This window comes from Ricinus communis, chromosome 10, assembly GCF_019578655.1.
Source record: "Ricinus communis isolate WT05 ecotype wild-type chromosome 10, ASM1957865v1, whole genome shotgun sequence".
NCBI classification, from domain to species: domain Eukaryota; kingdom Viridiplantae; phylum Streptophyta; class Magnoliopsida; order Malpighiales; family Euphorbiaceae; genus Ricinus; species Ricinus communis.
Window position 1 is genome coordinate 3,209,153 of NC_063265.1, and position 121,205 is coordinate 3,330,357.

General features: G+C 28.2%; 8 protein-coding genes across 8 annotated transcripts; 4 read left to right on the forward strand and 4 right to left on the reverse strand.

The window, feature by feature from the left end:
- The first annotated feature begins 6,071 nt into the window (after window positions 1–6,071).
- Window positions 6,072–7,169, forward strand: LOC8264753. The gene has a single exon (XM_002524969.4). It carries the CDS (start codon window positions 6,620–6,622, stop codon window positions 7,061–7,063), a length of 444 nt encoding a protein of 147 aa, XP_002525015.1. The 5' UTR covers window positions 6,072–6,619; the 3' UTR covers window positions 7,064–7,169.
- Window positions 7,170–25,731: 18,562 nt separating this feature from the next.
- LOC8264752 (protein CANDIDATE G-PROTEIN COUPLED RECEPTOR 7) lies at window positions 25,732–27,468 on the reverse strand. Its single transcript, XM_002524968.4, has one exon. It carries the CDS (start codon window positions 27,249–27,251, stop codon window positions 25,941–25,943), a length of 1,311 nt encoding a protein of 436 aa, XP_002525014.1. The 5' UTR covers window positions 27,252–27,468; the 3' UTR covers window positions 25,732–25,940.
- Window positions 27,469–35,623: 8,155 nt separating this feature from the next.
- On the forward strand, window positions 35,624–46,231 carry LOC8264751 (myosin-11). Its single transcript, XM_002524967.4, has 18 exons — window positions 35,624–36,502; window positions 36,586–36,801; window positions 37,078–37,167; window positions 38,425–38,477; window positions 38,752–38,848; window positions 40,021–40,094; window positions 40,200–40,317; window positions 41,026–41,136; window positions 42,457–42,533; window positions 42,891–42,957; window positions 43,801–43,866; window positions 44,140–44,247; window positions 44,398–44,528; window positions 44,709–44,775; window positions 44,899–44,963; window positions 45,036–45,129; window positions 45,413–45,483; window positions 45,582–46,231. Exons 1-18 carry the CDS (start codon window positions 36,350–36,352, stop codon window positions 45,934–45,936), a joined length of 2,013 nt encoding a protein of 670 aa, XP_002525013.1. The 5' UTR covers window positions 35,624–36,349; the 3' UTR covers window positions 45,937–46,231.
- A 6,516-nt stretch (window positions 46,232–52,747) lies between these two features.
- On the forward strand, window positions 52,748–54,803 carry LOC8264750 (probable membrane-associated kinase regulator 4). Its single transcript, XM_002524966.4, has one exon. The coding sequence runs from the start codon at window positions 53,395–53,397 to the stop codon at window positions 54,553–54,555; it is 1,161 nt and encodes a 386-aa protein (XP_002525012.3). The 5' UTR covers window positions 52,748–53,394; the 3' UTR covers window positions 54,556–54,803.
- A 5,086-nt stretch (window positions 54,804–59,889) lies between these two features.
- Window positions 59,890–63,068, reverse strand: LOC8264784 (ankyrin repeat-containing protein At5g02620). Its single transcript, XM_015722872.3, has 4 exons — window positions 62,887–63,068; window positions 62,076–62,630; window positions 61,409–61,821; window positions 59,890–60,941 (listed from the first exon to the last, which is right to left on the reverse strand). The coding sequence occupies exons 2-4, from the start codon at window positions 62,407–62,409 to the stop codon at window positions 60,075–60,077; spliced, it is 1,614 nt and encodes a 537-aa protein (XP_015578358.1). The 5' UTR covers window positions 62,410–62,630; window positions 62,887–63,068; the 3' UTR covers window positions 59,890–60,074.
- Window positions 63,069–76,818: 13,750 nt separating this feature from the next.
- Window positions 76,819–81,871, reverse strand: LOC8261786 (ankyrin repeat-containing protein ITN1). The gene is made up of 5 exons (XM_002534215.3): window positions 81,413–81,871; window positions 80,728–81,116; window positions 80,241–80,433; window positions 78,512–78,921; window positions 76,819–77,845 (listed from the first exon to the last, which is right to left on the reverse strand). The coding sequence occupies exons 1-5, from the start codon at window positions 81,432–81,434 to the stop codon at window positions 77,024–77,026; spliced, it is 1,836 nt and encodes a 611-aa protein (XP_002534261.2). The 5' UTR covers window positions 81,435–81,871; the 3' UTR covers window positions 76,819–77,023.
- A 7,517-nt stretch (window positions 81,872–89,388) lies between these two features.
- On the forward strand, window positions 89,389–93,601 carry LOC8261784 (probable pectate lyase 4). Its single transcript, XM_002534216.3, has 5 exons — window positions 89,389–89,797; window positions 90,689–91,040; window positions 91,122–91,332; window positions 91,426–91,494; window positions 93,016–93,601. The coding sequence occupies exons 1-5, from the start codon at window positions 89,389–89,391 to the stop codon at window positions 93,250–93,252; spliced, it is 1,278 nt and encodes a 425-aa protein (XP_002534262.2). The 3' UTR covers window positions 93,253–93,601.
- A 3,606-nt stretch (window positions 93,602–97,207) lies between these two features.
- On the reverse strand, window positions 97,208–99,290 carry LOC8261785 (exocyst complex component EXO70H1). The gene has a single exon (XM_002534217.4). It carries the CDS (start codon window positions 99,175–99,177, stop codon window positions 97,246–97,248), a length of 1,932 nt encoding a protein of 643 aa, XP_002534263.3. The 5' UTR covers window positions 99,178–99,290; the 3' UTR covers window positions 97,208–97,245.
- Between the last annotated feature and the right edge of the window lie 21,915 nt (window positions 99,291–121,205).

A 121,205-nucleotide genomic window follows, 5' to 3' on the forward strand; every position in this document is an offset into this window, starting at 1 on the left:
GTATTATCTACAAGAGTCTGACTATAATATAGGAGTCGAAAATGACCCTGAGACCTTTGCATAGGCTATGAGTTGTGATAAATTAAAATTATCGTATAATGCCATGCAGGATGAGATGAGTTCCATGAAGACCAATGATGCTTGGCATCTTATTAAGTTGCCTAATGGGAAAAGGCCTATACAATGTAAATGGGTCTATAAAACTAAGAAAGACTCATTAGGCAACATTGAGAGATACAAAGCGAGACTCATTGCTAAGTGATTCACTCAAAAAGAAAGAATCAATTACACATAACTTTTTCACCTGTGTCTAAAAAGGATTCGCTACAAATAGTTTTGGCATTAGTTGCACATTTGGATTTGAAATTTCAACAAATTGACGTGAAAATGACATTTCTTAACAGTGACCTAAAAAAGGAGGTTTACATGAAACAACTAGAAGCTTTCTCCTCTAGCGATGGTAGGCATTTAGTTTGTAAGCTTAAGAAATCCACATTATGGATCGGACCAAGCCTCCTGACAATGGTATTTGAAATTCCATGAGATAATATCTTCATTCGGATTTAAAGAGAACATCGTGGATCAATGCACATATCAAAAGTTCAGTGGGAATGAAACTTATTTTCTAGTCTTGTATGTGGATGATATTTTACTTGCAAGTAATGACAAAGGCTTGCTATATAAGGTGAAACAATTTCTTTCTAAATATTTTGAAAATAAAGGCTAATAGAAAAAAGAGTACAAGGATTACTGGCATAACATCTACGATTGGATTAAAAAAGGCGTAGGCTTTGGACAATTTTGTGAAGAAAAATTGCTTGAATAAAGGGCAGAATTAAGACATATACAAATTAAACTAAAAATATTAAGCATAGAAAATATTTTGTTCTTGAAGATAATTTTCGAATTGTTTGTTGACACAGACAAAGTCAAGGAAAATCTCTAAAATTATTTCAATATTGGACCTTGGACATATAATAGTTATGAATCGAATCTCTTTAGAAAGAAGATCTTTTGCCTCACGGTAGCCTACTCCAGTCCCCTTACGAAACTTTCGTTATTAGATTAGCTATATAATTTATATGTTTCTAGCGATTTATATGGCATTATCAAATGATACAAGTCTTGGATAAGAATCTACAACGCACTAGAACGCCCTTGTTGACGATCCTTTACTCCGACAGCATCTAGGGTCCCTCGAACAATGTGATATCTCATACCGGGTAAATCCTTAACCCTTCCCCCTCTTACTATGACTACAGAATGTTCTTGTGAATTATGGCCAATACCAGGTATATAAGCAGTGATTTCAAATCCAGAGGTTAATCATACTCTGGAAACTTTACGTAAGACAGAGTTTGGTTTTTTGGAGGTGATAGTGGGAAAGTTGATAGATAAGTCACCCTTACTGCCACTCTACAGAATTAAAAATAATTTATTTTTTATCTGTATGTTGGAGGGCTTCCATTATTATTTCGATTATAAAATTAAATTGATAAAATACAATTTAATAATATTTTTAATATTTTAAATTAATTTATAATATCTTAAAAATAATAGCAAATTAACTATTTTTAAATATTTTTTAATTTTTTAAAATTTTTAAATTTTATCAATATAATAATATAAAATTGACTTTAACAATATTTATTAATTAAATTTAATATAATATAAATTAGTACTGTAAATATAACTTATACTACTATTTTCTAAGATTTAAATTTTAATTTTTTTATTGAATATAATATTAAAATTATAATTATTATCTAATTAAAAACTACTATATTAGTTAATATAGTATTAAAATATAATTAACATGCTATTTCTTAAGACAAAATTTGTATCATTAGGAAACTATTTATTAGTTAATATAATATTAAAATAAAATTAATATATTATTTTTTATAATTAGAATCAGTAAAATTCTTTAAAGATAAATCTTAATAGTTAGAATCTAGCCAACTAGAGGTGTCCTTTATAGTCATTTTAAAAATAGTAGTTAGGGCAGTGATGTTATTTACTATTTCTTATATTTTATAAAGATTATTATATCACTTAACTTATCCAACAAGTTTAAATACATAATTTTATTCTTTTACTTCATTAATCCCTATTATATTTTTAAGAAAATTTATTTAATTAATAATTCAACATTAAATATAAATAATTTTAGTACTTATTTTAGACTTTTTTTTTGATCTCAAGGTGCTAAATTACATATAATATTTGATACAATAAAAACTTGGTATAACATGTATCGTGGTTGTTAGTGTTTTTTTTTTATTGAACTAAATTTGACCTATTAATAATTAAATGGAAAAATTAAAAGCTAAATATTTAAAAGAGAATACCAATGGTTGAGTTTAACATTATTTTGAAGATTAAATGCCAGCAATAAAAGATATTTATTAGAATTAAAGGGATAAATGTTTCTAAGATTATAAATTATAGAATATTTAGGAATTAGTAATAGACTTGGCAGTGAAGAGCAAATTCAGAACTTTAAGCCCATCAGTTCTCTTTCTTCCCTGAATACATCTGTAATAAACTATCACAACTTCAATAATCATAATTTCTAATAACTATATAGTGGAAATATATTAATTTTAGTGGCTAAGTGTGATTAATATTGTATTTTATAATTATTATTTGCTATAACCTTTTAATATTCATAGCTAATTAAATCAATTAGCTATAGTATTTTTATTGTGACTAAAAAATTAAAATTAAATAATTAAATATTTTCATGAAGTTGAGATATCATAACAAATTTGATATATTTGCTAGCTTTTGCAGTTATTTTAATGATTTAGCTACAATTTTGCATTTTATGGTCAATATTCAGTAGTTATGTATTTACGTTTTCTTTCTTTTTATTTATTTATTTATTTATTTGAGCAAATAAAAATAAATAAGAAGAGGAAGAAATTCGAAGGCCTTGGTCCAATCCTTTTTACTATCAATTTTCAAAAATTATATTATCTAAAATTATCTAATAGATGAATGTGAGTCAAAAATAAAAATTAGGCGTTAGAATGGTGTTAAAGCAACTATTAACAAGATTTGGAGACCATGTACAATCCCCATTTAATGTAAAGCACATATTTCTTTTATTTCTTTATTAAATATTTGTTTTTTATGTTTATGAATAACTTCCTAAAGAATTATTCTTCTTTTATTGGAAGTTGAATGTTAATTAAACGAGTCTCTTGAAAGTAAATAGCATGAAATAAATGAAATGAGAGAATGAAATATGCAGTAAAATTCAAATAAAATTTTAATTAAACTTATTGGGAGGATAGCGTGGTTTTTTTCTTTGCTTAATCAAGCATTAAATACATACTTCTAGAATTTTAGATGGTTAGATTTTAACCATTTAAGCATTCTTTTAAATTATAAATAATTATATTTTTTATTTTAATTTATCTTAAAATATATATTTATTTTACTCTCTAATTAATGTTTTGTTGATAAAGAGACACAAATAAAAAAGAGAGTGCGACTCTTAAAGAAAAAAAAAATATATATATATATTTAAAAGTTATTTTCTCTTTCTTAAATTTAAAGAAAAGAATATAATTTTTAAATTATTTTAAAAAGGGACAATGATAAATTAGAAAATCTATTGACAGACTAATTTTTGTATATATTTGCTGTAATAAAGAAGGAATATAATTGGAGTAACGGTTAAAATTTAATTGAGCTGAGTGTTTTATTCTCCTAGCAAGTGAAAGTAAAATCAAAAGACTAATTTTTCCTCAGACGCCACTCTCTAATAGGTCAATCTATTATGAAAGTAATTACTTTTATCTCTACAAACACATCATCATCCAACCCCCAAACCTGCTGATGTTACCCAAATCAGTATTAAGAAAAGGTTGATAATTACACAGAATTGGTCATTTTTCAATTCGTTACTAAGCCCAGTCTGCAACAGTTTAATTTTGAGGTCCAATCTGCAATTTTCAGTTTCCTTCCAATTTGGTAACTCGACGCGTTCATCAATTTGGGCCTCACTAAGCCAAGGTACATACTCGTTTTAAGATGGCTATTGTTTCACATCATATAATTGTAGGCCCACTGTACAATAGAACCCAAAAATAAGAAGAAGATTAATTGAAAAGAAAAAATAGTTCTAAATTTGTGACAGACATATTAGTGATGGACTATCTGTTACTCTAAATTTAATGACAGACATTCTTGTTGCTAATAAACTACCACCGTATTTCTATTACTAAATAACAACAGAATAAATTGGTAGCTAATTAGTAATGAATTAACGGATGATAATTTATATTTTTTACTTTTTATTAGTGATAAAATAATAATGAAAATTTTAGAATAATTGTATTCAATTATTTATTTTTCTGTATATTTGATATCTTTTGGCAATGGATCTTACTCCATCATTAAAGTTATTTTTTTATATATTAAACTTTTCTTCTTCACTTAACCATTGTTTTACTTTATTGTATATTTCTTTCCCTCCTCCCTCCCTCCCTATATATATATTTTTTCTTTTTCTTTTTCTTCTTTCATTTCTCTTTGTATTTTTTTTTCTCTCGCTTTTAATTTTTATTCTTTATTTTTTTTTCTTCTCTTTTTATTAATTTATTTCTTTTTTTTTATTATTTCTTCTTTCATTTCCTCCAGTTTTCTTATTCTTCTTCTTTTTAATTATTTTCTCATTTTTTATTTTCTCTATTCTTTTATTATTCTTATTTATAATTTCTTCTTTCATCTATATCTTTCATTTCTTTCAAATTTCCTCAAATAATTTTTTCTTTTTAAAATTTTTTTCTATTTTTTTCTTTTCTCTATTATTTTCTTTCTTTGTCTCTTTTCATTTTTTATCCCATCCATTATTTTCTTATATTATTTATTAATAGTGATATTATTATTTTCTTTTCCTCTTTTCTTTATTATTATTATAGAAAACTAATATACAAAATAAAAAGACAATGACAACAAATTCATTAAAGAAACTTAACTGACATTAAAATAAAAATAAATAATTAAATAACTATTACAAATAAAATACTTTTTATAAAAAAAATTTAAACTTAGCGATGGACATTTCTTATTTTAAATAATTTTAAACTATCTACTATCAATAAAATTAAGGACCTTTCATCACTAAAGCATCATAAAAGAGTCAATACGTCTTTATAGGCTCTTGCCCCTAAAGTTAGCAATGGATAACAATTGTTAACAATTTTTGTAGATATTTTTATAATTACTTTATATTTTTGTGATATTTATGAAAGAAATTTAAGAAAAAATAGTTCTAAATTTGCGACAAATAATTCTTTTCATTATTTCGGTACAAATTATAGTGTTGATTCTTGCAACAGATTAGTGATAGATTGTTTGTTGCTAATTAGCAATGGATAACTCTTTCATCACTAAAATTGGGCAGGCGATAGGCTTTAAATTTAGAGATAGACATTTATATTGCTAACAAACTACAAGTGTATTTCCATTGCTAAATAGCAACGGAATATGTGTTTTTAGCTAATTAGAATTGGATTAATGATAATAGTAGGGATGACAATTTGTACCCTACCCGTGGACACTCACCCGAATTCTACCCGGTCAAACTAGGTAATATCTGAATTGATTGGATAATGGGTACGGATAACCCATACCTGAAAAAATGGTATTGGGTATGGATAGGATACGGTTGCTATTGAGGGCAATTTGAGTTTCTCATTTTGAAGGCTAACATCTTCCAAGTTAAAAGCAAACGAATTACAGGCCAACTAATCACCAAATTAGGTTCAACTCAGGATACATCCGCCACGGCGTTGCTTTTTTACATTTGAAAAAGATCCATAATACCAAAACTATAAAATTCAATGGATTAGCCACTACATCTAAGTAACATATTCATGTCTTGAAATATAGCTATTTAACCACTGTATAATCATGAATTTAGCAAGTCATTCTTCTTTTCAATTAATATAAATGAAAGAGAAATACAAATTTAAAATCTTATTTAAATTAAAATTTATACATTTATTATCATCTTAAATATATTATAATTTAATTTTCGCGTTTCGGGAATGTACTAAAAGCATGTATATATAGTATATATGGCTAAACTAAACATATCATCCAAACTAATACCCTATCCTCTACCAATGCATTTGCTTTTCGCAAATTGGACATTTGATTTTAATTAAGCTTTTAGGGTACACTTCTACAATGAATTTAGCAAGAGGCCAGCTGATCATCACTGTATGGTATGAGAACCTAATCTTCCAAGACAGGAATATGGGGTACCACCCCCTACTTTTCCCTTATTTTTTATGCTTAAATTAAAAAAAAAAAAAAAAAAACATTATATAAATCTCAATTACAAAAGCAAATCCATTTTTCAACTACCCTTTCCTTACTCTTTCATATACTTGTCAATTAGCATATAAACAGTGCTAATTATGAAAAATCATTACACATGATAAAACTCTACGTCCCCCACTAATTAACTCCACCACTTTCTCATTCACCTCTCTCCACATACCTTTGCTTGCAATTTAAGCCTTTCATATCAGTATATAACCCAAAAAAACTCATTCAGTGCGAAATTGTAACCCTCTCTTCCTCAGCAAATTAAAGAATGACCTCAGTTTGCATATCAAACTGTGTCAATGATGCACGTGACCCTCGTGTGCCGGTTCGCGCCACCTACGTTAACCTCTACAAGTGGCCGGAATCTGATGCAGAGTTCATAAAATCCGTCCGCCGTGTAGGGCAGGGTTTGCATGGTCATTATGGGCAACCTAGGGTGGTGGACAGTATCTCCTGCAGGCAGATGTATCTTAGGAGCTACACGTTCTCGAGGAAAGAGAGTGTGCCGGAGAGGACGAAGAAGTGCATTGGTAGAGTGAAAGAGAAGGTGGCTAATCATGGAAAGAAGATAAAGGAAAAGGGTGGTAGGAGAAGGAATAAGTGTTTGGTTTTCAGGAAAGTGAAAGAATTTTCCTGCAATGCCTTGTTTAGGATCTTTCACAGGTTGTTGTCTTGTGGTGCTAGTGTAGATGTTGTTGATCATAATGATTAAGTTTGCATTCACTTCTCAGATTTTTCATTTTTTTCAAAATCTTTTTCTTTTAATGGGTCGTCATATTATATTTATGTTTCTTAAGGTATGAAATTTTTTTTCTTTATTGATGTATAAATATATGGTTATTTGATGAATTTTGTGAAGATATAAGGGGTTCTAATTAGAAGAAAAAAAATTAATGCAGAAGGGGTTTGTATATTTGCATAATTTTTGTCCGACCAATTATCTAACTTGGAATTTTTTCTGTTTTTGTACTAATTACAATTACAAATCAAGCTGTTTTTGTGTGGATTAAAAAATGAATCAAAATTATAAAAAGAAAATGGGATGACTTGGGCAAACTTTTTTGATTATCAGGCAAAGAAAATAATGAGAATTTTCCTTCCCTTTCTCTGTCTATATATGCACTACTAATGCTATCTTTTGGTAGCTACAGCTACATGAGCATGTGACCGTTGCAATCGGTGGTTCAGCTAATTTTCCCCAGCCTTTTTAAAACTTTTTTGACCAAAAGAAGAATGATAGTTCGGAGTTAACATGGTTAAGAAAGGTTAAGGGACACAACATCTGTCAGTACCAACATATATGTCTTATGTTCCAACAAATCAATTTTAGAATTATCCCATCCTCCTAGGAATGGACAAATGTGGCCAGCTAGCTCTGTCTTTTAAGTTTTAACATTTATTTTAATATAGCTAATTTCTTTTGATTTGGTGAATTTATGTGAAGTTCTGATGCCTATTTTTAAAATAGATTCATAGATAAAATTAATTATAACGGTATTTATGTATTTACATACGAATATTTTTTTATGGGTTTCAGAAATCTCGAATTTTATGCTATATTTTTGTCATAAAATCTATTATTTTTCTTCTTCTTTTTTTTTTCTCGACACAGCCCTATGGTTGCTTTTTAAAAAATAAGAATAGATTATCAAAAACAAAATTTGAGAAAGTGGTAAGGCAGAACTTAAAAAAAAAATTCTAAATTTCACGATTGTTGCTTCTATTAATTTTTTATATATAATTTACGCACTATCTCTTTTTAATTCTTTGATAAAATGCGATAAAATAAAATAAAAAATTATAAACCGACACCATCGTCTCCACCACCAATAGTAATTCTTAAAATAGTCTACCATTACATTCAATTAGGGGAAAAATAATTATAGTGGTCTTTGACTATACCTCCTCTTCATGCGTATTCGGGGCCTACGTCATGCTAATTGCCAAGATGCCTTATAATTGAAAAATTCCTATATATATATATATATATATAATATACATATATATATATATAATATACATATATAGGAATATGTTAACGATTTCAAAAGTTTATTTAAATCTCAAAATAAGATACAATTTACAACTTATCTACGTGAAAATGAAATTTAAAGAATCTTTAACAGAAAACGATAATTAACAAATAAGTATCTCAAGACATTGGAATTAATGAAATTTTAGGTTTCCTCTAATTGGACAAAGAGGTACATTTAGTATTACACCAACACTATACATATATAGTAAGTTGTTGAGATGTTAGACATTTAAAATCTGTTTTTGGACCGTCACTTGCATATTCATGCATGATTGAAAATTGAGTGTGTAATTTTAAATCTAGTATTTAAATACAATTTTCTTAAAAGGATATGTTTCTTGAGATTTAATCTTTATGTTTGAAATACATATGATAGAAAAAAAAAAATTAATACAAACACATTGAAGTTATAGTATGTAATAATTAATTTTATTTGATGATTATATTAAATATTAGTGCAACTGTCAAATAAGACCACTTTAAAAACCGTTGTCAATGTGCAAAATCTTACTAAACTAAAAAAGAAACTGCTATATTTAGTTGAAATTTATTGTATTTGAGAAAACTATACGAGGAAGAAATTAAAATGGAAATAATAAAATTGAAAGCGATATTTTAATGCTGTGAAATTCATTTGAAAATTCTACTTATTTTATTAGATTTTAGCTTATTTATAATTAATTCTATGTAAATTTGAATTTGTAGAATTTTAAAATAACTTTCACTTTATTTAAAGCAAATAAACTGTAAATTTAAAAATAAATTTTAATTAACACAATGAAATATTAAATTAAATATATAAATATAAAAAAGAAAATCTCATGCCACTTTCTCTTTCGGCCACAGGTATTTTTCTTTTCTTTTGTGATTAGCTTAGGATTCCTCTCCAATAATTTGTTTTCTTTGACTGGATGAAAAGATCTCTTCTTTCTTTTCAGTTGTTGTGTTTTAATTGTTAATAGCAACTACACTCATAGATTTTAAAGATTGAAATGGTTTTGTTTGTATTGAAGGAATGTGAAGCAGTTAAAGCCTAATGTCACGGTAAAGACAATCCCATCAAATGCTAATGAGCCCTTTTTGCCAAAAGGCTAACCCAAGATACATCCAAACCACCTCTCATTTACAACTAAAATACTAACTATTTTGAGTCTGTTTTAAGCTACTCTTATCTACTTTCTATACTTTGAACTTTCCATTGCAGCAGACACCACACAATGACCTAACGTACGTCATCAAAATTATATAATTCTTTTTAAAAATATTATCTGTAATTCACGGGTTTTGTCTCATTTTTATTATACTGAAATCTCTTTATATTTTTACGAAACTAATTACTATTACCTTACGCTTAAAGTTTATATAGTAAAATGATTAATATTGACAAATAAAATTATAAAATGATCTTTAAATTTTTATCGAGTATGAAACTCATCTAAAATTAATATCTTTTTATCAAGTTAGAGTGAAATTATTAATTTTAGTAGGAAAAATATTTAATTTTTTTTATCAAGAAGTTTAAAGATTATATTATCTTTTTTTTATTAATTTAGTCCTTTGACCATGATAATTTTTAAATGGTAGTTAAAAAGTCTAAATGGTTAAAAGAAATTAATTTCTATAACTTTTGAAAGTTTCCGCAAATAGCTCAAATTATAAAATTAGTCGACCTTTGATTTTGAATGACATGACATTTAAATTGCATGATATAAATAATCTACTTCACTATTGAATTTATCTAATTTTAATCAAAATTATAAAGAATTTTATAAATCAAACTATTTTTATCCAAATTAAAATAAAATTTATCAAAATCATTATAAAAGTCATATTGGTGTAGATCTTTTTAACCAATCGACCCAGTAACAATGTACATTTCTATTTTTCTTAAAAAAAAAAATAAAAAAATCAAACATAATGTTGTAGACCTAACAAAATGAAAGTAACAATTATTATAAAAGAATGACATGATAATTAGGACAGGTCTAGTTTGTTCTGTCACTCTTATAACTATAATGACTAGTAAGTGATGGAGCTGGAGTGCAATGGTTTCCTACCCAAGCCAAATATATATAATATATTTATATAATTTTACATTTAAAAGCTCAGTGCTATGTCGAATTTTGATTTTGAATAAAATTTTAAATTCGATTTTCTCTTTATTTATAATTATAAGTATGTCCTCGTTATTTATAACTAGAAAAAAGATATATATGATTTTCACATTTTTGTGAAATTGATGTAAAAGATAAGGGGAGGGACCAGAGAGAGAGAGAGAGAGAGTGGAGGCCAATGATAGCAGTCACCAAACGCATTTGGGTATTGCTGAAACTTGGGGTCTAAGGGGCTCATCAATTTGCTTCCTATAAAATTGCTATTCCATGGCCCTCATCATCACCGCCTTCTTCTTCCCCATTATCACAAATCTGATAATGATTAGCAACTTCCATACACATCTTTTTAAATCTCTGTGTCTCTTAATCTTATTAAATTAGTCCCACAAATGGAGCCTGTCAAATAATGATCACTAAAAATTCGTATACAATATCATCATTATGAGCTAACATAATTTTTTCTTTAAATTTTTTTTTGAAATTTATGCAATTAGTAAGATTAAAATAATAATCATATTTTATTAATTTTTAGAAGAAAAGATATCTTTATAATTTTTTCCTCTCGTCTTTCTTTCTTACCCTGCTCATTTTCTTAAATAAAATAATTTTTTTTTTTGTTTTTTTTTTAACTTTTTTAGTTGTTATTTGAGATAGGATAATTACTATATTTTTATATTACATTACTCAGTTTTTTTAATGCAAAAATTATATTTCTGACTCATTTTTATACTAAAAATCCCTTTATTATAATTTTTATTAAAAACTATTAGATAATTTTGGCTAAATACTATTTACTTCTTGACTTTTGGTAATAGACAAGTTATTCCCTATATTTTATTTATTATACTAAAATTATGTTGAAATTTTATAAAACTAGCTATTATTTTCTGCGCCCAAAATCATTATAGTCAAATGACTAAATTAATAAAAAATACAGTTTAATTCTTAAATTTTTTTTATCAAATATTAATATCGTTTAAAATTTCTTTTATTATCAATTAAAAATTTAGAACTTTCACTTTCAGCTTAATTTAATTATAGTATCTAAGAAAAATTATAATAAAAAATATTTTAGACTACACACAATCAATTCAATTTTATAATATGGTATCAGAGTAGATCTGTTTCAACTTTTTTATTTTTTGGTTATCCATGTGGTTGTCCAATTCCACCATTTTGGTCGGTATTGCTGTTGTGTTTCAATGAAACTTCAAGTTTGAGGGGAAAAAATTTCAATTTCAAATGATAACGGGGCGTCAAAGTCAAATTTCAATTGCACTTGAAGAGAAGTGTCTCACATTACTAAAGAATAAGAAAGATAAATAATTTATAAGAGTAAAGGTCCAACCAACCAAGTGGCAAGTTATAGTCATTTTAATATTGGTTAGACTCAAATCCAAATTTATTATCTAGGCTCTATATTCCCTAATTTATTTAACTCTCACCTTAAATTAATTGATTCAATTTCATAATACATTTCAATTAAATATAAGAGTAATACTTTTTACTGAAGGAACCAATTTATTGACAAAAAAAATCTTATAGTTGAAAAGAAATTCTAAAAAAGTACCTATGGTGTGTTAGAGAGATATTTCAGTAATTTATCCTTAAACTATTCATGCTATGGTTAAGCATGAACATGCCCTTCGCTATTTTAATTCTTTAGAATGGAAACTGTATACGTGCAACTTAAAATTTACATGAATTTGTATATTATTTAGACTTGTATACTCTGCCTGTTAATACAAGTCAAAATCATGGACCATGGCGTTAAAATCTAGCTAAATATTCTAAGATATTAGAGGAAACTAAATTATTATTTTTAAAGAAATAATTTCTTGATGACCCCTCTATCACACATCCAAGAGATTCGGAAGTATATTAGTGCTTAAAATATGTTTTTAAATTAGAAAACTAATAATATTAAAAATATAATTGATATGCTATTTTCTAGTATTAAAATTTATCTAATTAGAAATGTAACGTATTAATTAATAAATTAATAAAAAGATTATAAAATTATCTATAAGCTCGAGTCTCATATATTAAAAATAAATGTATATATTAAAATAAAAATTTTATATGTCAAAAAGTATAGTGATATATGTTAAAAGAGTTTCTTGTTTCAGAATTTAATATAAAAGTTTATTCGCATGTTGCACGGTTGATATAAAGATTTTAATTATAAATAATAATATAAAATTTAATAAAAATTTTAATATATTGCTAGCATTGCTCATTATACTCCCTTTCTTTCCCTTTAAAATACCTTCATCTACTTTAAAGCGATGCTATAGGATCACCTTGATCTATAATAATATGGATCAAAATTGAATTTCAGAATAAAATCTCATAATTATCCTTTTTATCCACCATAAAATATTTTTGTTATATATTGGTATATGTTAATTATTTATTTTTATTATTAATAACTTGATCTAATTAATCCTTATAATTCTCTTAATTTAATTCTTACCATAATACAAAATGAGCCATAATTTGATTCTCACCATAAATTATAAATAAAGTATAAATAAATATATATTTGATGTTGCTTATTATATTATAATTACTATGATATTTTTTTTTCTTTTAGACACAAATCAATGAAATCGATTTATTACACCTTATACAAAAATTATGAATTTCTTAATTAAATTTTCTTTTCAATTCCACTTTAATTTGATTCTAAAAAGAATGCATCTATAAATATAATCAAGAAAATATATCTTCAATTTATTATAGATAAATTCTTTTATCATGGTACTTTCAACCCAATTATTAAGGAATGAAAAAAATTATTAGAATTGATTTCTATGCATAAAAAGAATATGAGCAGGTATAAATAATTAATTTCTTAATTAAATTCTTTTCTACTTACTCTTAAGGGAATGATATCTACAAATATAACCAAAAAACAAAGTCAATTCAAGTACTCATCGATCGTATAATAAGGGAAAAAGTATTTTTTTTTAGAAAACAAGAAAAGATTTTAATAAAATTAAACTTACCAAATGGACATCCGATTGATTAATCAATACCAAATTTATATCACAAATAAATTAATGAATTTACTCGGAAATAAATTTTTTATCACACATAAAATTAAAAAAAAAAAGGTATTTAAATAAATGTAATTAATAGAATTACTAACATTATTTGCATTAAAGTACTAACTTCTAACTTTTCATGATGTGGTAGACAATACAATAGTCTAGAGATTAGGAAAACTAACTAAATAAAGAATATATTAAAAAAATTAGGATAAATCATATGATCTATCATTCAATTTTAAGTAAGAGAAAAATGAAGCAAATTATAGTTTTCAATGGATTAGATTCTAAAAATAGATTCTAGCTAGGATATGCGTAAAGTCATCAAATCATGTTCCATTTTTTGTTACCTTTTAAATAATTTTATGTTTTATGAGTAAATAATTAATTTAAAATATTTAGATTTGCAAATTGTTGAAATCTATTTGCAAACATACTCTCTAATTGTTTCAATACAAGTTATTTAAAATCTTATAATTATTATTGAAATAAAGAATTTTCAAAGAGGAAAGGAGGGAGAAGAGAATTATTTGTATTTTCAAGTTGGATTTTACTTTATAAGTAGCTATTAGTTTCAAGCTATGGTTTAAAGGTAAGTTTTGAAGATTGGAGAAGTCTTCCTTCTATGGTGGCGAAGAGAGGTGAAGATCTCACTCATTTTAAATGTAGAAAAACTACACCAGGCCACAATTAAGGCACAAATTTGGTGCCACAAATAAGGCATTTGATGATGCAACAGACCCTTTGTGGTACCGCAGGAGCTTGTTTGTGGCACCTTTCTTCGTGCTGTATGGCACCCCCTTGTTCCTCAATCTTCTGTCAGTCTGTTCATCAATTGGCCGTAACTTTTGATCCAAAAGGAGTTACATGGTGGATAAGTGCATTTCGAAAAACTCTTTTAATGCTTTATCCAATGTCACCGCTCTTGAATTTATTTGAGGTCAATTGATCTTCCAAAATAATTTATGTTTTAAAGTGGTTTTAGGAGTGTGAAATTTAGGTATTCACATATTTGTTCAAATTCGATTGGTCATAACTTTTAATCGTAGGAGTTATAGAACCTATAAGTACATTTTAGAAAGCTCTTTTAATGCTCTATCCAATGCCACCACTCTTGAATTCATTTGAAGTTATTTGATTTCTAAAATCATTCATACTTTAAGGTAGTTTAGGAGTATGAAATTTAGGTGTTCTCATATCTATTCAACTCCGATTAACCATAACTTTTGATTTGGGAGGAGTTAAAAGATCTATAACTATATTTCGAGAAACTATTATGGTGCTCTATCCAATAGTATCACTCTTGAATTCAGGTCATTTGATTTTTTAAATTCATTCATCTTTCCAGGTGGTTTTAAGGATGTGAAATTTAGGTATTCATACTATATCCAAACTTTATGTTGCTATTTCTAGTCTTTGTCTTTTAGAAAATCTACCTCCCAAAGAATATGTTGTGGACACTTCAAATGGGTCGGAAGAATGTTATTTTTCAAAAAAAAGGATCTTAATGTAATTCAGTGTGCCGATAACCACTGCCTTATTCCAATAGGACAACAACAATCTTTTACTGATATAGCCAGCCCATTTTCACTCTCTTTTTCTAACTTTGATCATTAATGAGTTGAAACTAAAATTTGTATTTTTATAATAATTAGTTTTGCTTGTTATCCTGTAACACGTATAAATTATTATTATAAACGTCATAATATAAAAATATTTAATAAGTAAATATATAATATAATATTTATAGAATTTATTTAGTTTTCTATGTGTTATTTTGTCATGCAGTAGAAGTCCGTGTATTATTATGTATTTTATAAATTTAATTGACAACATGACCTCAAACAAATATAAGAATTATATCATATAAAATTATTAAATATTCTTATATTTTCTTTGCTTTGTTTTAATAACCCTTTTCCAACAATGAGTTTTATTTAGTTAAATTATCTAATATATCTTCTATTAGAATTTTATATTATAATGAAAATATTATATTTTTAATTGAAAATTTTTATTGTTCTTATTTTATTAAAAAATATTTAATTAATATGGCCGGCAGTTTTTTTGGGCGTGAACTTAAATATTTTTAGTGGCTACAACACTGCAAGTCTGCAAGGCTTTTCAATCTAATTGAGTACATGCTAACTAGTCACAGATAATAACACGAAAAAGAGAGTCGCCACCTGGATACTCACCAGGACACTTCTTCTAAATTTGTGACATAACTAGATTCTTTAAGGAAGCATCCATCCAGAGATGGATTTGGAAATCAAATTTCGTAATTGTGTATTCCTATTTTTAATTTTATTAGTTAATAGCCTATTCTCTATGAATGCAATAATATATTTCTACATATAAGTAATACAATATGATATATAGGTTTGCCTAATTCTAGTCTATTTTATTAAGTTTGACTCGATCCTTGTTATTTATCCTAATTAGCTACTCATATTACATGCAAAATTTCTAGCTCAATTTTATTTATTAAGTCCAAACTTACCGGTCTTTAATCCTAAAATAGCTACTTTTTTTATATGTTAATACCTGTTTTAGTTTTCTAAGTCTAAATGGGCTAGTTTATTAGTTAGACATATCAAAGCCTACTTAGGTGGGTCTAATTAAATTTTATAATTAAGTCAAAATTACCATCTTCTTAACCTAATGTGCTACAGATTTCATGCTAAAGTCTAATTTTAGACTTAAGTTTATGTGAGTATTTTTATTTAGCAGTTACTATCAATCAAATATTTGTTCATTACCTTACAGATTACAAAATACAAAAAAAAAAAAAAAAAAGCAAGAAAACAATAAATTTACATCCTTCCAAACTCAAAAATAAATAAATAAAACTAGCTAAAAATGGAAGAAAGGGACGAAATCTATCAAAACTGCACAACATAGGCGACCAGAGATGAAGTGTCAATCACCACTGGGGTAGAATTGATAGGCTTTGTGTACAGTCGATCGGCTCTGTGTCTTCTCGGACTACAAAACGATCAACTTTGGTGATTTTTCAGGTTTCCAATGAATTCCAGCCCTAAAATCCTCCAAAAAATAATCAATCATGCATAAAAATATATCAAAATTAATTAGCTAATCGACAAAAATAATAAGAAAAGAATAGACAATGAAATGGGACAACTTAGTCTGAATATGCAAAAAGGACAATTCAAAAAGGAAAATTTATGGTAACCTCGACTGAAGCATCATACAGATGCAAAAATAGTCATCTAACATGTTGGATCAGATAAATTAATCATAAAAGAATGAAGACTAATAGATCCTAAGCATGTTTTGGCAATCAGATGGACAAATTGAGAAGGGAGCAGATCATCAGATGACAAATAAAGAACTTTCTAAAAGCATGTTTCTAAGAATGATAGTTTTAATTCTTTTTTTCTAAGATATGAAAAATCTTAAATAAATCATCCTAGCATGAAAATCTAATCAATTATGATGTAGGTTATCAGATTCAAACCCTAAACATGCATATCTACTCTAAACAAGGTTCATGTAAACATCAGATCTAGATTTAAGTATTAAAATCAAAAGACCAAATCCTAAGTATGCCACTAAATCACAAAAAAAAAAATTATAAAAGAAGAAAAGACACTATAAAAAAGCATTTTAGAGATTACCATATGTGATAGCTAAAAAATCTGGTCGCTAATAAAAATAGCAACCACAAATCAGAGTGGTCTCTAAAATTAGCGACCACACCATATGGTCCGTATTTAATTATCCCAAATATGGTCTCTATCTGGTCTCCAGTTGGTCGCTATTTCACTGAAGTAGAAGACACCTAGAGACCACTTAGCTACCATTTAGTTAATTTAGAGACCACATGGTGCGGTTGCTAAGTGATAGTGGTAGCTATTTTAGAGACCACTTAGAAATAGTCACTAACTAGATGGTCTCTAATTTTAACTACCAATTAATTGTGGTTGCTAAGTGGTCTCTCTTTAGCTACCACGTTAGAGACCACTTAGCATGTAGTAGCTTAATTTATATTTTAATTTCTTAATATTAATTTTATTGGATATCTTTAATATATTTAGTTTTATTATTACCATTTTATTTAAGTTATGTATATTAAAATTATATACAACAAACAACAAAATTTTAAATTATAAAATAACAGAACAATAGAGAAATATAAGTTAAATTAAGAATTTTATAATGTAAAATAAATACTAATAAGTGTAAACTCCCTAAAATGATAAATAACCAAATCGAAGGTTATAAAATTGATGTACATTCAGAGAGAGAGTACTAAAAATAAAAAGAGACAGTACTAATAAACTCACGACTCGCCAAAAGGTGGATCTTGCTACAAGTCGTCTCCAAGGCCTCAGGTAGAGGAGCTAGGGACATACTACTGAGTGCTCTAGGTCAATCCATGCGCCAGCTGGCGCACAGTAGTCTCCAATAGCTGAATATGTTTGTCTCTCTCCTGTAACTAATGTGCCAGCTACACGGTAGTGTCTTCAAGCTGTTAAAGCGGTACTCGTCAATCCCATTGGTGGTAGCTATGGAGGTTAAAGCATCAGAATGATTACAAATACGTCTTATTCTTGCCCGTCCCATATACGTATCTGATATGCAATGCAACTCGAACTGTTTCTAAGAAAATTCTCTCCTCCTCTTCTTAGAATAGTGTCGCCGGATTATCGACTTCATCATGAGACACCTCCACTATGCACTTCTCAAGACTTTCTTGCATAGTCATTAAATAATATTATAATATGTAACTTAAATAAAACACATAATTAAAATTGAGCTACTAAATTAATTAATTATATATATATTTATTATTTATTTATTTATTTATTTTTATAATTATATATATATTATAAAATATAAATAAATATATCTTTGAAAATTAAAAATTAAATGAATATATAAATAAACATAAATTAAAAATAAAATAATTAATTTTATAATATAAGTAAATTATTTTATATTTTATCTTAATTAACAAATTGAGACCACTTTATATGGTCTCTAAGTGACAAGGAAAATTCACAAAATAGTTTTAGCGACCACTTATGTGGTCTTAAGTTTAGATACTACCAGTTGCAGTCTCTAAGTTGTCATTAGATTATATGCAACAATTTGGCACCATTTTTAGCGACTACTCTCTGTGGTCTCTAATATAGAGACCCCTTTTGTAGTCTCTAAGTGGTCGGTAACTTACACATAGAGAATTAGCGTCGCTTTTTAGCAATCACTATCTATAGTCTAATTTAGAGATCCCTCGCGTGGTCTCTAAGTGGTCGCTAAGTCTTTTTTATTAAAAGTGATGGCTAAGTTATATGGTCACTAAATAGTCTCAAATTGGTCGCTAAATAGAAAATAATATAATTTAATCTCTCTATGGTAGCAAAATAGTCTCTAAGTGTTAGCTAAATAACGACCACTTTTATATAGTAGCTAAATCTAGTCTCTTAATTACTTTTTTTCTAGTGAGAATAGATAATGAAATGATTGAGTTTAGAAAACTCTCAAATTGCCACCGTATTTTAAAGACTTTTAAGCCTCAAGAATAGAGGAGGAGGTCGATCCAAAAATTGAGTAAGGATTAAGAGTGTTTAGGGTGTCTGTGTTTATTTTCAAAATCTTAGTATGTTGTTAGAAGATTATCGATCGTTTTATCCGCTGAAAATTGCCAACCCCTTGATTGGTTTCCTTTTCTATTTATAGAGAAAGTGGGAAAACCCTGGAGGCTAGGATAATCATCCTTTTAGTTATTGATAAGTTTCAAAAAAATAATAGATAATTAAAGGGGATTTATCAAAATCCTTTTCTAATCGATAAATACATGTTATTTAAGATCTTAGGATAATATTGATAAATATTCATTAATTATAAAATAATTAAAATTAGATAATTATTGATAAAATTCCTTATAGAAAGTCGATTTTGACGGTTACAAGTGTTTAAAGTCGGAAAAACACTAAAAATGAACACAAAAATCGAGTTTTGAGCCAACCAGTACTATGCAAAACCGATCGGCTCTGTGTAGCTTCAGAGGTTGACAAACTTGCGATAATTTCAATTTAGCCTCTGAACTTGGCCGTTTAACTAATTTTGACTCAAAGCTGACTATTTTAATCAATTTAATCTAATTTTGACCATTTTAATTCCAAAAAATAAGATTTTAGTTCAACCAAGCGTAACCCTAACCACGATCTCAATCTTTGTAGCTCCGTGAGACTAAAAAGAAACATCAGCTTTCATCATCAGTACTGATTTGGAGCAAGCTCGGGTTATTAATGAAGTTTTGACAAAGTTTTGTAATAGCTCGGGGCAGCGGGTAAAGCAAATTATCAGTTTTTAATATAAAAATGTTCAAGAAGGATTAAATCTTATCTCGGAATTAAAGTCTTGAATGATCTTGGGGTGTATCTAGGATTCCCATTGCTTCATTCAAGGGTGAATATAAACACTTACTGTGGTATTCTTGATAAGGTTGAGAGAAAATTGTCAAGTTGGAACGCTTCTCAATTATCGCTTGTAGGAAGGGTGACGTTAGCAAAATTAATTGTTGCAATGATCTCGTTCTATGAAATGCAAACCTCTTCCATTCCTTTTGCTATATGTGATAATATTTAGCAAGCTTGTAGATCATTCATTTGGGGCAGTTCAGAGACATAGGAAGGCTAGTTTGGTGAGTTGGAGTCCTTTCTCAGCCGTACATTGGAGGTGGCCTTAGCTTTAAGAAGTTGAAAGCTACGAACAGTGCCTTCTTATTGAAACTCAATGGGAGGGTATTATCTTAGACAGACCAGTTGTGGATCAACATACTACGAGGTAAATATGTTATGTCGAATGATGAGGTTCCAAATGCTTTGTCAACAACGTATTGGTCTCCTTTATGGGGAAAGTCTTGGACTTGACTTTGATTGGGTGTCAATGGGCTGTTAATGATGGTACGTCAGTCAGCTTTTGGAAGGTAAGTAGGCATTTAATGAGACCTTTTGTGGATTTGCCTCTGATTGCAATCCCCTCAAGATCATATTGATAGAAAGGTTGCTGCTTATATGACTACTCAGAGGGAGTGGAATTGGCATATATTTGCTAGATATCTTCCAAAACATGTTATTGTTCGTATTGAGTCCATCCTCTCCTCGTATAATAATATGGGTTGTGATAAGAGGTATTGGGTTGTGTTGAAGAAAGAAAAGGATCAGAAACTGAGATCTCAGAGGCTGCACAAGCTATTGTGCAGACCTATCACAAACCTCAGGGTAAAAGGAGTATCATTTTTTGCAAAGTAGGAAAGGTCACTTCAACCCCTACCCTAAACAGAAAAAGTCGTTCTAGGCAACCATTAGAATAGAAGTAGAAATCGAACAAATCATGTATTTATATATCAATCATTTTATTGTAAAGAACTCAGAATCATAATACTAATACACACACTTTATTTATTCTTCATTGTTCTTTTTCCACGTGTTGGTTCTAAGAGTGGACAATTCTCAATAAAATTTGCGTATGATTTAATAGTACAAGATGGGTGGAGCAATGAGAATAGGGCCTGGAACCTTGTGTTGAAGTAGATTGGCCTTCAAAGAATTTGTATGTTTTTGTGGTTGGCTATAATAGTGAAAGATCTTAGAGACGTATATCTAGTGATGCTAGCTGCCATAGATGTGGCTGGAGTAATGAAGATATTACTCATGCTCTTAGAGACTGTCCCAAGGTTAGACATATTTAGTTGAAGATTCTTGAGGAGGCTAAGGTTACGTGGTTTTACTCACATGGATTATTGAATGGTTCACTTGAAATCTGTCTTGTAATGGGGACTCCATATTAAATAGTTGGTCTTACATGTTTGGAGTAACTTGCTAGAGAATGTGGAATTGAAGAAATAAAGAGATATTTTAGGAAATCCAGTGGCATAACGATCATCTTTTGGGAGATCTTTTGGCAGAGTTAATGAAATTATGCATACTCGAATTTTAGACACTTACTTTAGAGCTTATACAAGGAAGCATGAAATTCTTGTAGGATGGGTTCCTCTATTGGAAACTAGTTCAAGGCAACCTCATACGGTGCCGTTAAGAGATTGATTGAGAATGTTTTATGTAGGTGGTCTTGTTTGGGATGAGCTTGGCAGATAGATAAAGGGTTTTGTGATGAATATTGGCAAGTGCTCAGTAATTATAGCAGAGCTATAGGGTTTTTTCAAGGGCTGATGTTGACTTGGAGCATTAAGGAAAGTGCAAGTTGAAGTAAATAATCTTGGGGTTGTTCATATCTTAGCACACAAATTGGAAATTTCTAACATGACCCTTTAACTGTGAATATTAGAAAAAAAAATACTAAACATTCCACTTAATTTATTTTAATTTTTACCTAGCTGATGTGATATATAAAACTTTTACAAGGATAGTTTTTTGAAAGTATCATATAACACATAAGATGGACAAACATTAGAATAAATTAAGATGGGCTATATAGCAATGTTCTATTAAAAGACTCCTAAATCAGAATTGGCAAGGATCCAGTAAGCATATCTCTTGTGAAGCCGATTGCGCTGCTAACAAGTTGGCGTCTATGGCAGGTTGCTTTTGCAGTTGGTGTTTGGTGTTAGAAGAGGCTCCTTGGAAGTGTTAGGTATTATGTTTGAGGATGTGTCCGGTGTTACTTATCCTAGGCTGATTCAGTGTAGCTACTTGTTAAGGCTTGTGGCCTGCCCTTGTATTAAAAGAAAAAAAATAATAATAATTATCAGGCATCTACTACAAATTCTCATCTTTTTATACGCCCTCATATTACTTAAAAGACCTCTACTGAACTCATGAACATCCTCGCACCATTGTCTACTGTCTAATATCACTTCATTTCATGTTGCTATGGACTTTACCAGGAAGCCAAAATTGTTTCCTGGTTTCCCGATATTCAAACTGACAAAAACCTTGCTAGCAGTACTACTTAAGATTTCATGAGCTGGAAGCATACAAAAAGAAGGCAAGCAACATCTTGCATTAATTATCATTTCTTTTTTCTTTCAACAATACCTTGGCCAAAAAAGAATTTTAAAATTACTATTCCATAATTTCATTTTTTTTAAATCTAATAAATTCTACTTATTTTATGTATTTTAGTTATATGCTATGCTTCAAAAGCAACATTTTGATTTGAAAGCCATAAAATGCTAAATAGGTATGGATGACAAATATCAAATTTAAAAATAATAACAAATTAGGCAAAGCAAAATGAGAAATATAACCTCTCTGCCATACTGTTTGGGAAAATTTAAACCCTCATTTCTAGTACAAACTAAAAAAAGATGCATAAAAGATAAAAAGGTAATAAATAGATTGCAAATGATAAAAAAATGCAGAGTCTTATTCAATTGCTCAGTCTGAAATTCAGTAGTCATGTAATCATTTTCTAATTTGTTATTTACCTCCGGCGCAACTTAATATTTGAAGGGCTAAATTCACCGGAATATTAATATTAAATTTATAATTTAATTTAATATTATTTTATTAATTCAACAATTATTATATTCAAAAGCTTTCCAAGAAAGAAAAGAAAAATCCATGGCAAAGGGTCCTAACATAAAACGACAAAACTTCAGCAAACATAACTACCATACCCAAGTAGCATCTAAGAGCAATCAAGACAGCAAGTTCATGTTCCCAATATAAAACAATAAGCAACATACTAACATGTTTTCGTATTGCCTCAGAAACTTTTGATTCATGCGACTCCTGGAGCACCAAAAATTACAAAATTAAGAGATGTTCCAGTAAAACGTTCTAGCAAAGTCCTCTAACTAAAACATAGAGCCGTAGTCATTATAATAAGCTCATTGAAAAAATGCAGCATTCAGTAGTGCATCAAAAAAACAACCATTTCATACGCCAGAAAACTGGGAAACAGTACAAGCAGAATAACAAGGTAAAGATATTCACTACTAGCCAGGTCCTAATCACAAAAATATCAAACAAAAATCATAAAAGAAAAAGGTGAAAATATAAGCAGTGTGCTAACATCAGTGAGAATAAACTAGCACCGCCTCTTTTCTTCTTATTCGACTAAATTGTTAATTTGCCAACACAGACATCCAAGCTCATTTTACATGCATGATCTACTCAGCAAAATCATCAATTCAGTGCACTGCTTATATCAGCGACACTATTTGCTGACCAATCTACTCTTTAACAAGCAGTAATAAAGACTCAAGATCTTAAGTAATGGGCTAGACGAAACAAAGGCAATAACAATTTTCTGAAATAAATATGATAAGCCAAAACCAATACGGAAGCACTCTTCATTTGCTATCATGAAATGTGCCATTTGAGGCATGATTAGAATGTCTGCAGAGTAAATAAAACCTTGATAAACTAAAGAGGGTGATGGAAAGAGATACCTTGACTATGTAAAAGCATGCATCACCGAGTAATATGCCAAATTGCCAACCAACACAACAAAAGGCATCTATAAGCATACTAACATTGCTGCCAAATCAGATATTCGAGTTAGTAACAAATGCTTGACAGACTTTAGTTCATCTAAATAGACTTCGCAAGAAAACCATGAATATGTTACAACAATGAAATTAAAGTATTATTCTTAGCAGGTCTTTCCAAGTAAATCTGAACATAAGTGCCACAAAAGAAAGAAAAAAAGTACTTACAATTTACACCTTATTTCATTTTTATTAGTTATCATTTATGTTTTCTTCGATGTTAGTTATCAAATAACTTGGCCAAGAAACTACAAACACAAAAACAAGTATATGTACTTCTAGCATTAAATGCATTCCAAACAATTGAAATTCCCCATTCACATTCAGGAATTTCTGGACATATAAACATAATCTAAGTTGCCAAACACTACCAAAAGCCTTTTTTTTGGTTGAATTGCATAACATGGTGAGATAGGGACAAAATAATCAAAGGTGACTCAATATTCAAAATTTCAGGAAGCCACCTTAACCTGCACTTTTAATACCTTTTGGTGACTCCAACCCAATACTGAGATGAAAGATAGAAGTTCAGGCAGCTTCAAGAAGCTTGGCCAATACTGTGTAACAGGGCAAGCAGAATCATAAAATAGGGAAATTCGTTGCTAGCAAGGTCCTGATTATCCTTAACAAAGAATATCGAAAACAAAATAACCAAAATAATAAAAATAGAAATATAAACACCCCACTACCATCACCAAGAATAAATCAGATCCAACTGTCTTAATCTGATTCAACTAGGTTGTCAACTGCCATAGTAGACATCCTGACATCCTAGCTCACTTTAAATGCATCATCTTTCCAGAAATCATCATCAGATGCACTGCTTATATCAATAACATCATTTCTTGGTCATCTACACTTCATACACAACATCCTAAGTAATAGGCAAGGGTAAAAAGAAAATTGGTGTACAGATATCCTTATGATGACTTGTAAAGCATATGTAATGTTCAAGAAGAATGACTATTTCAGACCAATTGGCATAAAATTAACTACTGACAAAAATTAAAGATTTTCTCAGAAAGAAATTAACAAATCAAAGACAGAGACATTGTTCTGAAATAACGCCTACAAAGCAACACCAACAGCATTGTGGTAAAGCAACCTTATTTAATATGATGAAAAATGCATTTGAGGGATGCTTAGAATGTCTGCAGAAGGTCTTGATAAACTATACAGGTGATGGAAAGAGGTAGATTGTCTATGTAGAAACATGCATCACTAATTCCAAATTGCCACCAAGACAGCCAACACCTAACAGCATAGATATGATGCTAGCTAAGTGACATCTTCGAGTTGGTAATAACTGCTCAATAGACTTGAGTTCTTCTAATAAATATAACCAGAAAGAAAAATTAAGAAATATATCATCTTTTTGTATCTATAACCGAATAAAAAAATTATAAAAAGAAATAAAAAAATAAAAAATTGGATTGATTAATGAGAAATTTGCAATTTTATTTGACAAAATTTTTTCAATTCAAACACCTTTGAATCTACAAGAACACAATACAAAGAAAGAGTATCAGCCAGCATTCAGCCAGTGCGAGCCATCAAACTAATTCTGTAACCAGAGAATGTATCATATCCTAATCTGAGCACGCATCCATCCAGACAACAGTAAAAGATGACAAAAGACTTGGACTATCTGATGAACAACTAGTTACTACGTTATGAAGTGAAAATCCATTAACCAAAAATATAGCCACTACACATTCATGAACAAGAAAGTTGTTATAAGAGTTAAACAAGAGTTTAAAATTTTCTGGAAAATAAAAGTAAAGAAAAAGAAAAAGAGCAGCAACTGTAGTATCAGAACTGACCAAAGTATTTCTTATAAGCAAATCCACTAAAACTTCAGCCAAACTTTAAAAATTTCTACACTTCATGCATCCATTTCAAAGTTCAAATTCTTCATCCTTGAGAGCCAACTCTGCAGCCTCCTCTTCCTCCTCATCAAGAACAAAGTACTCATTCTTCTCAACCGGCCTAAACATATAAAACATCACTGCATAAAACACCAAACTGGCAGTCTCCTCAGCAGCATTACTAACCCACTGGTACTTATAAGCAGCAATAGTCTTAAGGGCAAACACCACGATCCTCGTAAAATACAAGTACCCAATCACAACAATGTAGAACTGCCTAAACAATTGCAATTTAGCCAAGTTCCTTGCAGCCTTGCCATCAGTTTTGGATGTCTCTCGCAAAGACCGAATCGACCAAACAATCGGGAAAATAATGGCGCAGCAACAAATAATATCAACCAACAAGAACACTTGATTCCAAGTAACCCAATCTTTAATAAACGGACCAGTCTCACCAATAACAACAAAAGCTACATTAGCTAAAACCTGAAGCGGAATCACAATCATCAGAACCTTCTTTTCCTTCTCTTGTAAAAAGGGCTTTATAAACGACCAACCAGTGCCAATCAAAACGATCACAGTAAACAACAATACGACACGAATAAACTGAAATATATAGAACAATATATCCCAACCATGAGGAGTACCAGTAACTTTCACATAATGCTTGTCCTCCGCAGCACATATCAAATTAAGCGCTTTCATTAACAATAATCCAGCCATCAGAAAATGGATCCGATGCACGGACCTTCTATTCATATAACAAGTGTAAATCCAGAATCCGAGAAAAGCAAGATAGGCAATAGAATAAATAAAATAGAGCGAAGGTAAATGCGTTAAACCTGCAGAGAGAAAATCTCTAGAACCGTCTCCATCAAGATTATAGACTTCGGTTTTAACATTCATGGAAACGCGTGTTTCAGGTGCGCAATTAGCGAAGAAAAGAGAGTACTCATTAGGGGCGGTAACGGGATAAGACTGGTGAAAAGATGACAGTGGAGGCGGAGATAGGTCGCGGAAAGTGAAGAGGTGGAGAGTGTAGTGGGAATCGAGGACGCAGAAATTAGGGTTTTGTTGGATCTCGAGGAGAACTTGGAGAAGAGATTCTTCAGATAAGAGGAAAAAGCCGAGGCGTGAAGGGATAGGGTTTGGGGCGTTGATTGAGGAGGAGACGGAGACGGAGGAGACGGAAATTGTCACGTGGCCGGTGTGTGTGAAGCCGAATTTCTCGAAGAGGATCATGGGGCGGTTGTCGTTTGTGATTGTTAAGGATTTGATTTCGGCGGTGGTGAGACTAAGGAGGGTGATGAGGAGAAGGAGGATGAAGGGTAGTTTCGTCATTTTGAAATTTGGAGGTCGTGGTAGTGGCAGCGGCGGCGGCGGTGGTGGTGGTGATGGTGGTGGAGGAGTATATGGAGGAAGGGGGAGTGGAACGAACGGTCGTGTGTGGGGAATAAAAGACTTCAACGTTTACTTTGACGAAAAATGGTGCTTGGTGCTGGCACTGGATCAGATCTTGCCGATTCTAACGGTGTAAGGAGACGACGTCGTGTGAGAAACGGTGGAACATATACAAGTAAAATGGTTTAAGGATCAATTTGCCCCTTTAACTCGGAGTCAATCGCCAATTTACTCAAATGCTAAATGCTTGGCCAATTCTATCCACTAACTTTGCAAAAATGGCCAATTTAATCCAAATTTCCATAAAATTAAGAAATTGAATTCCATGCATCATGCAAAGCAAGCGAATGAAGTATTTAATGAATAAATAAAATTTATTTTAGTCCTTGAACTTTATATTATATATTAAACTAATAAAGTTTATATTTAATATAATTTAATAACAATATCCAATAAAAATAATAGAATTTTTAATTTTTAATTAAAAAATTTAAATTAAATAATAAGATTAAACTCATGCAGATTTAATTTTTTATTAAAATTAGAAAAATTGGTTCTTTAAAATAATTAATCTTAACTTTTATTATTTTTAGCATAATTTAGTCAAATGGATAAGACAATTAGTTACTATTATTTAATTTAAATTATTCAGTAATTTTATTTTAATTGAGTTTGATATTAATATAAATTTTTAAGGACTAAATTAAATTTTACTTATTGATTAGGTCCTTTAATTGAATTCTTACTTGGTTTGCATGATGGGTGAAATCTAGTCTTTTAATATTATATAAATTTGAATTGAATTGACCGTTTTTATCAAATTGGTGGGTGAAATTAGTCAAACATTTAAAATCTAAATAAATTGGACATTGACTCTAAGTTAAGGTTGACCTTTAAACCCAAGTAAAATATAATGGGTGAATTAATCAGAACCCGCTGATGTTTCGTAAAATACAATATTTTAAAATCCAAATAAATTACGTATATTTTGTATTCCTATAACTTGTTTAAATAAAAAATTATAGAATTTTCTAGATCTTTGAAATAATATCATTTATGTTACAATTTTTTTTTTCTTTCATCTATAAGTTGTGTCTTTATACTTTTTTTCTTTCCTTCTTTTATTTTCAATGAAACAAAAAATCAATAAAAAAGAGGATGGGCTCTTTCTAACAAATAGCCATTTAATCCTTTTAATTTTTCAATCTTCTTTTCAAAATTTTTTTATTTTTTTTCTAATAACTCCTTCCTCACAATATTTTTAAATCCTTTCTTATAATCTCAACTTCACTTACTTATTATTTTATTATTTTGATCACACTTATCTTAAATATTAAATTAACTCTATTGTTTATTTAATTTAATCATTTTGACTCATTATTATTATTATTATATTATTATTATTATTTTTAACAGAAGTGTTACACTTAATAAATTTTGTACTATTTAATCATTCATTTTATATTATTATCATGCAATGCACACTTGCACTTTAAAAATAGTCTACTATCTTCTTCCTTATTTATTAGCAATCATAACATCTCAAAATTTATTCCTTTAAATTTATTTTTGATTTCAATTCTTTAAATGGTTTAAGAGTTGTATGTGAATAATACTTATATTATCTATATAAATTATATAATAAGATAGTAAAAAATTTAAGAATTTTGCATATCATATATAAAGATATACTAAATATTATACCAAATGTATACCAAATATATAAGAAACATATAAACAAATCTATAAAATGTATACCATTTACTGTAATTTTTTCTTATATATTTTTTTAAGATATAAATATAGTAAGTATAATATATATAAGGAACATTTATTAACATAAGTTGAAAAAATTTTATTATGTTGAATAAACATTGGTATTATATCTATTGCTACTAGAGAAAAAGAATTTTGAAATTAAAATATATTGGACAAATTTAAATTTTAATTAAAAAGATACAAACATATACCTAATATATACATTTTACTACATTATTCATAGAAATAATTTATGATTTTTTTCAATTTATTTTTAAAATACAATTTATAGATATATAATAAATTATATTCTTAATAAATTCAACATCATTTAAAATTAATTTGTAATTTAATATTTATTCATAATATTTTTAAAAATATATTCTTTTTTGTTATAACATATAACATTTTGTATACATTTTTATATAAATAAATTTTGATTTATCAATTTTTGGTTATTTTTATAAATTTTATATTAAAATAATTATTCTTTTACACTCATTATAATGTGATAAAATCTCACTTATACGAATTCTAAGATACAAAGGCTTCTTATTCCATAATAACAAAAGCACTTTTGTTATTCCACATGCTCTCCAAATCTGAAAGAAAATATGATGTTAACAAATAAATAAATAAATAAATAAATAAATATATATATATATATATATAATATAATATAAATACAATATTCACATTAAAATCTAACAAATATTAAAAGTATAAATCTTTTATTAGCATAACTGTTTTCATATGTTAAAAAGGTAGATGACTGGTAAATATCATGAACACCCACTATCCATTTTAGACTCAAATTGAAAAATTAAAATTGATCAGCAAAAATAAAATTGTAACTTCTTTTTCAAAAGACGTGAGAAGGAATTATTTGTCAAGAAGCATAGAACTTATTCAAAACATATTAATATCAAAAAAAAAAAGACTTTCTTTAACAAACATTAGTAGACGGTTAAAGTACAATTTGTTGACTCCAAGGTTTTATATGTGATTTCAATGATGCAAAACATTATTACTACTAACAATCTTGTTTGGTATTGTTGTTCTTAGTTGCTAATCTTTAATTACTATTGATGCATATAAATAAAGATGAAGACATAAGTGTGAAGATGGATTCAAGAGTCAAGGACTTGAATACTTGAATAAATATGAATATCAAGATAAAAATCATGAAGTAATAAAGATGGAAAGAGTGATAAAACATACAAGGGATGCAAAGAGCATGTGGAGTCAAAAAACTCATGTGGATATGGATGATCTCCATAAAACGAATCAGTTAGCTGAAGTTTGAAGAATAAACTCTACTGCTTGGAAACATTTATGGGGGCAAGCCATACATAGATGAATAGCTGCATCAATCTACATTCAGGAACATAAATTAGGATAATTTTTGGATTTTTTTGAAGCATTTTTCAAACTTTTTATATTTCTAGCTTTGGTACTTTTGGGAACATTTCTTTTGTCCTTCTCTCTTTTATCCTTGTTGCTTTTTCTTAGTGCCAAAGGGGGAGAAAAGTATTATCCTTGTTCTTTCTTTTAATTATTAATGATATATCCACCTATATTTAAGTTGTGCTTATATTGATAACTATTAACTATGAATGAATGAATGATAAATCCCCTTTTAATTGTGATTGATATTGTGATTCCTCTTGATCTCAATCTTATCATAAGCATAGACTCCTTTTGATAGGGGGAGAAATCATTTTTTTCAAATAATTATTTATCAACATCAAAAAAGAGGAGAATATTGAACCTTGAGAATTATTAATCATATTTTGATGGTTACAAACAATTAAGAATGACTAATTCTATGTTTAAATATTTATATGCAAGGAAATAAAATTAGTTCTTCTAAGACAAGACCGATTCACGCCCATGAACTTTTATTCATGGCCATAAAACACTATTTTCCCTGGCATGAAGAATTCTCATCTCAAACAACAAAAGGATAGCAGCATTCGCATGATTCCCAACTAGGAAAACGAGAATTTACGGCCATGAAAAAATATTCACGCCCGTAAAAAAGGATTTCTTCCTTAAAAATAAAAGACAACACAGAATGGTTCACGGGGAGAGTTCCCGACCTGTGAAGGAGATCTTCCCAACCGCGAAGAACACAATTCACGCCCTTGAAAAATCGTCTCCTCCCTAATACTTGAAAAATCCACAAAAGAATTCATGGGAAAGGTTTCTAAGCCGTGGATATGGATTCCTAACCGTGAATGCTCATGCCCATAAATTTTGAAGACTCTTCAGGTTTTCAAGAAAACACAGAAGAGCTTACGGCCAAAGTTTCCAAGCTGTGAAATCAGAGCTCCCAGCTGTGAACAAAATTTTCCAGCCGTGAAAGAAACTTTCACGCCTGTGATGAATTATTCATGGTTGTGATAGGTTCCAACTTTTCAAATCTATTTTTCACGTTAATGATTCACGGTTGTAAAAGATTGTTCACGCCCGTGAAACTATATTTATGACAGTTGCAAAAATGATTATTTTTATATTTAATGAGGGTGCAATGACTCTTTTTCATTTAGAAGTATTTAAACAACATTTCTAAATATTTTAGGTCAAGCAAGAGCATTTACTTTGAGCCTCTATTTTTGTATTTATGCCCAACAACTCAAAATCTTTATCTTTATACATTGTATTAAAGGTTCAAGCTTGTGATTGAATCTTTAGATAATTGAGCATTCAATTCTTATATTCAGAGCTCAAAAAGTAAGATTAAGTGTTTAGGTAAAGAATTAAAAGCTTTTGTAACTAAGATTAAAAAAATCTTATAGTAGGTAAGAGTGTGAGCCTTTGGAAAAACACTTGAATTTATTCTTAGCTTCATAAAAGAATACAAACAGAGTTAGGTTTATAATTCTATTTGATAGTGAAAATCTGAAGAGGATTCTTGAGGAGTGGATGTAGGCAAGAGTTGGCCGAACCACTATAAATTCTTAGTATTGTGAGTTGTATTTGATTTTCCATTTATAGTTTAAGATTATTTTTGTTTTTATTTTCCACCAGTTCACCCCTCCCCCCCCTCTTGGTTACCTCTAGAATTACAAAAACAATAAACACTAACACATTTAAGAAGTGAAAATAACATAGCTCGACAACTCAGCAGTGCAAGGAAAATTTATATTTTTTCTAAATAAAGAGAAGTAATTCATTAAAAAATAAATCTAAAATTCAAGTAAAAGAATGTAAAGGGAAAATATATTATAAAGAAGTTCAATTATTCAAACATTAAATTATATCAAAATAGAAAAAGATTGAAGTTTATATGTAGGCTATAAATGCAATACATATATTTAATCAGAATATAAGAAAAAATGAATAGATCTTTCACAATAAAGGAGAAATACTATTTCTTGATATGGTTAACAATGTATATCTCAAGAACATCATTATCATTATATGTATTATGTTAAAAAATAATGAGAAAATATTTTCTAAAATCTTTCTAAAACACAACAATAGAGGCAGGCATCATAGAAATAAATATGCAATTACTCATATCGAGAAAATCCTCCTAAAAAAACTAATAAAAAAATAGATGAAGAGATTTATATGAATAAAGTAAAATGTCAAAAGAAGTAAGCATGAAAAATATTAGAGTTTCAAAGTAAAAGACAAAAGGTGGAGCTCTATATCTTTAGAGAATAACAAAGGTTTATGTTATGTAAAAAAAATTATAGTTGAAGAAGAACTTTAGTGGAATTAGTTATATGTAATAAAGGAATTAGAGTTGAAAATTACAACTTTAGGCATGTGAAGCAGCTATGCTTTGAGAAACAATAAGGGCTTTTAAGTAAATGCATAATTTAATGCATGGAATGGAAAGCATAGGACCCATGATTGAGTTGGTGTGTAATTAAAAGCATTACAACCTATTGCTTTAATTGTAAATGACTAAAAATGACCTCAGAAGACAACACCATTTTGCAAGACATGTGCAAGCAATCAAGAGGATGCCATACTAATTAAAAATATTAAAAGAATTCCGATTTGTACTATTCATTGGCCATAAGGGCTTTATTATTTTTAATAGACTGCAAACATATAAAAGCCATAAACAATAAGATTCATCAGACTTAAGTTCTTCAAATGCTTCCATATTATCAATAGCTTCTTGAAGGTTCATGGCATTGGTTTGAATCTTAACTAATTTTGGAACAAACAAGAGCCTCTACCATCAAACGCGATAAAGAGCTTATAAATGGAGGGAGCCCGCCTCTGCTAAACACCAATTCTAATGCAACAATAGAAATAGAAATAGTTAACATATTCTTAGCTATTTGAGACAAGATATAATAATAGGATACCTAGATGAACTATATTTCCACCAAACTAAAACATCAAATTTATCACCAATTTCTTCATAAGTTCTAGACAAGTTCACTTTCCAATTTGGATCCTTTTTCTATCTCTTAAATATTTGTATCAAAATATCAAAATATGACGATCTTCAATATTATTCAAACTCACATCATTCGAAGTTTTACTTTAAGCCCAATATTAGGGTAAGATACATAAATAGTACTATAATTATAGCTATTGTATCCATTTGGTACCTAAAATCAATAATCACAAATGATAGTATCTCAACTGACCAACGATAAATCAGGCTACACTTTTCGATTACTATGTAATGATGTGGCAATTAGATTCTCAGACTAACTACCATAACATTTCTTATTTGGACACAACTAATCCTAGTTAGATGTTGAACATTCTCTCAGCTCCTTTACCTTGCAATTGCATTTGGAGGATTAGAATTTTTATTATTATGATTAATTATGTACAAATCAACTAGAGAAAGAATCTGGTTGCCATATCAACACAAGTGCCGTAAAGTATAAAGGTACACCCGCTTGATTCATTAATAGTGACTTCGAGTATTATTTCTTATGATGATTGAGTCAAAATACTAAAAGAATATAAATGACATAGTTATGGTTTTATTTATGCTTTTTAACCCCCCCCCCCCAATATTACTATTTGAACCAATCAAATACTAAGCATATAATCGGGTTATTATTGTTTCAACTTTATCACCCATTTCTTAGTTTTTAAAAACTATTATAAATCCCATTAAAGCATAACTTAACATAAGCCAATTATATTTATAACAAAGATTTATAATAACAATAACAAGTAATAAATAATTGAGATTATCATCATCTTTTCAATAATTTGTTCAATTTATTCTCTATTTGGATAGTCATAGAGTCTACAAGTATATTCCCACTACTCACTAAGGAAAAACATTTGATATGATATACAAAGAATTGAAAAATTAGGAAGTGACAATATAACTCAAAAAATTAACAAGTACTATAGCACTATTCCAATTATCTCTATTCGAAGGATAAGTTCTTATTTTTATTAAAATAGGAGATGTACTTTGAATCTTCAATTTCTAATTTGTCAAGAGCCTTTTCACACTTCTTGATATTTTTAAACATTTTATAGGTAAATTTTATTTAGTTTCAATATCAAGACAAATAAGGCCCTTACTTTATATATTGACTTCTCTATACTTGAATACCTCGAAGGAGATGGTTTTACATACCTTATTACATTTTTTATTTTCAGAATTGATTGATTTTAGGAAAAACCCATTATTAAGCCCTTGAAATTTTCTGTTTTATTTTATTAAGCCCCGTAGATATTTAGTTTGTTTTATTCAACCCTTGTACTTTTATTTTTAGTTTTATTAAAGACTTTTTATACATATTCCATAAGATTTTTGTATGTTCTATTGAGTTCTTGTATTTTTATTTTTCCTTAATTAAAAACCATTAGATACTTAATAAAAGAAAAAAAAAGTATAAGGACTTAATGAAATAAAATAAAAAATTAAAGGGCTCAATAAAATAAAACTGAAAAGTTAAAGGGCTTAAAAATGTATCTTGCCTTGATTTTATTCATCTAAACCCTCTTTAAGAATAGGATTCAAAATATAAGCATATCTCACACCTAATGAATTATAATCCCCAATTTAGCTAACAAGTTTCAACCATCTTACTAATTGTCTCCCCTTTATAATTTAGAATTAAACAAGACTTCAAATTTCTTTTTCTTTGTAAGCTCATTCATTACCAATCTAATACACATATAATTAAGTTTATGGATTGATGACTAAGTGTAAATGGTAAGACATACACATTGAGATTGTAGTATACATATTTCAGTTTTAATTTATCTCTTTCACGATATTTATCACGATGCCATATTCACATATAATAGACTCCTATAATTAATATGCTTGATGAATAAAAGTATTATTAAGTACTAAAAGTAGTAACTTATTAAGTTATGTAATCAAAAACTTAAAATAGTTAGTGAACAATACACTTGAAGCATACTGCATTACATAAGTTTAAAAACTAACAAAGTTATTATATAAGATTGAATTTATATTCTAATTAAATATTTAATTTTTGATTCAATTAATGATTATAAAATATATACAGATACTGTAAAAATGACTTTTAATGTCTTTCCATATCAGTATGCTCGTATTCTAGATTTTCTTGAAATATCTCTTGCAACAATCAATAATTATAAAGAATTTTTTTTAAAAAATTATTAATTATTGAATTAATTATCGTTCTTTATATGAGATGCCAAAGAAGAAAGTTTACATGGAATTTTAGATTTCATATTCATAAAATTCCAATTTTAGATTTAGGGCATTTTAAGAATGATTTTGAACTTTTGGTTTGAAGTGTTAAACCAAATCAATTATTAATTTAAAAACTTGACCCAATCAAATCTTAATATGCAGCCCTACAATTCAATCAATAATTTAAAATATTAGAAATTTATAAATTAGATTGGGTGTGAATTGATTATACCATAAATTCAAAGCTCGTCCACTAAGTCAACCGAAGAAAAATTTTAAAAGAAAAAAGAAAGTCAACCGAATAAAAAATCTACGCCAAAATAGAAAAACTAAAAATAAATTTTGGAAAAAAGGAAAAGGAAAATTGGAGGCAAACAAGCGCAACGAAAGGCCTAAGAAGCGGAATAAAAGCTTTGACTACTTCTTCTTCTTCTTCTCTATCATTCCTCCAATTCAACAGAGAATAAAGAAAAAAAATGCACTTTCTTAATTCGGTTCGCTTATTCAAATATCTATAACCGATAAGAAACAAAATCTTAAATAATTTTTTTCTTTCCATATATATCTGATAGTCAAATTCATAATTTTTCTTTTTTGATCGGAGAAAAGAAAAAAAGAAAAGAAATAAAAGAAACGAGCAATGTCGTGGTTAAGAGCGGCGGTACACAGAGCAGTAGAAGCAGGAGGAAAGACAACATCCTTAACTCGCACCGTCCGTAACTACGCCGACTCCGTTGTCCTCCATGCTGGGAATGCCGTCGCTGAAGGGGCCAAGATCATCCAGCACCGCTTAGTAAATATTAATCAACGTTTGTTTCTTATATTATTATTATTGTTATAAAAATGTTGAAAATATTGATTTGGTGGTGAATTCAGGGGGCAGGGAATTCGAAAAGTTTTAGGCTGACAGTGAAAAGATTAGAGGAAGTATCAGTGTCATGTAGAGGGATAGAAAGAGTTCAGTTATTGAGAAGATGGTTAGTTGCACTTAAAGAGATTGAGAGATTGTCGTCTTCAGCTTTTTCTGACAACAATTCTGATGACCAAATTCTCTCTGACGAATCTAAGGATTCTCCTAGAAAACCCACTATGGTAAACTTTATTTGGTTTTCTCTCCTTTTAATGTACATGTTTTTGGGCCCGCCTCTGTCCTCGAATGATTTTAGGTCAAATTTGTTAAGAGTATGTGATCATTATTACTAACATTAAAAAGATGACTGTTGAGTGGAATGTTTTCAATGTTCATCTTTTTGCGCCACTTATGTAATATATATAAATTTGAAATAGAAATAAGGTGCACATAACTACGTTTCAGACTTCACATATTGCGGGTTTCTATTATGTCTAATTTGTTTTGGATGTGGACAGATTTATTATGTGGACCCTGAACTTGGTACGATGAATTTTCATAATCTTTTTCTTTATAGTCAAGCTCTTGAAGGCATAACGTTGTCTATGGTAAGTTCGTTTGTATTCTTTTTGGTATTAGTTTTTAACACTGCTAAGTCTCATGGATAATCATCTGGCATTTTAATGTTTGGCACCAATAACTTAGGATTTAGATCAATGTGCATGTGCTTTTTGTTTGTTGGTTCAATTTTACTAGGATGCAGAGGATATTGCATTCAAAATTATCATCTCTGATGTAATGCAAATTTGTCTGTTCCAATTGCTCACAGTGGAATGCAACTATTAGAATCAATCAATTCAACTATGAGCAGTCTATTGATTTGCATACACAATGAAGTTGTTATATTGTGCCTACTTTTTAAACCTTATTAAGCTTGAACTAGATCTTGGACTGTTTTCTTAAATTAAAGAAGCTGTTATTCTTATTATTTGTGAGCTAACTTGTGATATCTTCCAACAACATGTGTTAACATGCATGACCGTCTTGGTGGAGATAATATAGAGCACTGTAGATTGAAAACAATGTATTGCAGAAACTGACAATAAGAAAAGACTTAGCTTGGTGTTTGTGAATGTAGATTGCTTATCATGAAACTCAGTTCAACTGAGTACTTTATTTGCACTAAGCAAATAAAGTGGATACTAGTTTGTTTACACATTCATTTATAATTGGTGTTTTGCTGTACTGGGAACTATGGCTACTTACTGCTAATTGAGGTTGCTTTTCCCATATGGGAAGTTTGTCCGCTTTCCATGTGGGAAGTCTTCATAGATTGAGATAGGTCATATATATGCCCCTGAGTTGATAGTGCAGCAAATCTTGGATTTCCTCACATGTCACTTTCTTCTCATATTCAGGACTCTTGATTGATCGTTCTTTTACTTTGTTATTGCTTCCTAGCTCTTCCTGTTCTGATAATAAAAGATGTAAATGATATTTTTAGTCTTCTTGAATTTAATAAGTTTAGGATAAATTAAATTGCTCGTTAAATTTTCCAGACTGCAGTTGTTTGCCAGTAGTTCAGTTATGTTATTCTATACTCATGTCTGTGATTATTGTCATGAAGATTATTAGATTTCTGGAGAAACGTTATGAAAAGTGGTACTTAAGAATAAAATTAATGGTTTTTTCTGGCACAAGCAGTTCCAAAAATTGGCATATATTGGATTGAAATTTGGCAGTAACTAAGACTACTCATTTATCTTTTCCTTTTAATTCAGTGCCATTGATCAAACATTTGGCTGGGCTTTGTATTTGCTGATCCATTGAGTTTAACCGCAGGTTATCTCTTTTGTATGACTCAGATTCTTGAAGCACCAAATAAGGAAGAAGTTTCATTGCTCCTGGAGATATTTGGGTGACTCTTCTCACCACCTTTTTTAGAAAAACTTTGCTAATTTTGAATTTTCTATCATCAATTAGTTAAAAATATCTTTGGTTCATATAATGGACTCCACTGGGTTGAATGGATGAAAGGGATACATATAGCCAATCCCAACTACTTTGGTATTAAAGCTTTGTTGACTTGATATGATCATGGCGAGGAGAAAAAGAGCTTATCAAGATTCTTAGTTTTCAGCCTGCTATTGTTGAATTACTAGTAAATTTCTTTTTGGTTTTATTATATACAGGCTATGTCTTGCGGGAGGAAAGGAAGTCCACAAAGCAGTTATGAGCAGCATACAGGATTTGGCGTCAGCATTATCTAGCTACCAAGATGAAATATTGGTAAGGAAAGGTTGCAAATGCTTTCACATTCTCTTGTTGCGGAGATCTTAATTTAAAGAGATGCTATGTTGATTTAAAGATTAGATGCTCCAATAAACTGGATTGTGGATACATGATAGAATTTTTATATCTATATTATAAAGCATGTTTTTTGAAGCTTATTGACTTCATGCTGCCATCGGGAATCACCAGTTATTCCTTTTGCAAACATCTGGTCCTTTAGGTTTTGGTTTACAGTGTAATACCTCTGTAGGGAAATGCCTTGTGTTAAATATTAGTGATGAAAGTTGACATCATTCCTCAGCAAGGGAACTTTCCTGTGTTATATTTAGAATGGTTGTGGTACCTACTTCCACTAAAGGATGTATAGTTTTGGTATCAAGGGAAGATGTAGAGTTTGAGATTCAGTGGATTTATCTTTGTTTTGCAATAATGTGCTTTACAACGTACTTTCACTTTGTTGAGCATTTAAAATTCCTTTTATCTGCAGTATAAGTGTAATAGTGAATTCAGACTTGTTAGTGTTCAGGTTATGTGTCTAATATATCTATGAGAGCAAAGTTGCAATATCTTTGGATAAAAGTTTTTAAAGTATCAATTTAAATCAGCTTATTAAGTTTTTGTTAAATTATTGTATATTTTGCTATTAATTTAAGATCACAGGAATGCCATGTTGTTGGCTGGTTCTGAAACCACAATATACTGATAACATGACTGTATTCTTAACCCTTGCTTTTTTGATCTTAACCTTTTAGATTGGAGAAGAGTGAGATTGTTTAATATCCTTTCAAAATTGTTAGAAGCTTTACCTTTCTTTGACTCGAGCAAGAAAATCTTTTTAACTGATTTGAAGGAATTTGATTGTACAATATGTTCGAAAGAGTTGGGGAACATTAAGGCAGGAGTTAGTGAAAATTATCAGTTATTCTGTTTTTGGTATTATTTCTGACTTTAAATGGCCTGCTGTCTGAGTGGACATTTAGTCATTAATGGATTTCCATGTTGCCTCATTTCCAAAACTTGAATGATTAACTCTCTTATCAGCAAAGATCTCAACAACATCATCCTGCATTCTGATGTAAACCCTCATAATTGAACGTCTTACAGTGTAACTGTAGCACAAGATGCAAATTTCTTTAACTTATGGCTTCCCTCCTGCTCCTTTCTCTTAGATAAAGCGAGAAGAGTTACTCCAGTATGCTCAAGGTGCGATTACAGGTTTGAAAATAAATGCTGATATTGCAAGGTGATTAAGAAAATCTTACTTATATAATCAATTCTTGTTTTTATATTGTAATAATTGTTACACAGACATTGTAAATGCTTGCTTTTAACTGTTCTCTGCCCTCAGAATAGATGCTGAAGCCTCCAGTCTAGTGGAGAAACTTGATAATATGAAGGCATTCCATCAATCACCAGATGAGGCTTTGGAACAATCATCTAAAGAAACTACTTCAGCAATGACAAAGGTTAGATGGTTGTGTGATTGGTTCTTAATTTCTAAAGAGTTGGCATTTGATTTATTAGAATACTTGGTATTTGAACCATTTTTGCAATTTTTATTTTTTCTTGATTCTTAATATTTAGTGAACCTCAGCATTCATTTTTCATTTACAGGTTAAGAGCTTATAGTAAGTTTTGGCTTTCTTTTTGTCTGGACCTGTTTAACTATCAATTTAGGTTCATAATTTATTTATTTATTATTATTATTATTTTTTTTTTTTCTTTTTGCTTATTCTTCTTAGTAGTATTTTGTTTAAATATGTCAACATATAATATCATCATTCTCATAACTGGTTTTGCATTTTACAGACTTCATATTTTCATAACATGCTGGCATCTTTCTCGTAACTGGTTTTTTGCATTAACCTTTATGGATCAAAGTTCTTTTGTGCTTACTTGTTTATTTAGCTTAGGTACCATAGTTGTATGCTAAAAGCCTAAATTTTGTTATATGTGGACATGTGGTTCATATGATCATCTACATGGAAAAGTAAAATATTAAAGCAAAGGTTGTTTTAACCAGTCATATCAATTAAGATTTTAAATCTGTTATCACATCCTCAGGTTTCATCATCAAGTTGTTTTTAAGTCTTTCCAATGCTGTATCTGGAAGTTTTAAATAGTACTATAGTATTAATATGCATCTGATTGCTTCTCTTTTTTCCTTCATGCAGGCTTTTGAAGACAGACTTGGACAGATTGAACTGTGCTCCACATTGGAGGCACTTTTATTAAAGAAAAAATCTTTGACCAATGGAGATTCTCCAGAGTTGCATGCTGAAAAGGTTAATTTAATTTTCTATGATATCAGTGAACCAATTTTATCTGCACTGCAATTACGACATGCTATGATATATCATATATGGTAATGTGTTAGGCAATGAAGGGGGAACATGTCTCTAGGATGAGTTTTGCAGATAAGAGAATGCTGAGATGGATGTGTGGGGGCATACGAGAATGAATAGAGTCCGTACTGAGTGTATTAGGGGAAAGGTGGGGCTGGTTTCTACTGAAGAGAAGTTGAGGGAATGTAGATTGAGATAGTTTGGACATGTGAGTCGCAGGCCTCTTGATGTTACAGTTAGAAAGGTAAACATATTAAGGTAGACAAAGTGAAGAAAGGAATGGGTAGTCCTAAAACTAAACATGAAGAGAAGTGGTACAAGATGATCTAGTGGCCTTGCCCAAAATTGTTTGGAGTGGAGAAAGAGAATCCATATAGCCAACCCAAATTAACTTGGATTAAAGCTTGGTTAAGTTGATTTGAGCTTGTATCAATAAGCCAATTGGACCATTAACTTTTTCCTGTAAACTTTTTTTACATTTTCTTATTCATGGTTGACTCTCAGAAGTTATTCAGTTCTTCTTAAAGCTTCAAGTTCACTATTAAAATTGAGCAGTGCATGAGACTGAGGAGTTTCTTTAACCAGAGTGTCATGCCAAATCATCATTAATATGTACTATCCTGATGAGCTCTTTAATACTGTTGTGGAGGAGCATCCACAATTATATCTCATAACTTATACATTGTAAAAGATCTCTATGGTTTGATTTTATGTACCACAACTCCACTTAACTGAACCTTGGTCCCCAGCTAGTGGGGGGATATTGTTGCAATTTCATTCCCAATCCTTGGAGTACTTTGATTTATAAACAAAAATAAATCATTTCAGATTTTTGGTTATTGTAATTTCAATGCTACTCTTTAGGTGGTTTGAGCTCTAGTTGCTAGGTAGTGTCAGAAAACTATAAGCATTTTTATGCTGTGTAAATACTTACCATAGTGACAAAAACATCTCAACTTTATGCTTCAACATTATGGTATGACTTTCAGAAAAGTCCTTCATAACGAATACAAACTTTCTTGTTACTAATACCCATACATCACTGTACCTCAGAAACTTGTTAAAGATTTTATTCATTCCAGAACTGTAAACATTTAGTATTAAAAAAGTTTTGTTAAGTCATTAGCACACCCTTGTATTTTGGTTACCAATTGGAAAAAGGATTTCGGTTGCAACTTGGCATTTTGTGTTTCCTGACTTATATTGGCTACATATGCTACTACTTTACTGTTAATAAGCTATGCTATATTTATTTTGCAGGTTGATAAATTGAAAGTTCTATCAGAGTCTCTGCTCAACTCAACATCAAAAGCTGAAAGACGTATATTAGACCACAGGTCCAAATTGCATCCACAAGAATTTCAATGCACTTGAACTCATGTATATGCATGCCTGTGGATATCCATTCGGTTCTCTCCCAGTATGTGATTATTTGGGATTCGTCACTAGGAGGGACTGAACTTGTTATATGTTGAAATTGATAAGTTTGTACTCTTTTGCTAGGGAGAGGTGCTCAGAGTTTTCATTTGTTTAACAGAACTTTTTCTCACTGCGTTCATTATAGCATACAAGACAACTGCGAAATGCTTTTTCTTAATTTTCTATTTTTATCTTTCACTTGTGTGTTGTTATGATTGTTGAAACTTCAGACTCAGTGCAAGACATATTGATTTTTAAGATAAATGTTTAAGCAGGTCTCAGAAAGAAGAAGCACTCAACTTTCGTGTGGCTAAATCTGGTGAAGTTAGCCAGCTTGAAAAGGTACTCCTTAAAAGATTGATGCCTCCATTTTAATTAAATTTGCAGCAATGTATTGATTCGTTTTATGTTGCTCTCTTCCTGTGATGCATCATGAGTTTGTTATTTGATATTAGTCATACTGAGACTAGTCTGAAACAGTGTAGTGTTTGTTAAAAACAACTGTTAAAAATTTGTTACAATGGAATGAATTGTGATTTCACTTTTGTTATCTTGGAGTAAACTATCTGAATTCTTAGGCAAGTATAGAGTCTACTTTCTTGTTGTACATTCCTGCCTGTCCAGTACTTGTAGACTATACTGATACTTGCACGCACAAGGTTCCTTACATGGCTTGAAAAAGCTACAATAATCTTATTATTTACCAAAGATCAGGGGTTGGGATTGGTCCTGTGTATCAATTATATCAAGCCAGAGAAGCAGAACTGATACAACCAATTTCTTCATGGAAGTTGCTAATAAATAGCATATCCAGGAAATAGATCATTTGAATGAAGAGAAAAATCTTGAATCTATATATTATAGATAAATAGATTTCTAGATTAAGTCCAATTAGCTCAGAATAGGTTAAATTAATGTGATACATTATTTTCAATATTTATGTGAATGTATTGAGGAAAAATTAAGCAAAAGAGTTAATTCAATAATCGTTTAATTCAAGATTAAAAGAAAAGGTTTTTGACAATGAACTGTAACTAATAATTGAGTAAGAAAAAAAGTTTTTCATCTTTCACATGACTGAGAGAGTGTGTACTGTCTCAAATGAAGTATGATGTAACATTTGTCTGCTGAAGGAAGATAATCATCTTACTGCAATGTACTGAAAATTTTCCCTGGATATTTTAGGAATTGGCTGTCGAGATTGAAAATCTTGAGAAGCAAAAGGAGGAACTTGAAGCTGCATTGAAAAAAGTAATATTTCATTCAAATGTTTTTGTGTTTTTTTTTTTCTAAATGAAAATACAGTTTTGGGAGATATTGTCTCATCAAAATATTTTATTTAGCTATTCGTGGTCTTCTACCATTCATACTCGTGGATATTCTCAGGCACTGTATATAATTATGCTTGAGTGTTAGATCAAACCACCAAATGTCAGTCACAGAATTCCTTCAATTTGTTGTATCAATCCCAATGGATTACTTCCATTCCCTTCTGTTACATTCTTTGGCTGCACATTGATGTAGGTCAGTAACTCATTGAATGCTGCTCGGGTTCGACTAAGTAATGCCAGGGAAGAACGAGAACAGTTTGATGAAGCTAGCAATCAGACTCTAGTGCACTTGAAAACCAAGGTATTTTTGCTTTTATTCATCTTAATTGACTTTATATTATGAGGACCAAAATCTAGTTTTAAATTCATGGTCCACAAGAAAGTTGTGGAGCACATATATTGGCTTTATAGAGTGCATGGATTTTGTTCTTAAAATTTCCTTGATTTGCAGGAAGATGAGCTCGCAAGATCAATATCTTCATGTAGAGTAGAAGCAGATATTGTTAATACATGGATAAAATTTTTAGAAGATACTTGGGCACTGCACACCAAATTTTCTCAAGAAAAGGAAAAGCAGGTCAAGTATGTGCATTTGCTTTCCACTGTTATTCTGCTGTGTCTGAGGCAGCTGTTCGATAGATTACAAAATAAAAGAGAAATTTTGTTTAGTTTTTCCATTATTGATTGGTCAATCTTGTGTGTCATGCATTTCTTTGTATTTGATATTCTTTTCTCATTTTTTTCTACATTTGCATGTTGAAGTGCTGAGTTGGAGAGATATGGAGATTATTTGGTGAATTTGGTTATTCATCTTCTTACATCATACAAGGTATACATACTCATCCTTCCTGGATTTTTCATTTATAATGATATGCTCTGAACTGCAGTCTGTAATAGTTATGTGATTAATATGTTTATCTCGTTACTGGCGTGCACACACATTTCTAATCAGGAACTGCTGGAGCCTTCCATCACCCGCATTAGAGGAGTTGTTGGGGACTTGAATTCGTTTCAAGGGTATTATGCTGTGTTTCTTTAAAGATTTCTGTACGCATTTAAATTCAACCTCAAACTGCTGTTTTATATCAGGTCACAAATAGCACCTACTATAAAGGATGAAGATTCAAAAGCAATAAACCAAAGAAAAAACCTTGAAAAGGAATACCTGAACTTGGAAGTCAAAGTATGTTTCCTTTTATTTTTCTCTGATGAAAAAAGTCATACTTGCTGTTGCATCTCAATTTGATTTGCTCTGTATTCATATTTGTTAATTCAATTACTAGTTCATGTGTTAGAGACCAACTTCCCCCCACTTTAAGTTTGCTTAAAGCCCTGGTCCATACTGTTAAATTCTGATTGTTAGACTTCAATGGCTTTACTGTGGTTCGGAAGTGCAACTGTTTTTATGTTCAGTTAGCTGGTGTAATATCTATTATTTAGCATCCTTTACTTCCATGTTATGTCAGTTTTTGACCATCTTCAGCATGCTGAATGGCGTGAAAGAGCAGTATCAGATCGCAAGTAAAGGCATTTCCAGGTATGTCTTGCTTTCATCTTTATATCTTCATGTTCACCAGTCCATTGTTATATTTATTGAGGTATCCCTAAAGATGAGATATTGGACACTCGATTCAGGAAAGATGATGAAAGAGTCAAAGAGCTATTTAATGCCCTTGAGAAATCAAAGGAGGAGTATGAGTCCATAGAGAGACCAGTTCTGAAAGTCGACTCTCCTAAACAAAGATCAGATTCACCATCCAGTTCCCCTGACAGTCCATTTCCTATTTCCAAGCAGGCATCTGATATTCCAGAAAGCAAACATGACAAGAAAACCGAATTATCCATAGATAATGGACAAAAAGTACCAGCAGTGGTGGAGCTGGAACAGTTAGATTCTGAACTTGGGAAAGATGACACAGACTACTTGTCAGAAGAGATCGGTGAATGGGTGTTTGATGAACTTGAAAAGGAATTAAAAGCGACCAGCTGACCATTTAATAATGAAACGTGTCTGTTGCCTATACGTACGTTTGTTGACGTCGTAATCTTGTAACAATGAGATATTCTGACAAGCCCTGGAAAGGCCTTTTGTTTTCTCCTTCCAATTTTTTAATAGGGTTCAAGTTCTATATGTTTCACTGAGTGAATGTCTCAATAGTTCCCCGCAAGTTAAATGGGGAATTCACTCGGAAAGATGGATCAAAAGTTTATAGATCCATAATTATGTAAAAATTCTCTATACAAATACATCTTATACCAAAGTATGATTTTCCTTCTTTTCCTTCCGATTTCCATGTGATACTTAATCCAACCAGGGAGCACAAACTGTGACAAAAAAGCTCCATTTTTGTTTTTGTTTCTTGTCAAGTTCATTTTTCTCCGTAAAAAGATGATAGGGACATTGAATCAAGGGTCCTGTCCTATGTATGTCTTCTTTTCCTCATTGGCCTGAGGGTTTCAAGCGGGACAAAGTGTCAGGAGATATTATTTTCATGCGGGAGATGCTGCAAGGTACCCTCCGAATTTCTCCCATCAGCCCAAAACTTCTGTAACAATAAGGCCCTGAGCCATAGTCTTCTATGGTTTTTCATTTCTCATTTGGTTCTCTGTTTGAGCTTTGATGTTGCGATCGTGATTCAGAATTTTGTCAAAAGATAATTTTTTTTTTTTTCACATTTAACCATTTGGGAAAAGATGTTAGTGGCATAGGATCAAGGGTCCTTAATGTGTTTTTTTCCTAATTGTCTGTTCCAGCTCAAGCAAAATGGTATTTTATTTAACAGTAGCTAAAATGGCAAATTAAATTCAACCAGGATGTTAAGTTAATCAGACATGCCTACTATACTATGCTTTCACTTCTAAAGCATAACATTTAGATGTTCCTTAAAACTTTTCTTTTCCCTTTTCTTTTGCCCCCCTCTCTTTTGGAAGGTACAATGATTGGATTTTGGAAGGACTTGCTAGATCCGGTTGGAGGGTAGCACCTAATTTGGATGATAAAAAGTGCAATCCGATTGCCAAAAGGAAAAGAAAAGATCAAAAGAACATCTACTTGGAAAGGCTGATTCCTAAAGTGACTCCACTGGGGCTGACCTTTTTGTAACCTTTTGTTATTCTTTTCTTTTTTCCTTTTTCTTTTTCAAACTTTGCAGGTTCAGTTTTCAGCTTTGGGGAAGTGGGGTGAGATTTGCTTATTTCAGGAGTAAATACCATAATGAATAAATTAGTAATTAATTGGGTGACTCTATTATATATAAATGTTAAATAACAAAAATATAATTCAATTATTTAATACTAATAAATATAGATTATTTTAAATTAATATATATAAATGAGTGATATATGGTTGCGTCATTTTACATGTGAATGGTAAATATATGGCCACAATTTTGATTGTGTTCATGATTGTGTACATATGCTCCATCCACAATAAATTATTAAAGAAAAATTTGAAATGACCAATAATAATTTTATTAATTTTAAATATCACAAGTATATACTTAAATTAATTATAAATTTAATTTTAAGCATATTAATTATATTGGTATATGGATTTCTATGACTCATGATAGATGAAAAAGATATTTCTACATCAATTTGCATATCATTTTCTCTGGAACAGGAAGACATGAATACCCCAATGAAACAGACAGGCATTGGTCTCTCATATATAATTTCTACTGAGATACACTGCCTAATAACTTGTTTCTCATTTTCTTGTTGATGGATTCTTCCTTCCCATTTGAAGATGGACTTATATATAAATGCGCCTCTGAGAATTGGATTAGGATCCTGATATTATTGTTAATATATTAAACCATTGAATTTATAATTAACGATTAAGATTTATTATCTAGAAAATAACTATTTACTTTTAAAAATCTAAATTCAAATTTTTAATAAGATTTCAACCATTCATTTTAAAATAGAACATAATATGAGACCATCTTAATTTTTAAGAATTAAGTAATTATTATTTTCTCCTCAGTTTTGCTCCTATTATTCTTTCCTTTTTCTATTTAAAAATTGAATGAAACCCTCAATGAGTTTTATATTAATATACATTTTATTTTTATTCTTTTAAAATAAACACACAATTTTAAAAATATATTTATTGTTTGCATATATCAAAATCATAAGAATTTAGAATTTTTATTTTATAAATTTCAAGGATGATAGTGTTTATATATGTATATAGTTATTTTAATAGAGAGACTAAAATTCATTATAATTAAAAATATTTGTAGTGATGTCATTTAATTTTTAAATAAAAGGTATGGGAGTGTAATTAAAATCATATCTCACATAAAAGAAAAATTAGTGATTTGTTATAGATTTGAATGGCTTTATATTAGGTGCAAGTAGCTCATGAAAAAACCTCTCATGATATATAAGACCCGTTTGGCTGATAGAAAATCAGAATAGAAATTATGAAAATGATAATTAGTGATTTTTATTTTTGATGTTTGATTTGTTAAAAATTACTCCAAAATTAAAATAGAATTTTCTATTAATGGAAATTATTCGTTTTTTTCTCTCTCATAATTGTTTTTTATTTTTATAGAAATCAAATGGTCCAATAAACAAAATAATAATTATTTTATTTTATACATTTGTTGTGTTCATATATCTTATTAGTAGGATTTACTATTAGTACCAATGGTAAGTAAAATTAGACTTTCAGTCTATACTGAACTATACAATATAAAAGATAATAATTTTTTTTCTTTCTCTTTCTATTTATGTTTATATTTATATTTTAATTTCTATTTTTCTCAATTATGAACTTGAATAAAAAGGGTTGAAAAATCATTTTTGTATTTAAATAAATTTATTATATTAATTCAGTAAATCCAAACAGAAGGCATTGACTGAAGCCATCTATTAGGCAATTAGCCTAGCTGCAGGCCAGGGCTATTTGGAGCCCAGGTGTGCCCCTCCCCGTGATATAATTTTATTATTATTCTCAATTATTAAATTAAATAAATAAATAAAAGACTTTCACTGAAAGAAAGATATTTTCTTTTAATGGAAAAGCCTTGGGAAGATGATTTTTGAAATTTTTTTAACATTTTCTTTTTACAGTTTAACCCAGACTGGTGGTAAAGAAGTATATGGAGCTTCTGATTTTCTTGATAAAACGAAGCAATAAGTCAAGTAACGGCCATAACAAACTTCATTTTGTTTTAACTTTTTTTTTAATTTATCTATAAACTATTTTTTAGAAAAATATATATTTATATGTTTTTCTATATTGTAATTTTCAAAATTCAATTTAATGCCAAACTCATCCTTTATTATTGATCCAAGTGGTACGCATAAAATAGTTATAAGATTTATAATATATTTTTATTTTAAAAAATATCTATTTATCTATTTTCTAATTTTTAAAATTCAATTCAATACCAAACTCACTTTTTATCATTAAATGAATAGTACGTATAAAATAGTTATCAAATTTAGATTATATTTTTATTTAAAAATAAAACACTTACAATGTATGACGTTCGTTCAATTTGATATAATATGCCGAAAGTAATAAGAAATTATATATTAAAGCTTTTGTTCTTGATTCGATCCATACAACTTATTATGACTATTCTTGGCAAAATATAAAATACCAAAAAAAAATATTTAAATAAGGTATGAGATGCAGAAATTTATATATAAATTTCATGGTTGCATACTAATATCTACAAAATTGAGAGAGTATAAAATTTGTATGCATAAAACACCCAAGAAGATCTGTGGGCATCTCTCCCTCTTCCCTCTTCCCTCTCAAAAACCAATCTTAAAAGATATGGGATGACTGCAATTTCAAATATTTTTGAACTTTTGTTGCAGAGAAGCCTGTGGATGGAGCAGACATAAACTAACTAAAACATGTTACACAAAGTGTAGAGCTTTATTTAATTAGTTATTTATGTTTGCTGTTTTACAAACATCCATTTTCTCAATATTTTTCTGACCTGAGATTTCAAATTCTGTGGCGTGATTTGGAGCATTTTATTATATTAAATCACTTCCTCAAAGTTTGTGAGAATTCTATGTCCTTTTCCTTTTTCTTGTTGCACCTGTAAAAATAAATTATATTTTCACTTATCTCAAATTCTACCATAGTAGATTTTACTTTTATGTTAACAAGTCAATACAAATGACATAACTTAAAAGTTTTCTTTTTCTTTTATAAATGCCACACAAATATAAAATACTTATAAAAATTTCTTACAATACAATAAAATTCTATTTATAAAAATACTCGATTTAGACTTTTTAAGATGAAAATGTATATATTAGATATATTTTGACGAAAAAGTGTATATGTTGAGTATATTTTTGACGAATAATCAATTTAAAATATATTAATTTTTATAAAATATTTCTGCATATTATTAATTTCTTGTGATGTTAATGATGAATAAATATATAAATAATTATATTTATGTTTAAATACTAATGATATGAAAGATCTATTTTTTTCAATATTAAACTTTAAATGAATAATTTAATCAATATTTGCAAATATTTTAAAAAGCTAAAAGGAATGTGAAATATTAATAAAATAAAAATAAATAACAACAAAAGATATATATTTAACTAAAAATTATATACATTAAGTATAAGTTAGATATCTCAATATTTTTCAAATAAAATAAAATATAAACTCAAAAAAATTGAATAACAAAAAGTATATCATTTACTAAATAATAATATATTTTAGGTATCTAAATTTTTTAAAATGAAATAAAATTCAACTCAGAAACTGTTCAATAATAAATTAAATATATTTACTAAATATGGTATATATTAGATATCTATAAAGTATCTGAAATTAACGGGAAAGATGAAAAAGGTGAAAAATGAGTGTTTGTAAAAGTAGCAATTAGTAATTATAAAAAAAAATAGAAATATTTTTTTAAAAAATAAATTAATTATTTAAAAAAAATAGAGAAATAGAGAAATTTCCTCTAACTTAAATAATATTCTCATACAGGGAGCGGAGAAGTCTCAATTTAAGTTTTTTAATTTCACTTATAAATATTAGTGAGAATTTCACAAGACTGTGTAAACAAGATTGCAAGGCCTATTTAGTTTTCTAATAGAAAAGATAATGAAAGAACTCACTTACATGTGTTCCATATACAACACCCCACTGGAGATTGTAATTTTTTTACACAAATCTGTTGAATGATACGATATATGAAATATAGATAATGGTTTTATATTCGGAATAAATAGATTCAAATCATTAATAAATCAATATGAAAAAAATTAAATTTAAATATATTAATTCATTTAATTCTCAAATAATAATAGATATACGAGTGATATTATCGCTTATAAAATTTCAATTATAAATTATTTTCATTACAAATTGGCATGGCTTATATACCCCATCATGCAAATTGCATATTTCAGTTGGACAGTCACCCAACAATTACAAGATTTAATAGCTAAGAACCAATTTTATTTGCATGCATCTTATCCATATATGCTTGTTCTAGCCTATACGTACATAGGTTGCCCCATAACTTGGCCTCCTTTGTAAAAGCTATGACTCCTACGACATAGCTCCAAGATCTTTTTTATTTTCTTCACATTATATATTTGTCTTCATACTTATGAATCTAGCTAATCTCTCTCTCTCTCCCTATCTCTCCCAGAGTCTGTATGTATATATATATATATATACACACACACATGCATTGAGGAGTCCGAAGAAGATACAGAAACACCAGGGTACAACAGGTTTTCATTATATATACATATGATGATGTGAAATAGAAATGATTCTGCATCGTTGATGATGATGCATTTACATTACATTTTGGCCGTACAATATAAATGATACATCGTTGTCTGGAACACTGTTGAATTAGGTTTGGTGTGTGTTACTTTGCATTGGAACTTTCAAGAAAAACAAACAAGAGCTATTCACATCACTGTCGACATCTAGACTTGTAGTTACATTATATCTTCTGTACAACAGTAATACCTTTTTTAAATTCAAGGTATTTGCACAGCAGTTTCATCATTGAATATTAAAAGAACATCCGTGCATTGCTGTGCTCCAGCTAAGCCATATCTCCATTTTTTTATTTTTAGCTACAGTCCATTACTACTGCCATTATTGAAGTTCTGATAAAGATGGTTCAGGCTTCATGTAAGCTCTTCGTAACTCCATTCCCACATGTCAAAATTTGGTCAGCTCCCCACCTAAAATATTTTTGACGTATGCAGAATTTTGTTATCCTATTGAAACTGATATCTGTGTTACGACTTTCATGGTTAAAATATATGATTAAGCAGGGTATACTTAGGGTCTAATTCAAGTAGCAACGGTGTTTAGCTTTAAAGAGTATGGGAGGCTTTCTGCTTGAACTATTTTCTCTGTATTAGATAAACTCTTGCCTTTTGAACGAGTATAATTCACGACTCATTCAGTCTCCTCTCTCATAAAAAAGAATGTATTTCAACTTGTAAAAGTGAAGATCTTGGCCTCATACTCTGCTGGTTTAATTTGCCCAGAAGATGTCACTCTCAATCTCATTATATTAACGAATACTTACAAGATAGCTGCGCTTAGCCACAATGGTAATGAATACTTGCAAGATAGTTGCTCTCGGTCGCAATGGTGCTTGAAAATAATTGCAAGTTTAGGGTTATAAGTTTCAAATTTAAGCAAATATATTTTTCTTATTAGGAAAAGAACTAAGTTACTGTGGGTAAAATTCGATGTTATCTCGTTCTGAAAAAGAAACGCTTTTGCTATTTAAATTAGATTTTAAATATTTTAAAAAATTAATTTTATTAAATACTTAGAACTTAAGTAAAGTAAAATAAACATTAAATAATTAATTATATCTTATAGTAAAAGTTAAGAATTTATTATACATTTTAGTTTTACCAGTTAAAAGATATACAAAGAAACAAAAAAAGGAACTTACTGTCTTAAATCTACAAGCCGACCTCTCCTCTCCCAGGTCCACCAAGACAAACCCCAAGGTTTTTCTTTATATGAAAATTAGATTTTCTTTTCTTAAAATAAACAGAAGGAAAAATAAAAAATAAAAAAGAGGAAAGGCAACTGCAAATAACTACAAGCCATTTAACTTTTACCAAAAGAGGGTATCAATGCATATGGCTCAGTGACTAGCTGCTTGGTGAAGGGAAAATCCATAATTTTTTCTGACATTTTATTACTTGGAACCATTCAAGATACTGAAAAGCTCAAACAGAGAAAAAAAAAAAATTTTCCTGACAAATTGCAATAAAATTTTATCTTACTGACTTGGCATCATCTTCACTTTAAAGGATGCTCTGCCCCCTCTTTCTTCTTCAATTCACCAAGCTCACCTCCCTATAAGCATCTTCACACACACAAACAAAGGAGGGAAAAAAAAAGGGAAAAGAGAGAAAGAAAGTAACAGAAAATATAGTATTACACATGAGAATGGCTATTATGCACCAATCTTCTTGCTGTATCCATGCAGATGATGATTACATTGACATGGAACTTACCTCTTCTCCAAACTTCTTTTGTTATTCCATCAGCTCTCCACCACAAAGCAGAGAGTTCGAGTTTCAGATGTGTTCAATTGCTAATGATAAGGAGACAACGAATTCTCCGGCTGATGAACTCTTCTACAAGGGCAAACTTCTCCCTCTTCACCTCCCTCCTCGCTTGCAAATGGTTCAGAAACTCCTTCAGAACCCCATCAGCACTAGCCCCTTTGACTGCCAAAGTGAAGTATCTTTCGGAGAAAACTATTCCATTCCCTTTATTATGAGTCCTGCCTCCTTTAGACCTTCTTCTACTACCACCACTATTACCCCTTTAGAGTCTTGCAATATTTCACCTTCAGAATCTGGCAGGGTTAGTAGTGAACTTAACCCAGAGGAGTATTTTCACGAATTATCAACTGAACTTAATAGCTTGGTCGGATATAATCAACAAACAAGAAAATCCTGGACCAAGAAGTTGAAGCAATCTTTATTGGGTCAAAAACTCAAAGCTTCAAGTATTTTTCTCAAGTCATTGTTCAATAAGTCTGGCTGTGCAAATGATTCATATGCTAAAGCAACAACTAATGTGGAACCAGAAGCAGTCTCAAAAGAGAAGGATTGTCTAAATAAGTATATGAAGGTAGCAAAGAGAAACCCTTTGGGTGAAATTGACAACGAGAGATACAAGTTACCGAATACTCTCAAGAAAAGCATTGAGCAAGAGATGGCTGCTGCTGCAGCTGGTGATAGTTTAATTCGTACCCAGAGGAGATCCTTTTCTGGGGTAATTCAAAGGCATTCGAAAACTATTAAGTCTCTGTCATCTACATCTTCATCTGGTTCCTCTTCTTCATCTTCATCTTTTTCATTTAGTTCATCAAATGGAGGGTTTTATGATTTACAATTGCTTAAGAGAAGTATCAGTGCGAATTCAGAAATAGAGAATTCAATTGAAGGAGCAATTGCCTACTGTAAAAACTCTCAGCAGCAGCTGTTTTGCTCCAGAAAGACTAGTGCTACTGATGTTGGGAATTGTTCATTGTCTGCTTCAGGATTTGTAGCTGCTGGAGATCAAGAATTGCCTAAACTCTGCAGTATTTGATGGTATTAGAATGTTATATAATATATATATATTATAAATCACAATTATTGAGATGGGATTTCGCATTTCTTGTCAATCATTTTCAAGTTGTCTGGTTTCCAGGAAAGCTGAGTGATTTCATTGTATATCATCTTGAAGTTTCTTTCTCTCTTTTTCTTCTTCTCTCTGGATGTCTTTCTCCAATGTCCCCGTACTTGCACAAAATGTGAAGTTATTGGAATAAGATAAATTCAAAATCTGTTTCTTTCTGTTTTTATTTGTCAATTCAAGAAAAAGATGCTATGAGGTACACACTCGATCATTAAATTTATTATTTTTCTTAAACCTAATTTCTTGAGCTTGGTACTGTCAAGCTTGAGATAAAACCCACAAGACATTCTTCCTAATGATAAGTTATTACGTACCATTTGGATTTACCCACTGAGAATTTGACAAGAAGGACAGAAATCCACTTAAATTCTTGAATCTGATGATGCCATTTTAACGGTCATATTCAACCTGATGACATTGACCAGGCAGAATAAGAAATGTGACCATCACTGCCACTAAAGTGCTAAGCAAAGTTGCTGTATAGAACTTCCCCAGCTGTATTTCTATGTAATGAAATCTATTTCGTTTCTTTTCTTTTTCTTTAATATGTATGAAGAATCTTATTCCTTAGTAGTTCAAGAATGAATAATGGCAATTAACATTCAAAAAAGAAAAAAGAAAAAATAAAAAAGGAGCCTTATTCAGATTCTCTAGCAACTTCTGTACAAGAAAGAAGTGTGGAAGATATGATATTGGCACATGAAAGTCAGGAAATCACTTTGTAAAGAAAAAGTTAAAAAAAAAAAAAAAAGTCATTCAGAAAAAACTGTGTAATGATTATTATTATTATTATTCACAAGTAATACATTTTCTATTTTGGCAAATTGAGACTAATTTATGCGTATAATTAAGAGGCGGGTTACTATAGAATATGACAAATTAATAAAGCAAAACACTATCCAACTTTCCCTGTCATTTTCTCGAACCAAATCAGAACTTTAACCTCTCCCATCATCAAAATAAGAAAAAGAAAAATTAATCCCTATATCTCGGAAATGAAGAATTTCTCATTTGAAGACTTATAGAGAAGTTTTCTTTTTCTTCACAAATTTTTCCAATTTTTACTTCTCATTTGGAAAATAAAAACTACTGAAAAATAAGATGTAAGTACTAATTTATATATATATAAAATAAAAGTTATAGTGACATCTACCACTTTATGATCTCGTAATTTTTAAATAGAAAATATTAAATAATATTTTTTACACTCATGTATGACATATGGAGATCTTGAAAAGTATTTTTCTATTTATCAATTTTAAAAAATTATGTTAATTAAATATAAAACTCTATTTTCTGTCTTTTAGAATTTCTAAAAACTAGCTTAAATTTTCTTTGGAATTAGATCTCGCAACATTCGCGAACAAACCATCAAATGTTCTTTCATATATCACAAATGCAAGCAGAACAAAAGGAAAAAAGAAAAAAGAGAGAAGGAAATAACTCATATTTATGCTGTATAGGTTAGAAATTGGAGGACTGAAGAAATAAATAAAAAAACTTGCATTTTCAAATTATGCAAAGAGTAAATGTGGACCGCAGTTTAAAGCACTATGGACTTATTTTGGTATAAATAATCTATTTTATGAAAAATATATTTCATAAAAAGTTGAATTACTAAAGAAAAGTTATTTTTTAGAAATTAAAAATTAAAAATAATTGATATCTAATTTGACACTCTAAAAAATAATTTTTTTATTGTTTTGTCATTTATTTTAAAAAATAGCAATACTTATAACAAAATTAATTATAAATTTTTAAATAATGGTAAATTAGTTAATTAATTTCTACATAATTATAAAAGTTCTACTTATTCCGCCGTCTAAGTAAGTTACTTCCTATGTATAAAGGAAGAAGGAAGTTAAGTTGTTTACATTTCAACAAATTCTTTTAATCATACGATCCAAATAAACTAAAATCTTTACTTCTCAAGATTGTATTATTTTCTTTTCTTACTCGTTTTATACTGCTAAATTTATTTAATAAATAAATTGTCGAAATTAGGTTACGAGTAAATAAAAATATACTAAATTATATTACTGTGTTATATTAAACACAAAAAGGTTTTTTGTTTTTGGTTTATAAAAATAATATTATGGAGACTTCATAAGATGCAAACATAGTCTAAAAGCTTAACAATCAATTAGAAATCTGAAAAGAATGAGAGACCTAATGATGAGTTCTTTTTGGTGGTTATTATTATGACTATACAAGTGAAGATTGTTGCCTGCCATGAATCATTTGGAGCAAATATGGTGAATTATTTCTTTTTAAATGGTGAATTAATTTACTTGTATATAGTGAATTTAAAATAGTTATGGAATAGGTTTGTAGTATGTAATTCTATTCTTTTAGTTTTATAATTAACATTAAAAATCTCAACTAAAAAACAATAAATTAAAAGGATTAACATTTAAAGAATTATGCTAACAAAAAGTAAGAATTGGTGCATGTTCATAGTTTTGATAGTATTAGGAGGAACCGTAACATGGTTGCACATGGTCTAGCTAGGGAAGGCAGGAGGGTCGTGTGGCTTGAGGACAAAGGGCCGATGTGGCTTCTAAGCTTATCTTTGTATACCGTCATAATCATGTTTGAACAAGAAGCAGAAGGTTTCCTTTTGGATTATTTAGTTGCACTTTGGTTACTTTATAAGCCTAATGCATGTTAATGTCTCTCAACTTTACCTATTTAATTAGTTTAATATTCTGACTTTTTATATAATCTAATAGACATATAAATTTATTTTTTATGATATTTTTTAACAATTTCCTATTAAATATTATAAAGAAAAAATTATTTTGAATTAAATTGAAAAAATTAAAAGTGTCCAAAAATATCTAAATTTTACATGATTAAACTGGATAGGATCAGCCATCAAATATAAAGACTACTTAATTCGACTTTCAAACAAGAGAAATAAAAGTACAATTAGGACAATAGGTTAAAAATGATGGAAGAAAAAGCAATCATACGCTCTATGATTAAACATTTTAAAGGTGTGAATTTACCAAATGGCAAGCGATCAACGTACAAGTGTCAATCTAAAAGCAGGATTTCAGATGCTGTCTCTTATGATTTTGACCAAACACTAAATTAATAAGGCATGTCTTCTTGATATTTGACAATATTGAAGTAAAAAAGAAATCAAGCAAACAAAATCAGGTGGTGCAATTGTATTGTTGTGCACCAGAGAATCAGCCAAGCACATAACAACGAAGTAACATACGAGCTAGCAACCCTTTTCCCCACAAACTGTCATACGGGAAAATGAAGGAAAATCAAAGAAAGTTCCACCTTCATGTCCTCATTCAACCGCTTTGCATAATAATCATAATAAGAATATCAATCAGCGTTGTACCTGTGAATACAATGAATGCAGAAAATGTACCCATCAGTGTGCTTTTGTTCCTCGCGTTCACCACAATTCTTGAAGCTCTTTCCGTACAAGAGAAAAGTTCTGGGAACAGGCTTACCCCTTTATGTCTAGAGAAAAAGAAGAAAAAAGTGCGTTCAGAACCTTGTGCTTTCCAGGGAGATTTTTTCTGTCTATTGTCAAAATCAGCAAGGCTACTGCACAATTGGCTTCTTTTTCCCTTTTTCTAAAAATGGCATAGCTTTTAAGGTGATTAGTATGTTCCGTAAGTCTATGTCAAGCCTAAAGCTGTTGAGAAATATCCAAACTTTATATGATTGAAGCGGATAGGACCAAGCATCAGGAAAAAAAAAATGCAATATGTTGCCATCTCTATCTCCATCTCGTAATGAATTTGAATGTTTATAACTATATACTGAAAGAACTTGCTAGATGATTGCAATGCAAAACATGGCATTGATGGGACCATTTAGCATGTGAGTACTATCAGAATGATACAAGGCAATTAAAGCGATGGGTTGCAGAGGTGTTTTTGGACTTCAAAGTTTTTGGTACATCTTTTTGCACTTTACTGTGAATCCATCATCGAGTATTTGCCAAAGTGCTTTTCTCCAGTCTGGTTCTGTTCCACATTTTTTAAGTAAGGGTTTAAGCACCCCCTCTGTCTACGTACATGTATATATGATTTTTCCTTGTCACCTACCGTGGCCTGCACTATCTGTTGAAGATTTGAAACCTGCTATAGGGATTTAATAAGAGATCAAGGAAACTATTTTATATTGCTAGCACCAGATAAATCTATTATCTAAATACCTTCTGATCTAGCCACAGATTTTAAAACCTGCTTCAAGTTCCAATATATATATAGTTCATCACAGGCAGGTTATGGAATCATGATACAGGTTATTGTTCTGCATGGTGGTTTTGAAAATGTAACATTACTGACTTACGAAATTTTGTTGCTCCATAGAGTATATTGGTTCTGTAGATCCCATAGCAGTCCCATGCTGTACCAATTCTTATTGATGCTGATAGAATCTTGCTTTATTTAGAAGGTCATCAGAATGGCTTTTTTCCTTTTCGGTTTGTCTAAGTATAAGATTGAACAAACACCCATTAAAGATAGGCACATCATTTTATGTTCTTTCAACACCATTATTCAATAAAATGATAAACTAGGTGAGACATGAGATGAGATTTCATTATCACTCAGAAAAGTTCTTGCATCTGCAGGCCCATATGCCATAAGCTTATCTGTTCTTTTGAATACCTTTGGCTCTTGCAAGTGATTCATTTATCACATCCTTTGGGCCACTAAATGAAAGAACAGTAAAAATGATCTGTTCCATGCTTTTAGCAGAGTGATAAAAGCTGTCATAAAGTATGCCTTAGGTACAGCTTCACATGCAGAAAAAGAACAAGGAAATATGGCACGATAGACTTTAATTGGTCTAAGAATTAACAATGATAGAGCATTAAGTGAATGCCCCAGTTAACATACCATGGCTTCAGCATTAGCAGAGAATAAAGTCTCTCCTCCTAGCAAGTTGGTGTTCAATCTGTTCTAAGTTTTGCAGGCATTGATTAAACTTGGCAATTCCTAGATCCTTTTCTATTATAAACCTTCCAATCAATTTTCAGTTTGGCAGTGGTGATGTTCCTGAATTTGGAGACGCATGAAAGGATTATCAAGAAAGTGAATTTTATCATCAAATAATTTACAGAAACTTTTTTACAATGAGAAAGCTCTATATAACAATCTCCAAAGCTTAGATAAAGCGATGTGAATAGTGACAATGATTCTCAGAACTGTCATTCCTTGAATGTCCTAATGGTCAGAGAGGCCACTTAACAAAAACAGAACCACATCAGTTACTAATTTGTAGTTACTATTGACTTCAACATAAAAAGGTTGTGATTCTCTGCTTCTGGCAGATTGTCAAAAAGTGCGAGTCACTCAGCTTGAGTGAGAAGCAAAATGGTTGAAATAAGGTTACACTGAGCTATATACAAATTAAGGACCAAATATTTCTATGCATCAAGAAAACAAATCTCAAATTGCATAGAGTTTCTTATGCTCATTCTCCAAAATTTCTGTTTCTGCCATAACTGACATTGACCCTGATAGCGATCTACTTATTGATGACCTCCGCAATTGGGAAGACTCAATTTTCTGCATGATTACCCAGTAACACATTGTTCCAATAGTAGCTGCCATGATTACAGTCCCTATACCAGTTACCCAAAGAGCCAACCACTTTTCCTGATCTCCCACAACAACATATGCTAGTGCAAGGAACGCAATCGAAATCAGTACACAGGCTAGCCACATTAGCTTGTTAATCACTGCCATGAGTTGCTTTTTTGCCTTTCTCTCTATAACTACAATTGAAGTTTGGACAACCACAACAGCCAGCGATATGAAGAGAGCAATTGAATCAAATATGATGAAAATCATAAACTCAGGTTTTGAAGCAGCATTTGCTTCTCCAGCAGATTGTCCCAGAGCAAGATGCTCTGGGTTATCGGCAAATTGACCGGGGACTTGGTATATGGCAGCAAATGCAACCGTAGCAATCAGTACAGCAACAACAGTGGTTGAGTTGATTGCATTATTGAGACCTTCTGTGTGCATTTTGTTCAACCGTTTGGCTATACCTTGAACACGTTTTCGCGTTTGTCGTGTGGTTTGAATCTGGTCGTGAACCTCATGTTTTATGTCACTAACAGTTTGCTTTAGCTCACGGGCTGTTGTTGTTGTGCCTGGCTTCATAGATCTGGCAGACTGTACGCCGTGCTCTTCTAACACGGAAGCAACTTCAGATTGTCCAGTTTTCTCAGCAGTGTCGAAGGCTGTTTCTCCAGATCTGTTAATAGCTATTTTGTCAAGTCCTTTGTGTTCAAGTAACTTCTTTACAATCTGCAAGAATAACATCAAATCCACTGTTAGAAACTTTTATCTATATAAGAGCAATTAGGATGCTTATTGGCAAGCTTGACATAGTATCTGGTTTCTGATGTTCTATCTATTAATTTATCAGGATATCTGTTTAAACTCAACAAAGATAAAAAAACCCAATAGAAGGCCTAATTTGCAACCTAAAGCAGAAGAAGACCTGAGCAACTCAACTGGGTCAGAATGGGATGCCTTGAACACAGACAAACAAGTAATGAGTTGACTAAATAAATGGCTATTAAGTCCTTAAAACCAAAAGCCTTTTTTGTGCTGTTTCTTCCTTTCTGATCTTCATCAGAACAACAGCGATAAGGCTTGTGTGATTCATGGTAATTTTGAATTTCTTATTAAGTGCAAAACAACATTAATTCTTCATTGGTAATCGGAAAAAAGAAAAAGAGCTATGTTTGTACGAATAGAAGATTGATTACCTGAGTCCTACCCTTACGGGCCGCAATATGCAGTGGAGTGTTGCCCTTAGAATCAACCATGTTTATCAAACAAGTCTCAGACATAATGAGCTCATCCACCAGCTCAACATTCTGTCCTTTAACAGCCATATGGAGAGCTGTTTGGCCCTTCCTATCAATCCTTGTAGCAATTCCAGGTTCCTTAATCAGAAGGGCTCTCAGAATCTCCAAATGCCCATTTCTTGCGGCTGAATGCAAGGCAGTTTTAGAGTTGCTTTTTGCTATGGTGACCAAGTTGCTGCTACCTTTCTCCAAGAGGAAATTCACCACTTCAACATGGCCTTGTGAAGCTGCAGAATGCAGCGCGGTGGTGTTCGATGAATCAAAAGTCATTGCAAGTTCAGGATTAGCCTCCATCAGAACTGTCAATGTTTCTGCATCATTGTAACACAAAGAATTATCTTGATCAGAACGAAACCATTTCTAGTGTTAGAACTTTCACACTGACCCAAAAGCCTTCACGAGTAAATCGAGGTAAACTCAAAAAAATTTGAGTGTTTAGGTTCTGATGCTATGTTGACAAGCAAATCAACTTTAAAGTCTAAAATCATATCAAGCAATTATGGGATTCTTAGAGTTATGAGCTAAAACATGTTTGAAAAATTAAAACTGCAGAAAGATTACTTACTCAAGTCGCCTTGCTTTGCAGCAATATGAAAAGCATCATACCCATTTCTTGCTTTAATACCAGCCAAACCAATATCATAATACTTTATCATCTCCTTCACTAATTCAACATGCCCATACTCAGCAGCAACATAGAGTGCAGTTTCTCCTGATTGATTCTGCTTAGACAACAACTCCTTCAATTCTGCTTCATCAGTTTCAGACACAATCTCCAAAACCGTTTCCAGATTTCCTGCCCTTGCCGCCGCATGGAACGGAGAATCATCCCTTTTCCCTGTCAACTGCTTCGTCATCTTACTCCGCCGGAAGCTTGTTTGCCTGGCCGGACCATCCATTTGTTAACAGTAACTCTTAAGGTATCAATCAACAAAGAAATTAACCAAGAAAGCTCTGTATTTCTCTTTGGAAGCTCTGGAGAACTCAAGATTCAATTACGGACCAGGATCAAGAATCATATTAAGGATAAGACCAAGATTTTGAATGATTAGAGCAGTGTGCACGTGGGGAATCTAGGCGGTTGGTGCCTTGATTTACATATCATGCCTCTTGAAATATTCTGCAGCAGAAATTTAAGTATTAAATTAGAGTCTACTTGCATCATTCTCCATAAAATAATCCACTACTTTTATTCCTCTCTTGTGTACAATCATAAAGATCAAAGAAAAAAGAAAAAAGAAAAAAGAAAACAAAAAAAACAAAAGGGTAATGGATCTTGAAAAAACTTGCAGCTAATTCTTTTGCCATGGTTATGCATATAATAAGCTACTGGAGCTAGAAAACAACTCTACTAATAAACTAACATAACTACTTACCTGGGTTTTCTTTTTTATCTAAGAAAAGAAATCAAAGAAAGAGAGACACTGAAACACAAGTCGTAATGGATCTCTCTTATGATTACGTATTACGGTGCGCAATATGCAGAGTCGCACAATAAATTTTTCATGGTTTAAACCATATACGTGGCTGACTGCAATATGCAAACTTAATTATTATAATTAAACATTATTGTCAAAAATTTTAAAAGAAAATTAATTATTTTTACATATAAATTTTTGTTTCTAATAGCAAAGATGATAATTGACAAAGAAGCAAACGAGTGAAAAGAGGACAAAAAAAAGGAGAGTAACAAAAAGAGAGTCGTTGACTGAGGCAACAAAATAAAAAAGCTTTTGTCAAGGCCGCCAATGCCACACAATTAAAAGTAGGGCCCACGTGGGGATAACTCAGCATATAATTTACTTATTTATCTTTTTGAGTTAAATTTTAAAATTCATATCAATCAAATAATAAATCATATTTATAAATATTATATATATCAAGTCAGTAGAGGTATGGCAAAATAAGTGGACAAGAGCTAAATCTAACTAAATCAGTTATTTATTTTAGCCCACATACGCCTACAAACACTCAAGTTCATATAGCTGGTTTATTTCAAATTTCTAAGGTTGGCAAGCTGGATCGCTATCTATGATTACTAGCCTTGTTTGAAAAATCCAAAATGAAAACTTTTGCTGAATTGATTATAAGAGTTCGTAAAAGGATATGAGGTTGGAAAAGGAAATTCGTATCCACAGCTAAATAAATTAAAATTTTTTATATAAATTTAAATTTTATATTTTATATTTTAAAAATAAATATAAATATTCAAATAAAATTTTTTAAGATATTATAATAAATTTATTTGGTATATTAAAATTTAGAAAAAGTGTAAAATTTGATTTTATGGTTTAACCTTTTGACATAAGAGGTTCTTTGGCTTTTTTTTTGTAACACTTTAGTATTTTGAGAATTAAAATGTTAATAATTTGCATCCAAATTTACTAACATCATTAATTAAATAGTTGTAGTTCATCCATTTAGTGTTAATTGATTACAATTTCACCACTATTTCATTCATTAAGTTACTTTTCATTTAAGAGTTTGAAGAGAAAAAAATAGTTTTATAATTTAATTTTTTTCTTAATTTTAGTCAATCTCGACAAGCTTTCTCTTTTTAAAACTCGTCGGAATTGATTAGAATTAAGGGAAAAAATCAAATTATGAGACTATTTTTTCTCTTTTTAATTTTTCTCTTTAAACTCTATAAAAATTGATATGGTTAGTCTTAGATGAAAGCTAACTTAATGAATGAAATAGTGGTGAAATCGTAACCAATGAATGAACTAAGGCTATTTAATTAATGATATTAGTAAATTTGGATGCAAATAATTAACATTTTAGTTCTCATCATACTAAAGTGTCATAAAAAAAGCCAATCTTAAAAGATTTTATTTTAATATTTATATTTATCTTTAAGACATAAAAATTAAATTTAAATAAAAAATTTAATTTATTTAATTTATTTATTAATTAATAAACTATATTACTACTGATAATAATTTTTATTTTAAAAATAGTATATTAATAATATTTTAATATTATATTAACTAGTTAACAAATCTTTAATTTGAAAGATTCTAATTCATCTTGAATTATATTTTTAATATTATTTTATTTAATTACATAGTAATTTAATTTTAAATTATATAAATTGTATAATACAATATGAAATTTATATAATACTAAAAATAATTAATAAACAGTTTTTATATTACTATAATATTTAAAATATATTTAATTTATTAATTTTAAAATACCATACAATAAATTCTTATTAAATTAAATTTATATAATATTTATAATTAATATAAATAAGTTCGATTGTATAATATTCCGATAAATAACTAATCTAATTTAAAATCTAATAGTTGAAATTTTTAAAAAATAAGAATTTACACAAATTAATAATTCTCATTAAATAATAATATTTAAATTTATATATATATGACGTATTATATTAAAAAGTTATTAATCCAAAATTTTGATAACGTTGTCAGTTTGACACGCGCAGAGACAGACACATACGCTTCGTATTGCCAAATTGTTTAAAACGTTTGTGAAATGGAAGCATCACCACTACCACTGCCACTATCAACCAACTAAAACGTGTGAAAAAGTCATACATATGGACAAATTAATGGCAGGCTATATTTATAAAAGAAAAGGTGCAAATATACCCTTAATGATTACTCTGATAATCATTTTGGATCTTAATGTTTTTCTTTGACCAATTCTAACCCTAAACTTTCTAAAACTACACATTTCAACACTTAAATATAAGTGACATAACAATCTGTCTAAAATACTGAACTAAACTAAAAGAAATCACATGTGGTCCATTATTTGAAACCCAAGTAATATCTGTGAGATTCTTAATAATAAAATAGCATTTGTCAAATGAGAACTAAGAGTAAAAGAGTAATATAATATTACTAAACTAATTAGACAATTAATTAGTTGAATAATTAAGAAAACCTTCATTAGGTTGTCTTGAAGTTCTTGAATTCCACTCTTCATGGATTATTCACTCTATTCTTTAATATATTTTATTTTAAAATTCAAGCTTTGAATAATTAAAATGCTAGTGCTCACTGATTTGTGGGACGAAAACCATGCTTCATTTGATGATCGTTATCTTGATCCTCAGACATTACTTATATATGTTGATAAATAATCAAGAAATATATCTAATAAAATAATAAATTAAGATTTAATAAATGTCGCAGAATTTGAGATCGAACTTAATTAGCAAAGAGGAAATATATCAACTGCAAAAAACATTTCAAGAAACAATTCTTTCTTTCTTTTTCAGTTTCAATTCAAATCTTAAGTCCACAAAAAGAAAAAATTACTTGGATACAAAATATAAAATATAAAATACTTAAAAGAAAATTCAAACAAATTAAGAATTATATTAAATCTGCAATTCAAAATTATAAACATAATTAATCGATTAAAACATACATAAGAACAACAATAACTATCATGAAACAAAAAAAAGAAACTTAAATCAAAATTTAAAAATCTAAAACAAATCAATATAATACTTGAAGTAAAAAGAATCAAATGTTGTCAAAATCAACTTTGATCTCATCAGCATAAAACCATAAAAAGAAACGGAAGAAGTTAAAAGGATTGACAAAGAGAGATTTGTTAGAGAAAAGTGAATGAGAAAAGAAAGAAAATGAGAGGTGAGCTGTTAGAGAGAGAGTAGTTTAGAAAAAGAAAGAAAAAAATAACAACAAAACCCTAGTGTGAGAAGATAAAAGATAATAATATTAAATAATATATTTTTATTTTAACTTTTATCCAACTAATGTGACATATAATGATTTATAAATTATAATTTTAAAATATTAAAAACAGTTTATAAAAATATTATATACCACACCAAATATATAAAATTTAAAAAAATTAAAATGGACTATATATAATATTATTTTAAAAAATTATTAAATGAACGTTATTGTTTGATGGGCTCACATAATTTTATTTAGTCGAGTTGGGCATTTCTTTTAAGACAAACGTTATCTTTATGTTTACTTGTGTGCAGTGTAGTATTAGAGAATTAGGGTCATAATTGGTCCAAGAAAACATTAAGGACTAAAATGACTATCCAGGTAAATATTAGGGGTATATCTATCTTTTCATATATATTATATAATATAATTTTCTTTTTACAAGTTTTCACATTAGCGCGTTAATGTAACGAAACAATAATATGTTTGTTTGTTTTCAGCTGCGTGTCTCAAATGTCGGGTCTCTGTCTTTTTGACTCTACGACACGGCAGCACCATTATTTGAAACTCAAAGCTCGGGTCTCTGTCTCTTTCTTTTTCTTTTTCTTTTTTCTCCCTCTACTCTTTGCCTTTTGTTTTGGTGCACTGCATTGATTCTGAATAGGGTAATAAAAGAAATTAAATATAACATAGAAAAATTGGATTAGTTTGGTATATCTTTTTCATTTTTCTGTTTTTTACTTGTAAAAATTTAAGAAATATTTAATATTTTCTAGTTTGTGTTCTTTTAAAAATTTTACATAACAATATTATGACAAAAAAAAAGAATAAGAAAAGGGATAAGATATACAGAGAAAAAAGTATTGAACGAATAGAAATAAAAAAATTAATAAATATAAAATAATGTGGAGCGAATAAGAAAAAATAAGAATTATAAATACAATATTCAGTGGCATTATTAAAAATAGATTTATTTTTAAAATACTATATAAAAAGCTTTGAGAATAAAAGATAAAAATAGTTGTCAACACTTATTTTCTAGATTTAGATATTGAAAAAATTATATAAATTTCGATGATGAAAGTTACTACCTTTCTCGAATGCTAGGAGGTGCTTTTCTCGAGTTTCAGGAGGTTGAGAATAGATGAATCCCAGAGAGTTTTGAGCAATTGAACCAAAATTATTTTTTTCTAAAATCAATTTAGATCCAATTGACATAAAATATTAAGTTTAAGAGGTGAATCGATAGTTTTTAAAAGCTCATGGACTAAATTGCAAGAATATTGTAAGATTTTCAACCGTTGAGCCAATTGGCTCTGCGTACAGCTAATTTGGCTGTGCATAATCCTGATTGGCCTATTTTTCAAATTTCACTATCGTTTTATATGTTTAATTGTTTTAAAACACCATAATTGGTAAAAAAAAAAAGGCTTTTAGAAGAAAATTATCGATAATTATTTAAATTTTAAAATATTTTATTGAATATTTATTAAATAAATATATGATAAATTTAAAATCTTATTTTAAAATTATTGATATTATCTAAACTTATTTAAGATTTTCTAAAAACCTACTATTATAAATACATCATTAAATCCTAGGTATAGGATTAGCAAGTGCTATCAAGTCTTATAAAATTTTAGCAAGGCTGAGTAATCATTAATAATAGTACAAAATTACAGAAAGGTCCAATGAAGAAAGAATCTCATTTTTAAGAAATTTTTCTTAGAATAATACTAACCCTTTTCATCCATTAAATATTAAATCAAACCGTAAAAGGCTAAATTCATATTCAATCTTTGATTCTACCTCAGCATCTCTAGAGACTTGAAAATCATCATAATACGGTGACAACTTGAGAGTTCCAAAAACCTTCCAAAAACCTGCAATCATCAAAATTATTTTTTTTGTTCTCTTTAATTCTATGATTTTAGAAACACGAATAGGTTTTTTTATTGATGTTTATGTGATTTAAGATTTTCTAATGAATTAACTTATTTTTTGTCATGATTATATACGTTGGATTTTAGAATATGATAATGTGATCTTGCTGGGTTTTGGAATTTGATAACATGTTTTTATTAGGATTTTGAATCTGGCTCAGTGCTGAGTCGATCGACTCTGTGACCTAGAGCAATCGGTTATGCTCCCAAAGTTTACTTAAATCCAAATTTTATTCTTTTGTGTAGCTTTTTTAATCTATAATTTTGTTTTATTCATTTTTCATTTAATTTCTTAATTATAAGATGATTATAAAAGCTAGGTTTAATTTTCTGCTTTATTTTTTATATATGCCAAATACCTGCTATCTGATTACTTAATTAAAAATTTGACATATAGACCTTAGGCTTAAAATCAGACCTAAATATGAAATGGCAATCCATTAGACTAATAAGATGAAATATTTGACTTAAGTTAAAATCTATATAGACTTAATGGGCTTTTGTCATGCTTTTAAATAATTAAATAAATTCACTTAGAATAGGGTCATCCAATTGGGCATCAGCCTATATAAAAAAAAAAAGTAGTCCGTTTAGGTAAAAAAAAGGTTTAGAATTCAAAAAAGTTTAGTGAAATGGTGCTTCAAGACTTAACCTTTTATGCGAGATATTCAACATCGTATTGACTTAGTGCCAAGTGCTAATCTACCTAATTTGTCACACTATCGAATGAGTCCCAAGGAGAATGAGATCTTGAGGAAAAAGATAGAAGAGCTATTGAAGAAGGGACATATCTAAGTTAGTATGAGCCCGTGTGCAGTTCCAACATTGTTGACATTAAAGAAAAATGAGAGTTAGGAATGTGTGTTGATAATTGCGTGGTCAATAAGATCATTATCGGTACACATTTTCAATTCCAAGATTGGATCACATATTTAATCAACTAAATGGAGTTGTGATGTATATGAAGACTAATCTTAGAATTATTTACCATTAAATCAAAATTTGTCCTAGAGATAGTAGAAAACGACTTTCAAGATAAGAGATGGTTTGTTTAAATGGTTAGTCATGCCCTTTGGACTAACTAATGTCAAAGTACTTTCATAAGGCTGATGAATCATGTATTGCATCCTTTTATTGGTAGTTTTGTATAGTTACTTTGATGATATCTTGATTTACAGTAAATATGTTAGTGAGCATGTTAGTTATATTAGAGAGGTGTTGCTTGTATTGAGGGAGAATAAACACTGTGCAAATTTGAAAAGATGTATTTTTATGAGTGAGAGTTTATTGTTCTTGGATTTTATGGTTAGTAAAAATGAGATTAAGGTAAATGAGGAGAAAGTAAGAACTATTAGAAAGTGGCCTACTCCTAAAAATATGGGTCATGTGAGGAGTTTTAATAGGTTAGCTACTTTTTATAAGCGTTTCATAAAACACTTTAGTAGTATTGTTGCACCTATTACTTTGAGTATCTGATGAAAAGTAAGTTTCAGTTGGGTGATAATCAAGAAGCGAGTTTTGCCTTAATCAAAGAAAAGTTGAGTACTGCACATGTATTAGCTTGACCTAATTTTGATTAGTTGTTTGAGGTAGAGTGTAAAATGAGTGGTGTAGGTATTCGTGTTGTTTTGTCTTAAAAAAAAAAAAACATTCTATAACCTTTTTTAATGAAAAGTTCTTGTGACATTAAAAAAAAAGTGGTCTGCTTTAAGGGTGCAAATAAAACGAGCCAAGCTATTTAATTAAATAATAAAATAAATAAAATTTACTAAAAATGTTAGTTATTCGTTATATATAGAAAATATAGAAAAGTAGAGATAGAAAATAAGTATTTTTTTGACATTAGGGCGTGTTAAATTAAAAATATCTTTTGTTCCCATCATAATAAACATATTGTTTAGTTATTTATCTTAAATTAGAGTTTTACAAAAATTAAATTTTTAAATTCATATTTCCATAATAATTTTTATATTTTTCTATAAAGTATACATTGTGAATTTTTTAAAAAATACAAATATTTATAAATTAATTACACGACTACCTCCAATACAAATTCATCTAAAAAATCTATAACTCTCCTTTAAACATATCTCTATTAACAGTAAAATTCTCTAAACTTTAAAGACTAAAAAATCAAATCAGATATGTGAAATTATTTATAAATCTTTTTTTAACTATTGTGATGATGGCTTGGATATTATTCATCTCTTTTTCTCTAATATTTTAAGAAAATTACATTAATCACGTTTTTTTTTCTTCTTACTTTTATACGCTGTGTTTAGATTTTAGATTTTTATGCTTTTTCTTCTTTCTTTTTTTTATGCTATTGTGGTATTATTGTTTTCTTTTTTGTCTTTTATCAATTTTTTGAACATAATACTATGTCCTTTCATGATTTTTTTTCTCTTAATACTTTTCGCTTTTCTTTTTTTTTTATTTCATTTATTTTATCTTTCATTTTATTTAAAACTAGGACCGCTAATTTTTGACACGATCTAATAAAATTACATGACACGCCACGTAGTTAAACGAATTTAGATTTAGGATAAATATATTCAGGTCATAAACGAGTAAACCCAAAAAAGAACTAGATTTAAATATATTGATTTGTCTAATCCGCAAGTGACACGATTAAATATATTTATTTAAAATAATAATTTATATAAATCTTATTACTTATAAAGATATAATTATGTATTCAAAAATCTGAGTCATTTCATAATTAAATAAATATATTTTCTGAAATTATAATAATTAGTTTTTATTTAAAAATTAAATTTTTAAGATTTATTTTATTAAATGGATTATACGAGTTGACCCATTTAACCTAATCAAAAAATATGCATGTGTTTTATTTTGATATTTTGACACGATTAGTTAAACAAGTTGTGTTCAGATTAGCCATTTTTATATTATATATGGATCTCCACTCGACACTATTAGACACAACACAACATGAACTGTCAGCTCTATTTGAAACTTTTCACTATTACTTGAAAATCAATGGTTAATTCATGCAAGTGGTCTTTTTTCAATTTTGGATTGAGATATAAAAACAAGGATGCAAAATTCAAATCTTCTCCTAAAAATGATAGAAATTTTGACTATAAAAAGAACATTAATGATTCTTCAAAGAAAAATATTAATATTAAGTCTTAAAAAAATCAAAAATCATATAGTGATAGTGATGGGAAAGCCGTTGTTTGCTCCGTGTTGGTTTTGATTCGTTCTTATATTATTTCCATGAAGTTTGAAAAGCTAATGTCCTTTGGTAATAGAATGTCCTTTATATCAAAAATGACGTATATGATATTTTCTTTCTATTATCCCTTATGGTAAAAAAAATAAGTATCGTATCCATATTTGTACATGAAAAAAAAATAGAAGATGAATTTAAAATCAGAATGGAAAAAATCAATATCAATCAAAGTATAATATATCTAAAATATACTAGTTATATGCTCATTATATATTTTTTATTATTTCCTTTAAAATCTGTTTTATATTTTGTTTGGAACTTCTTTTAACCTATTATTTATTTATTCTCTTTTATATTTATATTAATATAATAGTTAATATACAAATATTTTTACTATAATATATATATATATATATATATATATCAAATATATCTATTTTTAAGCAAATATTTTTAGATTTTAGACATATTTATTTATTGTATACTTCTATATACTCATAATATACTTTTACTATCTACTTTTAAATCTTTTTTATATTTTATTTGACATTTTTTATAATTTTTTATTATTTTATTCCTTTTTATACTTATATTAATATAATTATCAATTTACAAGTGTTGTGCAATTTTTATATGAATAATACATGATATTAAAACTAATTTAATGATTTTCATGATTTAGAAAAGATAGTAGATACTCATTATATACTCAGAGTATACTATATATTGTTAAGTTTAAAATTCTATTTGAATATAAACTGAATATATTCATAATATACTTCGATAATACCTTTTATATATTCGAAATAAACTTGGTATAAATCATCTATCGCAATATTCATATTTTACTTCTCTAATTTGCTTAACCACGATTTATGTCATCACGTTTGTTTAGTCATTGTAATATGAAATGTTTTAATTTGTCAAGAAAATTTTAAGAATTATTCTTGATTCTTTAATCATTGCAACTTATAGATGTGTCCCTATTAAGCTTGATGCAAATAGTTGTTTTGAAGTTGAATTTATGTAGCAGCTATACACAAAAAGTATTTAGTGAAGTAATACTTTGTCTTTTTTTAACTCTATATAGAATATAGAGCTTGTATGTCTTCTATTTGTAATGGTGGATAACTATTTTCAACTTAATATAGAATCTGATTCTTGTAATTGTATTTATTATGGTGACGAAAAATAAGTAGTGTGTCTATATTTCAAAAAGGGTAAAATTCAAAAAATTACTCTATAGTTTGACGCTTTTCACTTGAGGATGGAGAAATTTTTTATATCAAACAAGTTTCACGAGTTTTATTTTCTTAATATCTTTTAGGTACATATTCATGTTTTTATTAATTTTTACATAATTTTACATATATTGGACATGAACCATTACTAAATTATAATTTTTTAGGCAATATGGCATCTAATAATGCTTCATAGAATTCATAAATATATTAAATTTTATTTAAAACTAATAATATATTAAATTTGATTAATAAATATATATATTAACAATTTATTATTATAATTGAATGTTAAATTACTTAAAACTATTTATTTTATAAAAAAATATGTTTCTATTAATATTTATAATCTAAAAAATGAGAAAAATATTTAATATACCTAAATAATGCTAAAGTTACTCATTTGATATAAAAAAATTATATTTATCCCTCAAGTGTAAAAGTATCAAATTTACAGAGTAACTTTTTTACCTTTACCCTATCAAAAAATATAAAGATATTTTAAAAATCTGAGAGGAGAAAACTCAATAAGAATCAGAGCATCATATATCTAAAATAAATTCGTTATATACTTAATATATACTGTTTACTGTATATTTTTAAAATTGTTTTATATTTTTTTAGAAAATATATTTTTTTATATATAATGTATAATTGATGTATTCCTTTTATATACCTATTTTCATATAATAGTCAACATACCAAAAATATAAAATAGTATGCAAATGCATATTATATCAAAATTTACATACCTCATATTTTCTTTTCAATATCCATTATCGTGGAAAAATATGTATTATGTTTATATATATATATATATATAAAAGATGATCCAAAATTTGAATGAACAGAATTGAGTAAGAATTGTTATATATTTAATATATATACTATTTATTATATACTTTGAAAATTATGTTATATTTTAATTCTTTTTTAGCAAATATAGTATAAATCTTCTACTTTTCAGTTACATTAATTTGAATTAATTAAATTCTCTCTATATATAAATATATACAATTGAAATTGAAATTTCTAATTTGATTAACAGATTAATTTTTGGTTCTAAATTAATTTTTTTGTTTTTTGTTTTTTGTTTTTTTTGCTTTTCTTTGTCACTCTTACTAAGTGTTTTATTCCTATTTTATTTTATTGTGTTAAATGCTATGGAACTATTACTGAGTAGTCACGAATAGATTTTATACATTTTCTCAAAACACAATTTAATATAATTTAGATGGATATTTGACCAATTATTTAAAAGGTTAAAATTTAAAACTAATTAGATAATTTTTAAATTAACTAATTAAAAATTATTGTGACCTTTCGTAAAAATTAGATTTTTTTAAAATTAAATGAAATAATTGGATGAGATTAAATTTAAATTCTAAAATTATTTAATTTTTATCTAATGTTTACTTTTGTTGTATAATTAAAACTTTTCAAGAGAATGTCCTTCAGTTTTCAAGGTATAAATATTAGTTATTTTATTTTATTATCTTCTTTAATGAATTTGGAAGGAAGAATGTATGAAAGAAAATTAAATATAAATATTTTTTAGGTGGAACAAACACTAAGGCTTAATGCAGCCTAAACACACGTATTTGTTTGATAGTGAGCACAAAAGTCAGACTTTTACAATGTGAGCATATTTTTATTAACTTTAAGAAATATAGATATAAAAGTTAACTAACTTACCATTTTTAGGTATTTGTATAAGAATTCCTAATATTTTATTATTTTAGTGCTGGAATATACTATTGATTTATAAAAAATTTACAATTTCATGTATTATTGGCATGGTTTTGATCATATGATATCACTAATTTGTTCTTTTAACGTGTGTTCTATTTTTTTATCTTTAGGATTTTTCTCCTTTTTTTTTTTCTTTTTTGCAAAGCTCCCTTTTGATTTCTACCATATAATTTGTCCTTTATATCCTCAAATGTCCATAAATACATTCTTAAAATCTATAAGGAGTTTGAGCTTTGATTCGAGATCTAAATTCTAATCGCCCAAATTTTATTTTGATACGAATTTTTTTGAGAAATTGAATTCGAGTGAGAATCAGGACTTTTTTATTAGAAATTATTAAGTTTTGGGTTATGATTATTTGGTAAATTAACCTGAGTTTGATTTCTGTTTTTTCTTTAGTTTCTTTTATTATTCTATTGTACATGTAATTTTTTTTTAATGTTATTTATGATACAAAACATTAAAATATATGAATATATTAAAAGTAGCAAAAGCGGTGTGAAATAAAAATACAGTTAATATACATTGTGATGATTGTATCTAAATTATTTATAAGTAAATGACACATGATATTTATTTTAATAAAGAATGATGTAAATATATTATTCAAAATTTACAAAAAGAGAGTTAAAAAAATAATGAAGAAGCTCATTTGAAAAATAAATGGAATTCGGTTAAGAAGGAATGGATGCTTTAGAAAGAATTGCAAGAAACTAGATTAGGATGGATTACAACTAAATAAACATTGATGCCTAATAAAATTAAAAAAATTTAAGGTTAGTATTTATAGATTTATTATATAAACGTTGAAAGTATTTACTTAGAAAATAATTATAATAATAAAAATATTATTTAGTTGATGCAGAATATTTACAAATGATTAGGTATTTTGAATATTATAAAATAGTAGATGATTTTGAAAGAACTTGACCATCAAAGAATTTTTAATTATGCCCATTCATCACTCGAAAGTTATATTAAGTTTAGTTTAGAATTGGTTAGGAATTAGTTTAATTTATATCATAATGTAGATATAATATTAGTTTTTGTTTTTCTTAATAAAATAGTTGCTATACTTAATTAGTATTTGTTTTTTTTTAATTCTATATAAATTTATTGTTATTTCAAAAGAAGTAAATTATCATTTCTATCACAAAAATATATTAATATATTATATATCTATATGATAAACTAATGTTAAATTGAGTATAATGTATTTAATTATAGTTAAAACATAATTAAAAAATATAATTGTAATTCATAAATATTATTCTTTTTTTTAATTTTAGTAATTAAAAGTATTTTTCACAATATCTTAATAAATAATAAATAACTTTTGAATATCACTGCTGCAGTTTGGATACAAGTTTACCGAACACTATAATATGATACGAATGCTCACAACAATTTTGCTAACAGTAAACACAGAGCTTAACAGTAAACATAAAACAGCATATGAACAAAATTAATATTCATATTTTCTAGATTGAAAAGGTATTTAAGTTGTGAATTAGTCGGTGATTTTTAATTTGTAAAATAGTATCATTGCTATTTGATAATTTAAATAATTTAGGAAGGAAATTTCTTTTTTTTTTTTTTTTTTTTCCTTTTCATTTGCTATCAGATGCCACTCTTCACATTAAGATTATACATAAAGAACATTCGAATCACTTTCACTTGTAAATCCTATAATCATAAAGATAATTCAAGCCCCACTCAGTTTAAATTTATTGAGAGATTAATTATAAGTAATTTGCTTTTTAAAGCCTCTTTTAGACCCTTCCATTACAAAATCAGAGTTCAACATCCCAACTTAATTATCCTATTACAGGGTTCTGAGTTCTGGCTTCCCCTCTAACTGATTAAATTTGACATAAAACCCCTGGAGAACACCAGCGGTAATGTTTGTCCACTTTCCAAGCCTGTCTTACATGTTTTTACACTTTGTATGACCAACGTGAGAAGTGCTCCAAGTCCAAAGCTCAAAGACTTGCATTTTCTTACACTTACTTGACAAAAGCGAGCATTCCAAGCCCAACCTCTGACTTTACAGTATTAACATTTTATAGATCAATTGCTTGTTTGATAAGTCCAGCAGCTAAAATTTGCATCACAAATCTGCTTTTGACTAGCATTCTGACGGTGGGTTGTCCATTTAGCCTTGACTGTTGTCTAGCTTTACCGGATTAGGAGGCAGACTAAACTTTGAGGGTTCCAAGGAATCATGTGGTTTTTGTCAGCATAGTTGCTCGTCTTCTTCAAGCCGACTGAGGCCTTGCCAGCATATGTAAGCTGCCAGATTCAGAATCAAGCAGTAGCCATGTACAACCAGCATTAGCATTCCCTGATCAAACATTGCAACTAGAAGGCTTCATTTAAACGCGACATATGATCATATTTTGGAGCCACATGTAAAATTAATGGATTACTGCGTGTGTTCGTACCTAAATAAGTTACAAACATATATTTATACATGAAGACACAATGGCAGTGATCAAATCAAATATGTTCATTCATGTCTATGCACAAACAAATCATCCTCAATAAGCTGAAACATTGGTTCACTTCAATCTTTTTGCTTGCTTTGTTACTTCACCATAAAAAAGAACCAAAAAGTTGTATGCACAACAAATCATCTTACAGTACAAACTGCTCACATCTCTGGGTTCTAGGAAGAGAAGAGCCAGAATTGAACATCAAATGGCATATATTGTGTTCACTTCAGACTCGGACTCCGATACATGCCACGAGCCGGCACTGCGAGAGTACTTCTCTTTCTTCCTCACTTTGCGTTTCCTTCTCGACTTCATTACATAATAAGTCATGGCAGTAAGAACTCCCGCCATTATAACTCCCCCGACAACTGTAACAAGAATTGCAGCCCATCTGTTATGCCTACCAACTACTATGTAAGATGATGAAATAAATGCCACTGTAGTGCAAACAGATGCCAGCCACATTAACTTGTTGATCACCTCTATAACACGCCTTTCTGATTTCGTCTCCCCTCTAACAACTGTGATTTGTACCACCACAACTGCCAATGATGTGAATAAAGCAATAGCATTGAAGATGAAGAATATCTTAAACGATGGACTCTTCACCATTACTGCCATCCCATTATTGTCATCACCACCAGGAACTGTGAAAATAGCAGCAAATGCAACTGTTGCAAACAATACAGCTACCACTGTGACTGAGTTGGTGGCATTATTGATGCCTTCCCTATGAAGCCTACGAAGCTCCTTAGCAATCCCATTCACATTTCTGTTGGTTTTTCGGGTCTGTTCGAGCTGAGAGTGGACATCTTTCTTTATCTGTGTCACAGTTTTCCGAAGTTCATCTCGTGGCTGGTTCAGTTCATTTGCTTTGACAGCACCATAACGAGTCAAACATTCCTTCATCTCAAAGACATCTTCAGAAAAGGGGAGTCCCTCAGCTATATCAAGAGCTGTTTTATGGTCCCTTGTTAATGCATTCACGTTGGTATCAGGAAGAAGCAATAGTTCATTCACTATCTGCAAGATAGAAGCGACATTATATCTCGTTGTTGCAAATTTCCCACAGGATTGACAAATGTGTGCTGACCTGAGTGCCAATTTCATTTCCAACCAAACATATAAAGTACACATTTATATGAGCAAAAACACTAGCCAAACAGCTTACATCAATTATTAGATAACATGCTCAATCTGTTTTTGATCCCAATCCAATTGATCTCTCCTTGGGAAGTCAAAGGTAAATTTGAAATCATCATTCAGCTCTAATTTTCTGAGCCTTACATCTGAAAATTAATACACCGCTTTTGGTCAATTAGACTAAAGGGTAGTAAAATTGGGTATAGATCCACACTACAAGAAAATATATGATATAAACTTCAAGATGAACTTAATACTGTCTTTTGGGCTGAAGAGCTTTTAAAGGACACATTAGATTCTTTGGTCTACATATGCAGCAGGATGATTGTGTTTTCTTGCTTATTTTCTCACATTAATCTGATGCCAGATCTAGACTTTCATTTTATGATGTGCAATAAATGGTCAGATGGTTCAACCAGAAGAGACTATCGCATCTAATATACTTCAACATAGCAAATCAGAATCTCTAGCCAGCATAGTTATTAACATGGGCAACAGAATGAAAATTTTGTTTATACTAAATGAATCGACAATAGTAATTAATACCTCTACCCGTTTCTTTCTAGTGGCTACATGTAATGCTGTATTGCCAAACTTGTCCGGTAGCATGACAATTGCTGCATCTGCCTGAAGAAGCAGCTCAACTGCTGCACAGCTCACCCCTTTGACGGCCATATGCAACGCAGTCTGCCCTTTCTTATCAGTCCTGCGAGCCAATTGTGGATCCTTGCTGAGCAACTCTTTCACAATCTCAACATGCCCTTGACGAGCTGCTAGATGCAATGCATTTTTTCCATTAGATCTAGATATCTCTAGCAAACTAGAATCTTTGGTCAGCAACTCCTGAACTACTGCAGTATGCCCCCTTGTAGCAGCAGATATAAGAGGGGTTGCATTTGATTGGCCAACCGTTTTGCTCAGCAAAGGTTCATGCTCTAATAGTACCTGGATGATGGCTGCATAAAGGTAATTACTCAACTGCAATAGGCCAAAGACCAGTTTTCTTTTTGCAACATGCCTACTTCTGATCAAGAATAGGAGCTCAAGCAACTGGGAAGTGGGGAAATAAAAAAAAAAAAAGGAAACCAGGAAGGCAAACATCAAAAAGAAGTGGATACTTAGCGCAGATAATGAAAGTATCAATGCAAAGGGAAATTGTGTTCATATGCCAGTACTCATTTATATTAATCTCATTTCCATCTTACCTCTGTGCCGAAGTCAGACTACACCCAAATTAAAGGACTATTACTTCAGCTCTTGCTGGTTTCAGAATTAACAATGTCATAAGAATGTTAAAAAAAGAAACACCCAGATAGAGAAAGTCACAGGGCTTACTGGATATATGTGGCAAATGTTTAACCTTAGGCAAAAAAGAAAAAAACCAAAAAAGATTGCTAAATAAGATTTCGGAAATTTCAGTATTACTTCTATTCTTGGCCAGGAATTTCCTAATACTCAGATATAACTTGCGTCTGTTGCAGCATGTTTAATGGGATAAAATGTTTAGGCATTCTTTGACTTTTCCCTCATTCTATATATATATTCTTTTATTATCTTCAAGTGTAGAAGAAACTATGCAGATAGATTTTTCAATGCCTCTACAACAAATTTTGTCATATAACTTGGGATCCTGCATGTTGTATATAGCGCAAAAGGAAAGAAAGACCATCACTAAAGCAGATTGTATTAGAAAGATTCTAAATTATCCAGTTACAATCTATACACTACCTAAATTTGCATGCATTCTTCTAAGCAAATTAATGTTGACCACAATACAGTTCCAAATGCTCCTCCACAACTGCTAGTTTTGGACCTTTTCCTATGGCATTGCAATAGAAAAATAGTATGTGAAACCCACTGAAGGTTTGAATAGATAGGTTTCAATTACAGACAAACGAATTGCTAAAAAAGGGTGCGCTACCAATTTGCTAAACATTTTGCTTACTTATCTCATGAAGCTAAGAATGGATGAAATATCTTGCCACACCAGTTCAGTTTGTGAGGACATACAGAAAAGAAGGAAAAAACAGTGTAGTATAACCAACCGGAAGTAGCTCAACTAGTACTAGAGTGGTGAGGTTTCAAGTTCAAATTCCAAATGGAGCAAATTAACCACCAGATCAATTCAAGATTTCAATGGTCAAATATAATTGCTGTGCCTTCATAAAATTCCTAGATAAAATACTGTGCAAGCTTAATTCAAAGAGAAGAAGACTTTGAACTAATTATATATTAAGTATAAAATTGTAACAAAAAATACTAATTAAATTATCACCTTGATGACCTTGACTGGCAGCAATGTGGAAAGCATCAAACCCAGACCGATTCTTTAATGAAAGGGCTTCCTTAGTGGTATACTTCAACAGCTCCTTCACAACCCCCAAATGCCCTTTCTCAGCTGCCGTGAACAGCGCTGTTTCTCCCAACTCGTTCACCTCATTCACCACTGCAGACCTTATTTCTGCCACCTAAACGAAGGCACTCATTCAAAATATTAGTTTTAACAACCATTTTATCTCTAGATTAATTACAAAGCATTAAGGAAAAAAGAAGCAATAACAAATGTCATAACTCATTATGATGAAGTACTGTTGTAATAACTAAGTAAATAATCACTTACATGTGCAGTCTAATATCATTATCAGTCAATTTAGTTTCTACTGTATTAATATTTAATCAGCCGTAACAGTGCTACTCACGTACAATTCTAAGAATACACACAATTCTATGATGCGAGCTCAATTTACCAGTGAGTAACTCACCCCAGCATCAAAATCAGCAGCACTAAGTGTTCCCATCATCTGGGCATCGATTTCAGCAAGAATTTGCTTAACAGCAACCAAATCCCCATGCTGTGCAGCCAAGTGGAGCTCTGTGTCGTTATGGCGGCCAGTAACTTGCTTCACATACTTCTTTTTATCAAACCGCTTTCCAGAATTTGACAGTAGAGACTTACTAGAATTGGAAACAAGCAGAGCCTTGCCAGAATTAGAAAGCACCAGAGTGGCAGCCCTTGGCGTGGAAATGGGCGATGATCTTACAGGAGAAGGAAATGATGATGATGATGCTTCCGAAAGAAGGTTAAGACGATTAGGGCTAGACCGACATGACTGTTTCATTTCCTTCTCTACATCCCTCTCCTCTCCTTTACCTTTAATGAACATCAAAATATTACACGTAGTCAATACGTTTTATTTCCTAATCCTATGTTTGGTTACAGAGAAAACAAAAGAATTTAATATCAAGTTGTGATGCTGTTAGTTACAATTCGAGTTTCAACAAACCAAACATTCTGCTCAGGAAACGAACTTTTAACATTGTAATGACAATATGAAGGCTGTATATATTTTTCATTTTCTCAGAAACCAAACAAACAGATAATATTAAAGGCCAATATAAAAATAAAAAAAAAGAGAGAGAGGTACAAGAAACAGAGAGAGAGAGCACCTTCCTTGATTCCGAACACCATATTGGAGATGCTATCAAATCATGTTAATGGATTGTTTTGTTTTGTTATTGTTTTTTTGTTACAGAATTTCTATTATTTTATCATAATTCTTTTGGTATATGTTTGACAGATATGAGAAATAGAATGATTACATGGGAACGTAAGTTTGGAGAGACAGAGGGAAAGGGTAGGTATAAAGAAGAAGAAGAAGAAGAAGAAGCGAGGAAAGAGAGGTGGGATTGCCGAGGAAGGAAAAATGGAGGGAGAGTCAGAGTGGTTTGTTTTGTGGAGATTGCGGGACAAAGCTTTTGTCCTGTTTACTCCGCCGGGCCTACCAAGGCCACCGTGGTCGAACCGGATCCCACCACCCTCTTCTTTTTTTATCCTTTTCCTTTATTTCTTTTATTTGTTTGCTTATTTTTTGCTAAAATACTCTTGATCACATTATTCCAATTAACTAAATCACCTAAGGCTGCCAATAGGGAGGATATGAGTAAACTTATATACAAAAACATATATATATATATATATATATATTTGGGTGATAAATAAACTTTTTATATTTATAAAGTTTTGGATAATCTAAGCGTAATTTTTTTGTAATTTTTAGATAATGTTTAATTTTGAAGCTCTTATAATATAAATTTATTGTAAAAATTATTTAAAATTTATTTTCTTGCCTTTTATATGCTGAATTACTATTTAAATTTTTATATTTAAATTTAGAAAATAAATTATTTTTTAATTGATAATATATTTAAATTACTTATTTTTTTATGATATATGATGGAATAAATAAAATTTTATTAGTTTAATTTTAATTTCTTTTTACTGAAGCAAACATGATGAAAATGGATTATATATTCTATAAACTATTCATGCATTTGAAAAAAAAAATTCATAAATCTAATATAACAATTAGTAATTTTACTCTTGATTTCTTTCTTTTCTTTTCTTACCTATCGGCATTTAGCCTCTATACTTTTCTTCTTTACCATTTAGTTCCTCAACTTTTTAATTACCAACAATTTTGTCCAGCAAAATTTCTGATTAACCCTTCAACTTTTCTTTAGCTTTTCAATTAAGCCCCTAACTATTTAATTTGGCCAAATTAGAATTATTAAAAACATATAATTACTTATTTACCCTTGCTTTTAAATATAAAATTACCAATATACCCTTACCGACACACTTAATTATAAAAATACCGACCATATAAATTTTCATCGAAATCTCATATTAATAAAATTATATTTTTAATCCTTATTCCAAAATTGATTGTCAATTTATTCCTAACACTTAATTAATTAAATTAATCAATTTGCTAAATATTTTTCAATTGAAAATCAACACCATTTGCTAATTAAAATTTATCATTCCCCAATAAATTCTTTATAAAAATATTTATTTACTATTCTTTTCATGACTTTCAAATATATAAATTAATTCATATATTCATATTGGAAAAAATTAAATGACCAAAAATATAATTTATTTTCTAAAGAATTACTTAATTAATTTCTTAAAAATCAAACTAATTAGACATAGAAAATAATTTTCCTATTTTTTCTAGCATTAAAATTCTATTTAATTTATCCCCAACTAAACTAATTAAAAAAATAAAGTAATATTAATTTAAATAAAAATTCATTTATTAATAATTACTAATATTATTATTATTAAAATAAAAAATAAATTCCGGATATTAGAAATACGGTACGGATCTATTTATGTTTAGTACGGTACTCGTACTTTTAATTTTAAAAGAACCGAGATTTGGTACGGTACTGGTAATCTATAAATAATTGAATTGAACTTATCCGTGCTCAGCCCTCCCAGCAGGTCTCAAGATATATTAAATATGATTTAAACATGTTTAGGTTATTTTTAGCTAATATATGCTTGTATATTCAAACATACTTAATTAGGTTTAATGTTCATGATTGACTTGATGATTAGGATTAATAACATAATTAGAAGATTTTATGTTATACTTTATTTTTACAATAAGTTAATTTTTAAAATTGTTTTGCACTATAATATTGGTAAGAATTAAATTGAGAATATATAATAATAATAATTGTCTAAAATATAACAAATAGACCAAAATATTGGAGTCTACCTTCAATCTCAACAATAAAAAAATATCAATTACGAATTTATAGTTTATATCCACAATCGGCTATTAACGTTATTCTTAATATTTAAAAAATTAAAAATAAAGAAAAAAAAAATAACAAGTGTAGAAATGGACAAGTTTATTTTGTGAATTACCAGTACTAATTATTTTAAAATAAAAATTATGAGTATTAATGGTAATGAAAGCAATTTTAATTTTTAATAATTACAATATCTTACTTTTAATATTTTCATTTTGTTAAATAAAATCTCATCATTTTGTATTTTATACTGTTACATAATAATTTTTTAAAAAATCATTAATCACCATATATATGATTTTTTTAAGTTACTTTATAAGAATAGAGTTGGATTTTTTAATGCAAATTATTTTTTAAAAAATATATATTAACAAATATCTTTCATGAAAGTTGTTTCTTTTTCTATAATTTTTTTTTTTTAGGAAAGTATAAAAATATATTTTGTGGTTAGACGTTTTTTCACTTAAAAGATTGGTTTTTCTTGACAAAAAAATACCTTGTATTTTACTTTTCTTGCACTTTAATACTTTAGTACCTAATATCATTATTATTTTATGATGAAATATTAATAAAATATTAACTTTCAATGGTCAAGTTTTAGGTAATTTATCATCAAATCAACAATCACTGTAATCCTAAGAGTATTATAATTTTATTTTAAAAACTGCTTCACTTTATTCCTAATAAAAATATAATATTCAGTTTATTTATTATGAGTTCAATGTAATTGGTTATTTGCTAAATCACTTAATAAGTGATTTTATTTTTGAAAAAAATATTATGCTAATATTGAATCAAAAAAATTTAAGGATATTAATTTTTAAGGTAATAAAATATATAAAAAGAAATCATAGGGTATTCTTTGTTTAAAAAATAGTCCTTCAAGTACAAAAACACCAAATCATATTACATTCTTTTTATACTTATCTCGACTTTTTAATATTCATGCAGTTAATTTTTATATTTATTTAAAACAAAAATTTATATATTAAAATTATAAAATATTAAATCATCTTGATAAATTTTATAAACTAAGTCTTAAAATTTAAATAAATATAAATAAAAAATTCAGAATTAAATTGCATTATAAAAAAATAATAACATTCTAGTATAAATTAATGGTGCTTAATTTTTAAATTATCAAGCACATGCCAAGAACTCTTAATATAAAAATATCTATTTAAATTTAAATAAAGAAGACAAATATTGAGATTTAAACTATAACGTTAATTTTTTGAACTTTGTTGCACTATAATATTGTAAGAATTAAACTGAGAACATATGATAATAATAATTGTATAAAATATAGCAAATAGAATAAATTATTAGAGCCTATTTTAGATCTCAACAATAAGGAATTTATAATTTATATCTACAATCGGTTATTAATGTTATTTTTAATATTTAAAAAATTTCAAAATAAAGAAGAAATAAAAATATAACAAGTGTAGAAATGGATAAGTTTATTTTGAGAATTGTGAGTACTAATTATTTTAAAATAAGAATTATGAGTATTAATGGTAATAAAAGTAATTTTAATTAAATTATTTTTAAGATTATAAAATTTTATTTTTATTATTTTTATTTTCTTAAATAAAATCTCATCACTTAATATTTTATATTGTTACTTAATAATTTTTGAAAAATTTATTAATCGCTATATATATGATTTTTTTAAGTTACTTTATAAGACTAGAGTTAGCTTTCTTAATGCAAATTATCTTAAAAAGAAATATATTATCTATCTTTATGGAAATTATTAGTTTTTTATAATAGTAGTTTTCGAGAAAAGTATAAAAATTTACTTTATGGTTAGACGCTTAAGACTGATTTTCTCTTGACAAAAAATATCTTGTGTTTTACTTTTTTTTTTTACACTTTAATACTCCACTACCTAATATCATTATTATTTATGATAAAATACTAATAAAATATTAAATTTCACATGATCAATTTTTTTTTGTAATTGATTTATCAAATCAACTATCACTATATTTCGAAAAATGTTATAATCTTATTTTAAAAATTACTTTATTTTATTTCTAATAAAGTTAAATAATATATTTTAATTTTATTTATTATGAGTTTAATGTAGTTGGTTTTATGCTAAATCATTTAATAAGCGTTTTTTTTATTGAAAAAATAAGTATTATACTAATATTAAATAAAAGATTTAAGGATATTAATTTTTAAGGTAATAAAATATAAAAAAATAAAATCACAAGGTATTTTTTTATTAAAAAAATGGTTCTTTAAGTACAAAAGCACCAAATCATAGTAATTTTTTTTATACTTATCGTAGTTTTTTAATATTCATGCAATTAATTTTTATATCTATTTAAAATAACAGTTTGCATATTAAAAAGTATAAAAATGTTAAATTATCTCGATAAATTTTATAAAATAAGTTCTAAGATTTAGATAAATATAAATTAAAAAATAAGAACCAAATTACATTATATAAAAATAACATTCTAGTATAAATTAATTTGTTACGACCCGATCTGTAGGCCGATGAATGGCACTAGGAAATGGGTAGACTTAAGGTCACCAAGACTCGTAGTAAGCCTGACTAGTCGATATTTCAGATATGCATATATAAACATATTATTAAAACAGTCCAACATGTCATTCACAAGTCTCGATCAGGACATTAATAATATTCCACAATTTGTTAGACCATAACAAACATAATATATTAGGTATACTATAAAGGAGACTATAATTTTAAATAATTAAAAGTTAAAAATATAAAAGTATAAATTATTTACAATAGGCCCGATGAAGAAGGAAGTCGGGCTGTCAAACACATGACGACGGGAAACCTAACTGTCACTTGAAAAATTAAAGTTGAAACTATTAGCCTCAAAAGTGAGTTAAAATCATATAATCATATATCAATTACAGTCTCCTCATTAAATCGGAATAATATGTCATATTATATTAAAACATATGTCATGCTATAATTCAAAAGAAATACAATTGAAATAATTATGGGACAAGTGCCTTAGTAGAACCGTAACCCCAATACTAGTAGTCTTTCGGCTCTCTTATTCCAATAGGTCTGGCGCCTAGAGAGCGAGCTCAACCATGATCCTTAAATCCAACTTGGACATTTGATTCCCAAATAAGCCAGCGCCCAAAGAGCAATGCTCGATCAGGGTAAAACCTAAAAATAACCGTTACTACATGTTTCTGATTATTACCGTGCGCACGCGGTCCTGATGCAATCCATCAAGTGGCATGTTCTACTGTCGCCTCATCTCAATGTCACAATTATAACATTTGTAATAATTATAATAAGTAAATATAATTTATTCATTAACATATTGAGAATTAAAATTTAGTAGTCTCGGGCGTAGCAAATATGCAAATTATGTATAATAATAATAATAGTATTAAAATAACATTAACATGAAATCGATAATAACGAAAATAAATTTACTAATAATGCTAATAATATTCGTGATTTATCAATCAAATAAAATTACTCATAATAACGATAATAAATATTATAATAATTATTAATCAATTAAAATCGCATTTAATTTAGATATGACAAAGGTACAGTCGATTATATGACTTTAACTCACAGTTTTACCGCGCTCTGCAGTCTGCTCCTACGCTTCGGGTGGAGCTGGCTGGATGGGCGGATTATTTGTTCACGAAAATACTCAGTTAATAAGATATTCTTAATTTTTTTTTGGCCTAGACTCCTAGATTAGACTGCCTAAAAAAATTCAGACTCTGAAATTCTACCTAAAATTCGACAGAACCTCTTATAAAATATAGACATTTACTCCCCGTATAAGGGGTCCAAAACCTGCTAGAAATACTTCAAATATTTTGCAATTAATTAACAGGAGTCAGGCCACCAAAACTACATAATTTTTTTCGACTCCACAACACACCACAGATCACAATTTCCTCACAGACGGTCCGACATAATATTTATTTCGACAACCAACTCACACAAAATTTTCTGGTATTTAAACTGATTCCATACAACCACATCTACTACAAAATAAAACAATAATTAATTGTACCAATTAATTGTAATATTTATATTTAAGTCACAATTAATTGAATCTAATTAAATTAATTTATCTATAATTAATAATCAATAGCAACAATATTTTTTAAAATTATAAAATAATTTTTAAGGTCCAGATAAAATTATACTGAGCCGAAAATTTAAAATTCTGCGCGTCCGGAAAACACCGGGGTCCAAAAGCCGATACTGCCAACTGTGTCGGAATTCAAATCCGGAAGCGCCTATGCAAAGCTTGAGTTGCAAGGAGTCCGAAAATGCAAAAGTTTTGGCTGAAAACTCGCTGGAAGATACCAGATCATGGCTGGAAAGGCGCTGCTCGGGTGAGGCTTCGCCGAGGCTGCCGGCGACGAAAAACGATAGGGAAAGCTTGGCTTGGGGGTTTTTGACGGTGAGGAGTTTAATTAATTCTATACAAATAAGAACCAATCCCAATGAAAAGACAGAATAAATTGGGTTGGTAAGTAATACCACTCTTTAGAAAACTAGTAGGGATATGCAAGAACAAACTATTTTTATTGGAAACATTCCTCTAATGAATTCCCTGAGAACTTTTATAATAACTGAAAATAAAAAGAAGTTTATATTAAGATTTAAGAAATCAAATAATTTAAAAAAAACTTATATTTGGTACAGGAAGCCATGATCTGATAGATTTATCAATCTTATTATAAATAAATCTTATATACGTATAAATAGCAATATAAATTGATTTTGTGTCCTGGAATCAAAGAAAGATAGGCAGTACGATGGCGACAGGAGCTAGCTTGGTTGCGGTAACTCCTTCTCTTCCTTGCTTGGCGTCGGCAGCGAGGGGAAAGGAAGAAGGAGGAGAATGGCGCGGCAGTGAGGGAGGGGAAAGAAGGACGACGGCGGCGGGAGCTAGGAGGCGATGGGGGACGGAAGGGAAAAGAAAGAAAAAAGAAGAAGAAGAAAGGGGGGTAAGGGTGAAAGAAGATTTTTTTTTTTTGGTTTTTATATAATAATATTATTATTTATTTATGATAGGGTATAATGGTGCTTAATTTTTAAATGATCAAGCACATACCGAGCAATCTTAATATAGAAATATGTACTTAAATAAAGAAAAAAGATATTGATATTTTTAAACTTTGTTGCACTATAATATTGTAAGATTTAAATTGAGAATATATGATAATAATAGTTGTATAAAATATAGCAAATAGACCAAAATATTTAAGTCTATTTTTAATCTCAACATTAAAAAATTATCAGTTAAAAATTTATAATTTATATCTAAGTCCGCTATTAATATTATTCTTAATATTTAAAAAATTTAAAAATAAAAGAATAACAAGTGTAGAAATGGACAAGTTTATTTTAAAAATTGTGAGCACTAATAATTTTAAAATAAAAATTATAAGTATTTTAATGATAGCATTAACTTAGTTTTGATAGTTTAAATATCATAGTAGATGAGAAGTTATAATTTGAATATATTTTAGTATTTTAATAAAATATCTGCATAGTAAAAAAAAAATTACAGTTCTAATTTAGGCCAACTGTAAATAAAAATAAATTTTTATCGTAATAAATTATAAATTTTTTAAATTTTATCTTAAATTTTTTTTATATAGTAATATTTGTATATATATAATTTTAAAAAATATTATGTTATATTATTTTTTTATTATTTTATTATTTTATTTATAATATTTATTTATATAATTGAACAAAATATTTATTATTTTAATTTTAATTTTTTTTATTATATATGTTTATATTGACATTTAAGCAAGAATAAATGCGGAGTCCCTCCGACATAACTAAGATCAGTTTTAGTTTCACTATCAAAGCTCTTTGGCAAACCAATTTCAGTTCCAAAACTAATCTAAAAATAACCGCCCATCCTTGCCGTTTAAATATGGGAAATTCCCACGGCCATGGCCACCACCATCGCAAGAATCCTATTCATAACGGCGCCAACCCCAAAACTGAAGCTGCTCCACCTCCTCCAGCCGTTAATAAGCACGGATTGCAGCCACTAAACCAGAATCAAAATCAGGACCTGAAGCAAAACACTATGGTAACCTCTTTACCTTATGCTCATGTTGACTCAAGCTTGCGAGCCCTCGCTGGCCAAGCTGAAGGATTCGGCCGCTTTGCCATTGGTGGGTTCCACGGCCAGCTCTATCACGTCACTACCTTATCAGGTCATTTTTCATATATAGCTCTCTCTCTCTCTCTCTCTCTCTCTCTCTCAATATACCTGTTATCTTTTTTCCTCTAAAAAGAAATTGGGAATCAATATTGATATTGACATGGATTTTGTATTTCTTTCTTTAGTTGCATTATATAGTCGCTAATTTTTTTAATTATATTTAGCTCTACTTTCTTAATTGTAAAGATAGAATTATTAGATTGTGAGGCAGAAATACAGTGTTAATTGATTAAGGTCATGTTTAATACACCTCGGAAATGGAATGGACATAGAGATGGATGCCTAGATCCAAGGATCCTATGCCAAAGTTATTTAGGAATAACTAAATACAGTTTGATGGCCCTCATTTTAATTATAAATTCAAATAGATGTCATCTCTGCTAAAATTCAAATAATTCAGATGCAAAAATATAATAAAAGAAGACTTGGATTCTTTGTATACCAAACAATGATGAATCCCATTTCAAGATTCGAATTCCATTCCCCTTTCTGATACGTGCCATAAGATTCCACCATGGAACTTCTGTTGATGGTTGGCTAGAATTTTAGGTTATAGTATACTTTCATATGCAGATATTGGAGACATCTTGAAGCTTTCTACTATCATGTGTAACTTTTTCAGTGCCTTCATTTACATGGGAGTTCAGAATTTAGGAAATTCTGAATTCTGGCTATACTATTTTCATTTTCTATTCTTGAATTTAGCAATATGAGAATATGGTTATGCTTTGAACAAAACCTACTGTTCTTCTGGTTTGAATTATCTGGACAATGATTTGCTTCTTGAGATCACCTTTCTATGTGGATCATGCAACAATTTGTGGTACACTATATTGATTGGTACTGTTAATCTAAGCTTATACCAAGATTTGCATCATCACAGATGATGGACCAGGATCACTTAGGGATGGATGCCGGAAAAAAGAGCCTCTTTGGATAGTCTTTGAAGTGTCAGGAACCATTCATCTACATTCTTACTTGAGCGTATCATCTTATAAGACAATTGATGGCCGGGGTCAACAAATAAAACTCACTGGAAAAGGTTTGAGGCTCAAGGAATGCGAGCATGTCATTGTTTGCAATTTAGAATTTGAAGGTGGCAGGGGACATGATGTTGATGCCATTCAGATAAAGCCCAAGTCAAAGCACATATGGATAGACCGTTGCAGCCTTCGCGATTATGATGATGGGCTGATAGATATCACACGAGAAAGCACAGATATTACCATATCTAGGTGAAACTATATCCCATTTAGAGGAACTGCTCTTTTTTCTCCCTTCAGCTTTTCATTTCATGTCTTTAACTGCTATTTCAGGTGCCACTTTTCACAGCATGACAAGACAATGCTCATTGGAGCAGATCCATCTCACATTGGAGACAGATGCATTCGAGTAACCATTCACCATTGTTTCTTTGATGGGACTCACCAACGGCATCCTCGTGTTAGATTTGGAAAAGTACATTTGTATAATAATTACACAAGAAACTGGGGCATTTATGCTGTTTGTGCCAGTGTGGAAGCTCAGGTGATAATACTTTTACATTTATCCTTTTTCATGAATTTAACATCTTTCTGTTCTGAGACTATTTAACATCTTGCTATTATCTTTTGCCATCAGATATATTCCCAATATAACATTTATGAAGCAGCACAGAAGAAGGTTGCATTTAAGTATCTTACAGAGAAGGCAAGTTCTTTTCTATTCTTCTTACATAAAAGCTGGATTTTCATGATCATTTAGTTGATTCATAGTCTATCATTAGAAGATTAAGTAATCCTGAAGAAAATAGGAATGTGGAATTTTGTTCATGTTTGGCTCAAAAATTTCTAATTTCAATTTGAAATGTACCAGACCTCACAAATTGCCTATTTGGACCATGGCTGTATTCTCCAATCCCCATCAAAGGATCAATAATGAATCCAAGTAGCAATGTTTTTGGATTCCTTGATTATTTTATTTATTTAGGTTTTGACTGAATCTGGTGATAGAAAGATATCAACATGTTAGAGATTTTAAGAGAAAAATTGAAATTCATGTTAGAGATTTTAAGAGAAAAATTGAAATTCATGCAGAAAATGACTGAAGTTTTGATGTTTTTATTGAGTATTTGATCATGCCAAACAAAATTTTTTGGGTGTAAATAATTTTATAACTGTAATTAAATTTTCCTCTAAATACAGCCTGACACATAAGCATATTACATGCCTAATGATTCGTCTGCAGTTATTTTTGTATGGAGATTCAATTAATATCCAATGGATTGAGATACTGAAATCCAATACTTATAAATACACCTAAGTGTTTCATTCTAGTGCCAATATTTGGCCTGTTTATATTGTTCTTTTTTCCTAGCTTTTGTGCATATCCTCCTTGGCTTCCTTGCCAGTGTTCATTTGTTCTGTATGTGTGGGCATGTCTGCATTTTTCTGTTTGCGGATGGTGGGTTGTGTTGAATTATGTAGCAGTACAGAAGATTGAGGCTAAAACTTTACCTGGCAGCTATTCTTTACAGTTGCATTGCAATAAATCTCTTACTGCTGGAAGACAGCAATTCAATCAAATGGTTTTCCACCTGGAAGATGTATTATTATTTACATTAGATTGAAGTAGCAAGTCAAGCATCGTCCTTATTTTATTAGTTTGAAGGCCTTTGCTATCCTTCAAAAGTTTGTTAATTAGTTTCTTGTGGCATCTAAATCTAGCTCTATATAGACACACTACTGCCGACCCTACAAGAAAAGGCCATCTAACAGGAAAAAGGCTGGCCATATAATATGTGCCTGATGGAAGAAAAAACTTCAAGAATGATTCTCATGATCACTAGGATCAGATTAGGAATTTCCTTTTTAATGCCTGTTTAGCAGTCTTATGTGAATATATGCAAGTGCTAGTCATATCTGGTTCATGGGTTTCCAATCAGTGAACCTCCACTAAGCTTTTCCCATGAAGCATGGAGATTGATCTGAATACAAAATGGACGTTAGAATAAACTGTAAGTAACTTTTTGCAGGATGATACTTCACATTTAAGTAGTCAGAAACACATTATAGGCGATTAATATTTTATTCTTTGAGATATCTTATTTACTCTAATTCACATTTTATTGGTCCAATTTATTCCGCCTGTTAGATCTAGGTTACTTTGGCAGTTGTCAATCTGTGGTTTGTTTATCGAGATTGAATCATCCGCCATGTTATGGCTTTTCAGGCGGCTGACAAGGAGGAAGCTGTGAGTGGCTTCATAAGGTCTGAAGGAGACTTCTTCGTGAGTGGAACTCAAGCAGGCTTAATGTCGGAAACTGTTGAACACTGTACATTTAATCCCAGAGAATACTACCCAACATGGACGGTGGAGGCCCCTACAGATGCTCTTAAAAATGTCCTCCAGCATTATACTGGATGGCAATGTGTTCCACGTCCAACCGATCAGATATCGACTGCATAACCAAGTTGGAGAAAGATTATCTATTTACTTACAGGGGATGAGGAGTGGGGAGTAAGTTCTAGAGTTGGAGGCACTCTATGCATCAATCTTGATGGCGCATTAATTATCTTATGGTGAGATTTGTGGAGGGTTTTTGTCCCTTATATATAGTCCACTACTTACGCCTTCTAATGGACCAATTAAAATACGAATATATAATATATATATATATAAATTGCAAAATTTCTAGCATTTTGTTCCTGTATCACTTATTTTCACTTTCTTGCATTCCTTACGAATGTAATGGAGCATGATAGGATGTAACAGGAAATATCATAATAACAAACAGTAAAGCTAGTAATTTATTTCATCTCTTTTAGTTCAGTCTACCAAACTGAAAAATTATTTCATTGATGTGTATAGTTACAAGTTGGCTAATCTAGTGGTGGGTATTTAGTTGTAGATTATATTCCTCCAAGTATCATTGTGATATCAGTACCCGTCCTGCATCTACTTTTGTTGCTTTCGTTCATATGCAAGCTCCTGCATTATCACCTTTCAATGATGCTTCATTACAGTTTCACTCAAGACTGAAAATTCATGACATTAATACAGAATGACCAGGCAGCCAATAAATGGTGGGTGTTCACTTGTCGGTGCTCTCTCTCTCTCCTACATGTAAGTATCATAATGATTAGAGCAATGTATTGAATCATCCATTAGAGGACCACATCTGCTTTGCAGGGTTTGGTTGTATTTTCAGAAGCAATGAATAAGTCATTATTAAGTCTTGAGATAGTGAAAGTTGAAATGGCTAATGGCCACTATTTAACATGCAATTAAGATGTGTTGTTTGAGACCCGGCATCTAAATTTGGAACGCAAGTTGCTTTCCTTCTCAAAAATAATTAGGCCATTTCCCTTTTGATTTTCCTTTTTATCTGAAAGTTGGACTTTTATTATGTCTGACCAGTATGCCATAATCAATTGATTGGAATTTTGAGATTTATAAAATGGTGAATTTATAAACTGACTATTTGGGTACTGTCATTTATTTTTATTGTGAATTATACTTGTATTTCATTTATATTTATTTATTTATTTATTGATGTTTTATGATCAAGCGGTGGTTATAATTTGACTTACTATTCTATATATGGGAAATGTCATATGCATCATATGTTTCAAGTATTAAAATTAGTCATTTACACACAAAATGTCTCCTTTTTACCAAATCTCTATTTGGTAGTTGTTGGCCATTGCTAGCTCACACTCTGGCTTTCAAATGCATCATTTAAAGCTGTAGAGTTCCATAATTAACAAACAAATTTGATTAATGGGAAAATTCATCTCGAGTCATTGCCCCTCAAATTCTGCTGGCAGACCAATGCCCCATTTCTCGAAAGGAAGAAATCTATTACTGTCACTATCCATGTAATTCAAAGACATGTCTGACAGCTAATGAAGATGCTGGAACCCCCCCTTTTTCTTTTCTGTTTTCTTTATTATTCTTATTTTGTGTTATTTCTGAATACAAAATAGGCTAAACCCGGAACAAAACAAACAAACTACTGACGAAAATAGCTAACACCAATTGTATCACCTGACAGCAGCTGAGACAAACCATTGGGAGGAGTAACATCCGAACTTTAGTAGATTTAGATATGATATTCAAATCATCCTTGAAACCTGACTAACCAATAGAATTGATAACACTAATCAATAGAATACAATCTCTTCATATTTAGAATTCCTTACGGCCATTGGCCAACTTCTATATATATATATATATATATATATGTGTGTGTGTGTGTGTGTGTGTCTGTGTGTGTGTCATAGAACATTGCCGAAGATGAGGTTTTAATGTGATGCTTCGTCTTAACTGAAAAGCAAGAAAGGGTAAATTTTAGATTTTGACAATTCATTCCATATTTGCATAATTGTGTGGTGAGAACTATTATTGCTGCTACTGCTATGTCTATGTCAATATATAAATAAAAAGACAATGACTATTCATTTATTAAATTATTTTCTGTCAATAAAGATAATGAGACCGTTATTTAGAATCCAGCTCTTATTCGATATCTTTATACAAATTGTTGAAGCTTTAAGTCTTGCATGCTTGCAGTCTTGTACGAGTCTTTTTTAATTAATAAATTTAGTCGAATATGTTTTTGCGACTTCTAAGAGTCAAATCTTTTAATATATCTCAATCGCTTCTTAAAATATGATTTTCTTAATTTAAGTCTTTTTTATCTTGTGAGTTTTTACTTTAACTGCGATTATTCTCTATTATATAGTTTACAGTCTATTAGAATATCTTCAATAGTGCTCTTTATTTTAAAAAGTATCTTTTATTTAATAAAGAGTATTTTTACTTATCAAGAGTAGAGATTTTTTTTTGAGTCCAATGCTTTCTTTATTTTTATTATTATTTTACTTTATCCATCAATATTAATATTTTAAATTGTTTTTCTTTTTCTTAGAAAGAAAAAGAAAATTTATTTTTTTTAAATAAAACCAAAACACAATGGATATCAATTGATAAAATATATAAAAACTTGTAATGTATTAATAACAATAAGGATAAAAAGTGAATTTGGCTCTTTAAATGTAAAGAGCTAAATCCATTTTCTATTTTATATTTAAAAAATTAAAAAAATATTTTGGAGTCTTATTTTGTTGAATAACTCTTTATAATAAAGAGTTTTAGCTTATATAAATAGTCATTTGGAGATGCTCTTAGTTCTTTTTATTTATTTTCTTTTTTTTGTTGGGTATTTCCTCTTCTTGATATATAAAAAAAAATTAACACTTTAAATATCTAATTTTTATTGAAGATATACTAAATACACATTAAAAATATTTTATAATAATTTGAACAAACATATTAAATTTTGTTTCATTCTCTATCGATGAAGACAAGCGGTTCATATATTTTACTTAATGGTCATTTCAACCTGGAATGAATTTGGATCTAAATATGTTTGCTGCATTTGAGAATCCCACATTGTGATTCATTGCTATGGGTAATAATTCTTGCCTTCTAAATTATTCACTTTATTCCAGCAATATTATTTGTATCTTGGAAGTTACTTCTAATTAGAGCCTTTGATTCAAAGAAACATAGTAGACGTGGAGTCATTATTTTATTATATTCAAGAAATATTTTTTTCATTAAACAAGTATAAGCCATTTATTTCCATTTTCTTTTTTTATAAAATAAAACTAACCTAGTAAAGTTGAATTATACGTGCGTATAATGAATAGCTATGTAGATAAACCATGTGTTATTCATTTACATATATTTAAAATAAAATACAAAGATAATGGCCAGATTGATAGGTTTTGTAGGTCAGAATAATATTTATCAGTCATGATAAACGTTTTCACTATATAATAGTATTAATATTCACATGTTGTTTTACTAATATAATATGACGGTATTGAGTAGCATTTGTCTACATCCAAAGTTATAAGAAACCACTACTTTATGATATTCAAGTAATTTGAGCTAAATAAAAAACAAAAATTGTAGGTCTCTTTACTGTTTTTTTTTTTTTCATTAAAGTTTCATTTTTTAGTCTACCGCCTAGATTCTTTTTTTTTTTTGTTATTAATTAATTTTAATATATAATTATTAATTTTATTTTAAGAGTTTTATAATTTTTTTTTTATAAGAGTTTTATGATCATCCATTACAGAAGTATCGAATTCTTTCTCTATGTAAATGATGAAGAAAAAAAAAATCAAATTTAATATTTAAACAATCGGATTCGTTAAAAGATATATATAAAGTTGATATATGCTTAGTGCTACCGAGTGGAGCGTTTTCTCCATAAAATTATAAATTCTTACTCCGTCAACACGATAAATGATTGTTATGAGTATATTTCTTTATTTATATTTCTTGATGTTAATTTTTCAAATTTTTAAAAGCGAGAAAGTTGTGCAACAAAAAATAATGCTAATGACAATTAAAAAGAAAAAAAAATAATAATATTCTGTAAAGTTCTCAATTTGACAATCGTGAACGCCGTTGATGAGACGAAGACGATGTCGTAGTGGATGAAATCGAAGATGACAGAGAACTCCCCGACTCAACCACCCCGAAAAACAAATCCGATAAGTAATTCCCAACTTCATCAGGTGTATATCTGACACATAACCTCACATTTCTATTTCCCTCGATAACACTCCTTTGTTGCTCATAAAACTCGCGGTAAACCGGCACTACCTTCTGGGAAATAGACATCTTTATCTCATCTCGGAGTTTCGGGTCCGACACGATACAACTACTTTGCTTCCGGTACGCCTCTTCAAACCTCAAATTGAATTTCTTGAAACTCTCTCTTACTGCCTCCGGAGAAATTGGGACCTTTGGATTATTCTCCGCAAGTGAATCAAACAGGTGGCCCCATGCTAACCGTTCGTAATTCGCTGCAAACTGCTTTACTTTGGTTTCGTGCTTTGCAAGCCAATCCTCGCCCAGCAAATAACGGAGATTTGAGGTCTGTACTTTATTTACAACATATTGTAGATTATTGGCTAAGAAGAGATAAGAGAGAGATACATCTTTATAACTCTTAGCTTTGCCGTCGAGTTTGCATAAAAGAACAAGTGTTAGCCAAGCGAAACGTACGGACATCGGCGGCGCCGGCGTATCAACGGATTCTGGACTGTCGAGGAATGACTTTGGCAGGGAAGTTTTTGGGGGCGGAGGCCAGTCGGAGATTATATCCGAGAGGAAATTACTGTAATCGCCGAGGAGAGTTAGGTGATGCATTCCGTAGATTGTTAGTGGATGAATATCTGCACCAGGCACTGCCGTTTTTGAGGAGTCTTTTTGGATGGTAGACTCGAACTCGGATAGCAATATGAGGATCGACTCGCTGAGTTTTACAAGTGAAGAAAGAGCTTGTGATCTAACGGCTGAAATTGATTCGAATGAGAAGATGGATTCGATTTCCATCCAGTTTTCTGAGATTGCAGTGTACATGTCTAACACACGAAATATTTTATCTGGCCGTGATTTCTTGCTTTTGGCTACAAGCTCGGGGAATCCAAAGAGGAGAAGTGCTGCTTCTTTAGAAATTTCAGAGAAACAAGATTCTCTGATGGAATCGGAGGCTGCGAAGACATGGTCACAGAGAATTCTCTCGCCGTTGAAGAGTGTCCTCATGGAAATCTTTACTGCTTCTAACCAGTTGCTGATTTTCAAATCAAGTGTTTCCCAATCCATCTTGTTGACATGCGATGAGGTCATTTTTTCGATGCCTAGACGATAAATGCCTTCGTCGATGATTGATTTCCGAATTATTTTGTATACATTGACGCATTCTTTAGCATATCCAGATGAAATCATGCACTCCGCAATAGACCGTAAATCCGACATGGCAGCCGAAGACACTTGCTCAACTTCAGAGATGGAATCACCTGCAGCATGAACATCATTATCCTCATCATCTTCGTAATCGGAAGTGCTTGATCTAGCAGAAGCGCGGGAGGATCTAGTAGACACAGATTCAGGGTCAAGATAGGCGCGATTCATGGAAAGAATTTGATAGAACTCTTTCTGAAGACGCTTCATAGCTATCTGCATAAGGGTCTGCGCTCTGATAAGTCTATTTTCGGTGGAATCTTCAGTGGCTAACAAGTGCATGGATTTCTGTAGGTCAGCAACACACTTCAAGAACTGCAAGGCTTCTCTTTTATTTTCATAAAAGAGAGAGGTGACAGATGCATAGTTGGAAGTATCAGGGTTCCACTTCATGATCATAGCCGCAGCGGTCTCCAACGTTTGCTCCATGACGGACTCCGAGAAGCTACGGCGAGGAGTGGTGCTCGAGGAAAGCTCAGAACCTCTGGAAGGTGAAGAACGAGGGGAGACAGAAAAGGAAGGAGTCTTAGGATTAAAGCAAAGGCTCCTCATCCCTTTTCTTGGCATTGAAATCAAGCTGTTTGATTACAAGATGATACTGATGAGAAAGAAAAGAAGAAGAGAAAGAGTGCTGTTTTCTGAAGAAGGAGATTGTAAGAGTAGTAAAGAGTTACGACTGTTATTGAGGGTTATTTATAGAGCAAGAAACAGGGATGAACAGAGTTCGGTGTGGAAGGTAAAAGAGGACGTGAGGTTTGACCCTGACTTTTGAGTCAGTCATATATACGATCAGATCAGCCCCACGTAAATTTAATCTGACGCGTTGCTACGTGACAAAGGAAAATTACATATAACTAGTCGCTCACAGCTCCTGTTATTTTGATTTTAAATTAATATACAAAACTCTAAAAATCTTATTATTTTATAATTATTTATCATATTTTAAAAAATAATAATAATTTAAAGCATCTTGAGATATCTGTCTTAATAAAAATTTCTAATAATTTGAGATTTAATTAGCGTAATAAATATAATTCAACATTTTATTCACTAATTTAATATCATTAATATTCTATTTTTAAAATTAAAAATTATTACATGATTAATAAATAACTTAAAATATCATTTTATATAATTAAAATCATTATTTATTAATATATTAGTTATATATTAGACATAGAAACTCTACATAAATAGCATAGAATTTATGTGTCAACATAAGTTGGTATATTAAAATGTTTTATATTTTAACTTATTTAAATACGTTATCTTTTAGAATTAAAAATTAAAGTATAATTAAAATATTTTATTAATTAATATAATATTTAGAATATAACTAGAATATAAATTTTTAAAATTAAAATTATAGTTTAATTAGAAAAGTGATAAAAGTTCCAATCACCGAACACAATAAAAGATTGAGAAGATAATATAGATCCAACTTGGAATGAATTTTCTAAATTATAATTTTAAAATTATATTTCAAAATTGTTAGAAAATCTGATATTTTTAAAAATTATTTTTGAAATAATCTTTTAAATATATATACTTGTATGATTATAATTTTGAAACATATAATTTTTTTTATTATTTTGATAATAAAATTTTATTTTTAATATGTATAGAAAATTTTGATTTATTAATTAATAGAAATATTTTTAATTAAATAATTATTATAATTTTAAAAATAACATTTTAATTATATTTTATTATTATATCTACTAACAAATTTTCTAATTACTTATTGACTTTAATTCTGTAAAATGATATTTTAAACCACATATTTGATATTATTTTTATAAAAATTTAATTTATATTATACGATAATAATTGATTCTAAGAGTATAATAAAATAAATTATATTTATAGTACCAGTTTAGATGATATTGAAACTTTTAATAAATTTTATATTATTATAGAAAAAAAATTTAATATGTTCAAAAATCAAAAAAGAGTCTAAAATATTGATTTATTATTTTTAAATATATTATAAATAATTATTAAATATCACAGGATTTATTAATAATAATCAAAATATTACAAGCAGTGTAACACGAAAATAAAAACAATCCAATGATCATAAGAGTAGTGCAACATGTAAATAAATAATTAATTTCTTACTCCAAAAAATAATACAAAAACAGAATGTATCGAAATTGTATTTCCCTTAAAAGACTTGCCTCCTATGAATATTAGTAATATATTACTTTTATTCTTTAAATGTTATTTATAATTACAAGTAATAATATATAATAATAATATTTTTATTAATGACAAAAAGTAGCAAAAAAGCAAAAGTTGACTTATAAGGACATTAGTAGTTCTATTTTCTTTGGAAATTACCTTGAGATGAATTGATTAATGGAATTAATTTCATAGCTTTATAAGCATCTCGATTCATCAATCTTTAACAGCCAGTCTAAAGAAGCAGCTTTCACATTTAGCTTATGTATTTACAAATCATTTATTATATGTTTTGTTGTCATTTATTGGATACTTATATTAAACCTTGATGGTATGAGACTTATATTAAAAAAAACCTTCTACTTTTCATAAACAATAATATTAAAAAGGTGACTGTCTATTTATTATTCTATTTAACTGAGTTAATTTTACAGTAAATTGTCGTAAATTTAAATACAACTAATTATTGATGTTTGCGTTCTATTTCTGTTGTTATTATTTTAATTATAAATAATAATATAAAATAATTATTTAATTTTTAATATATATAATTCCTTATCATATTAAATTTAATGTAATTCTTGATGTTTAAATAATAATATTTTAAAATAATTTTAAGTGTCCTTATCAATAGAAACACCAAATCTTAAGATTTTATTCATCTAATAAATATAAAATTGTTTGGAAATACTTGTTAACTGATTTATTAACATATATATATATAATTAATACTGTAAATATTATTAATATAATATATTTTTTAAATTTAAAATTATTTTATAATTAAAGAAATTAACTTATTAGTTAATATAATATTAAAAATATAACTATAATATTAAATTTATTATTTAATTAAAAAATAATTTATTAGTTAATATATTAATTACAAAATAAAATAAAAATTTTAATTTAATATAATATTTAAATATCAAATAAATAAACATGTTAAAAATATATATAAAATATAAATGTGTTTAATTTTATTAATTATCTATATAATTAAAATGCTACTTTTTAATATAAAAAATTAATATATAGATAAAAATTAATTAATTAATTAATATAATATTTAAAATACAAGTAGATATCAATTGTAGAATTTGAATTATTATCTAATTAAATAAAATAATATAATATAAAATAAGCATAAAAGTATCACTTAAGTATACATATGAAAGAACAATCCTATACGTCAATCTTTACAGAAGCTTTGGGGTGCTGGAGTGATACACTATCTGAATGATATGACTGGGGAGAAGAGTAATAGAGTTTATTGAAGTTGTAATTAAGGTGAATTAATTAATAGCTAAATATATATTTATATTATAAAATTTATATTAATTAGCTAGTTTAATATTTTTTTATTTTCAAATTAATCTTATATATTAATTTTATATTTTATTAATATTCAAATATTTTTATGCAATATACATAAATGTATTAAATAAAAACACTTATTAAAAATATAAAAATATCATAAAAAATAAATTTAAATTTTTATTAAGTGAGACTTAAAATTAAGATGTTAAACTAACTAAATAGTCAAAATTCAAAAATATAAATATACATTTAGCGATACAAAATTCTTAATTAATTAAAAATTAAGAATTATTTTCCGATAGAATTAAGTAATTCGAGATTGGATGCCTAGAAAAATTACGTCTATCTTTACTAAAATACTTAGAATATACTACAAGCATTGTGCACTTCTTAATTTCGTGGATTTTTGTCCTCCTATTGACTCATACAAATTATCTATAATTTATTTATAATCTTTTAGAACTTTAATGGCTAATTGTTAAATAATCATGACTTTACTATTTTCTTATAGTTTAACATGATTTTTAATTTTAACAATTTTAAACATAAAGTTTATAATTTTTACAATTCAAACTATAAATTAAAAAATTCAGCTAAATTTTACTAATATGGCCCTAGAGTTGGTTGAGCTACACCATGTTGACACTATCTCAAGAACTTTATATTTATTTAATCATAAATAAAATCACAAACTTTATTCTTTTAAAATTTTAACATAATCTTTTTTTTTTAATTTTGGCAATTGGATACACATAAATAATAAATTTCTTGTGATTTAAAATCTATGAGTTCATAATAATCAACATTTATATGAAGATTTTGCATAATCAATACTTATTGCCTAACATAGTCTAAAATTGATTTTTCTTCTCTTTATAAGACATGAATAAATATTTTTGTTAATTATATTATAATTTTTTTTAAAATATAGTTAATATATAATAGTCAGTAGTGTCAGTAGGATATAATAACTTTACTAATCTTATTAATATTAAAATTATTAAATTTCATCTATTAATTTAATTTTATAATCAAAATAATAATAGAGGTCGTGCAACGGACAAATAAACGATTAGTATATAAACAATAACGAGTCAAATTATTATAATTTACAGGCAATACATGTGAGAAAAAGAAAACTAGTATATATAAGCACGAAGGGCAAAAAGACTTTGAACTAACTAAAATACCTTTACTAATCTTATTCTAATTCTAAATACGTAATTAATTTAATTTTCTAGTCCTAATAGAATTAATTAGTGATTAATTTTTTTCTAATCTTAAAAAATTAATTAATGATTAATCTAATCCAATCATAATAGAATAATTCTATTATAATCTTATATATATTTCTAATCCTATAAGAAATTGATAAATTACTCACATTATATATATACCTATGATGGAGTTTAAATAATTCAATACAAATTGTTACAAAAATTGAAAGATAAAAGGTCAAAAAAAATAAAAATATACAATACTTTAAATTTTATTGTTATTATAATATTTCAATCTAAGTATTCATTAAATTTATAAAACGTATAATAACACATGACTTCCTATTATATGATAAAAAAATACTTAAAAATAATTAAATATTTTTAATAAATATTATATTATACATTAATTTATCAATTATTTTATATTATGACTTTTATAATAATAATAATTTACGCACGTGAATAGCAATACTAGTATATATAAATGTCTCACTTAAATTTATTTGCCAATTTCAAAAAAAAATATAAAATAAGAGAAAAATTTATAGAGCAAAATAAATATAAAAGAAAACTGAAATATTTTGCTGTAAGATTCGAAGTTCGAGACACATAGATTTATTATTCTAGTCGGTTTTTCACTATTCATCTGAAAAATATTTTAGTCATTTATATTTTTATTAGAATTTACCTTAAAATTATTATTATAGATAATAAATGGTAAAGATAAGTATATGTAGATGTACTTATTTAGAGATAAATACAACCATCCATCTCTCCTTGTATGTATATATCTACAAATCTAGATTTGGTTTTACCATTGTTTTCTTTCCATTCTCTACAGTTTTTTCTACATGTATTTATAGAAAGTTAGTCATATTTATTCTTTAGCTTTTCTCTTTGAAGATCAAAAGCTTCTTTTGGGTCTCCATCCCTGGAAGACTCTTTTAAATCTTGGGTGAGTATTTAAATTTTGTTATTTTTTTATTTTTAATAATTTAATCTTCATGACCATAGAATTAAAGATGTTAGGTTAAATATTTATAAGCATTTAGTTTAGTTTTTCTGTTTTGTATGGATATTATTAAGCTTTTTTATTTAATAAATAGAATTTTTTTATTATATCTTTATTAGCTTCAGTTATAATTATTGTTTGACCATCATATCAAATTAATATTTATGATTGTTATAAATATCATTAGATCATTACAATTAGAAACATTATTATATATGTTATAAATTGTGTTGTTTAAAAAACTTTAATTATTTTATTAGTTTGAGTAATTAGAAAAAAAGGATGACCTATCATTTATTATTTCATTCTTATTACTTAATAAGAATAGTACAAAATAATTGATGAAAAGAAATACTTTTTATATCATACAGTTTTTTTTCAGAGTATTTGCATTTTTATATTTATTCTTATTATTTAATTCTTTTATTAATTTTTTTTTTATTTTTCTAACAACTTGATTAATGTATTTAAATTTATATTTCTGCATTGTTAATTTGATAATTAGTTTTATAATAGATTTTCTACTATTTTCTTGAGAGGTCAATTTTGGAATATTTTTATCGCTATACTAATATTCAGAACTTGCAAATATTAACTTTAAGACATTCTTATCCATAATAATAAACCATGATACTGAGTTCCGATTTTTAATAAAAAAATATTATTCCCTTTAATTTCGAGTCCTGTTTTCACCTTTGAAATTATGCCCCTGGTTATGTGCCTCTTCAACTTCTTTTTGTTCTAAATTTGACACCTCTTACTTTCTATATTTGACCTCTTACACCTCTGCACAAGTACTTTTTATATTTTTATTTATTTATATTATAGAATATTAAATAAAATGAATAAAAATATAAAAATATAAAGAGAAAGAAAAAGATAACAACAGAAATAGAAAGGTTAGAAAAGTAAAAACTATAAATTGATTATAAATTTAAATAATAATTAAGGGATGTTCGATATTAAATTAGTAAAATTTAGGAGCAAAATTATATATTCAGTCTAAAATAATTCGACAATTTTAATTTGTAGAATGTTAGTTTAACAAAAGTAATTTAGAAAAGTATTGAATGAATAAATTAAAAAAAAAATTAGTTTTCTGTTTTAACAACTACAGCAATAATTTAAAAAACGTGTCTGTTTATGGTAACTTAATTTGGCCAATGTGAATACAGGAAATGCCTAAGAAAGAAATGGGTACTCTATTTGCGTACTCTCAAGTTTTTCTTTATATTGTTAGCAACTTGACTTTCCATGCAAGTAATAATCACAGCGTAGCACATTTTCATTGAAAAAACATGTCATCATAGATTTATATAATTAAATTAAATTTTAATAAATTTGAGTGAATTCCATACTCATAAATTAATATACTTTGTAATACTAAAATATATTTTTTAATTTTATTATTGAGATTATATTCTTTTTATATAAATTTTTAAATAAAATAAATTCCAAAATGAATTTGAATAGGGGTGGTGAGCCTGTATGTTAAAAATCCAACGGACTAAACAAACAGTTACCATAAGAAGTCAAGTAAGATCAGCAATGACGAAACCAAGTTCTGATGTTAAACCTGACAGTAGCGTCTGAATATTTGACAACCATCAAATATTTTGACATTTTGGTTTGGACTTTTGGAGGCCAATTTTTGCTTAAATATGTGCCTGATTTTTTTAAACTAAATGGTAAGACGTTTTAAGCGATTAATTCATTTTACATAGTTTTCTTGAGATTATTCCATAACAATTAATTGTAAGAATGGAACATAAATAATTGCTAAAGTAAAGAAGCAAACTCACTTACTATTTAGATTACCACTCAAACCAACTTTGTTCGCCCATTGATTAAATGTCTTTTGTGGGTGCATAGTAATTAATACATATCTAACTTTTCAAAATTCTAGGGTTCGTTTGTGATAAATTACCTCTTGAAAATCGAAATAACTCAACTATTTTGGGCCCTTTTTCAAGTTATTTTCATTTGTTTCTCCCTTTTTCAGACTGTTATAAATATATATATATATTATTTAGCCATCTTGGCAAAGTTTAGAGACCCACTTAGACATTATTTCCAAAAAACCTAGTAGCAAACATAGACTTTCCGCTTCCTGTCAGGCAGCAAGAAACGGATTTGTTTATTATGTAATTATTCAGCGCAGTCATACAGTCCAATTTAGTTGCCGTCTAATCATCTCACCATGCATTTGCTTGACTAACGAAATTCAACAAATCTGACGATCCATATGACATCTTAACTTGTAATGCATTAGATCATAAGGACAGAAAAAGATCACACAAAATTAATTAACTGAGAATTTAAGAATCTTTCTAGATTTTACTTTGAAACGATCCCTATAATAATAATAAAATTGATGTTTCCTTTGTCTTCATATGATAAGCTTATCATTGTTTTCTAAACCATTCATGTCCTGTGTTGAAAAGGTTTTGCTTTTGACTATTACCTTTATAATTTTAATACATAATAGAAATTGATTAGTAAGAATTTCCAAGATATTCTGAATGAAATTTTATATATAGATGGCTAAAACTTTTCTCCATTCACATATAGAGTAATTATATTTATTTTAATAAATATAATATGTCTTAGTACTCTATCAAAAAAAATAAAAATTAATATATTCAGAATCAACTATTTTAATACCTTAAGAATAACGAATTAAAAGCTTGTTTATTAAATTTTATTATATATACTATCTCTATCTAATTTTTTGTATTATCTATTGAAATGAAAAGTAAGTTCAAAAACTCAAAATTTAAAAAAAAAACTTAAGAGTAATTGAAATTAACGATAATTATATTAAAATAATTGTTTCAATATTAAACTCCATTTATTCTAAAGTTAAATTCCATTTATTCTATCTAAAAGTTTGTAGATAGACCGATAACGGTCCCTTCTAGTTTAACTAAAATTTTGAGTTCGAACAACTATGTTAAAATTCTTGAGAGAATATTTTACCACGCTCTATATTAAATGTAAATACATGTAAACTACAAAAGAAATCCATTTATTCAAAAATATAGGTAACCTCTACCGAACTGTTATTAATTAAAGCAAATCCAGCATGTGGATCTTATATGAAATTTGCTGACCTAATCTTTGTAATGGCAATACAAAGATTGAATTATTTCGGAAGTACATAATGTGATTATGGTAAATTGCTAACTCTTCCAAGTTATTTGTCAAACCCTACCTATCAATCGCATGTAGCTCTCTTCTCAAATTTTTCTTGCCTAATTAACTTCCTTAGGACAATTCATTGAAAATCTCTTGCTTTATTATCCACCTTGGTGCAATTGGTAATGACAAAAGATAGATTTCATAGACTTTAGGGTTAGCAATATTTGCCAGGATAGTATTAAGAAAAAGTGTGACTTTTTATTGTTTGATAGCTTTAAGTTTGAAATCTTTTTCTAGATAATTTTAAATTTGAAATCTTTTTCTAGATAAAAAATATGTGATAACAAATTACCATAAAAATATCATAAAGATTTAATCATTGTCTTGTATTCCTCATATTTAGTAACATTGATATAGAGTTTAACAATTTAACATCAAATTGATAATTTCTTTTACCTTGATTTGATGGTGAACTAACAAAGTTAGAAGTTATTAAGTTTTAAACTCACATTATCAGACACAAAAAAAAAATGATAATGATGGCTGATCAGAGCAAAAATAGTAAAAAAAAAAATTAATAATGAAATATTTATTTTTATTAAAATTTATAAGATTGCCGCATATCTTTTTAAAAATATATAATTAATTAAAATTATCAAAAAAATAAAACCACATGATATTTTCTTACACTTTCTTTTTCTAAAAATGAAATATTTGTAAGAATCGCTATGCAGTGAAATGTACTTGGAAATTTTAACCGTTGGATTATCTACTTTTAATTTTGATCATTAGATAAAGTGACGAGAAATCTATTAAACAAGTCACTTAATTTTAAAGATTAACATGTAAGATGTTATATCAACTATATTTAACTAAAAGTACCTAAAAAACAACCTACATTGAAGATTAAAGAATCTCTTATAATAACAAATAAAGAAAAGAATGCACAAGGTATCAAGTTCACTACAGAAAATAGACTGTTTATAAGAGGAACCTAGTGGCTCCAACTTGCAGATTGCAATAACTAAGGAGAGACAAAGAAGGACTTCCAAATTTAATTGAAAGGACTGGGTTATACATTTGGATTTGTCTTCTGATTCAGAACCCATCGCTATCCAAGACTTCTTTTTGCCCTTTATTTTCCAATGTGGTTATTTGGGTCAACTATATCCCCATCTCCCCTAATTATTTTCAGTTTGAAATTTTAAATTTATAAATTCTATGTTAGACTTAGTAGTTATTATTTAAAGAAGAATTATGAAAATTAAATCAAAATTGATACAATTCGGTATAAAAAAAGGTCGCCCTAAGCGAGCAATAGCTCACCCCTATATGCTCATCCATCCGAATCTTACATCAGAATAACTGAACCTCCACACCGTATTTGGGCATACCCATGACTAGCACTTCCTACGTGAATATAAAAACCCACTCCCTCCATCACTATGCACCATTAAGCATTATCTATATAAACTCTAAAGTTTTCCACATTATAAATGTCACTAGAAATACATTGGTAAGGTAAGACAATTTGCACCCTTTTAAACACCTTTTTACAAATCCCCAACCAAATACTAATTTGACCATCGAAGTAGTTTTCCGGGCCACCACACATGGGATTCTTCACCCTTTAAAAGTGGCTGGATCCTTGCAAATCAAGACTTTTTAACGGTAAGTTATCTTTTTTTTCACAATTTGTAACCACATATCTCTTTTTGTTTAAAGAAAATTCACACAGTAAAAATTGTCAAATGATAAAACCATATATTACTTTTATATACTTATCCCTTGAAAGAAAGTGAAATATTTTTAGTTCTACACCATTAATATATAATTCATATACCCATAGTACATAATATTATATTATATTCCTTCATTAATAGAATTTTATAAGTGAATTATTTGAAATATTTAATGTTTTTCATATAATGAATTAATTATTAGATCAAAATATACACATATAAAATTGATTCATATTATTATTATATCTTATTGCAAATTTAAACTGTATAATTTTTAGGCAATAAGAAATTTAAATTTTATATTATACAATAGAAGTCTTAATATACTTTAAATTCAAAGGTTTCGTTTTTACTTTTATTATTAGTGAATCTAAGCCAACATATCTTACAATATGATAGAAAATATCATTTAAATTTTTTTAATGTTTATTTCTATATTAATATTTATACTATTTTATTATTTTTATCATGGAAATTTAAAAATCATTTCTTTTTATATTCTTTGAAAGCTGAAGTTTCTATTTTTATTTAATTGTGATTAATTTACTAATAAAATTGCCATATTATAAGACTAGAAATTTCACAAACAATTATTGAACTATAACATTAAACTTTTTTCTTACTTCTTTATTTATCAAGATATAAATTTTATTCAAATATATTAATTAAATAATCATTAAATTTAAAGAATATAATTAAATAATTTCAAATAAATAAATATAATTATCCAATAAAAGAAATATTTTCATAAATAATAAATAATTCTAATAAAAATATAATTAGATATAATAAACATACAAAATTTAGTGTTGGCAATGGATCATCACAACAAAGTAATAAAGAAATTTAAAAATTTAAAAATTTAATAAGTTTATAAAATATTATCCTTAAATTTATTTAAAGTCAAATCCTCTATTAGATTTATAAATTATATAACAACACATATGCTTCTATTGTATAGCAAAACAAAATACACTTAAATTGTTAAATGTGTCTAATGAGTATAATATTATATCTTTATCTTATAAAAAGTTTTATATTATTTTTATAAATAATTTATATATATAATATGCGCATGAAAAATTTAAAAATTAAAATTAAACTAAAATAACATTTGTATTTGTTTTTATTATTATTTTAGATTAACTTATGAATAGATTGGTGCTTTTTGACCAAGTCATAGGCATAAAGTCCCATCTTTATTGGATCCTATACAATACTTTTAAGTTATTATTATTATTATTCATAGTCAGGGTTGTAAGTTTCTTCATGGAGTAAAGGTGTAGTTTGTTTGATTCTTGATAGTTGAATTTAATTATTATTATTATTATTATTGTCTCAACTGTCGGCTTTACTGCCGTTGAGATTGTTTTAACTGGGTCTGGGTCTGGTCGTCCTCCAATTTTGAGAGATTCAAGATTTAAGATTACTTCGTTGCCTTTTCTTTACTACTGAATCAATCTTTCCGGCGTAACAAGAGTAAGACCTTGTCGCCGTTTTGCTTATTTCTTGATAATAACCCTTCCCAAAAAATAATCAACAAGTTCTTTTTCATTATTTGTCCTTTAATTCACATGCAATAAACTCTATTTTTTTATTTATTTAGTAATAGATCATTCACAGAAAGATTCGTCATACAATAACTGTTTGTAATTATAAAAATTTTCTATTTAGTTTGATTCTGTTAGTTTGTTCTTATAAGAATAGAAATATAATTTTTTACCTTTTTAATTTAAATAAAATACTTTCTTACTTAAGAGATAATCATTTGTTATTAATAAATTTTTTATCTTTTTTTAAATTAAAATTGAGATTGCACCAATGAAACTATAAATTTGTTACACAGTAGACGAATATGATAGATTTTGTTTCAGACAATGAAACTATTTTATTTATTTGTTGTTTTAACACACAAGAAATTTTTGATATATATATTTAATTTTAATATATATAATTCAAATTGATATGTAATTTCATATCTTTTAGTAATTCATTAATTAATAAATTATTTTTATAATTAAATAATTATTCCAATATGCTAAAATGTGTGCAAATGAACAGGGATAAAATAATTAAAAGAGTCCAATTTCACCATATTAAAAATGAGGAATTTAGATCCAAAAAAAAAAAATACAAATTTAGGGATTTAATTGTGTTTTTCTTTTCCTTAAACATAATTTCCTAACACTCAAAATCCATAATCTTCTTTACAAAACCCTTTTTAAGATACTGGATCATTTCACAGGCTTCAGGAGAGCTATCGAGGGAACCAAAGAAACATGGCATCCATTAAATTCTACACAACCAAAGCATAAAATTCCTTCTAAAGCTTTTCTTCTTTCATTAGCCTTCACATTTAACAATTATCCTAATAATTTTATTAACACATAATTAGACATTCTTAGCATGAATTTTATGAGCTGACACAAAATGTGGGTGATTAATCAATATTTGAAATAAAAATTTCTCTTATTGTTGTACATCTCCTGCTCTCAGAAACCTTCTCTCTATGTCAATATAATAAACATAAAAATTATGCATCAATATAATACTTGTATGTCAAAAATAAATACATATTAAAAATATACACTTACATACTAAAAGAGTTTATATTTTAATTTAATAATAATATATAATTAATATTCTATTCTTTAGGATTAAAAAAAAATAAATGCAAATTCAAGGGCTCAATTGTACTTTTTGCGTTGATGTCTTGACAATTTGTTGATGAGTTAATTACAGAGTGTTGTGTAATTTATGTCACATGTCTGTCATTTATTTCGCATGTGTATGTTTATTTCGAAAAGTACTCTGAAAAGAAAGAAAAAGTCAGAGCCCAGCAGCGTTTTTCTTTCTTTTGTTAAATAATTTACAATCGTAGACCGCAATTGTATAAGTAAAATGATCTAATTATTTTAAATGTTTTAATTAGAATCCATGGCATTTATTATCAATTCAACACTGTCAGATTTGATAATATTGAAATGTATATTAAAACTCCTCTCTAATTCACTTTCAAAAATTATCCGGTAATTTAATGTTTTTACATTTGAAAAATAAAACTATTTTTTTATATTATAGAAATATTGTGTATTTAATTTTTTTTAGGTGCATTTTATAATTTTTATTTTTTATATTATAAAATCAATAGAAATATAATTTTTAATAAGATAATTTAACATATGACTAGATTTCTCTGCTTATAATAAATAATTAAATTATATATTTTTTAGTTTTAATAGATTTAAAAATAATTTTTTAAAATAAGATTTTAATATATTTATAGATTTTATAATGTATTGTTAGAAGTTATATTATAATAATTTAGTAATGGTGCAAATTAAGTACATATAAAATTATATAAAAAGTAAGAACATAAATATGTATTAAAAGAGTGTTAAAAAATAAAAAATATAATATATATCAAATATAAAAGCATTAAATCACAAGTTAATTTTTAAAATTTATCCAATTTAAAATTTATTTCAAACCAGAAGATTTACCAATTATTTTTAATATTGCATAAATTAAAATTAATTAGATTTAAATTTTTATTTGTGAGAAAGTTGAAGGTTTACCAATTATTTTTAATATTGCATAAATCAAAAAGTAATTAGTTTTATATTTTTATTTACGAGAATTTGTTAAGTATGATTTTTTATTTATTAATATTAGTGACAATATTGTTATTTTTATAGTGAAAATAACAAAAGATTATTTCTATTTACAGATCCCTGGGGCTCCAGGAAAGCAAAGCAGATTTTGTTTCTTATTAATGTTGAATTTTGGGAGCATTATCTCAGCTCCATAAAGGCCAATAAAACTTTTTCTTTTTTTCTGAATATATCAAATTAAAGAAAGGATACATGTGCAATCCAATTTAATTTTATTAATCAGTCATCTTCTTGATGTCTTGGTCATTACCAGTAGTATTAATTACTATTAATTACCCTTTTCACTCTTTTTATAAATTTAACATAATATTTTTAATTTTAATAAATGTTAATTACTATTTTTAGGAGTGGTTATCGATACTGATTTGGTAAGTATTTTCAAATTTTTATTAAAAGATATATTTTGTACTGATCCAATTTAGTGTACCATTTTTATTTATATGTTATAAAGAACTACATTTAATATTATAAATTTAAGAGTCACTTGATATGTTTAAACATACCACTTTTACAAATGATGCATTATGCAAATAAATTATTATTATTATAAAAACCATAATATAAAAATATTTGATAAATTATTATATAGTATAATATTTCTTAACCACATTTTAATTACTTTATGTGTATTTTTTAGCTGTAAATTCATTTTTCAAGTTAGAAACTGGAGAGTATGATTTTTTCTTTAAGTGGAGAAATTTTTTAATGTACATATTTAAATTTAATTTAGAGTGTGTCAGGCAGAATTCTTGCGGATGGTAAAATACTTATGTAAGAGATTTAACGTAACTGCATATCTAAAGTTAGAACTTGAAACCTTAGTTATGTTGTAAAAGACCCTTACCATCTCATCTACACACTCATGTAAGAGATTTAAATTGTTGTTTTGTCATCATTTTTTTCCCTTTCCTTTTTCTTTTTCTTTTTCTTCTTTTATCAAGAGTTCATATATTGATATACAGTATTCTTAGTACTAGTAAGTCAATAAGTATGTTCACATCTTATAATTAGGTTTTACCTATTATTCTCTGCAAGTACACCGAAGAATTGCTTATGGGTTCAAAAATACTGAAGGTTCAGCCAAAACTGAACCCTCCTCTATGTGGGAAAAGTTGCAAAACAAAAAAGAATCTCTAAGAGAATCCAAATTCACGCATGAGATTTTTCCACATGCCAAAAACCCACAATTTTAAAAGGAATTTCCATGTTTCAAGAATATGTTTTTAATTTCTTAAAGTCTTGTGGTTGTAAATTGGCAGACCAAACTTATGAAAAAGATATTATATATCAGAATATAATAATCAGTAATGTGTTATTAAGCAACTTCTGTAAGGCACCTATATTGGTGGCCACAACCATATATACACTTGTTGACTTAATAATCAGATTGATTTGTCCCATTTTTCTGATGTGAACTCCTGAGTGTGAAAAGTAAAGTTCTTGTTATGGACTTCTCCTGGAAACTTTCTGCTTTTTGATATATAAGTCAAGACTGTGCATGGCTGAAAATAATGCAACTGCATTTGTATAGTCGCTCTTCTTCTCTCTTTTTCTCTCTGCAAGAAGAAACGTATTAGTTTTGGAAATTTTTGTTCAAATAACAAAATGGGTTCCTAAAGAAATCAAACTTTCTTAATAACCATGACAGGAGCCATACATTGCAGTCGTTTTCATCCTTCAGTCATGACCACATCGCTGACGATATCAGGGGGAAGATATATAACTTTTTTTACCAATTTTTCGTGCAACATTTTTGATCTTTCAAACATCCAGAAAATATAGTATTACATTGTGGTATATTATTCAGAATTAAAGGATATGATAAGCCAACAATACTTGACAAAGAAAGAAAGTACCTCCTTGCCAACTGAACTTCATATATTATAGTATATATATATTTTTAACAATGGCCTATTGGGATTTCTTTTCTTCTTCTTCTTGAAACGGTGTGTACAGATATTATTAATTTTCTTTGGAAATATTAAACCTTCACTAGTTTTTTCTCTAAGCATTTTTAAGAACACTTTGCATGCTGGCATAAGGATGAGCTATAATAGTATATATAATATTGTAATAGTCATTATTTTTATTTGATAAGAGGTCATTAAAAGTTTTGCCCCCTATAAACCTCTTCTTTGAAGTTCTTCAAGGGAAAATCTATTATTAAACTTTTAAATTTTTCAATTTTATTCTATTGAGTCTCTAATTTTTATTTTATTCTATTAAATCCTTGTACTTTTATATTTACTTACATTAAGAACTCTTTTTATAATTTGTATAAGATACCTTTTCGTTCTTTTGAGCCATTGTATTTTCATTTCTATATTAACCACATTTTATATATTCTCAATGAAATGTTTATTTTTTCTATCAAACCCTTGTATTTCTATTTTTATTTTCATTTAAGATTGTTAAGTCCTTAATAAAAGCAAAAATAATAATAAAATGACTCCATAAAATAAAATAAAAATTAAAGAGCTCTTAAATATATTTTTATTTGGATACATGTAGTCTTTCATTGCACAAATAAGCTATCAATGTAACTCTTTTATCATTTTATAAAACGTATATAAATTAACAATGCCACTAATTGCAAACCCACATATTCTTCTCTTATGAAAATGAATGGGGTTTCTTGCTTTCTTTCTTTCTAAATTGAAAATTAATCATATTTTTATAGTTAGAGATAGCGTGATTGACAAGAAAGCTGTATTTGCTTCCAAAACTAGAAGTCTTAGGTGTCTCATATGTATCCCAGGAGCATCGTTTTCTCAAGATATTGTGTGTTAAGGAATGGTAAGCCTGTCGTTTTCACTTTCTCACACATCAAATTACCCTTTAATTAAGAAATTGCGTGCATGAAAATTATCATTGCCATATTCAATTCCGTACGGATGGCTAAAATATATAAAGTGCATTTTGTTGAATTTTGTGATGAATGTTTTGGATTGACAAGGACCTTTATTTGACAATATTGGTATATTTGTTTGCTTCCTTGTTGAAGCATCTCATTTGAAATTGTACAAATGCCTCTTTCAACTTTCAATATCACCAAATTGCCATCTAAAGATTTGTGTCTTCTTCCAAGAGATCCATTGAGATTATACTGCGATTGCCAAGATTTATTATTCAGCTTTTAAATTTTTATTTGTTTCTCGCAGCTTTTTATATTTTTATATTTACTCAATTTAGAATTTCTTACATGAGATTTTTATTTGTTTTGTTGCGCTCTTTTATTTTTATTTTTATTTTAATTGAGGATTATTAGATCCTCAATATGATAACTTCACAAAAGCCAGTACATAACATTCAACCATTGGATGAATAATATGCATTGTAATTTAAATTAGACAATGACAAAATGACATGTATTGTAAATGTTATAAATATTTTATATGTATCACTCAATCAATCTTTAGATATAGTTTACTCAGAATAAGAAAATAGAAAATGCCTATTCTTAAACATACACATCCGTTTTAAGATGAATTTTAAAATGTCGTAATTTATAATGACGCAATTCTTTTTTAATATTTTTATGTACTTTTTCAATGAAAATTTATAAAATTTAAGTAAAATTTATATAGAAAATTTTAATATGTAATTTTTAATGTAAAATTCTATAAAGTTTACATACTAAAACTTTTTTTATGTACATTCTCAAAGAAAGAAAAACTTTTATATAAATTGGGTATAAATTTTATAAAATTTAATTAAATAAACACATCAAAGGTTGACTTTAAGATTCACCTTATTTTAAATGTTGACTTTTGTTTGTAAAACCAATTTCCCCCTTTTCAAAGCAAAACAATAAATATAACTTTTTTGGAGAAGAGAAATCTCAATTACAAGGGCAACACCCTTTTTTTTTTTTTGTTCTATATGTTCAGTACTGCTGTCTCCTTAATATTTCTAACAAAGAAAATGCATTCTCATATCACTTTCACTGCAATATTTTCTTTTTAGAGCGACCTGCATAAATATCATGATTCATAATGTCAACCAGATTTTCTCCATAACAAACAATCAAATATTACTAATATTTGATAATTCATAATAAATCATATAATGAAAATACCATTATACATACATACTTCATTACTTTATATGATAATATAAAAATAGTTAATATTATATGATAAATACATCATCTAATCAATTACCCTTACATTAATGAAATGATTAAGATATAGAAAAGTTTGTATGGTAATGGTTACTTATAATGATATTTATATTTATTCTTTTTACCAATATTATTTTCACATTTTTAAATCACCACTAGCCATTCACCACCACTATTATCCATCAGCGGATCACCGAAAGTCTCCGACCGATAACTAGATTTCAACGACTGTCGTTGAATTCCAACCATCAAAATAAACAAATTTAAAAAATTTAGTAATATTTTTAAAATAATTCACTTTCATTCTACTTGTATAATAACTATTATAAAAAAGAAAAATATTAAAATAAAAACTTATTATTTCACTATATTATAATTTTTTTTATTATAATAAGATGTGATAATCAAATGACTACCACAATATAATCTATAATTATAAAATTGATTATATATATATATATATATATATATATATATATATATATTTTTACTTCATATGTCATACTAAAAATAGCCTTAGTAAAATTGTTGTCTTCAATTTTATTGCAAATGTGAATGTGAAATGATGACAATACTTTTATTGGTACTCGTATCATTTAAGAGCCCAAACCATTTTGGGCCAGAAAGGATGTTATTGACCTACTATCTATTTAAACTTCTTTCTATGTAAGATATTTGGGCCCTAATTGGCTTCTGCAACACACAAATGTTTCCCACCCATGATTCACACAACAATATGAATTTAAGTCTCTTACATGTGTGTAGCTTTTATTTTGATGTATGTAACTTTTATTTTTTAGGGCTTTGTTTAGTTGTTTTCTTTAATTGTACATAATTTTTTTTCCTTTTTTATATAGTTTTTTGAATAATAAAATAGTCATATTACAAACTAATTAATTATAAAATTTAAAATATAAAATTTATATTTAATATTTGGTAAATTAATAATTTTATTAAGTATCAAATTTTAAATATAATATTGTTTTTATTAAATATTAATTATTTTTTTATTTAAAATTTTATTAATAGTTACTCCCTTCATTCCATACTAATTATAGTCTTTTTAGTATTTTATTTAGATTAAGAAAGCATTTAATAAGCTTAATGATATAAAACAAATATATAATTGAGACTAAATGACTCTTTTATAAATATTAAATAAACCTCAAATATATATTTGATCAACTTGTAGTTTATAGATAATAAACCTATGATTTTTTAACTTATGAATATTGATTTATTTTATGCACAGATTGTATATTTATTACTTATAAAATGTGTATTCATTTATTATTAAACATGAGCTTTAGATTCATTATTTATAAAGTGTATACTCATACTAATTGATGTCTTTTTAGTATTTATTTAAATTAATAACACATTTAATAACCTTAATTATAGAAAACAAATAGCTAATTGAAACTAAATGACTCTTCTATATATATTAATGTGTATTATATTAAATCAATCTCAAATGTACATTTATGAACTTGTAGTTTATTATAATGAATTTGTTGTCTTTTAACCTATGAATATTGATTTGTTTTATACACATACGATATATTCATTATTTATAAAATATATATTCATTTATTATTAGTGTCAAGTTCATTAAACATGGATTTTTTAGATTCATCACTTGTAAAGTGTATATTCATACTAATTAATGTCTTCTTAGTATTTTATTTAGATTAATAAATAATTTAATAAGCTTAATTATAGGAAACAAATAGCTAGCTAATTGAGACTAAATGGCTCTTCTATGATATTAATCTATATACTATATTAAATGAACCTTAAGTGTACATTTGATGAACTTGTAGTTTATAGATAATGAATATATTATTTTTTAGCCTATGAATACCAATTTATTTTATACATGAACGGTATAGTCATTATTTATAAAGTGTATATTCATTTATATGAGTGTCAAGTTATTAAATATGAATTTTAGATTCATCACTTATAAAGTGTATATTCATACTAATTAACATTTTTTTTAGTATTTTGTTTAGATTAATAAAGCATTTAATAAGTTTAATTATAGGAAACAAATAGTTAATTGAGACTAAATGATTTTGAAGTCAAAATTAGTTTAATCTAGTTTCTAATAAAATTAGTAATAAAATATTATTTTTCAGTAATTTTAAAGTAAATTATTTAATAATTTAATAATTTAATAATTTTTCTTTATACATAAACGTTTTTATTATTGCTTAATTATTTTTGTTAAATACTAAAATTAACTTGTTAAAAACTAATTCTAAATTAATTATTTTATTTTTATTTGATAAAAAAATAATTTTAAGCATTTTAATATTTAATAGAAGTTTAAGCATCAAATTATAAATTATTTTTTTATTAATTTTGGACAGTGGACATAATTATTAGTTTTCTAAAAATATAGAGAAGCTTTTTATATTAATAGCTTTTTTTTATACTTATATTACACGTGAATATTAACTATTTGATTCATTATCACTTAAAAAATAAAATAATATATATATTTTAAATATCGTATTATAAATATTTCAAGTGCTAAAATAATGACAAAATTCTTTTATTATGGTAAATTCATCTATAAATAAACTAATTTATAACTTATAAGATCTATATTAATTATTTTTATAGCTAGAAATAAATAAATTTAATGTATTATAGAAAAAACTGAAGATTCACATATATTATGAAAGTATATTAATTTTAATGAAATAGTATGATCTTATTAAAAATTAATATTTCTAATAAAGAAAATGTAATAGATTTCTCTCTATTTGAATTTGTATTTCATCAAACATTTCTTTTATTAAAACTCTAATTTATGTTAAATTTTGACATATCACTTTTTCTTTCAAACCTTTTTTTTTTCTATTTTCGTTGCATTTTTTATTTGATATATGTTTCTATAAAACTAGTTATTACTATCGTTATAAAATCTGTATGTTGTTGTCCATGATATAAAGTTATAATATAATATATAAATTATTAATAATATTATTTTTAAATAATGATAATTACATGACTATTAATCTATTTTAAATTTCTCTCTCAATTTTATCTTAATTTAGTTTTTATATTCATGTTTTATATTTTCATTAAATATTTAAAAAAATTTCAATTTTTTCACAGAAAATGTTAATATGTAAAATTGGTGATATATTTCAAATTTCTTATGCCAGTTATAAACATGTGTGCAATTGATTGGTTAATAGATTCAAATCTTAGTACTAATAAATTTTAATGATTAATTGAATTATTCTAATAAATAAAGGCAATTAATTTTTATATCATTCTAGAGTCTCTTCCTCTTTATATTTAATTCTACAAATCTATTTTGATCCTATTATGAGGCTAATGGAGTAGAGACCAAGTTTTATTTTCATAAAGGGCAATTATCTCATCAATCATAGCTTGTATCCAATTTGGAGATTCGACAACGATTTTTAGAGATTTATGTTCTTCGAATTCAGCTTGAGTGATTATAGGATGAATGTTGAGAGTTGCATATGGTTCTTCAGAGGAATTAGTGGTTGGAAGTTCCACAAAAATGTTGGTTGTAAGATCATTATCTATAACTGGTTCAATGTGGCTTTCATGTCTGAGAGGAATGACTTGAGCATTGTTATTTGGAAGTGGAAGAGAACCTATATTAATCGATATATCATGATTTGAGCTGGCTGGTTCATCATGATTTTCATGTCTTAGTGACATGATATGATCATTTGCATTGTGTAAAGGAGCACTGGTTAATGTATCATCATGATAGAAACCTACTGGTTTGATATAGTGCGAGTTTGAGAATTGGGCAGGTCTGATGTGAGATTGAGGAGTGATACGTCCAATGTTGATTTCTACTTGAATTAGTCTTCCTCATTTGAAAATTATTTTGCTTATTTTTAAAATCATTACTGTTGTTTCTCACCAGTAATAAGAAAGAATTAAAGCTATTTACGTTTTTTCTTAAATGGCATTAATTTTTTTCTTTTTCTCTCTACACTTTCATACTTCAATTTTTTGTTTGTTTTTACTAATTAATAATTAATAATCAATTATATTTATTCATACATATTTTATATTGTCATAAAATTAAAGTTTAAGTATGAACTTTTTATTTCTTTTTTATAGATTCTCACATTATTTATATCAGTTTTTAATATTCAAATCAAGAATTTATAAATT

Coding starts and splice junctions, on each gene's coding strand:
- LOC8264753 (XM_002524969.4), top strand. CDS start 6,620: ATGACCTCAGTTTGCATATCAAACTGTGTCAATGATGCACGTGACCCT.
- LOC8264752 (XM_002524968.4), bottom strand. CDS start 27,251: ATGACGAAACTACCCTTCATCCTCCTTCTCCTCATCACCCTCCTTAGT.
- LOC8264751 (XM_002524967.4), top strand. CDS start 36,350: ATGTCGTGGTTAAGAGCGGCGGTACACAGAGCAGTAGAAGCAGGAGGA. Junction 38,849..40,020: donor GCTACCAAGATGAAATATTG/GTAAGGAAAGGT, acceptor CCTTTCTCTTAG/ATAAAGCGAGAAGAGTTACT. Junction 42,534..42,890: donor AGACGTATATTAGACCACAG/GTCCAAATTGCA, acceptor ATGTTTAAGCAG/GTCTCAGAAAGAAGAAGCAC.
- LOC8264750 (XM_002524966.4), top strand. CDS start 53,395: ATGAGAATGGCTATTATGCACCAATCTTCTTGCTGTATCCATGCAGAT.
- LOC8264784 (XM_015722872.3), bottom strand. CDS start 62,409: ATGGATGGTCCGGCCAGGCAAACAAGCTTCCGGCGGAGTAAGATGACG. Junction 61,822..62,075: donor TGCAAAGCAAGGCGACTTGA/GTAAGTAATCTT, acceptor ACAATGATGCAG/AAACATTGACAGTTCTGATG. Junction 60,942..61,408: donor CCCGTAAGGGTAGGACTCAG/GTAATCAATCTT, acceptor TTATTCTTGCAG/ATTGTAAAGAAGTTACTTGA.
- LOC8261786 (XM_002534215.3), bottom strand. CDS start 81,434: ATGGTGTTCGGAATCAAGGAAG. Junction 81,117..81,412: donor GGTGTTCGGAATCAAGGAAG/GTGCTCTCTCTC, acceptor TGTTCATTAAAG/GTAAAGGAGAGGAGAGGGAT. Junction 78,922..80,240: donor TGCCAGTCAAGGTCATCAAG/GTGATAATTTAA, acceptor ACCTTTATGCAG/CCATCATCCAGGTACTATTA.
- LOC8261784 (XM_002534216.3), top strand. CDS start 89,389: ATGCGGAGTCCCTCCGACATAACTAAGATCAGTTTTAGTTTCACTATC. Junction 89,798..90,688: donor TCACGTCACTACCTTATCAG/GTCATTTTTCAT, acceptor GCATCATCACAG/ATGATGGACCAGGATCACTT. Junction 91,495..93,015: donor TTAAGTATCTTACAGAGAAG/GCAAGTTCTTTT, acceptor ATGGCTTTTCAG/GCGGCTGACAAGGAGGAAGC.
- LOC8261785 (XM_002534217.4), bottom strand. CDS start 99,177: ATGCCAAGAAAAGGGATGAGGAGCCTTTGCTTTAATCCTAAGACTCCT.